Source organism: Spea bombifrons, chromosome 4, assembly GCF_027358695.1.
Source record: "Spea bombifrons isolate aSpeBom1 chromosome 4, aSpeBom1.2.pri, whole genome shotgun sequence".
NCBI lineage: Eukaryota > Metazoa > Chordata > Amphibia > Anura > Pelobatidae > Spea > Spea bombifrons.
This window is the reverse complement of record NC_071090.1, coordinates 107252141-107389338: the sequence shown is the minus strand read 5'-3', so window position 1 is coordinate 107389338 and position 137198 is coordinate 107252141. Positions and strand designations below refer to the sequence as shown.

The window sequence follows — 137198 nt, the reverse complement described above, 5'->3', positions numbered from 1 at the left end:
CGCCGACATTCTGACCATTAAACGTATATTTCAATGGAAGCAGAATCGGGTAGATCCATCCATGCGCATGCTGTACATCCACCGGAGTCCATGCAATATATCTGCATTTTACATGACACATAAACCAGAGCCCTTCTGTAGTCCTGGAGGTACGCGGGGCACATGAATAGTTCCTGAGATACCGAGCTGACATTAGAATAACATCAGAGGAACCAAGTTTGGAAAATAGGATTCGGGGAGATTGTTGTCTCCCTGAATCTTTGCCCCCAGATTCTGTAGTAAACTTCATGAATGCAACGCTTGTGAAATCTACGTACACGGGGTGCTTATAAAACAAGACTGTGAGATGCGATGCGGTTACTTGTGCTTCGGTTTGCCTGATGAGGAGTATTTTTAAAAATTGTTGGTTAATTCACAGAATATTCCCTTCCTTTCACATTAGAACTACTTTTGTGCTCCAAATTAGACTTGTGGATTTGTACTTCTGAGGAAGTGCTCCAGGAGGATTGGTTAACAGAGATGATACCAGGGAGAATCAGACGAAGAAAGAACAACAACAAGAAGGAAAAGAAGAAGTGGAGCTGCGGGAAAGGAGGCGAGGAAATGGAAGTGGTCGGCGGAGAAGGTAGGGAGACGGTTGGGACGTCTAACGGCGCCCAAAAAAATAAAGTTAAAAAGTTCTAACCCCCCCAACTTAAATATTGAAAATAAACTGAAAAAATGTTTTACATTTTTGAAGCTCTTCAAACATCACTTACGCCAAACAGGGTAAAATAACAAAAACTTTAGATGCTGACATGGCAGGCTCTTAAACTACGGCCCTTTCATATCATCCAAAACATTAAAACTTTAAAACATTAAAACTTTAAGCTCAAGAAGTTCAGAGGAGGGCGACTAAAACAGTGAATGGGTTCCGGGGTAAAAATAATCAGGAACTACTAAAGCATCTGAATACGCCCGGTTTAGGGGAGAGAAGAGAGAACCGGGGTGTGATATACATTTAATTGCATAAAGGGATTTCACCTCTGGGACAGACGGGTCCCTCCCTACGTGATATATCTTTGTTCAGCTATGATTTCCATGTTTAGCACCCACACAAACGGTGTGTTTTTAAAGGACAGCCGCGGCTTTCTCTTCACGCCCTTATCGGAAGTCTTTTGTATAGCGGGAATATGCTGAAATACAGCAAAAAAAAAAAATCCTTTTCTAGGATATTTCTGCCACAAATAAAATACCCCCCAATTTACGTGAGTAGAATAATACATGCATAGGGAGGAAAATGTTTTATTTAATTCTGAACTTTGGACTGCGGGCAACAAAGCGTTTATTATTTTTTATGAATATTTCTAATGAGAGGGGTAAGAAGCGTTGCACTAGCGATGTTAGCACCAGCTGACAGAGGAGATCCCAGGCCATTGAAAGACGTACTATTACGTCTTTGGCCATCTAAGGTCTTTTATAGAATGTAATAGCGCAGCCTTATGTTGCAAAGCACAGGAGGGAAGTTTATTTCAAAGCAAGACAAACCAGAGGACAAAATGCCAGAATCCAAGGCAGGATCACTTTAAACATTATGGCACAGGGACAGGGCTCCGGAATTTAATACGAGGCCAAGGACTGATTAAGGGTCTTTTGCAAGTAGCTTCCCATTTATTTTTATTTTTTTCACAAATTGTATATTTTAGGAGCGGTAGCCTTAATGGCGCTCAGAGAATCCAGAACCGCCACACAATATGTATGTTTCTAAGAAGGCAACCTAGGCTATTCCACAAGGGTCACTCTATCATCACACCCCAACCTCCTCTATGTGCAGAAATATATCTACACACAAAAATTACAGCTACCTGCCAACAGCGAAGTGATAACCAACTCCCCCATGCATGTTTAAATTCCTCACTGCATTAGCCTCTACCACTGATGCTGGGAGGCTGTTCCACTTCCCTACCACCCTCTAAATAACATACAAGTATGTAAATGTAGGTTGATAATTGTGTTATATTAAAAACACTTGCAACTTAAACAGTAAGACCTACCATAAAAAAATAAATTAAAGAAAAAAAATATATAAATAACAATGGATGCATATATCAATATTTGGTTTATATCGCTATAGCAACGAATAGAATGATCCAACAATAATATAATGCTGTTGCCCGCTATTACAACGCTATAACTGCACAGATGAAGTTTAGAGTCTAAATGGGTACCTGCAGCTACTACGAGTCTATCACGAAAATATCGCTCAAACAGATATAACGCGCGCAAACCAACACCAAGCTCAACAATCACCTCACTTTGACAGAAAGTGCGCACTTCCGGCAACCAATGGCGGGACGCAAAAGCCCCGCCCCCAGGCGAGATATCCGCTATCCAATAGCTAGGCGAATAAGCCGTTCCCGCGCGGATCTAATTGGCTGCCTGCTGTAAGACGCGCCGCCATGTTTGTTGTGGAGAGGGGACGCCCAATAGGTATTCTTTACTGCCCCTTAGAAGAAGGCGCTTGAGAACGTTACTTATGAGCAGTGAGGGTTAGTTAGTTAGTTACCCAGCGGGGGTATTTCGAAAGGGTAACCTCATTACTGTTACCCCAGTCTATGAATTAGTGCTACGTCATGGTTTAGAGAGGGAGGCAGTGTTGTGCTCCTCAGGCAGAGGCAGGAAACCATTTGTCAACGCATGATAAATACACAGCAAGCCATGGCTGGCTGAGAGTGATGAGCAAGGCCCAATACTAAGCCGTGAGCTGGAATAGGGGGGAGGGGGGCATTGAAAATTTCAGCTGCCTCTGCCCCACGTTGTACGGCTCTACGGAACATGATGGCGCTATATCAATTAAGAATTAATTATGATGTTCGCCAAGGGCGGGTGACGTGCTGTCTGTGGCGTCTGGTTCAGTTTCAGACTGGGCTGTTTTTATGCCGTTTCCAGGGTTGATGAGATTTTTAACTGTATGTGTCCTGGATTCTCCCTGAAATCATGTCGTCGAGGAGATGAATGTCGGTGCATCGATCGCTGCTTCGGACGTGACAACCGTCAACAGGACCGAGCCGCTTTTGTAACGGCGCCGCTACGGAATCTGCTGGCGCTATAGAAATACCTCCATGAGCGTGTGTAGGGCTTTTTGACCGCCTCGGTACTTTGCATACCTGTCAAGTGTCTCTGTTTAGTTTGACCAGTCCCTCTGTGGCTCCTTCGACCACCGCTTTTCTACTTTTCAGAATGTTTCTGAGTATAAAATAAACCAGAAAGAGAAAATCCGCGCTCCCAGTCCTTCCGCTGATAAATAAATGTATTAACGCCTCGCCAAGTAACTCTAAAACGTAACTTTTAATAATGCATTTAAACGTAAGTCGAACCCGGGAACTGAATGCTGCTTAGGCAGTAAGGCTTTGGAAAGTCCAGCTGGTGCTGGGAGAGTTGGCAGGTACTTATTAAGATCCCTTTTACAATACAACTTCCACTGCGTTTTATCTTGGTTTTTAATGGATCCAAATTTTCTGGGTCCAAAAACATTACATTTTTCAAATAGCATCCGAAACGTTAAACTCAAACCAGGTTATCCAGATCTTTTCCAATACATCATTTTATGACAGTCATTTCTTATTAATGTCTGTGACATCACAGGCGCTGTAACGTGTCAGCGTTAAAATATCTGTAAACTAATACATTTAAAAATATATTTCAATAAAAAAATCAAATTCCCGGAGAGGGAAAAGCATCGTTTCCCATTAATTTTACCGACCATGTGTCCCAATGTGTGCGAACGTTCTAGATCAGAATACCCTTTGATCGATACATTCGCAGATGGGGGTCCGATCAGCTCGATGCATCGATCAAACGTTTCTCTCTTAAGGCGGCGGACAAATCATTTTTTACCCGGCAGGCGCTCATTAGATGTCGAGATTCCCCCATTAAATAAGAGAGAGTATCGAATGTATGATTCAGAGCCGGGCCCCTGGAGATCAGACAGATGGGATCACAGATGAGACAATGCGGGAGGAAACCCAGAGTGACATCTTTGTGAATAGATACAGTCTGGAGGCTATTGTACTGAAAACAAGGTGTCACCCTTTTCACTCAAGAAACTATTCATTTACTCAATATGTAGTTAATTAACAGTCATTTGATGATAGGTAATGGAAGGCAATTCAGTGACGGGTTGGATTGTAAGCTCTTCGGGGCAGGGAGATGTCTGTTCTTTGTGCCCTTTGGATTCTGATACATTGGATTCTATTAGAGTAAAGAAATAAAAACAAATTAAAATGGGGGAAAATAAAAAATAACCTTTTCTGCAATAAGGAAGTGGTAATCTTGGTACATTATGTATAGGTTCCAGACCCCCCCCCCAGTATATGCCCCCGCTCGGATCCCCTGCAGTTGCAGTTGCCCCTGCCCCATGCGATTGCCCTGTGCATTCCCCTCCTGGTGTTGGCCGGCGGCTCTAGGACCGCGCGGCTCCTCCCCTCCCTTTGTCCTTCCAGCTGATCGGTGGCGGATGCTCTGCCGGTCTCCGGTCCCGTCACTCCCCGTCACTCCCAGCGGACTGCACTACCGGACTGCGATGGAGCCGCTCGGCGTCAGCCTCCTGTTCGCACTGCTCGCCGGGCCTGCGCTGAGTACCGGGGCCACGGAGATCCGGAGCTGTGCGGAGACTACACGGGAGCTGCGGGAGAGGGGCCTGGGGGAGACCCCGGGGGTCCGAGCCCCGATATCTGGTAATGGGGAGAGGGGTCACGTCATGGGGTGGGAGCGCAGGCATCACAGCATCTATATGTATACCGGGTGATCTATAACGTACATCTGTTATACATACATCCCCGCCTATACTGTGTATTCTATATGTGACATCCGTTATACATTATATCTGATTACACTGTGTATACCATATATTTAACCTATTATATATACATCCCCGCCTATACTGTGTGTGTTCTATATGTGACATCCATTATACATTATATCTGATTACACTGTGTATACCGTATATTTAACCTATTATATATACATCCCCGCCTATACTGTGTGTTCTATATGTGACATCCATTATACATTATATCTGATTACACTGTGTATACCATATATTTAACCTATTATATATACATCCCCGTCTGTACTGTGTGTTCTATATGTGACATCCATTATACATTATATCTGATTACACTGTGTATACCATATATTTAACCTATTATATATACATCCCCGTCTGTACTGTGTGTTCTATATGTGACATCCATTATACATTATATCTGATTACACTGTGTATACCATATATTTAACCTATTATATATACATCCCCGCCTATACTGTGTGTTCTATATGTGACATCCATTATACATTATATCTGATTACACTGTTTGCACCATATATTTAACCTATTATATATACATCCCCGTCTGTACTGTGTGTTCTATATGTGACATCCATTATACATTATATCTGATTACACTGCTTGCACCATATATTTAACCTATTATATATACATCCCCGCCTATACTGTGTGTGTTCTATATGTGACATCCATTATACATTATATCTGATTACACTGTGTATACCATATATTTAACCTATTATATATACATCCCCGCCTATACTGTGTATTCTATATGTGACATCCATTATACATTATATCTGATTACACTGTGTATACCGTATATTTAACCTATTATATATACATCCCCGCCTATACTGTGTGTTCTATATGTGACATCCATTATACATTATATCTGATTACACTGTGTATACCATATATTTAACCTATTATATATACATCCCCGTCTGTACTGTGTGTTCTATATGTGACATCCATTATACATTATATCTGATTACACTGTGTATACCATATATTTAACCTATTATATATACATCCCCGTCTGTACTGTGTGTTCTATATGTGACATCCATTATACATTATATCTGATTACACTGTGTATACCATATATTTAACCTATTATATATACATCCCCGCCTATACTGTGTGTTCTATATGTGACATCCATTATACATTATATCTGATTACACTGTTTGCACCATATATTTAACCTATTATATATACATCCCCGTCTGTACTGTGTGTTCTATATGTGACATCCATTATACATTATATCTGATTACACTGTTTGCACCATATATTTAACCTATTATATATACATCCCCGCCTATACTGTGTGTGTTCTATAGGGGACATTCATTGTATATTATACCTGATTACACTGTGTATACCATATATTTAACCTATTATATATATACATCCCCGTCTGTACTGTGTGTGTTCTATAGGGGACATCCATTATACATTATATCTGATTACACTGTTTGCACCATATATTTAACCTATTATATATACATCCCCGCCTATACTGTGTGTGTTCTATAGGGGACATTCATTGTATATTATACCTGACTGGCTTGGTGTGTACCATATATATGCATCTGTTATTCATACATCCACATCTATACTGTGTGTGTTCTATATGGGACATATGTGCCCCCCCCCCTAAACAACACAATGCCTGCTCTTAATGGGAAACGCCCACCAGCTTTTTTTACTAAAAATAATTGCTTTCTAAAATCTTCTGTTGTTTTCCTTGTTGGCCACAAAACGCCCGACTACCAGAGCCGCACTCACCCACCTTATATACCCGCACCGGACTCACCCCCTTATATACACACCATACCCGCACTCACCCCCTTATATACACACCATACCCGCGCTCACCCCCTTATATACCCGCACCGGACTCACCCCCTTATATACACACCATACCCGCGCTCACCCCCTTATATACACACCATACCCACACTCACCCCCTTATATACACACCATACCCACACTCACCCCCTTATATACACACCATACCCACACTCACCCCCTTATATACACACCATACCCACACTCACCCCCTTATATACACACCATACCCACACTCACCCCCTTATATACACACCATACCCACACTCACCCCCTTATATACACACCATACCCACACTCACCCCCTTATATACACACCCTACCCGCACCGCACTCACCCCCTTATATACACATCCTACCCGCACCGCACTCACCCCCTTATATACACACCCTACCCGCACCGCACTCACCCCCTTATATACACACCCTACCCGCACCGCACTCACCCCCTTATATACACACCATACCCGCACCGCACTCACCCCCTTATATACACACCCTACCTGCACCGCACTCACCCCCTTATATACACACCATACCTGCACTCACCCTCTTATATACCCGCACCGCACTCACCCCCTTATATACACACCCTACCCGCACCGCACTCACCCCCTTATATACACACCCTACCCGCACCGCACTCACCCCCTTATATACACACCATACCCACACTCACCCCCTTATATACACACCATACCCACACTCACCCCCTTATATACACACCATACCCACACTCACCCCCTTATATACACACCCTACCCGCACCGCACTCACCCCCTTATATACACATCCTACCCGCACCGCACTCACCCCCTTATATACACACCCTACCCGCACCGCACTCACCCCCTTATATACACACCCTACCCGCACCGCACTCACCCCCTTATATACACACCATACCCGCACCGCACTCACCCCCTTATATACACACCCTACCTGCACCGCACTCACCCCCTTATATACACACCATACCTGCACTCACCCTCTTATATACCCGCACCGCACTCACCCCCTTATATACACACCCTACCCGCACCGCACTCACCCCCTTATATACACACCCTACCCGCACCGCACTCACCCCCTTATATACACACCATACCCGCACCGCACTCACCCCCTTATATACACATCCTACCCGCACCACACTCACCCCCTTATATACACACCATACCCGCACTCACCCCCTTATATACACACCCTACCTGCACCGCACTCACCCCCTTATATACACACCATACCCACACTCACCCCCTTATATACCCGCACCGGACTCACCCCCTTATATACACACCCTACCCGCACCGCACACTCACCCCCTTATATACACACCCTACCCGCACCGCACTCACCCCCTTATATACACACCCTACCCGCACGCACTCACCCCCTTATATACACATCCTACCCGCACCGCACTCACCCCCTTATATACACACCCTACCCGCACCGCACTCACCCCCTTATATACACACCATACCCACACCACACTCACCCCCTTATATACACACCCTACCTGCACCGCACTCACCCCCTTATATACACACCATACCCGCACTCACCCTCTTATATACCCGCACCGCACTCACCCCCTTATATACACACCCTACCCGCACCGCACTCACCCCCTTATATACACACCCTACCCGCACCGCACTCACCCCCTTATATACACACCCTACCCGCACCGCACGCACCCCCTTATATACACACCATACCCGCACCGCACTCACCCCCTTATATACACACCCTACCCGCACTCACCCCCTTATATACACACCATACCCGCACCGCACTCACCCCCTTATATACACACCATACCCACACCGCACTCACGATATGCTGTGAATCCTTATTTAATATATAAATACCTGCAATTATTTCTTTATATGTATAGCGCCATCATATTCCACGGCGCTGTACAACGCAATGCACCTGTAATTCTTTTGCCCCCCCCCCACCAGGTGAGCATCTCCGGATTTGCCCCCAGGAGTACACGTGCTGCTCCAGCGAGACGGAGCACAGACTGAGCGAAGAGAGCGTGCGGGACCTGCTCCGCATAGTCAACGAGAGCGTCGGCTACCCCATGGGGGTGCTAACCGGGGCAAGAAAAAGGTTCAATGGTAAGAGAGCTTCAGCGGTTTTTGGAATATACTGCTTTCTAGCAACCAATCACCTGGAAATGGCTGAGGATCATGGGAGTGAGAACGCTTCCCGTTGGCCTTGTGCACACTTCTTTCCCTTTTTTTCTTTTTTTCTCGCTTGTCTGCCTTTCACATTTTTCATTCTCTTCCTAACTGCATGTTTAAACTGCCTCCCTGTAGTACCCTCTACCGCTTCTACTGGGAGGCTGTTCCACTTATCTACCACTTTCTCGGTAAAGTAAAACTTCCTTCCGTCTAACTATCCCTGTGGCAATAAATATAAGTGGCACTCGAACGGTTTCCAGGCCAGCAGCAGCATTTAGCTATATCCCTGATTTATTGCCTGCCGGAATAGTTAATGCTTCACAATAGGGCTATTGTATGGTGTCTATTATCTGTCATTAGGGCCCTCTTCAGATATGAGTGAGCACTCGTTACTACTCTATCACATAATCAGCAACGCTAGTGATTTTCTGATTGTTCCCCATGAAAATAATGTCTCCTACATTTTCGTCTGTCCTTTTTAGAGCTTTTATTCTCCGAATGAGCCCATTCTTTAAGCCTGATCTGTCACATTACCTGACACCTACGCTTTAAAGCTCCCCCCCCGACGCTAAATAAACAATATAGATGTATTCGAAAGCCACTTTATGTGTATAACAAAAGAGTATCCATCTCAGCATCTTCTTTTCAGGATCTGCACAATTATTCCTCCCCATTATGATATCTCTAACGCTGTAGTTAACTTGATGATTATAAGGGTATAAACCTGGGGTGGGGGGGGGCCTTTTTATATTGCTGAAACATAGCAACGTGGTTTTATTTACTTCAGAGATGATTGTTTAGACTCTGTATGGATGGGAAGGAGAACGTCAGGGCAGGAAGATTATATAGCCAGCTAAGGTTTACCAAGAGTCTGATAGATAGTCTCTACCACTTCTGCTGGGTTAACACAGTGAGGGAACTTAACCCCTTAATGACAATTGACTGGCATTTCATGGGGTTAAATGAGCTTAGAAGGTGATCAGATGGTGTTGCTGCAATTCAGACACTATACATAACGGTAAATAAGATAATGAAATAAAACTCATAAAAATAACTATTAATCAGTTTAAATAATTATTTTCAAGTGCACATTTCAGTTTTTCTACTTGGAATTTGACATCTTGCCATCCTGCAGCCATGTCCTGTTTGGGACATCTTTGAAGCCGGTCAGTTCAGCTATATAGTCTTGAAAACTGGACACCCCAGGGAATTTCACATGGTGGTGTATTTGGTATTTTAACACTTCCCATGTACTAATTCAACCACCAACCTTTCCCAAAGGGAAACCGAGAATGGCTGGTGGTAGAATGAGTGAATGGGAGGTATTAAAATGCCACCATTTGAAACACCCTGGGGTGTTTAGTTTTCAAAAATGTATGGTTTGATGGGGGTAAATTGAATTCAAAGTTGTCCTAAATAGGACATGGGGCAGGATGACCAGACGTCAAAATTCCAAACTGAAAAATGCATTCTTCCCAAATGTGGCCTTTTACCCCCCCAAACAACCCATGCATGGGGGTATCAGTGAATAGGAGATGTTTCTGACCACATATTGGGGTGGTTGTTTGGCAGTAACATATATCAGGAGCTGTAAATTAATACATGAAGAGCAGTATGTGTGGGGAAAAATACAATAAACATACTAGTACAAAGTCTGACAAAGGCTGGTGGTAGAATTAGAGCATGGAAAGTGTTAAAATACCAGCAGCTGAACTACCCTACGGTGTCTGGTTTTCAAACATATAGTAGTTTGATGGCGGGTGGGGGGTGGATTGGCCGGGTTTAAAGATGTCCCAAATAGGGCGCAGTAGGTGCAGTATGACTAGATTTAAAAAAAAGCAATACGGTAATTGTACTTATTGCCCTATAACAAGCAAAAAAAACATTAAAATAATGTAAGGATCTATTTAGTAGTGGTTTTTTTTCATTAGCTTTTTCAGATGAGTAAAATATTTTTCGGAAAAAAAGTCAGAAAAAAAAAGAGAGAGAAAAAAAATGAGAGAATAAAATCCCAGCTAAGCACGAGCTCCGCAAAAATGTTAAAACAGCCATTGTCGCGAAAGGTCCAAGAAATGAAAACCAGTCCGGTCACAAAGGGGTTAAACGTGCATGGGATAGGCATATGGCTCTAATAGGAGACCAAGGACCGGTCTGAGTCTTTACAGCAGGATGAATGGATGACTAGACGGGGGGCCGAATGGGGCCGGTTTGCCTTCACATTCTCTGCCTGCATGTATAGTTCCGAAGCTGTTTAGTGAACTCGGGTTTTTTTTAGGTGTCTGTTGGCTTTTATTGATTTCCAGTCGTTTCTCTTGTCGGCGTCGGTTAACGATCCGGCGGCTCCGCGGACTTCTTTGTATTAAAGCTAATTTCTGTTTAATCGCCTCTTTGCCGTATTGATCTTTCTGACCGCTACGCCGGCTTTGAGGTTTTCATTAGGAGAAGAAAGGACTCCTCGTGAGGCTGCCCAGTGATTTCGATCGGCCGTAAAGTCAGACTTCGTTATTTTGAGCGTCCCATGAAATAACAGCTGGGAATTAAGAAACATAGACCCTTTCGGCCATCCGGTCGGCCCGTTCTTCCAGCTGTAAAGACTCAGACGTTAATCAGTCGTTGGTCTCGTCTAATATTCTTTATATGTTTAAATTCCCTCACTGTATAAGCCTCTACCACTTCAGCTGGGAGGCGGTTCCTCTTATCAACCACACCCTCAGTAAGGAAAACCTTCCCTTACATTACAAGGAGTTCCTATACTTTTAGAACCTTAAACAAAATCCAACACTTCATAGAATGCTACACTTTACTGCCCTTAAACCTACCTAATGGTGCTTCCCGTTCTTCTAATCTACATGATTATTCCTCCCCATTGAGTTATCCCTCCCGTATTGTGGCTGCAAATACCTGAAACATCTGTCTGGATTTTTGCTATGTCCACGTTCCTAATTCCCCCCCTCCCCAGTCTCACGTCTTTTGTCTTTCTGCTCACAGAATTCTTCCTGGCTCTCCTTGACTCGTCTGAGCACTCCCTGTCGTCCATGTTTGTTCTCTCCTACGGACGCTTGTACTCTCAGAACGCTGCTCTCTTCAGTACGCTTTTCTCCGAGCTTCGCGCTTATTACCTAGGAGGAGGCGCTTCCAGGTTTGCCGACGCCCTGTCCGAATTCTGGGCGGGGCTTTTGGAGCGCACGCTCCGTTTACTCCTTCCTCACTATGAGCTCACCGCCGAATACATGGATTGTGCAGCTCGGAGAGCTGAGGAACTACGACCCTTCGGCGACACTCCAAGGCGATTACGTCTGCAGGTATTTATCCCGGTTCTTACTTATTATACATCATACACCTCCCAGGGCAAACCACCCGGAGCTCTCGTTCCTCAGGGGTGTGGCTTCTTGAAGGGGCAAGGCTAACCCTGGAAATTCTTCTGCCTGGAGACCCCGGGAAGCAGCATTTCACCTGGAGACTCTGTGATAAAATTCATCATTTTGTAGATCCCCAAAAACATAATATTTTCAGATTTTATTTTTTATTTATTAAGCAGTTTGGTATACAGTAATGTTGTTTGGCATGAAATAAACTTTATCTGGAGGCCGCCATTGTTGTCACTCATATAATATTTTGAGTGACTTTCCCTGCTCAAACACCACACTGAGCTGTTGCTTTATGGCCATGCTAATGAGGTCCGTTCCTCCATAGACTTTCATTAGTCGGAGAGTCCAGCTGAGTGATTTACCACTGGCGCTATATTAAGTCAGGGTGTTTGTCTAGTAGACTGATGTATATGCAGCTTTAATAAAACATTCATGTAAATAAACATTGTAATAAGTAAAAAAAAATATTAGACCATAGTAAAAAAAAAATGGCGAAAACATTCAAAAACCAGCAATGTACTCTGGCCCAGGCGCAGGGTGGCGGCAGCCCGTTTGACGCAAATCCGGGGCAGAGCTCCTTTTTTGTGGGTATCTCCCGAATTATACCCTCGGATACTGTGGTTTACTGCCGGCAATACTGACTTATCCGTCTGTTTCAGGTTACACGGGCGTTGGGGGCAGCAAGGACTTTGGTTCAAGGCTTGGCCACGGGAGGGGACATTGTCAGCAGGGCTTCCAAGGTAATTACACACAAATATCAATGTTCCTTGTTATTGTTTGCAGTTGGGGTGCGCAGAAATCTTATGTTGGGGCAGTGGTGGCACAGGCAGGCTGCTAAAGGGGCAGCGGTGGCACAGGCAGGCTGTTTCAGGGGCAGCGGTGGCACAGGCAGGCTGTTTCAGGGGCAGCGGTGGCACAGGCAGGCTGTTTCAGGGGCAGTGGTGGCACAGGCAGGCTGTTTCAGGGGCAGCGGTGGCACAGGCAGGCTATTTCAGGGGCAGCGGTGGCACAGGCAGGCTGTTTCAGGGGCAGAGGTGGCACAGGCAGGCTGTTTCAGGGGCAGCGGTGGCACAGGCAGGCTGTTTCAGGGGCAGCAGTGGCACAGACAGGCTGCTTTAGGGGCAGCGGTGGCACAGGCAGGCTGTTTCAGGGGCAGCGGTGGCACAGGCAGCCTGCTTTAGGGGCAGCGGTGGCACAGGCAGGCTGTTTCAGGGGCAGCGGTGGCACAGACAGGCTGTTTCAGGGGCAGCGGTGGCACAGACAGGCTGTTTCAGGGGCAGCGGTGGCACAGGCAGGCTGTTTCAGGGACAGCGGTGGCACAGGCAGGCTGTTTCAGGGGCAGCGGTGGCACAGACAGGCTGTTTCAGGGGCAGCGGTGGCACAGGCAGGCTGCTTTAGGGGCAGCGGTGGCACAGGCAGGCTGTTTCAGGGGCAGCGGTGGCACAGGCAGGCTGTTTCAGGGGCAGCGGTGGCACAGGCAGGCTGCTTCAGGGGCAGTGGTGGCACAGGCAGGCTGTTTCAGGGGCAGCGGTGGCACAGACAGGCTGCTTTAGGGGCAGCGGTGGCACAGACAGGCTGTTTCAGGGGCAGCGGTGGCACAGGCAGGCTGCTTTAGGGGCAGCGGTGGCACAGACAGGCTGCTTTAGGGGCAGCGGTGGCACAGACAGGCTGTTTCAGGGGCAGCGGTGGCACAGACAGGCTGTTTCAGGGGCAGCGGTGGCACAGACAGGCTGTTTCAGGGGCAGCGGTGGCACAGGCAGGCTGCTTCAGGGGCAGTGGTGGCACAGACAGGCTGTTTCAGGGGCAGCGGTGGCACAGGCAGGCTGTTTCAGGGGCAGTGGTGGCACAGGCAGGCTGTTTCAGGGGCAGCGGTGGCACAGACAGGCTGCTTTAGGGGCAGCGGTGGCACAGGCAGGCTGCTTTAGGGGCAGCGGTGGCACAGGCAGGCTGCTTTAGGGGCAGCGATGGCACAGACAGGCTGCTTTAGGGGCAGCGGTGGCACAGACAGGCTGCTTTAGCGGCAGAGTTATTTTCCATTATTTTATTGGATTTATTTTCCAGAGTTCTAGTTTTTTCAGTTGATGTACAGTTTAGAAATTTGTGAAATAAATATTCCTGCCAACATTATTTTGTGGGTGTCTTTACATTTTAAAGTGGGGCGGGTGCCACATACAGGATCCGCCCCGGGTGCCAAATACTCTAGGTACCCCCCCTATCCACATCATCATCCTCATCAATTGTCTTTGCATTTAATATACCTATTTTGAGCTGGAGCTGCACTACACGCATTTACCCACATGGTGGCAGTATTACGCCGGCGGTGTTTCATATGGCAGTTGGTTTAAACACCCTTAAGGACGATGCATTCTGAGCCTGTACGGGCTTTGTCGGATATGGTCATATAATAATATATAACTGGATTGTAAGCTCCATGGGACAGGAACCCTCATTTCCTAATGTGCTCATGCCTATTGTACCCCAATGGAAATGTCCGTGTAACTACTGTACTCATTATCCAACTGCACTTACACTGTAAAGCGCCGAGTACATCCGTCGGGGTTCAATAAATTAAGATACACATAAGATAAAGTCCTTTAGGATCTCCAGCCGCGCAGACACAGAGCAGGGATCGGTGCAGCAGTGGATGGCGGACCTGTTTTATGGAAATTTCATATATTTGAAATGGCCACGTCAGCCATGTTTTTCCAGGACGCGAATCATTTTCACATATTGCTGACCAGCCCTGATAAAAGTGCTGCCCTGCAGTATGGAGAATGTATAACTGACTAGCCGGTTCCCTTCCAGATGTCTATACATACTGCAGGGCGGCGCTTTACCTGGGCGGCGCTTTACCTGGGCTGCTCATCAATATGGAAAAATGATACGTTTCCCGGAAAACATGGCCGATGCGGTCACCCCGGAAAGCACATATTAACTAATTAATGCCCTCTTCTCCCTGTTCTCTCAAGGCATCCTTCCCGTCCGACTGCCTCCGAGCCGCCATGCGCATGTGGTACTGTCCCCTGTGCCGGGGCCACACGTCCCTGCGGCCCTGCCACGGTCTGTGTCTAAACGTGATGAAGGGCTGCCTGGCCCACCAGGCCGACATGGACGCCGACTGGAACAGTTTAATCGGTGAGCGCCGAACGACACGATATCAGGATTTAGCTGACATTTAGGGTTTTTGTTTTTTTTCCTCCCCGTTCTCATCGCTTCCTGTGCTGCGCGTTCATATGCAACATCGTTTCCTGCTACCAATATTTTTAACCACAAACATCTTTTTTTCCCCTTGTAAATCTTTTGTTTTATTTAGCAAGAGTCAACTTTAACATTTTATTTATTTGTTTTTATTTTATTCATTCTTTTATATAGCGCTATCATATTCCGCGGCGCTGTACAATCTAGTACGGTTAAATATCCAAACCCTTTTCAGAAATCAACTTTTTTTTTGGGGGGGGTGCTTAGTTATCACGTGACACGAATGTGTGCACTGATAGGCTATTGCCATAGAAACTTAAAATGCTTCGTAAAAGTTCAATGAATTTTCTAAGCGGGAAAACACCTATAATACTTTATTCTGCTGATGGTCCAAAGACGTTCGCGATCCCTTTTAGTGGAGCAGATGTCTTTACATCTGAAAAGGGGACTTCTGAGCTATTGAAATGTCTTGGGATTCTACAACATACCCTTTGAAGGTGGACTGTCTTCTCTGGGGGGGGCAGCATGGCTCTGTCCATTTAGGTGGGACATAGGGGCGCTTGTTGAGTTAATTGAGTCCCCTGTCTCAGACGGCCTACAGGAGCTGGCGGAGCGCCTGACCGGACCATTTAACGTGGAACTCGCCACCGAGTCCATCGCGCTGAAGATTTCCGAAGCCATAATGACTCTGCAAGAAGAGAGCGTTCAGCTTACGACCCAGGTACGCCTCGGCATGACCTCATAAATCAATTACCAAAGATAATGGGGGGGCTGACCCCAAACCCTTGAATCATTCCCAGCTCTTAATTTTTCCACCCCAAATTGAGTTTTTTGGGTTTTTTTTTGAATGTCCTACTTCTGTGACTTCATCCAATTTGTTAACAATTGCAGAATAATTGGCGGGGATAATTAAAAGGAGATGACGAGGCCATGTAGGGGGTTGGAAGTTGCATGAGGTTCTGCCCAGGATGGGGGAAGGGGACTGAAGGCCACCACCATTTTCTGAGGGAGGTGGATGGAGGCCACATCAGGCTCTTTTGGGGTAGAGGTTGGGGTCCACATCAGGCCCTTTCTGGGGGTCGGGGGGTTGGAGGCTACATCAGGCTCTTCTGAGAACGACTGTCTGGAGTAACACCAGGTTCTTCTGAGGAGGAGGGTTGGAGGCCACACAAGGCTCTGCTAAGAGGGTTGAGGGCGTTCAAAGGACCTGAAGCCCCTCATCATGGTGGGATCGCATTGTGTGTGAATAACGTGTGATAACATCTGCAAGAAGAAGCCGGAAGCCTTAGTCTAGCGCAAGGCTTTTGATCTTATGTTGTAAACGTGATGTTGTCGCCCCTATTGTGTCTCCCCCAATACCCGTGGACAATCTTTACGTTCTTGAGGCAGTTGGTTACATGTCGGTTACGTTCTTGTTATCATGCATCTCCATTCCCACCTTGTGTTAGCCTTTTATAGGCTTCGCCCTAGTATTAAACCCTCCAATTTTATATCAAAGCAGCGTTTTCTTGTTATTATTTGAGCAACGTGGATTTCAACAATTTACCCCCCCTTAGATGAAGGCATGTCGGCACCCAAAAACCCCCTAATCTCCCCCAAAATAGATACCCGTTTCCGACACCTTCCAACCCCCTTTTTTCTTCTCCAGACGTGGAGGAATAACAGCATTATCCTGAAATGACCTCTGCAGTTTACTCATAAATATATATATATATATTATGCAGATATTCCAGTCCTGCGGGACGCCACCTCCGGCCCGTAGCAGGCGCTCGCCACAAGAAGAGTCCAGGCGGAAGTTCCGAGTGTACAGCAACGACGAGAAGCCCACGTCGGCGGCCGGTACCAACATCGACAGGCTGGTGAGAGAGAAGACAGACGCAAGTAACCGGCCAAGGCTTTCCAGTCGGCCCCGAGCCTCACCGTCCTTGTTCTTTACCCTAGGTCTCAGAGGTGGTTGGCAAGCTCCGGCCCCTCCGTGGACTATGGAAGCTCCTGCCATTGTCTCTCTGCTCTGATCATAGGGTCTCAGCCGGCCTCAGCAACCAGGACAAGTGCTGGAACGGTCAAAGCCGCGGAAGGTCAGCGATTTTCTCCCTAATAATATTGCTGTGAACTGGCTCTGCTATTAAAAGGGAACGATCCTCTAAGTATGCCGCTGAATATCATACTTTTATAACTAAACGCAGTGCTGGAAACATATTGACCGAACACCACCCGGAAATGATTCTTTAAGCGTGTAAAATGATGGCTTGTTCATAATTTTTTTTTCAGGGAATTCTTAATTCCCAATGAAAGTGATTGGGTATCAACGTAGAAACGGGAGAAAAAAAAGCTTCCTTAAGTTAACCCTGCCATTGCCAGGAACTTTTTATGAAAGTTCCATAAGGCTAGGCGGCAGGGTCCTCGCGTTTAAATACATATTTGTTATGTGTTTGTTAACCTTTTTCATCTTTAATGACCCCTTAACGACCAGTGACGTGCCAGGTACGTCGCATTAAAAATGGTCTGTTAACAACCAGTGACGTGCTTTGCATAATATTTCACCGGAATTTTTTTTTATATATAGGAAATTAGATTGTAAAAAAAACAATAAATAACTTGTGTGGGTTCACTAAATGAGAGGAAATTAATAAATAAAGGGTACTAATAATAACAATAATTAACGTTTATTTGCATTCCCTAGGATGCTAATCAAAGACACCGGAGCTGGTTTGTTACTTTATTTCCTCTTATGATTTAATCGCTGAAAATAACACAAACTTTTAATCCGTTTTATTTTATGGCAACAATCTATTAGTATGCCGGCAAAAATTGGGAGCAAGCAACGCTCACCGATACGATGGAGTAAAATGTATTAAGTATCACAGAAGGTTACTTTACTGTCCATTGCACTTAATACTCAAAGGAACGTATAATCTTAGGCTGACAACCTATCAGTGCCTTCTTTTGTGTCACATGACAATTTAATGTTCCCTGCAAAACAAATATGAATGGGGCACATTTTTACATGATTAAAGAGTTGTTTCTGAGGGGTTTGTGCGTTCAGCAGTAGTGCAAATTACGCATCGATGTGACAATTTAGTTACAGGAGTGGAACAGCCCCTTTAAAACCCAAGTCTCCTTGAAGGAGCTCTTTATTGGTTGAGTGTATTTGCCCTACTTGCCATTGCTGCTGGGGCGGGAAGGGCTGTATCAGGGGCAATTTAAAGGAGCACTTTGGAGAACTTGTAGATGTCCACGTTTTTTATTTCTTCTCCCTCTCTCAGGTACCTCCCGCAGGTCACCGGCGACGGCCTGGTCAATCAGATCAACAACCCCGAGGTGGAGCTCCAGATGTCACCTCCTGACCCCAGGACCAGACAACTTGGCCTCCAGCTCCGCGTGGTGAGGAGCAAACTGAGGGCGGCTTACAGCGGGAAAGACAGCGACACGCAGGATGCATGTAAGTGACACGCAGGTCGTGTGTATTGTGCACACAACGAGGGCCGCTCTCCCCGTATACATACATTGGCGCATTGCCTTGTGGGCGTTTGAGGACAGCCTAAAGCTCTTACCGAAGGTCCTCTTGGGATGGATTCTCCATGATACAAAAATCACTATATATAACGTAGTCATAATTTGGGTCACAATGACACCGTTTGAGCAGAGCGCAGAGATTCATCACAATCCCCCAATTAGTTTTTGGATTATTTTTCCTCCCCAATGTCCCTTCTTTGTATGATTTCAGAATGTTTGCTGGGTATCAGGTTCTTCAGCACCAGACGTTACATTAATGGAAACAGCAGGAGACGGGGTTATACTTTATATTGTACAGATAAAAGATATTCTTCTAAATGCCCTTTTCAGTATTATATAGAGGTATCAATAGTATCACCTTCATGGGTGATGAGCCCCTCTGCTTAATCCCCCCAAACCGTACCGTTTACAGTATAGACGGCCTCCATAGGATGCTTTACTAGGTTCCCAGTACGGTGAGGATATCATGTCATGGCTATCTGAACGCCTGCCCATGATGTCATCACATAGTATCTTCCGACACGATGTCATCACAACGTGAACTGAAATGTTATAGAATTTGCCATTGTGCATATTTCATAAAAAAATAAACTCTCTGACACTCGGCCCACTGTTTAGTGAATAAACCCAATTGTTTTACGTTTCCCAGTAGACGACGACGGCAGCGGCGGCTCCGGGGCCGGTGACGTCTTCACCGATAAACCCGTAACCAGGACTAAGGCTGCAGAGACGGAACCGAAAGCTCGCCCGGGGAAGAACAGGAAACAGAACCCTGATGGGAGTGGGAGTGGAGGGAGGGGAGGGAGGAGAGGCGGCGGAGGCGGCAGACACACAAACTCAGGTCAGCTCAACCCGTTCCGAAGGGTCGAGGTCCTCCTGACTGTGCTGCTCGGCCTCGTGCTGTCTCTATGAGCTTACACTCACCATAACCACGTGTGCTTATATCATTTACATGTGTGTGCCTGATTTATACATGTATGTGCGTAATGGAGCGTGTGCGGGTATAATAGATATACATGTATGCATATATAATTTACATGTGTGCCTAATTTATACGTGTATGTGAGTATTTAAGCGAGTGCGTGAGTATACTTTATATACATGTATATATTATTTACATTTTTTATACGTGCGTGTATCATTTATGTGTGTTCCTCGATGGATGTAACTGATGTTGGCCGTCTTCAGCGCCACTTCTTTCTCTTTGTTCCAAAACATGCCCGAAGCGCAGGCCGGGGAGGTCATTGCTCCATCAAGGTTGGATGGGGGCTTGCGCTGCCTGGGCATCACCACACGCTGGCGCCACCGAGCAGCGCCATAGCTTTTTAACGTGTGGCTGGCCACACAATGTAGAAATCCACCGGGTGTCCTCTGAGACTCTACGTGTAGTTGACGTTGGCCTGCGCATGTTCACGCAACCCACGAGATCCGTTCAGTGTTATAAACAGCACAGGCAAAGATGCGGGATAATCACATGACCGCACCGCGCCTGTGAGTAATAAAACGGGGCCCGAGGCCTCTACAAAAAATTGGGTTAGCGAGGGGGGACCTGGTGACGGATTTGCCCAGGGACCCCGCATGCTGTTACTCTAACCCTAAACATGCCCGATCCTGTTAAAGAAGTCATCTTGAAAATTTCTACTATAAAGTGGACCCCGGTGACTTTTCCTTAATCTCCACCTTAACTTTGTAAGGATTTTAAATTATTCCTCCCCGGTATTGTTCTAGTACCCCTGGTATGTTCCAGTTGCTCAGCGTTAGTGATAATTCAACAAGATTTGACACAGAAGGCACCAAAAAAAAAAGCACAAGTCAGAAGCAAATAGGTAAAAAAAATATCAGATTTGGGCCATATCAGAGTACCTATTACCTATTCTTTAAGGGGAAAATGTAATAAAGCAATGATCTCTGAAAAGGGACAGGTCCACTTTGGTCAGATTGCAGTAGGCCAATGTTATCATGTGATCCGCAGGGTGACGGCAGGCAGGTATTGATAGATATTGGTAGGTAGACATATTGAATGATAGAGATAGGCAGGCACGCCGCGGCGGTGCTAATCAATATAGGTAGATGAGCAAACTCATTGGTAGATAGAGAGTTCAATAGATATCGTAAAAGGTCAGCAGAACACTAGCTAGATAATCCTAGAGCACTAGATAGATAATGCATGTTAAGACCTTGGAATACTGGAAATCCCAGTCCACAGCAAACATTCTGAGAGCGGAGATGGGGAAAATCACAGAAATAACTAGTTTTTGGAGTAGAACCTCAAGTAGCACATGACTGTGGGTGAGATAGTCCACACTCATGCCTTTATCAAACATACAACCATGTATAAGTAACCTTTCCCTTAACTGCAGGAACTTCCCAGGGCCAGCAATCCAAAGTCTCTGTTCCTCGTGGGCGGGGCTAGGGCTTTCCCATGCGGAACGTTTCCTTTTATTACGCAGACATCGCTGGAAGTAGCCGTTCGCAGGATTGTTTATCTGCTTAAGGAGCAGCAGCTGTCGGAAGAGACAATTGCCCAGACGTATTTATATTACCCGTGGATGAGTACAATAATCTTAACCCACCAGGGGTTCTCAGCTACAGATCTAAAGGGTTTCTGCATAAAAAAACAACTACTAATCAAGGTTTCTGCATAAAAAAAACAACTACTAATCAAGGAGAACATGAAATAATTCAACCGGCAAACTTTTACACGATTCAACCGAAAACACCTGTGAGTCGTGGGTGACGGTTTCCTGAAAAAGTTATTTACAAACGTACACAAGATAAAAATACAAGATATAAAAAAAAATATATATAAAAAAAAGCAGAATCATCCTCCTACAGCTAAAAATAGCAAATAATAAACATTTATGACACACTATTTCTGTCAAATTCCCGTTTCCCAGTGTAGTTTTTCCCATCACCAAACAAAAAAAGAAAAAAATGTTTAGTCCACAAATAAATAATTGTGATTTTTCCACACGAAAAAATATTAAATTTTTTTTTTTTTAAAATTATTCATTTCTAGGTATTTATGTTTTTTAAATATTTGCCGGGGAAAAAAAAATAGTATTTTACATTTTTATTATTCAACCGCTTTTTATTACGCAAAATTTGAGTACAAATATCGTGATACATTTTATTTGGCAAGTGTACAGTGTTACCGCGTCGTGATTTATGATGAGGCGGGTTTTTTTATTTATTATTATTATTATTTTTGTAATTTTTTTTTTTGAAAACTGCTTATTTTAAAGCCAACCAAATCTGTGTTACGATAGAAATCGGAATTTTGTGTCGACTTTGCCTTCCGTTTTTACGATTGCAACATTAAATATTTTTTATGAACTTTGAATGCAGTTTGGCTTTTGTTCTTGTAGATAACCAATTTTTTTTTGGGGGGGGGGCTCGACGTAAATATTTAATGAAATGTTTTTTTCAAATTTTATTTTAAATATTTGTGTGTCAAATTTTATAATTTGAAAAGAAAGGCTTTGTTTCAAAATATTCTTGGGGGCAAAGTGCTAAATATTAAGAATATCATACCTCCCAAGTGTCCCGGTTTTCACAATTTTAGTGTATGTTTATAAGAAGGTAGACTGGTCGGGGGAGATATGGCTTTAATTCCTTGACTTTGTTATGAAAGGCTAACCAAACCTGGCTGGCCCTGTACAATGCATAGTCAAACCAACGAGATGTCTTCAAAGTCTCCTCCCCCATTGAGTTATGCATTATACAGGTCCAGCTCAGCCCTTCTTGCTGGAGAAGCCTGCCGGGTGCTGGCCCTTCATAACGAATAGTGAGAGAACTCTCCCTTTAGTGAATAAACATTAACCCAACGTCTTCTATGTATCTATTTCCCACGTAATCATTGAACTAGGGGGCTGATTTGGGGTATTTGGGGTTCTACTGCCCCAAAAGTTCTAACATGTATAGAAGCTGCTGAAAATCTAATAAACGCGACTCAAACAGGTTATTCTTTTTTAATTCCTTTTCCTTTTATAAATATATATATATATATATATATATATATATATATCGATAATTCACAGAAAAAGTAAAACCCACTTCCCCAAACACTCGTCGAGGGCCATCCCTAAACCACAAGCCGTTATAAATGTTGACATGTATGTGGCAACCCTGCTTGTGCAGACAGCGCCGGCTGACGGAGACCGTACATATACGAGGTATGGATATTTTAAAAATATATATAATATACCCTCATCGCTCCTACTTTATATATATATATATATATATTGGGCTTTATTAACTCAGTCATGTGCCAGAAGTAGGGGTTACGTTTGATGGAAGCTGCCAAAGATGGAAGTAAAATAGAAAGTAAATTAAATAAATATATAAATTCGGCTAACTTTTGGTCACCTAAAAATAAAATGCTTTAAAACAAATGGAATTGCTTTAATATACAAAGTTTAAGAATACACATAAAACATTGTTTCACATAAAAGCACGCAGTGCACATATATCACAACGGTCTTTAAATATATATATTTTTTTTTAACCTCTTCCTCTTTATAATTTAGGGTTTTAAACATTCTAACCTAAGAAAGAGGAAAAGAAACCCTCAAAAAATGTATAGAATTCTGATCTTTTATCTATTATATATTATATTTTATATTTTTTGTACTGCTTGCTTTTACGTGAATGTATGTTTTATATGTTTTTTACGTGTATCCTTAAGCTTTGTATATTAAAGCAATTGCCGTTGTTTGAAGTCGCCGATCGGGAAAGCGGCCGTTACGCCTTTGAGTATTTTTAATCTCTGTCTCGTTGTACAGCGCCGCGGCATATGGTGGTGCTATATAACCCAATAAGTAATAATAGTGTCTTCTTCGAGGCATCTCTGCAAAAGAAAGATCATTCGGATCTCTGCTTTGTCAGATCTCCAGTATTTCACGTCTTGATCGCTGCTTCTAAAATGCAGTGGCTATGGTTCCAGTGGTCTGCCGTGGCTATGGTTGCAGTGGTCCGCCGTGGCTATGGTTCCAGTGGTCCGCCGTGGCTATGGTTCCAGTGGTCCGCCGTGGCTATGGTTCCAGTGGTCCACCGTGGCTATGGTTCCAGTGGTCCCCCGTGGCCATGGTTCCAGTGGTCCCCCGTGGCTATGGTTCCAGTGGTCCGCCGTGGCTATGGTTCCAGTGGTCCGCCGTGGCTATGGTTCCAGTGGTCCGCCGTGGCTATGGTGCCAGTGGTCCGCCGTGGCCATGGTTCCAGTGGTCCCCCGTGGCCATGGTTCCAGTGGTCCCCCGTGGCCATGGTTCCAGTGGTCCCCCGTGGCTATGGTTCCAGTGGTCCGCCGTGGCTATGGTTCCAGTGGTCCGCCGTGGCTATGGTGCCAGTGGTCCGCCGTGGCTATGGTTCCAGTGGTCCCCCGTGGCCATGGTTCCAGTGGTCCCCCGTGGCTATGGTTCCAGTGGTCCCCCGTGGCTATGGTTCCAGTGGTCCGCCGTGGCTATGGTTCCAGTGGTCCGCCGTGGCTATGGTTCCAGTGGTCCGCCGTGGCTATGGTGCCAGTGGTCCCCCGTGGCTATGGTTCCAGTGGTCCGCCGTGACTATGGTTCCAGTGGTCCGCTGTGGCTATGGCTCCAGTGGTCCGCCGTGGCTATGGTTCCAGTGGTCCGCCGTGGCTATGGTTCCAGTGGTCCGCCGCGGCAGCCACCCTGAAGACCCCCCCAAAATTGATACCAATTATATGACGCGTCTTCTACTCGATTCTCTTTCCTGTTATTAAACAGCCACACAAATGAGGAAGCCGGCAATGTTCTTACATAAAACACTAGTGCGGGTTCACAAAATATTGTTAACCCCTTCGTGATCAGCGGTGAGCTTTTTTATTTTTTTTTTGCCGTTTTCTGCTATATATTCCTCACTCTCATTTTTTTTTATTTTTATTTTGCGTGTACTCACACAATTTATAGTTTGATTTAAGACTTTCTTTTGATAACTTGTTACCAACAGTACGTCATTTAGCATGAAAATGTAAAATTAGGGGTTTTTTTTTTCAGTTTTTGTGCTTGTATTTTTATCTCTCATTGTCAGGTTTTCTAACAATATATACGTAAAGCACCGTTTTTTTTATTTGTTTTTTTAATACCTTTAGCATGTCTTTCTTTTTGAGAGGTCATTTAGTGTAACAGAAAACCCATAAACCAAAAAATGTCCCTGTAAAGGGAACCAGGATCCCTGGCCGTCATTGCCACCTTCCTTGCAATCTGAACCTGGCTGCAGGGTGACCACGGCCTAGGGTGACCACGTCGGCCATGTTTCCCGGGACATGTATACATTTTTCATATTGATCAACAGCATAGATAAAATGCTGCCCTGAAGTATGCGTATATAGACTCATGGAAGGGAACCAATTAGTCAGTTATACATCCTCCATATTGCAGGGCAGCATTTTATCTGGGCTGGTCAGCAATATGTAGAAATGATAGGTGTCCTGGAAAACATGGCCGACGCGGTCACCCTAGTAGCCACTCCGGTTATCATAGTAAAAAGGGACGGAGACATTTCAGCCAGAACAACCTGTAACAGTCCGGTTAATAACAATCATTTAAGAAATGAAGTTGGTTACGCTAAAAATTGTGAAAATTAGCCAAAAATGTTTTAAAAAGTTAATTATTTATAATTCCAAATTTCTAACCTGTCCTTCTAATGTTTGGCCTCCATGTGACCCAGACACAGCCCATGGCGTTTGGCACAAGGTTTAAGACGAATCAAGTAGGGGACGCTTTGAACATGCTGGGGCAATAAGACGGCCAATAAAACCTTATCTGATTTGGTAGCAGGCAAATCGTTTGTTGGCTGAGTTTTTTTGCTTGGTTCACTGAATCTATTGATTAGTTTTTTATTGAGCCAGCTTGGCAGGTGGTTCTATTATATTCATTATAATTATAGGATTAGTTAAGAATCCAGTGTTGTCATAGCTGCCGCCAGTCCAGAATTTTCTAAGGCAGTCTCAACCAACAGGCTCCAGTCCAGCCCAGTATCCTAATCATTGGGACTGTTGGTAGCTCAAGATGGTTGCTGCCCAAAGTGGGCAACCATAAAGAAGGAGACCTCTTGAACTCACAAGGGTCCACAGTCCCATAATCTTTTGACCACCCCAGTGGCAAAGTCTATCATTTTATTTTCTTATATTGACTCGTTTTGTACCCATGATTCATACCCCGTAAGGATTATTACCAAAGATTTCTCCTCCCAAACATATCTTGGGTCCCTCGAGAAAGTTAAAAGGCAACGGGGAGAAGCTATGGATCCCTCACCAGGTCTTCTCGTGTTCTTTTGTTGAATTAAATATTGAAAAAGGTAACATCTACCAGGATAAGCTTTGGAATCAAGTAGGGGCAACTTGGGCTTCATTGAATAGACCCCCCCCAAGATATATTTTCTAATGGTACCCTGGAAAAGCTGTTGTGTTTTTGGCCACCTGGGAAGGGCGAGGAGCCGACGTCTTCTAGGTCCGTCAAGCAAGCAAAAGATCACAAAAAGCCATGCAAATGCATCAAGATGGGTCATTTTCGCACGTACGATAAATTAAACGTGAAATCAAAACTCTCTGCACCTGCCTTTCTCGGTTCACACTGCAACGCCAAAAATAGAGGGTGTCTGATTATAAATACACACTGGCATTCAAAAGTTTGGGGTCACCCATGGACATTTCTGGCTGTAACAATATATTACATTGCAGCAGGACTATAGGACTATCCATTTCCCTCTTCGATTTGCCTCTGACGTAATCGTAGGGTTTGTCCACTCTGATGATGGCTCACACTTGCCCTGTTGGTTAAGTCTCTGGAGGCCGTTCCCATACGTGGCGTTTGTAGGATGCTTTTAGGAGAAGGTATAGAGCCCATATCTGTTAAGCAAGAAGAAGAGGTTTTGTTGCTTCTCAAAAATTAGTTACACAATTTATCATACCATAGTTGACAACTGTCCCGTTTATCTCGGGATTTAGGAGCTTGACCCAGTTGCAGTTGTGGGTCTCAGCTGGGCCAGTTAGGGAGGACGAGAAAGGGATAGATAATGAGAAAGGAGGGTAATAAGAGAGATAGGGATAGCTAAAGGCGAGAAAAGAAAATGATGTGTGACTGTATATACATGTATACGGCATATATCAATAAATGTATTGCATCATAAAAAACACATATAAATCACAAATCAAGAATAGGAGGGTTAGGTAGAAGGGTTGAACTTGATGGTCTTTTTTCAACCTTATGATCTATGTATGTAACTATGTAATAAAGCATATTATAAACAATCTCAACAATGTTCATAAATAGCAGCATGAAAAAAAACCCAAGCCCATAAAGTAGCTAAGTAAAGTAATCACGGGTAATGTTGTTGTGTCTGGGTATATTAGTGTGGATGTGTGTATGGGTATGCTAGTGTGTGTTTGGGGGGGTATGTTGCGGGTTGTTAGTATGTATCTGGGTATGTGATTGTGTGTGTGTGTGTGTGTGTGTGTCCGGGTATGTGATTGGATGTGTGTGTGTGTGTCCGGGTATGTGATTGGATGTGTGTGTATGTGTCTGGTGTATGTGAATGTGTGTGTCTGGGTATGCTGGTGTGTGTTTGGGGGGGTATGTTAAAGTGCGGGTTGTTAGTATGTATCTGGGTATGTGATTGTGTGTGTGTGTGTGTGTGTGTCTGGGTATGTGATTGGATGTGTGTGTATGTGTCTGGTGTATGTGAATGTGTGTGTCTGTGATTGGATGTGTGTGTATGTGTCTAGTGTATGTGAGGGTGTTGGAATGTATTAGTGTGGGTGTCTGGGTGTTATTTTATCTGAAGAAAAGACACATGGGGTCCAAAAACCTTATGTGTCTCAATTTCCATGTTGGCCTGAAAAATTATATCATTCTCAACTTAAGACAACTTAAGACATCAGTGATCAAGTGAGGGACCTAAACTGCACAAACAGTCTAAAATCTGTCTTCTCGGTAGAAAACGAACTCTTTGTAAGTGCCTAGTGACCCCCGTAACAAATTCTACCTTTGTTAACGAAAATGTTAAGGAATTTGGCTGAAAATTTGTCCGTCCCTTTTCCTTCTGCTGCCCTTTAGGATGGAGGCATCCTGGCCAACTTCTAGTGATTAAGATGAATAAAGCCAACATTTAATTTGACACTCTGGAAATCCTCCAATGATTCAAGCCTATATTTTGTATGTATTTAAGTCTTTAATCTGTTATGGTTATATTTAATTGGTTCATTATTTTATTTTTAATGCTAGACACAAAATGATTAATACCGTATATTAAAACATTTCTGCGTTTTATTATGTCATATGCTGCCTCTCACTTTAGAATGTCTTATTTTTATATTAATTGCTATTAAAAAATTATTTCAGCATTGAAAGAATAAAAAAAAAAAAAGAGCACTGACCTGGAAGTCAAGGATGCTTCCAGGTCAACTGCGGTGAGTTCAGGATCTGCTGCAGAACCAATCAAAAGTGAGCTGATGATGATTAGATCACTCCTGGCCAATAGGAGGGATCCGATCGTTATGGAAGCCACTGGATGACCCTGCCCTACAAAGGTAATCTAAGGTAATAATAAAAAAATCACACAAACTATTAACAAAAAAGTTAATACATAATTATTACCTGATCTCTTGTCAGAGACATTTTAGGTCACAGATATAATAATAATCCTGTTCCCGTTTTGGCTCCACACTGTCTGAGAAGATTCCCCGAGAATATTTAGTTTTATGGGGTTAAATTGAATATGGGATCTCTACTCTGTCTGGAAAACTGGAATGCACATGTGCCTAAAAGACATGCCCAACCCATGCGTATGGGGAAATCACATGTTTCTCACTACAAATCACATGTTGTTTCAGTAATTTCACATACCCAGGGAAAGAAATGTACTGGGATGCCGGGTGCCCCAAGATAGCTGGAGCCTCACCAGCCTTCCAATAATTTATCCACTTAGACTGCAACATGCAGAACCCGGGCAACATGCAGAACCCGGGCAACATGCCGAACCCGGGCAACATGCCGAACCCGGGCAACATGCCGAACCCGGGCAACATGCAGAACCCGGGCAACATGCCGAACCCGGGCAACATGCCGAACCCGGGCAACATGCCGAACCCGGGCAACATGCAGAACCCGGGCAACATGCAGAACCCGGGCAACATGCAGAACCCGGGCAGCCGGGACACAGCAGACCATTTGGTTGCTGCGATCAGAGCCGGAGATCACCCTGTCTGTTCTCTTAATAATAGAATCCCCTCCCAGCACACCTTGCCTGGGCTTCCCTTCCTTCCGGATCCCTTGTACATCGGATGGGCTGCTTTCCCGGCTTTTTCCAGCAATCCCACCTCCGAGTCTGCCTCCCCAACATGCTCACCTAAATAGGCAAATTTGTTGGGATGGAACAACTCTGGAATGGCTTCCCTCTTTCTCTTCCCTCCCCAAATGCAACCACGTCTAAACCGTCACCCAACTATGTGCCTGGCTCCCTCCGGACTGAGTTGCTTATTATAAATAAACCCTTTTGTATCTGTTTGTTCATCCACTAAAGGTGGAGAACGTCGCCTTTTGTTTAAATATCTGGTGAGCAGAACCTTCTTCCCATCAATGACCTTCCTTAACATCCCCAAACACCTATGTTTACCTTGTGTTCTTTGTACAGAATGTACGTCAACGACAATTTATTTTCCAGACAGATGGGTGTGATTATTTGTTACAGAGCCACGTCAACATCCTGATAAGCAATTCCGACTATTGTAAAGATAATGGTCTTAAAGAGGAGCTGTCACCTATAATACTTTCATTTATAAAAATTAACTATATTGCCCATTAAAATTTACGGGCTCTCACTGTTCTCTATTATATATGTATTTACAAAGACATTGTGTAGGCGAGGCGGATGGCCCCAAACACTTACATTACATGGGAATGGGAAGGGGAACTGGCCACGGGAGGGGGTAAGGCGTATCGAAACTCCGCTCTCGTGACTCAGAGATGTCTAGGAGCGACCCGTAGAAGTCTCCAGAGAGAAAAGTCACAGAGTTCCCAGATATACCCATGTGTGGCTAGCCCAGTCGCCATGAATCAGACACCCCCCTCTTGGCAATAAGGAGCAGGACATTTCAGCATCATTGCAGCAACACCAGCTGAGAGAAGAAAGCAATCGTTGATGGCTTTCCATGCTGGTTTAGCCCCATGACGTACCAGGCACGTCAACTGTCGTTAAGGGGAGGCATTTCCGTGATGGGCCTGGCACGTCAATTGGCGTCAAGGGGTTAAGCGTTTATTTAGCGCACATCTTATTCTCTATTATTTGCGTCTCTTTTTAATAATATCAGCGATACGTTATATACTTTGTTGCAATGGAGTTATTTTTTTGTAAAGTAATAAAGATAGAAAAAAGTTAATTTAGGTTAGTTTTTTTTTTACCAATAGCCTGACAAAGAGGGCGGCCTGACGTTTGTTCTAATTGAAATCCTAAAGGGTTTATTGCCTATTACCATCTGTGTTCAATGTAGTGACTGATGATCCATTAACACTATACAGAGCTTGTGTCAAACGCTTCAGGTATGATTCATATTGTGCGTTCTGCTGTATGTATCCGTGTTTATTTAGTGATACTTAGTATACTTAATTGAGTCACCTGCATTCAAGCAGGAATATTACTGAAGCAACAGGTAAGGATATCAATCATACCATAGCAAAAAAAAACATTTGGCATCGGATCACAGCAGTATAGAATAGAAAGGAGTCAGCCCTGGACTGTGTGACCCCCAGAATCTCCCGCTTCACCATGAGATTGGGTTAAAACCCTGAGATTCGGAGTTTGAGGTAAAAGCCCCGAGAGTCAATGTCAAACCCTACGAGTTCCCAGGTATGGATTATTAGGGCCTTATGGAAATGGGCTTATAGGACAGTGTGATGAGAAGAATCCATACGCTTTGATCAGGTAATGGAGCTACTGTTTTGACCTCAATGCCATTCATGTCCCATAAGCAAAGTTTTTTATTAACGCTAAAAAATGACAAGTCAGGCGTTCCATGCCGTATCAGAGCCATTTGGTTAAGGGACTGCCCATTGTCCTTAAAGGGGTTAATATATTTTGGGATATTTTGGTCAACTACTTGGACAATTATTATACCAGAACTTTTTTGAAATTTATAATTCATACTAAATGCTGGACTATACATCTAAAAAGTGGTACCCAAAGGAAGCCCGATCTGTCCTTAAAAAGAAAAAATGATGGGTTCAGTAAAGATAAAAAAAATCTAAACACATCGTAAAAACACAAAAACACTGTAGGTTTTGGAGTATACCCTCAGCAAAGAAGTTTTTCAGGACGGTAAAGAGCCTGCTGTGAATACATCAGATCCGGCCGTGCGATTGATGGCTTTAGGGACTTTACTTACGCAAGAGGACAACCCTGTTTTCTTTGCGTTAAGGTCAACGATACCTACACAATGCAAATGAAACAACAAAGGAATGTTAGTAATTGTGGCAGACTGTGACAGAAAGTTCCGTCAATAAATCTACGGTAGGCCTGCGACCAGTGAGACATCTCACAAACCACTAGTGATGGAAAAGCCATTAACCACCGATCCACCACGACTGGAGAATTATATCGAGGTTGCAAAAATATGATTTACCGGATCTGTATGTCCTCGTTTCTTGAACACTCAAACTAAGTAATCAGATTTCTCTTTGGATCAAGAGGCCCTAAAATATGAATGTTTATTCTATCATTTATAGCCCTGATTCATAGATGAGGTTGGGCCCATCCACACGTGACAAAGGCGGTTTTAAGAATCATTGGGGTTGATTCAATGACCTGACTAAAGGGAAATTTCCAACAACAGTCATACAAACACCCCAGTAAGCATTCGATGACCAGACTAAACAGCAAGCAATGACCATACATGTAATAGTTACAAAAACCATCCATTCAAACCATCGGAAACACCGCCCTGGGAGAGATTTAAAGAGGTGCTCGGTTTCTACGACGACTACAATGGATACATGTTTTTTCCACTAGACATGACTAAACTCAATGATACATGAAATAATAAAACTCACGGCACTTTAATTGGTCACTTATGTTATTGAAATGACAGAGTTCCCAGAAGAAGTCTGGGAACCTAGCCAACTGTTGTAATCGGTTTTAGATAATTTCTTTAATCTCATTGAGTTGTTTTGCATTCTCTCCGCGCACGTTGTGGTGAAGGCCCATGCTGGGCTTATTTGTTGCCCGTGGTCGGTGTCCAGGTACAATAATGGCGGTGTGAGCTTTTAGGAAACAGAGCGCTGGGATATGGTGTCATAGCCAGGGGATCTGTGCCTTTAAGGCACATGGCACCTTTTGACGAAGCCTCCATAGCATAAATAGGCTGGATTTAACCGGACCATTGTACAGCGGGACACCGCGGGCAACTGGACCTGCCACCCCCCTGGACCCGACCTGTCAGCACGGTCATGCATATTAAAAATAACCAACACATTGAACTGAATGAGCATCACGGGAAGTGCGCTTAACGGTAGATAAAGTTGCAGATTTTAGCTGTGAACTACAATTCCCATGATGCTCAGCCAGCCTCTCACCTCAACCTTGCAAAGCGGGACAGTTGGGGGCCATGATATAATTTGCTGTTTGGCCCGTCTGGTCGGCCCCGTGGTGTAAACACTCAGATCCTAATCAGTCCTCTATCTTTTCTTAGATGCCTATGATGTGCACCTGGGGTTAGGGGGTGGGGGGGCAGGAGGGGAGCCGCACTTTGCCATATTCTATGGAGGTGTGAATGGGTGCATCCCAGACGGGCTTCACTGAGTAACGGGGGGCATTATATCTCCGGGGGCAGCTTATATCAGAAAGTGTAAGCGGCATGCCATGTAGCCCTTTGACCGCCATGGGGCATGCAGTGGAGTCCTGGGCAATGCTGGCGCGACCCTGTGCTGAAATAACTACTGCATGTTATGATCCCATTCAATAACGGCTTTATGCAAGGTTAATATGATGATTATTATTTATTGATTTATATAGCACTATCCTATTCCAGAGAGCTGTACAATGTAACCGTGATGTTTACTGTACCTGTCGGTTTCCGCAAATTCCGGTTGAGGAATTCTTGGAATTAAGGTGTTCCATTGGTGTGGTTTATACATCTTATTACCCCAGCACTCTGCAAACTAAAAGGTCTTTTATTTCCTTCATCTGAGATAATGAAACACTAAACACTAAACAAAAAAAATGATGTGCTTCAAAATATATATATATATAATTTACCCGATTATATACTGTAGTTTTTTTTCCTTTTATGTTCTAATGTATATGTGATTGAGGGAAGCACGTAGATATTGGTGCTGCTGGTATATATATTAGAGGCGCTGGTTTTTTTTCCCCACGTTTTTGTTAATGCTTTACGCTATTTGTATTTTTGAATCCTTATACAGCTAAAACAAAAGAAAAAAAGTAAGGTTCAGATCCAAGTATTCCTGTCTTTTACATGCTAACAATATTTTTTGTGACATGCACACACGAACAAAAAAAAGTGCATGATAAATGGTTTGATACGAAAAGAAAACGCCTAGGGAAAGATAGACAGATAGTGAGAAAGAGGAGAGGTAATGAGAAAATGGGGAGATCCATAGAAAGATAAAGGGGAGATATAGAAATAACTAATCGAGTCCAGAAGTGTGGTTGGGCAAGTGGAGCGTACTTGGCTGACCAGTCACCCACAAGGAGGCAAATTAAAAAACCAATGTGGCTTACCAGTAACGCAAGACGGGAAAGAAAAAACAAGAACATGGTATTGAAACATTATAAAAGCGACGGATGAGCAGCATCGTTTATAGCGTGCAAAGCCTGCAAAAAAAGGCAATTAGAATGGCTAAATTGGAAAATGAGAAACAGATTGCTAAGGAGAGTACAACTAACCCCCCCCAAAAAAATGAAATATGTAAATGGGAAAAAAAAACCAAGAGCAGGAAATTGGGTCTTTGCTATCCAAAATGGGAAATTTGGTTAGTGAGGGGAAAGCGAGAGCAGATATTTTAAATTTGTGTTTGTCTTCTGTTTACATCAAGGAAGAACCCGTGTATAAAAGTACTTACCGCACTGACTCTACAGATTAGGAGGAGACTGTCAGAGTCAGTATAGTCATCACTTGTTGTGACCCTAATGTGTCTCCTCGCGGGACGTCCTCGCGCCACACGCACTAGGGGAGGAGCACAATACTATGCCGAACGCATAGGAAATGAATGGCGCTGATCCAACGAGTGACCTCTTTACTAGGGCCGGCTTTAGTTGTTCAGGACCCTGTGTGGGCCACTCCCATGGTGCCCCCTCCCCCATCACCCCTAGAGCCCCTTTGTCCCCTACTTCACAGTACCACACCTCTCTTTTCCTCCCTTATGTAGTTCAGGTATAGATCAAATAGAAAAACACATGGAAACACAGTATTACAGGTATAGATCTACTGAATAAGACATACAAACCCTGTATTTGCAGCTATTAATAAATAACACATGAAACATAGCATTGCATAGGTATAGATCAACTGAAAAATCACAACAAAATAACATTGAAGGTATAGATCAAATAAATAGTGCATGGAAGCCCTAAACTGCAGACATAGATCACCGTTCACAAAGCCCAAAAGCCAGTCCTTTGCAGCCAGATTGTTGTCCAATAATTGTAGACAACAGACTTAGAAACAGCAGCTACAAAAGGCCAACAAGATATTGGCATGTATAAAACGGGGTATAGATTCATGGAAGGAAGATATCATCTAGCGGTGCCGTTCTGGGCACAAGTCCTTAATAAGGAGATTATGGAACTGGAAAAGGTGCAAAGGAGGGCTACAAAATGAATAAGGGGATTTGAAGTTAGTATGGGAGACTAAAAAAGTTGTGTATTTATAGGCTAGAAAAACAGCATCTTAGAGGGGATATTATAACGTTGTATAAATATGTGCGGGGCCGATATAAAGAGCTCTCCAGTTCATTAACAAAAATGTACAAAAAAACCAAAAGATTGGAAAAGGGAAGACTTCATGCACAAGAAAGGAGGGGATTCCTTACAGTAAGGGCGATAAAGGTGTGGAATTCCCTGCCAAGAGAGGAGGTTCTATCAGATACAACAGATGTCTTCACAGAGGAACACACAGGGCTATACAGGATAGAAAAATCATTAATATTTTAGAGCTTTTTGACCCAAAGAGAAATCTGATTGCCTTTTGGAGTCAAGAATCCCCCCCCCCCGAGTGTCAGCATTAAAAAATAACTTAATTTGGGTTTTTTTGCATCAAAAGCAGGGAAGATAGGTCTTAGAGTCTTGAGAGTTGACAAGGAGGCAATGAGACAATTCTCCTTTGGGCTGTTCTGATTGGAAGATTTTGGGTAACGATCTAAAGCTTTTTCATGTGCTTTACTTGCAATTCCATGTAACGCTACCAAGGGGTCTTGACTGGTCAACGCAGACTTTGTAAGGGTCGGGGAAGGAGATGTGAGAGAACTTCAGGCAGGAAATTGATGAGATAATGCTGGCTCTGCCATTCTGAGGCACAATTCCCAGCTTCCATAACATTTAAACCCTTACCGTACCAGGTAAAAAAAATTTTTAACTGTCTTCAGCAGCAACGACCTGGAAGTCAAAGTTACTTCAAGGTCAACAGCTGCCAAAACAGTTCAAACCGTTGCAGAGCCAATGAAGAGTTGGATGATGGTGACCAGATCACTCCTGACCAGTAGGAGTGATCTGATAATTATGATTTCTAATAATTTCTAATTGATTATCCCCTACCGTGAGTGACAGATCTCATCCAAGTTATAAAAAAAATAAAAATAAAAACCCACAAAAATTAAGAATAAATAACCCAAACATTAGTGCACAGTTTACTTGTGAGTAAATTTGAATGAATATTGTCTCCGAGGACAGACGGGATTATGTTCTGTATTGCTATTTATACATTGGATGAGTCCTTGCAGAGTTCACTTTATAAGGACAGTATTTTTGGGGTTTTATTAGCCTGTTTTTTTTTTTTTAATCATGTTCAGCAATTTTTTTTGGTCCACTGCTATTGGGACCCACATCTAAAATAATCAAATGAGGTGTTTCCAAAATCAGGACAAATACCTAAATAAATACGTTTTTTTCCCCAATTTGCACTGACTATGTAGTTTTTATAGGCATTTTTCTTACATTTTTCGCATTTTTTTTTTTTTAAAAATCCCTACTTGTCCTGGGGTGGGGGGAAAAAAAGTAATATATAATATTGTAGGAGTGCACTAAACCAACATGAAGATCGCTCTGGTTTGTTTTTGGAAAACGTTGTAAAATAACCTTGGTCCTTAAGGAGTAAAATGACATCCTGCCCAAACAATTACCCTGCCTGGCAAATCCGAAGATATTCACTGACTTTAAAAAAAAAATATTTTTCTTTCCATTAACCCTTTCTCTGCGTTCCCAGTCAAAAAATCCATGCTATCTTTCTGGTTATACTGTCTCTTTTCTATCTCGTCCATATTTATTAACATGCCATCTCGGCCCTGTGGGACCGTCACCTCCCAGTAGATCCCTAGGGGACTACAGCACTTCACATGACAACAGATCTTGAGCTACATGTTTGCAAGAAGACACCAAAGCAAGTAAAGACGGCTTCGAGACATGTTAGCACGTTGCTTTCCTTCGTCGGGAGGGTCCCAGGGTGCTAGGCCTTAGGGGGGATGCTGGACTTGAAGCCTGGGGGGTATAAATCAAGTTGCACCAGCACATTGGGAGATGTTAGATGCAATTCAGATTCTGGGTCCTAAATACTTTCCCAACACAACTCTCCCATACACCGTATCGAAGTGGCCTATTCGCCAAAACCTGCAAAAATCGATAAAATTTCTCTTCGGCGCGCATATAAAAGGTAAACGGGCTGTTGGCTGGACCTTACGCGTTTCGTGCCTCACGGCACTTAATCATAAGTGATCTAGCCAGCTAGATAAGCAAATATTCCCAATAACCAAAGGAAAAGGAGAACATAATCCTGCGCACTAGTCCATTAACATGAAATATAATACAAAACAACAACACAACTCATATATTACCCATTTACATGCAAATAACCTACAGATCATATTTCATGATTAACTCCATTGTATCGCATCAAAAAAGGGAATTATATTATTTTTTTTTATATATATATATATATATATATACATTATATATATATATAACATATATAACATATATAACGTAAATTATATTATATCATATATAACATCAAAAAATTAATTTAATTTTTTTATTTAATTTTTTATATTATAATAAACATAACTCCCATTTTCATCATTTTTAGTTTGCTTTTTTTATTTTTTATTTTTATTTTTTTTACTCATGCATACACACACACACTCTCCCACGCTCACACCGTTACTCATGCATACACACACACTCTCCCACGCTCACACCGTTACTCATGCATACACACACACTCTCCCACGCTCACACCGTTACTCAGGCTCTCTCACACTACGGCCAAACAGTTCCATTCTTTGTTTCATCTGGCCAGAGGAGACTCCTCCAATAGGCTAGGATATGCCCCCTCTAGCTTTTTTGCTGGGCCTTGTTGTATGGAAATAAATAAAATAGCGATTAGGACCTGGGCTTCGGCCCTTATCACTGTGTGTCAGCGATTGATGCAGAGCGCCGGGATGTCATGTCACCGCACCAAATGCTGGAGCATTGTGATAGGGGAGGATGGGAGCCGACGTCTGAAGGGACCTCTTGCTTCCCTACGGTTGGGCTGGTTAGAGGGAGATTGTGATCTCCCCCACCGGCCCGGCTCATCGGGCGCCTACTACCCTGACCAGTGCTCATGGCCGCCCCGCCGCTCACCCCCCATACCTACACTACTGCATGGGTCTAATAAAAGACTCGTTGATCCATTGAATTTTAATGTGAATTATATTTGTTAAAAAATATTGCTATGTATGTGATAACGCTATTTTTGTACGTTTGTACATGTTATCAAGTTAAATAAAATATGTGAAAAACACATACTTTTGTGTGTGGATCAATATTTCTGTGACACCTAGAAAAAAAAGGCTCCAGGCACTCAAGGGTTCCAACGTCAGGCAGATTTATTGAGACAAGAAACAACGTTTCTACCTAATATTTATTAGGTAGAAAAAAATATTTAATATTTAATATTTCTGTTACAAACCCAGCATACTAAATACAAAAAAAACCCACAGCTTTTAAACAGCAATATGTGCCCTATATTTGTGAGAAATGTATAGAAATTCTACACAAAGTAGGAATGTCCAAAATCAAGACACCTCTTAATTTTCAGATATTTTTTTTTTTGTTAATTTAACTCGTTTGGTTATGCGTTACTTTGGAAAATCTCTGAAAATTGTAGTTTATTTTTTATAGTAATTTTATACCTTTTATATTTATTTTTCATACTAAATGTTGGACTACACATAAAAAAATACTATCAAAAGAAAGCGCTGCTAGTCCTTTAAAAAAAAATAATTATATATATATATTTATATATATCAAATAACAGATGGAATAAGTATCTTGTGATAATACCTTTTTTATTGGACTAACAGAATTTTGGAATGACAAGCTTTCGGGAGCTCTTCTCCCTTTCTCAAGTCTAAAGCATATCTGAGCAAAACGACACATAGAATTCAATGAAGTGTGGCAGGAGAGGGGGGGGGTGCTTACTACCCAGATCTGATAAGGGGGGGTGAGATGTTGTAAAAGTATGTGTCCCTCCAGAGGGTCATAAATGTTCTGAGTAGGGAATTTGGAGGGGGGGTTTCAGCACTGCTGAAGATAAATTAACAAAAAAAAAAAAAAAAAAAAGAAAAAAAAAAAAGAAAAAAAAAAAGAAAAAAAAAAAAAATAATAAAAAAAAAAATAAGATGGCAGTGCTCACATACAGGGAATAGGAATTCAGTGATGAATATAAGAATGGGATGGGAATGTATATGTGTACACATGTTGTCATATATACAGGTACATATAGATGAACATGGTGCACTAAAAATACAGTACATATAGCAGGTGGGGGGGGCGTTATGTAAAACCTGTGTAGTGGGACAGGAAACCCAAATCGACATCGAGTCCTCTGTTCTTGCTGTTGAATCATTCTGAGTTCAAATGTTTGTCTTTCTTTGGTATTACTGAAGTCCCCTTTCAGTACTTTGATTTTTAGGTCCTTGACAGAATGGTCATTTTGCGTGAAATGGTGTCCCACAGGGGTGCAGTAGGAATGTTCCTTGTGGTGTTTAATGGAATGTCTGCGCATGTTCATTCTTCCATTTAATTGCTGGCTGCGTTTCGCCAATGTAGCATCCTAGGTCGCATTTAGTGCATTGTATCATATACACTACATATATACACTATATATATATAAACACTATATATATATACACACATATATACACTACATTGCTAGATGTGCAGGTATATGATCCTTTAATACTGTAGGTCTTGCTGTTGTGGGTGGCTATGTTGTCTGTGCATATGTGTTGGCACAGTTTGCAGCGGGGCCTTTTGCACGGTGTGGTCCCTTTTTCTTTATTCATTCTGTCGATGGGTAGTTTCCGGTTAATTCATTTTTGTTGCAGGTTTGGGGGTTGCCTGAAGGCCAAAATGGGGGTTTCAGGGAAGATGTTTTTTTAGTGTCTCATCTTCTGCTAGCATTGGCTGTAGGTCTTTGATGGCTTTCCGGATTTCTTCAAGCGCTGGGTTATGGGTGACTACAAGTGGCACGCGTGTAGAGATTCTTTTTTCTCTATATTGTAGCAGGTGTGTGCGTGGAACTTTGAGAGCAGAGTTGATTTGTTTGTTGATAGTTTTTGATTGGTAGCCTTTCTGTTTCATAGATTTATCTTCAGCAGTGCTAAACCCCCCCCCTCCAAATTCCCTACTCAGAACATTTATGACCCTCTGGAGGGACACATACTTTTACAACATCTCACCCCCCCTTATCAGATCTGGGCAGTAAGCACCCCCCCCCCCCCCCCCGCCACACTACATTGAATTCTATGTGTCGTTTTGCTCAGATATGCTTTAGACTTGAGAAAGGGAGAAGAGCTCCCGAAAGCTTGTCATTCCAAAATTCTGTTAGTCCTCTTTGTTCGTATATCGGCCAAATCCGGATTGCGGCTGTGTGGACGACGCAAACTTTCGAGGAGGGCATCTCCAAAGCAATTTGTTCGGCGGGAACGAAGCCGGCATTTTTTCGCTGCATATCCCAACAAGTCAGCGCAAACTCATTGCTCATTCTCATGTGAGTGGAACACCATATCAAGATATATTTGATTTTCACGTATTTTGCGGAAAGCACTATGATTTTTTGCTTGTTTTTTTCTTTTTCTATATATTGACACGCGATATTGATACAACGAAAGAAAACAGGAAACCAATATAAGTATTTGTTTATTATAATTTTTCTTCCTTATTATATTGCACTTGTATTGATTTGACAAATCACCATTTATTATAATCTTAGGCGCAACACTTTTTTCTATTTCTATTTTTGTTTACTTTGATAGGTATTTTTGGGATTATCCTAATAGTGTTTGCTGCATTTTCATATATTCACCTGTATTGATCTATATATATATATAAATATATATATATATATACACAATTGTTTAATTATTTAACTATATTTAAGCGCCTGATCACTATTATTATTTCGAGTAACAATAAAAAAGGTATTATCACAAGATACTTATTCCATCTGTTATTTGATATTGACACCACTGGACTAATACGGCTACAACCTCTACTCTATTTATATATATATAATATAATAATATAATATATATATATATATATATATATATATATATAGTTTGTGTAGGTACACTATTCACGGAATACTTTGGAAAATCTATGAAAATTGTAGTTTATTTTTTATAGTAATTTTATACCTATTTTTTTTCATACTAAATGTTGGACTACACATAAAAAAAAAAAGCTCTGCTAGTCCTTTAAAAAAATAAATAAAAAATAAATTAAAAAATATATGCCAGTATATATATATATATATATATATATATATATATATATATATATATATATATACTAGATGGAAAGAATGGTTCTAATGTCAAAATCTATGTTTCTATGGTTCCGTGTCACTATAGCCTCATGTTTATTTAATGTACATGTTTGGAGGTTTGGAGCGGCGGTAATTTATTCTTCTTTATGACACTGCGCTGCCTTGGACACTTTAATGTATATGATAACTGAAGGGTCCCTTTACATGTTCATGGTGCTTCAAATGCATCTTCTGCCAGTTGATATACCCACCGCCAGCCAGCTCCAGCCCTGGCCCAACGAGGGTTCTGGGGGAGTCTAACGAACTCTAACGAACTCCTGGAGAGCTCCCATCGGACCCCGAATCTAAGACGCGGCTAACGACTGATTTAGGTCTGCAGGTTTAGGTCTGCAGGAAAAAAAACTAGTCGAGGGAGGTTTTTGGATTTTTTTTTGGCTTTACTTTAACACTTTGTTAAGGAGGCTGCCTGGGACTCTGTGCTGTTGAAAGCAACTCCTGTCCTGTATAAAGTATTTTTACGAGCCTGCGGGTGAGTGGGATCACTCTGTTCATCCAAATACAGGATTCAGATACACGACTAAGAGACCCTTCGAGTTTCAAGCACGCAGACTCAAGGGATCACCGGGGATGATTCTCGGAGGAGGGTGTGACTAGCTATTAACATGCAGCAGGCAGGGCTTGTTGTGCTGTATACAGTGTTCTGCTCTCACCGTACGAAGCTCAGGCTCTGCGTTCATACTATGTGTTGGTGACACAGGTGGCCATGAGAAGTAAGTTTCCCTGAGTTGGGATCTGCATCGTTGGAGACTGCTGCCGCCGCCGCCACCATGAGTTGGACGAGAGGACATTACGGAATCCTACTGCTCTGTTTGTCCGGCGTAGCTGGGGTAAGTACGCGGGAATTTGGGGGGGTGTGGGGGGTCCTATAGGGTAACCCCCTATAGGTGAACTCTTTTAAACCGAGGCCACTGATTAAAAAAAAAAAAAAAAAATAAGGAGTATAATGTGGAACCCCTATTAAAAAACATTGTTTCGATATTCTGGAATATAAAAGGATTCCTATTTATACGATTTGGACAAAGTTGAAAGACGGATCCGTCGTATTTGGTGGAGTGAAAAACAAATGTATTAATAATGAAGGGAGTGTCGTCAGAAATAAACAGGTTTCGTCTGCTGATCAAAGAAATCTTTTAACATCGCGGATCTTATTCGTAAGCGTGGCATTCAATAACATTTACAGCAACAACAAAAAAAGGTGGCTTTTTTATATAGAATTTACCTTTAAAGGGCAATTCCAGAAACAGGGAAATCAGGGGCAGAAGCATAATAAACATAATAAAAAGTGTATTTCAAATGGAGAATCTGTTAACGTATACGTTGTTTATTGCTGCTGTAATAGGTGTATTGTTTAGAGAGATACAGAATGATGAAGTGAAACTTCTGTTAACCTTTTATTAGGTTGCCATCTTAACGACATTATCATTATGTCTGGGGTTTACGAGTTATTCAGAAAGCTATTTTAATGTTTCTTCATTTATATTGCGATTGAGAAATAGTGTGTAGTACTGCATAATTTCAATTTAAAGAAAATATGATCTGTGCTTGTAATGGTAAGGTATAATTATATATATATATATATATATTTATACACTGATTCAGATGTGCGCACCGTCACATACACATAAAAAACATTTTATATATTATATATATGTATATATATATATATATCACATACACACTGATTCACATATACTATTATATATTCATTATTAGGAAGCCTTGGAAGCCATGTTGATTTCAGATTTAATAATATACATAAAATCATTACAGGCATAAGTAGATATAGAATGTAACCCCTTTGTCACGGGGTCAGGTAGCGAAGGAGGATCCAACTATGCAGATATGCACCGATAGAGAAGTCCAGTAAACAGTCCGTGATCAGGGGCAACGGCAGGCAGTGAGGTCAAGCGTATCCGAGGTCAAGGCAGGCAGATCAGAAGCATAAACGGTTAAACAGGTCCGGGGACGTAGGCAGGCAGATCAGAAGCATAAACGGTTAAACAGGTCCGGGGTCGTAGGCAGGCAGCGTAAAATCGTGGTCAATCAGGGACACACCATGGAACGGATGAGATTCGGCGCACAGGCTGTGACGGAACCTTCCGTCACTGGGGCTTCTGGAGGGGGCTGATGGCTGGCCTCCTCCTTACCTATGGGCCCTTCTAAAGACTTCTGTGTGTAGGTACAGGGGGTCAGTTTCTAGCGATTTTCCCCCTGGTACAGGTTTTACCATGTTTCCTAAATATCAGGACCGCAGACTGTGGAAAACGGATAATGAATCGGGATTGGTCCTGTATTTTGCCAACACCGATGATGTTTTCCAATTATGTATTTCCCTGTAACCCCCCGTGTTTTCAGCTACCCCCATATTGTCTCATGACTGAGGGGATCAGCTCTTGCAGACAGCCAGTAAATGCAACCAGGGAGTGACCGCCATTGTTTCAGTTTAATGTCTGCCCCCCCCTCCATGGTGCACAAATATGTTGCTTAAATCAGTCTTTCCCCATCCTCCCTCCCATTGTATCTCATTATGTTAAAAATGTATTTATATTTGTATTGAAAACCCCATGTGTGACTCTAGGTCAGGATACGTCAGGATACGTCAGGATACGTCACTGAGTGAGTGGCTCTTCCCACAAATTCGGGAAACTGGGGAAGCGTGGCTGGACAATGCTACAGTACCTGAAAATCATGACTGGACCACTTAAAACAGGGTGGTTAGAAAAAGGCTACTATATGAGTATAGCTAAAAGTAATATATATATTGATATCTGGAAACCATGGATAACCCGCACACAGGTAGAACTAGAAACTGGAAACTGAACAGAAATAATTATAAAAAAATTCAAGAGATACCAAGACGCTATTATTGATTCTTTCCTTACGGATAAACGTATTTATAATATATACATGACTTATTTATGAATGCGTATATATATGTTTATGCACTGTTGTTTGTACTTTCCTTCACTTTTTATGTCTAAGTACGATATTTATTGAGAATTTATGTTTGTATGTCATTGATACGTTTGTAATAAAAAATTTAAAAAAAAAACAAAAAAAAAACAAAAAAAAAAAAACAGGGTGGTTAGGAGGTATGCCATCGGTTAAAGTGTATGGTGGTTGATGAAATAGGAATATATAATAGAATACATAAGTAAATTACTTGGTTGTAAAAACAAAACAAATAGTACTGGGTGTAACCGCATGGAAATGACATTTGTGTACGTAAGTGAAATTGATAAGCGTCTCTATAACATTTCCAATGGCCAAAGAGACTCCGTATTATTTCAGGGGGTGTGGTTAGGACTTTATTGAGCTTTTTGGTATTAGCATGTGTGCGTGTTAGTGTATGGTGCTAGGGAGTCAGGGGTTACCATAGGGTTAGTGGAAGAGGAAAACAGAAAAAGAGAGGAGAGACAGTGTGTGTGTGTATATGTTTAGGTATACAATGCCAGAGTAAGCGTGTGTGTGTTATAGTGTATGGGATAAGAACATGTAAACTAATCTCAGGTGAGGTGTACCCTACCTAACAGGGAAACTAAGGACACCACTATTTGGGGGGACATATTTCACTGTCCCCCTTCCAGCTTCACAGGACACTGTAGAGGCAAAGACCCCTGGGTATGCAGGGCTTAGGGAATCTTTCTACTGCTTTTAGCAAGCTTTGTTTAACCCCTTGATGACAATTCAGGGTCCAGGCAACCGTCATGGCTTTAAATGGGTGTAGAACGTAATCTACTTTCGCTTTCGATGTCGAAGCATTTAGCATCACAGAGAGTGGCATCAGGGGCCATGTCTGGCCCCCTCCCGGGGCGTCAACGTCCGCCATACACTGTATAGCGGCGTACGCCCTTTTTAAATGAGGAGTGTTTAGGAGGCAAATGAATGGCGTACTGCAAACAGGCATTCCCTTCTGGCAGGTGTCGCTGGTGGAGGACAGATACCCTGCCAGCTGATCCCACACATAACGATAAGCAATACAGGGCTATGGATCAGTATTATCAGCACTTTCAAAAACGAAAAAAAAGTAAATAAAAATACAAATATGTAAAATGCAATATAAATGAAATCAACATTTTAAAAAAAACTTTATAAGAAGCCAAGTGATGTCACTGTGACATCACTAGCATCTGCAACGTATAAGAAGGTTTTCCCAAATAGAATGCTATCCATATTGCACAACGAACAGTGCAGAAAAAATAAAAAAAATGTCCCAATATTCCTTAGTCCTACCACTAAGCTAAAAAATCACTACTGTCAAACCCCTTAAGCCAAGAAAACATATAGGGTACAAAAGAATGTATACAAAAAATGTATAAAAATATAAAAAGCTTAAAAATTTCAGGTAATATGTAAGGGATGGATGTGGCCCTCTTGGGGTGTTACTGTAATCAGGCAATGTTGCCGAACAGCCAGGGCACCTACTCGGTAGAAGAAATATTAAGCAAAATCACAAAAAAATGTGTTTTATTCTACATATATTCTATATATTATCACAAAAATGACCTACTTCAACTGAACAGAACAATGTATAATGTTGGTGGGTATATCAAATGAAAGACAATGGAAGAAAACATGGTGCATATTGTAAAAATCATGAAATAGTTAATGCATAAGATGTCTAAATGTTGTTTTAGCCTCTATAGTACACGAGTTTTTTAGTAGCATGATGAACATACATTTTTTGAGCATTTTTACCATATGTGGGTTTAATTCCTCTTTTTCATGTTTAATTTATCCACTCAAATTATACATCCCTTTTTTCTGAAAAAAAAATAAAAAAAAAATAGGGCTTTCATTAGAACCTATAGAAACATGCAAATAATTATAAATATTTTTTTGGGGATTTTCTTAGAATTTGTTCCATATAATAAGTGCCACTGATAAACAATGACCCATCTTATGTCCGGCAAAATCCCTCGATTACAGACGTACCCCATTTACATATATTTTTAAATGTTCTACACCATGTTCTGGCGTGGTCTGAGTGGTATGAAGTTCAACAACAAATATTGGGGGTTCTAAAAAAGTGGTGCAATCACCATAGCAGCCAATAGAATGTTCTTCTCCTGTTTGCTCCATTTGTACCATTCCATACCATGTATCAAACCCCACAGTTTGTAGTCCTTCATATTTGGTACTATAAAGAACCCCCCAGTCCCATGTTGGAGGGTGGGTGGATGGGGGAGGGTGTAGAGGATGGGCTAGAGCTAAGACCAGAAGAGGCCATAGCGGGACCTGTCAGATGAGTTGTCGGGATGGGAGCCCCGCTATACTTAAAGAGCCGCTTTGTGGTGCTCAACGTGTGTCCTAAGGATGGCTCCGTGGAAACTTTACAGTCCAAGGAAATTGGTCCTGTGGCTTGGCCAGTGTTTGGCATGAGTCCACTCTCCCAAGACCCCCATGAGCTACTTCTATGTGGGTATCGTCATAATATGACATTTGTTCAACCAAGGACCAAAATTAAGGTTAGGTAGCTTGTTATTGATCAAACCTTTTGCATAACGTTTGAATTATTGTTTGAATATTCCTGGGATAAGCCTGGAGCTCTGTCCTGTTTCCTAATAAGATACAAAAAGTAAAAACCCATGTTTAAATAGAGAGGTCTCACCCCCGGTGAGCCAAAGGGTCTACATAGGGCTACGTGGTCCATTTAATTTGGAGATTCCCCGTCATCTTCTCTTTATTACCATAGCTGGGAACTCTCCGGGTCGTCGGAGCAGCGTTGAGGTGCTTCCCGCACCCTGCCCACTTCATCTCCTACCACTTAGAATTTAAGTGGGTTTGGGGCTAGCCCTGCAGCATGCAACATCAGCGGCCGCCGGCCGTCGACTCCATGTAGTCGGGGCCTGGATAGTATGTTCCGGAGAGGTATTAAAACAGCGTGAGCCTGAAGAACATACCCAGGACCCCTTCCATGGTGTGCACCACCCCTGTTTCTCTTTACATTATATCATTACATATTAATTTCATGTATGTGACTGGCCATACTATTTATCTTTGTGTGTGTATATATATATATATATATATACATATAGTGACAAACCGTGTTGCATGAGGGCCATAAAATGTCACAGTTCGGGGTCTTAAGCTGTTCAAACAAAACACCCCAAAACAAAATCATAAAAATAAATCCAATTTATTGGGAGCCCAGTGATGTCACCATGACATCACTAGCATCCAAAATCACAGTGTGATCAGCATAGATCAGTCAGAGGGAGAAGCAAAGTTTCTCCCACTTGCAAATAATAAAAAAATAGAAATACCAAAAAATTCAATGAAAAATATAAATAAAAATAAATACAATTTATTGGGAGCCCAGTGATGTCACCATTACATCACTAGCATCCAAAATGTGGGAGAGATCCCCCAAAGAGATCTCAAGCCATACTGCACTGGAAACAGCTAAAGAAAAGAAAAAGAAGAATAAAAAAAAATGAAAAGATAATGTTTTAAAAAGTAGCCCAATATCATTGCTAATAATTATTATGTTTTTCATATTTCTTTTTTTTCAATTCTCTGTTTATTAAAGCTAGTACAAATTCGACAAAAAGTAAGGAATTACCGTATTTTTCGCTCCATAAGACGCAGTTTTTTTCCTCCCAAAGTAGGATGAAAAATCAGCCGCGTCTTATGGAGCGAAGATGCAGGCAGGGGGGGGGGGGGCAACGATATACTCACCAAAAGTGTCCCGGACAGTCTCTGTCTCGCTTCGCCGTCCAGGGGAGGTCTTCATCTGGAGACCGCCGCCCAGTAGCGTACCTAGCGGGGGGGGGGGCGGTCCGCACCGGGTGCCGCTCATCAGGGGGTGCCAACTTGCCGGCACCCGGCACCCCTCCAGAGACGGACAGTAATGTCCGCCGCTGGAGGAGCAGGCTTGCAAGAGAGCGGTATCGGAGGTCTTTAACAGACCTCCGGCTCCCTTGAGTGATTTTAAGCCGGTTCCCTTGAACCGGCTTAATATCACTCAAGGGAGCCGGAGGTCTGTTAAAGACCTCCGATACTGCTCCCTTGCGATCCGCGCGGCAACTGCTGCTGTGGGCGCGGCTTCAGTGCCGCCGGGATCTGACAACAAACCCCGGCGGCACTGAAGCCGCGCCCACAGTGCCCTCTGACCCGGAAGAAGACAGAAGAAGAGGAGCGAAGAGGAGGATTGCTGTAAGAAGAAGACTGCTGTAAGAAGAAAAGAGGTAGAAAAGAAGGTAGGAAATCATTCAGTAAGACTGAGTGACAGTGAGAGTGGATTGGTATGTGTGGAATCTGTGGATTGGTATATGTGTGGATTGGTATGTGTGGAATCTGTGGATTGGTAATGATGGTTCTTAATGCTGCTGTTGGCTATTGTTCATGTTAAGTTATTCAGTTATTGTAATAAATATTTTAGCCCATTTTTTAGCTCAAAATATTTTTTCCTTTTTTTTCTCCTCTAAAATCTAGGTGCGTCTTATCAGCAGGTGCGTCTTATAGAGCGAAAAATACGGTACATACATCCGTCAAATTACATAGGAGCGATTGCATAGGACCGTGCCCAGACAACAGTTGACCGGATAGTGTCCTTAAATAACCAGTGCCACAAAGGTTCGATATCGACACAACCATAGCCCAGAAATCCGGAGAAATGTTAACCATTAACCATAAAACAAAAAAAAAAACGAAGCGAAAGCTGCGCCGGTATATAATAAAAATAATAGGAGATAAAGGAAATAGATCACCTAAGGTGACCTAGCGTTTTATGACTCCAACAAATACGATGAAACAATCTATGACCAGATAACCATAATCCCAGGGACCAATGTCCTCAACCGATCAAGATCCTGTTTCATCCTCTGGACCAAACCCAACTCATTACCCCCCGCGTGAAAAAGCACCAAATCCGGTCGAAACCACGAATCCAACCTCCTCCACACTTCCGCACACACCTCCATCCAACTGAAACCCCGAAAACCAAACCACCGCAGCTTGATCCGTTCCTCAGGAAAGCCCAGCTGCTGACCGTTAAGACGAACCGCAGCTCTCCGTCTGGCCCAGAACACATATGAATGGCCCATAATCCAGGCCATCAAACCTACGAAAGAAAAGAAAGAATACACGAGAAACTCAACATAAAACAACACCCCTTCAGACCACATACCCAGACCGCACATACGTACGAAAACAATCCGACTCCCATCTCCCGATCCGCTTAACCAAGGCATCACCCAAACCTAAACGTGCTGCCTCCATAGCCGCCCCAATCCAAAAGGAATGGGTACCAAAAGACCGAGGATCCAACCCAATCCGAAGCAGACCTTTACGGAGCACAGCTCCCTATCGATATCATCATTAACCGACAACCCTTTGGGATAAGATAAATGGTGTATCAGCCGATACTTCTCAGTTTCCTTCTTCGGGACCACCCCCAAAGGAGAAAGCCTCAAATTATCCAACGGAGGGGCCTCAAACGGCCCAGCCATCCTACCTAACTGCACCTCCTTCATCAACTTTTCCCTAACCACTTTAGGGAATGCCGCAACCGATTTCAGGTTCCTACACCCATGCCCCGCAGCCCTAGGCTGAAATGGAATGAAAAAAACCATACTTAAAACCATCCCGTAACAAATCAGCATCCCCACGCCTACCGTAGCGGCTTAGCCATGGTAACATCGCGCTTAACCTCACCGGATACCGGCCGAGCGGGAGCAGCTGCTGGTGTGGACAAACCGCCTCCGGCGGCCCCAGACTTCCTTCGCTTGAAACACCTGTTGAGCCCATGCGCCCCCCCACAACTGGAGCACTCATGCTTAAATTTACATCCGCTGCCCCACTTGCACTGGCCCTCGTTAAAGAGCCAACATAACCCGGGCCGGCCCCCTGCTGAAAGGGCGAAGCCTTCTGAGCCATCATTAACTTCATCCATAGCGGCAGGTCCATATGGTCCCACCGCATACCCAGATTAGCCGCCAAACGTTGACGAAACTGTTCGTCGTACTTCCACCATGCCAACCCTCCGTATGTACGGTAAGCCTCCCATATCCCATCTACATAGCAGAACAAGGAAGAACACAAACTCAACGACTTCTCCCCCAAAACACTTGCTAATATGCAAAAAGCCCTCAACCAATTATCAAACGACTTCGGTATCTTCCGATACCTACAACGCTTCTCCTCCTCCTCCTCCTTTTTTGCATCCTTCTTATCCTCCTCCTTAACCTCAATAAACTCTTCCAGGGGAAGAAGGGAAAAAATTTCCACAAATTCCCCTTTCCAAAGCTTTTCCTTCACCTCATGCTTCAAATGTACCCCCAACGGACCAGAAAACGACACGTATGCATTCTGTCTAGCCGACTCCGCAATCTCACCAGCTAACTCTGACCGCTCAGCCCCCACCACAACTTCCTCCGCCGACTGCTCAACCTCAACGACTGCAGTACTAACAGCCGCCTCTCCCGCCACCGCCGATGTCACCTGCTGCAACTTCTGAGGGACCCAAACCTGACCACACTCTATCCTCTTCTCCAACCTACCCCAAGACTCAACTAACTCTTTTAAACCAGCAAATAAACTACCCTCCTGCGTATCTAAACTGGACTCCCCACCGGAACCCCCGGCCGCTGAAAGCCTCAAGGGCGCATCCTGACCGCCGCCAACCGACGACTCCGCTGGCCCGGCCGCCGTTCCTGCTAACTCCACACCCGACCGCTGAACGCCCAGCTCGTCCACCTGGCGCTGCTCCGACTTGGAATGAGAAGAATTCTGCGGCAAAACCATGCGACTCGAAGCCTCCCGACTGGACCGCATGACCGCCTACTATCCCTAGGCAGCGGACTCCCAGATCTGGATCGTGAACGTCTGACTCTGACACCCCTGCTACCCACTGCATGCTCGCTCCACCGCCTGCTACCATCCCGTCCAGCCCTCCTGGGAACACTTGGCGATCTCCCGTCCCTGCTCGGCGACCAAGGCCCGACTGCCAACTGAACCGTGACGGTGACCGACTCCCACGTGACAAAGCACCGCTAGCCCGACTAGCGTGCCTGCTCCTCCTGTCAACCGCACCAACCGAGGCCCTGTGCTCCCTCCCAGAGCCATCTGCACTTCTCCTGACGCTGGAAACCGCACCCCGTGACTCCCTAGGGCCAGCTGCAGCCTCGCCACCATACACTCCACTCCGGACAGGCACACCCCTATCACTCTCAGCCATCCCATGACCACGAGAATCACTGCTGCTGCTTGCCCTTCCAGCTCTAGAACTCCCAATAGCGCCGCTGCCGGGGCCTACTGCCAGACGCTCCTCACCCACGCATTCTGCATCGCCAACCACGTGTCCCCCGAGGCCGTCTCTATCTCCCCCAGACATCCCAACAGCACCCCCTCCTCACCCGAGGCCTGCCGCTCGTTCCTCACCGTGTATCCGGCCATCCGTCTCCCGCGTTGCAGCTCCCGGTCCACGCCGTCCACCCACGGGCACCGACATGCCCCGGGGCCTCCGTCTCCACTCCTCCGGACCCGGACGCCGAGCAGACGGGCTCCCGCACCGCCCCCGGGCATCGTTTACGTCCCCCACCGGCATCGGCCGACGGACTTTTCTCCCGTCGTCTCCACCCCGTCTCGCACGGACTCAAGCGCTGTGGGGGCCGCGTCCTCCGCACGGTCCGACGTGGCTCCAGCGATGCGGGCCCAGCAGCTTCCAGCAACGGACCCAACTGGTCCCGCAGCCACGCAGCACCTCTGTCCCTCGTTGCAGCCCGAATCCCATCCAGCAGTGCTTCCACATCGCGATCCATGGCACCTGAAAGACAACAAAGAAACCTTGGAGATGGTCCAAACAGACAACCACAGGTCTGAAAAGCTGATTAAAAAGTGAGCTCACAAAATGGCTCCCAGCTATTTATAGGACCCAACCCCCTAACCTGGCAAACCAATAAAATTAAAACAAAACCCCTTAGGCCCACCTCCTAGCCCTGTCAAGGCTCCCTCCACTAAGCTGCACATGTTCCAGAAGCTTTAGGACTCCTGCACGAAGAAGAAGACCTTATACAAGCTTTGATTCTGCCTCTGTAGTATTTATCGATAAAAATACTGTGGGTATCCTAATTATTGAGGATCAACCTCCAAGCTTGCAGAAGAAAGCAAATACTTAACTCAACGATTCTGAAAAGTCTACATTAGTTGTTTTTTTCTGATTAACAAAGTGTTTCAAACACCTGGGCAGTATTATGTGTGGAAAGCGACAGCACCCTCCTCCTAGATGATCGATTGGAGGGAAGAAAGAATTCTCAGTGACATCAAAGTACATCATAACTTCCAGCCTATCAGAAATAGACCCCTTGATTTGAGACCCTGGCTACAGGTGTGGCTGGTGAGCAGGACTTTCCTGCGGTTTTTCACGTGACCTTGGTGACCTATTCATTGTGAGATGCTGAGAAGAATAAATTAATATATATTTCCACAACTTAATTAATAAACCCCAGTTCCCGCTCCCTCTATACACACTATCTGTTTTTTGGGGGGGCTGTAGAACCCTGCGATACCCTCATACCCAACAAACATTCTGAGCTCCTAGAAAAGAGAAGCATCGGGGGAGGAAGGAGGGACACAAGCATTTGGACCACAAACAGAGACTGTCCAGCCTAAACAGGGACACTTGGTTGAAGGGGTATAAATCTCATAACTCAGTGACCAGTGACTGCTCCTCCATGTTCCAGAGAGGTAATAAAACAGCGGGGGATCCCATGAGCCTGAAGAACATACCCAGGACCCCTTCCATGGTGGACACCACCCCGGTTTCTGTTTACATTATATCATTACATATCAGCTTCATGTATGTGACTGGCCATACTATTTATCTTTGTGTATGTGTGTGTGTATATATATATATATATATTTATATATTGTGACAAACCGTGTTGCACGAGGGCCATAAAATGTCACAGTTTGGGGTCTTAAGCACAGTCCTCTAGGGCAATCAATAAAATGCTTTATTTTTAAATAACGATTTAAACAAAATCATAAAAAGAAATGGCCAAGCTCACAATTGGAGCCCCCCTCTAACTATGCAGTGCTGGCCAGAAGGACCATCCTAATCACTCGCTATCTAGACCTCCCAGGCAGACCCAGCTACGCCAGGCTCTGGAAAACCTCCCCCAGACAGCACACAAAGGTCCAGGCAGGTCATTTCTCACTCAGCTCGGGGATGGTCTTCTTCTTCAGGGTCTCTCCTCAGCCTGGGAGCGCAGGGAAACTTCCTCTACCCCCAACAGTCTCTCTGCTCATCAAACTCAAGGAGGTTTTAAGGTAGGATCTCATACAACAAAGTAAATTAGCCCTCAGCTGATACTGCTCTAAACTCATTCAATATTTCAAAGGTCTGTCAGTCTGTTTTTAAAAGTGTATTTGCTTTGGACCTTTTTTTATGGTTTTTTTATTATTATATTTACCTTTGAGACCTTTTGTAACATTGCTAATAAAATATATCCCACTTGCTTATGTATGGCCACCAACAGACTACAAAGGCTACAGATGTTACTGTTCTATAAGGCCATTCCTAGTCCTTTTTTACACAACTGTTTGTTTAAGGAAGGACAAAAGACTGCTTGCTATAAAGTTCTTAATTTCTCATAAAGGATCTTAAGTGTTCTGTTTTTTACACCCAGTAACTCTACCTGTAAGGCTTACAGGAAAACTCTCTATTGTTAAGTAACATATAATTAGCAAAGTTCTATGCCTAGTGAACCCAAACCTAAATTACCTGTGCATTTATTCAGGGGGGAGAGAGGGTGTTTCCTGAGACAGTCTGGCTCAGACATAGTTATTGTCCCTACAGCTAGTAAATGTTTCATTAAAGGTTCTTCTACACAGCTCTTAACTTAATATGTACCTGCCAAGTGTCCCTTGCTCAGTTTCTCATTGGGACCCAAAGTCCCTCTTTTCTTCTTCTGATGCCCCTCTTTTCTAGGAGGTCAGAATGTTTGCTGGGTATGAGGGTATCTCAGTGTTCTACAGCTCAAAAAGCCCCAATAATGTGTATTGAATCATCAGAAAATAGCCAAGGTGATAGAGTTCCATCACAGTTTGTGACCCAGGTCGCAATCCAGCTTTAGATGACCTGGTATTGTCACCTTTCTCAATAAATATTATAGCCCTCCCAAAAACAAGGTTTCTGAAATAGCCATCTTGATTTTTTTTCCATATTATTGGACCATATCTGGCCTGTAGCCTATATTTTTTTTGTCTAAGTCTTTCGGAAGAAGACGTTGTATTCGTGGCTGGTTAGAGAGCTGACTTGTGAGTGTTGGTATGAGAGGCCTAAATCTGATATAAATTGCAGGCCAGGAATTCTCTATTAAAACATTCAGATTCCCAGTGTCAGGATTAATGGATTTAGAGGGCGTGCGCATACTTTCCTATTTATTGTTAATTTACTGATGAGTAAAACTGCCTTAAATTATTTCAGCTGTTGTCCAGTTTCAAATGGCAGACAGTAAAACTTCTTTACCTGTATTTTGACATACCTGGGAGCGTCACCTGCAGCTCTCTGTCTTCTGGCGGGGGTGGCTTTATGAGGAGGTGGGGCTAGCTAGATATAGAGGAAGAGCTATATGCATTAATGGGTGGGGCTAGTTGTTTAGATGGATGGGGCTAGCCGCAGGTAGCCTTAAGCGGGCTGGGAGTAGGAGAGGAAGTAGGCGTGGCCAAGCAATGCTCCCCTTTCTGAAGAAAGAGGAAGGACGTCTGGAGATCATGGGAAGCAAGGCTCACGGGGATGTTATTCTGTACATTGTACAAAGACCAGCGTGAAGCGTAAAACTGGCCCCGGTACTTTAGGGCCAGCAGCCAATACACATACACTGGAACTCTACAGGTTTCCAAAGACTCTGAGTGAAGTGCTGCTTCACCAGGTCTCCATTCCAGTTTCTTTGGGCAGAGGGGTTTCTTGGTTTACGCCACCTAATTCCTGCCCACCTGCCAACTACTGCCCTGACCCCATGTTCTGCAAGCCCTACTTCTTGAAGAAAGCTACTACCTGAAAAGAGGGGGAGCTCCAGGCGTTCCAAGATATACCTATAGGTCACAGGCCTATTGGATATCTGTGGCCACAATCTGAACATTTCCATCTGCTTAGACTTCTGTATCCAACAGATGACTTCACGTTACGTTAGCAGCTTAATATATATATCACTTTATACAACCCCTCCACATAATTCATTCTTACTTCATGTAAGACGAACTTGGCCACAGTTTTATTGACCAAACAGAAATTGAGGAATAAGCCACTGCCAGCTGGCGACAGAGTTAGGCAGGTACACCCATCATATTCACCAAGAGCTTCAAACTGTATTGGCCACCACTGGCTTGGTCTCTACCAATTTCCACTGTTGCGGAAATACCAATATTAGTCGTCTTAGCAATCCATTCCGGGCGGGAGGGTGGTAAAGATCCAGATCTTCTCCTTGCCTGATCCTGGTTTAAGAGGAAGTAAGAAAGTGCCACCTCTGTTTATATACCTGCTTGATACAAAGTTGTAAACATGACCAATGAATGAGAGGGACACAAAGCATTCTCCTCGTACTGGTTCAACATTGTTTAGAAAGGGCCCTTCTGACCTGGACCACGCTGATCAAGGTTGGAAGGGCACTTTGTAAACTAATTGGAGACACAAGGAGACAGGAAAACCGAGGCTGCTCCCACAGCGTGCACAAGCATGGATGTGTACTTCTGTGTGTGTAAGCATGGATGTGTGCTTCTGTGCGTGAGCTTGGATGTGTGCTTCTGAGTGTGTGAACATGGATGTGTACTTCTGTGCGTGTGAACATGGTTGTGTACTTCTCTGTGTGTGTGTGTGTGTGTGTGAGAATGGATGTGTGTGAACATGGATGTGTACTTCTCTGTGTGTGTGAGAATGGATGTGTGTGAACATGTATGTGTACTTCTGTGCGTGTGAACATGGGTGTGTACTTGTGTGTGCTTGATCATGCATGTGTACTTCTGTGTGTGAGCTTGGATGTGTACTTTTGTGTGTTTGAGATTGGGTGTGTACTTCTGTGTGTGAGCTTGGATGTGTGCTTCTGAGTGTGTGAACATGGATGTGTACTTGTGTGTGCTTGATCATGCATGTGTACTTCTGTGTGTGAGCTCGGATGTGTACTTTTGTGTGTTTGAGATTGGGTGTGTACTTCTGTGTGTGAGCTTGGATGTGTGCTTCTGAGTGTGTGAACATGGATGTGTACTTGTGTGTGCTTGATCATGCATGTGTACTTCTGTGTGTGAGCTCGGATGTGTACTTTTGTGTGTTTGAGATTGGGTGTGTACTTCTGTGTGTGAGCTTGGATGTGTGCTTCTGAGTGTGTGAACATGGATGTGTACTTCTGTGTGTGAGAATGGATGTGTGTGAACATAGATGTGTACTTGTGTGTGTTTGATCATGCATGTGTACTTCTGTGTGTGTGAGCATGGATGTATACGTCTGTGTGTGTGAGAATGGATGTGTATCAGCTTGGATGTGTACTTGTCTGTGTTGGTGTTGCACGTCTTTTTGCTGATGACTCAAACATTTGCAACAATATTAATGTTCCTGGAGGAAGAAGCCAAATGGCAAATGATTTAGGTAAACTGAAGCAATGGTCAGAGACGTGGCAACTGGCACTTAATGTGGATCTAAACACATACAGCCTGGAAGAAAGACGTGACAGATGGGGATATGATAGAAACACTTAAATACTTAAAGGGAATCAACACGATAAAGGAAGAGAGTTTATTTTAAAGGCGAAACACTACCACAACAAGAGGGGCAAAGGTTTAAAAGCAAAATCAGGAAATATTACTTTACTGAAATGGTAGTGGATGCATGGAATAGCCTTCAAGCAGAGGTGGTAGATGTGACTACAGTGAAGGCATTTAAGCAAGTATGGAATAGTCATAAGGTTAAGCTAGATATAGGATAAGGCCAGGGACTAAGGGAAGTACTCAGAGGCTGGGCTGGATGGTTCTTATCTGCCGTCACTTTCTATGTTTCTATATCGAGACACGGCTGGCCCCAAAAGCCTTTAGTGGGATCTAATGTGGCAGTGAGTATGTGGAATGCAGGAAGACATTGGGCATCCCACTCCCCTGCCCAAAATATGACCCCCTGCCCCTCATTAACTATGACAGCGGTTGGCTGTACCAACTCTCTCAATGCAGCTTGGGAGATCATTTATAAACAAATTAAAAAGAAGAGGACCCAGGACAGACCCCTAAACACCTGCGTACTGTCCGAGAAACATTCACAACAATTTGCTATCCAAATACAGACATTTGCCCCTTGTTCCGGCCAATCCCATGTTTACTGTAACGGTTCCTTAAAATTAGCCAGCAGGGGCTCCGTCGTCGGTTCTTCCTTGGTATCAACAGAAGAAAAAAAGGATGTCGACTTTCTCTCTGTCCTCACTAACCGAGTTTCCCGTTTCAGATAATAAAGCACCAACATTCTCTACCTTTAACTTTTTTCCATTTACATACTTGAACAATTTCTTGGGATTGGTTTTACTCTCCTTGGCAATTAGTTTCTCATTTTCCAATTTAGGCATTTTAATCGCCTTTTTGCAGGCTTTGTTGGCATCTTTGTATGCCATAAGTGATGCTACCGACCCCTCGCTTTTATAATGCTTATTACTTTTATTAATGTTTTACTTTCCTGCTAAGCCACATTGATTCTTTTGTATTTATTCCCTATCGGTGTGTGTAATTTTGCAATGTGTGGTTAAAGGTATTCCATTTGTCCTCTATGTTTAGTCCAGAGAACAATCCATCCCAGTCTATCCGTTCCATAGTTGACCTTAGCCCATCAAAAGTTTGCCCTTCTGAAATTGAGTTTTGGTAGAACAGTTACCCATTTGCTTTTTGGAATTTATCTCAAATGAAACCATGTTATGGTCGCTATTCCCCAAGTGTTCTCTTACTTTGATGTTTGAGATAAGGTCCTTATTTTTAGTTATCATTACCAGATTCAGACATCCGGTTCACCTTCACAACCTTCACAAATTTGAATTGTGTTAACTCTCATGCGTCATGGAAACCTACAACATGAAAATAAGTGAGAACCAGTTGGCCCAGTCTACGATATTCAGTAGCTATTGTTGGTCTAGGGCTGTCATAATTATGATTTACCGGTATGTATTTTTTATCGGTGAAGATCTAAAGTACTGGAACAACTAAAGTTGGTTGAATATTTGTTTTTCCCATAGTGGCTTATTGATATTCCTGCTCTTTTATTTAGGGTCTCAAAGCTTCCTATATCTTTTTTTCCAGGAACAATACTGTGTGTCTCTACCTTTCTTCCAAAAACAAAACAACGGCCGTTGACCATTTCAAGACCTTAAGTTTATTTTACAGTATAAAAGTACACATCCCGATAACGTTCCTTCTAATTTGTTCTTTCTTTAGTTTGTTTACAGAATGTTGGTGACAGAATCTGATCCATATGTGCCACCTCTACCCAGAACATACGCGGAATATCCTAAGCTGTCCAGTACCGTGGATCCCTACCACCTACAAAACAACACCGAGCTCTCGGAACTCTTAAGTCTGATATACTGGCCTGACCTACCTTCCAGTGACATCAAGTTTTACCTTTCCACCAGCCCCAAGAAGAGTCATTATGAGCTAGTAAATAAACAGGACAGGTATAGAGTGGGTGAAACCCTGGAGGTTCTGATCACTGCCCGGAATCACCAAGCTCAACCCAAGACCCATGGGGGGGACTTCTTCAGGGCCAAGCTTCACTCCCCTAAGCTTAAAGCTGGTGTCACCGGACAAGTAATGGATTATGGCAATGGGACCTACCTGGTGAAGTTCCTCCTCCTGTGGCCTGGTGAAGCACTAGTCAATATCAAACTCATTCACTCCAGTGAAGCTGTGGCTGTCTTGAAAACCAAGAGAGATCAGTATCCAGATAAGGTGAGCCTACGATTCTAAGCACATGTAATTGTGTTGCAGTACTCAAACAATAAGCAGGCCATTGCATCATTCCTTACAAAATGTTAGTGTTGTCTATCTGTCCATCAGGATTCCTTAAGATTAGATAGAAATATATCATTTGATAGCAGATTTGGGCCTATGGCCCATTTGGCCCATTGAGTCGTCCCCATTTTCCTGCTGTAAAGACTCAAACCTTAGTCAGTCGTTGGTCTTAAAATCAGAATTTCTACATAAAAAGATATTTAGCATGCCATTGTTTACAGTAAAGTTTCCATGATACATTTCTCTTTTTGTTGATATGGACTTGTTGAGAGATTATTTACAAAAGGCAGACACAGGGACCATTTAAAATGGAACTGAAGTGCCATGGTCAAGTGGATATTATTAGGTATGAGGTACACCTCGCTCAATTTGTTTTCAGGAATATCTCATTGAACTCCACTCAAGCAATCAACATTCCGCAGTATTATTCTCATAGAAGCAGGGCAGAGCCTGGGGTCACTGATGCCTGGATGCAAGAATTTTTTTTGGGCACACCCAGGTGGGTGTGGTTATATTGCTGTATTACTCCTCCCATTAACAAACATAACACTCATTTTCTGTGGCAACTACTCCACCGATTTGTGCTCCCTGACTTCACCAAGTAACATGTCTCCCAATTCCACAGTGCCAGCTTTGGCCCCGAAAAGCTTGTCAGTGCTATTTTTGCCCCCAAACTACTTACCAGTGCCATCATTGTCCCCAAACAGCTTGTCAGTGCCATCTTTGTGCCCAAACAGCTTGTCAGCGCCATCTTATCCCAGACAGCTTGTCAGTACCATCTTTGAGCCACGCTTACTTACTCTCTCAATGTCTCCCTATCTTCACCGTCAGCCTCTTCCTCGTCCCTGTCTCCTTTCTCACAGCTTTTATCTTGCTGCTTCTTCTGTCTTCTTTTTCATTCACTTCTCCTCGGTATCAGCACTGTTTACCAGCCCTCTCTGAGCGTTTTCCGAAAAGTGCTGAGCTTCCGTGCGCTTCCATTCTCCAGATTGTAGGAACGGGTAAGTGGCTGTCCCCGTGGTGTGTGTGCCGTGGCTCCCCCTTTTTGTGGAACTACTCCGCAAAAGACAAGTAATCTGTCTTTTTCAGAAAGCGCTTTTGGAGGCCATGTCAACAGAGCTCCAGAAGAATGATGAGGTCCATAGAAGCTCAGAACTTGTACTCAATGGGAAAAGCAGCAGCCAATCGCATGTATACTGTCTGAAAACTCTTTTACTAGATGACATATGATTGGCCGCTGCTTCAATGATTTCAGTGGATGCACTATTGAGCATAGGCAAGAAGTGTACATACAAATGCTTCCAGGACAGGCAGCCAGGGGAGAAGTTAAAAGAGACAGAATTATATGGCCCTGGAGTAATAGCTAGAAAGAAGGCTTCCTGCAAGATCAGGGGATGAGTGGGTGAGAGAGGGAGGGGATGACTGAGTGAGAGAATTAGGGAGGGCGTGAGTGTGTGTGTTGGGGGGGTGGCTTAGCATGAGTGTATACGTGTGTGTATTTTCATGAATGTGTAAGTGTGCATTAGAGTGAGTGTTTGTAGCATGAATGTGCAAGTGTGTGTTAGAGGGAGTGTGTGTTAGCATGAGAGTGTTTGTATAAGTGTGCAGTAGGGCAAATGTGTTAGCATGAATGTGTTGTGTTCTTTAACAGCTACTACCCCATCTTGACCATATGCCTTCTCCCTCCCTGCTTCATATCCCTGGAATTACCACTTAGCTTCAGCTTTACACAACTTCAAAAGCAAACTAAAAGAACACAGAATTATTGTAACTTAGAAAACCTGATTTAGAATGCATCAGAAGTCTTCCAAATTGCACTAAACCTTCTCCCTCTGCACTCCCTGCTACTACCTAGACTTCCGGCTCCTCAGGGGAGGGAATCTTCTTTCCTAATACATACATATTGTATCCAGATCATAATGACTACGGCGGTCCCTATATAGCTGCACTCATGGTACCTCCCCTGATGGGACATTTTTTATGTATTTTTGTTTATTTTAAAGTTGTGTCATCTTTTTTAAGTTTGTTTAGATCAGTAGATGAGTAGGCTGAAATATACACAAGTTGATAAAGATGGCACTTCCTATTATAATAAAACCTGTATTGTAATGTGTTATCCGTATTACATATCTCCTAGGTATACTTTTATGGGTTTTTTCAGTCCAATGGAGTCAGTGAAGTCACAGAATGTAACCTGGAGATGACCGGAAGGGATATATGCGACTACAGGGACCCTGTGAGTGGTGACCCTTGGCAGTGTTTGAAGCCTCAGAAACTACCATGTGAAGGCTGGGTCCAACATTCCATGGGTGGATATCGTAAGGTGACAAATTCTCTGGAGGACACTCTACTGAGTGGGTGAGTAGTCAAGTCTTCTAGCGATGAACAGAGAGTTGAATAAGACTGCACTCTAGCTTTTACACCAGGAATAATTCTTAATAGTTATGGCCGTTTTGGGCTTCTTCAGGCAGTTCCTTAAAGAAGGGTGTATTTTTTACCATTGGTGAACCCAGTTTGGCCTCCACTAGTACCTCAAAATACTCATTCCTCCACATTGAGAAGGTATTTTCTTCTGGTGTCCTTGAGTAGCACTGGTGTTCATTGATTGATGCCGTATTGTCCACGATAGGCCCTTCCGCTCTTTGTTGTTGAGTGTTACTGGTGGCATTGTTTTCCAGTGGAACTGGTAAATGACACTGCCCCATTTTGGTGTCAATGATCTTAGTCCTCTGAAGTTGGACATAGTCTGTCGTAACGGCTGCCATCCGGTCTTCCTAACCCATCCTTCATCTGTTTCTGCCCTTCATCAGCTCTGTCACTAATCAAGATATTCCAGGATCGGTATCTCCAATCAATGTTGAGTCAAACAGCAACTCTAAGGGTAAGAGCCTTTTATATCCTTCTGTCTGCCGTGAGGTATTGTTATAACGAATGTTATTTTTTATTGTCTCCTTTTTGATCTCTCCTTCTCAAGCTTTTGAGCTTCTCCTTCTAACCATTATCCTGTTTTGCTCTCACACGTTTTGTTCTCTCATTATAGAGCATACTAGGAAATCAGCTGTTAAACTCTATGTTTCTATAACATGAAAGTAGGAAAAGTGGAGGGATTATTGATTTAGCACCCTTCTGTTATTTTCTACTGTTTCTCTGTGCTTATACCCCCTTTCTGGCGGTTTCTTTTTGAACTTTTCTCTCCCTTTCTCTCCTGTGTAAGTTACATGGAACGTATCCGCTGGTGGATATGCCTTTAAGCACACACTCTTTGTAAGTTCCCTTATATTTGTTTGTAACTTTTATCAACGCTACATACACCAAAGATGTTTTCTGTCTTTCATTAAGGGTCTTCTCTGCTGTCTTAGTTTTTGTTTGTTCTAGGCCCTAGCCTACTTTCCCATTTTGTCTGCTTCTTCCCAATCCTGTCTCTCTACATTACAATCCTAATCGTTCCTTTCCCCCTTTTCTTCCTCTATCATGTGCCTTTCTCCCTTCATCCGTTTTTTCCATTTGGTTTCTCATTTTTCTTTCCCCAAAATCATTTTTCTCCCCCTTCTTTTACTTTCTCTTCATCCTCATCTTCTTCATTTCTTCCTCCATCACTAGCTTTCTTCCTCATTTTCTATCTTTCTTCTCTCTGCCACCTTCATTCTTCCTATTTTCTGTCGTGCTATATATGTGCTCTCTTTGTGTCCCTTTTCATCCACTAATATCTTTTATTTTGGTTCTTTTTCATCCTTTCTCTCATTTTGTCTCATCCTGTTGTCTCTTCTTTCAGTCCTACCCAATTCTCTACCTTTGTCTCAGGAACCCCATTTAGCTTGTGTTGCCCTCCTCTTCATGTAGACCTTACCTCCAACCTCACCACCTGCAAGACTGGACACGATAACCCGCAACCCTCTGGATTTTATTATAAAGATCAGTGGACTACTCTGACTTGTCGGGGGCGACATTTCCCTCAACCCTCTGATGCCAGCAACTGCTTGCGTGGGAAAGATGTCTACATGTTTGGAGATTCCACATTGCGCCAGTGGTTTGAATATTTAGAGAAGTTTATCCCAAGTAAGAGACACTTAACTGGGTAGAAAAGGGGTTTTATGGAAGCAGTGGTGGTATGAAAACTTTCGATAATGTAAAAATAATGTGGAAAGGAAAAGCGATAGAAAAAAGTGGCTCAGGACTCAGGAAAGCAGGTCGTGTAGGAGCCCAGGTGCAGAGGATATCGGGAGAGGAGAGCGAAAAATGAAAAGCGTTGAAAAAGACAATATACAAAATTCACAGTAACATTCACATAACTTGTCCACATCGTGTCCTGCTTTTACAAGCTTATAATGTATTAATCCAGGGGCGTCCAACCTGCGGCCCGCCAGCTGCTGCAGGACTACATCTCCCATAATGCTCTTTCAGCTCAGGGGCTGGCTGAGGAGTATGGGAGATGTAGTCCTTCAGCAGTTGGAGGGCCACAGGTTGGACGCCCCTGTATTAATCATTCTCAGATTGCATTCGCCAAAAGGCGGGAGAGTCGAGTTTTTACGAGTTTGGGAAAAAAATCAAGGCGTTAAACAGATTCATTAAATCACAAGCTGCTTGCAAGTTTCAACGTATTTCCAACTTGCGGATTTCATCTTGCATTGCAAGGGGGATATGAGGTAACGTTTGAACCACCTCTCTCCCGCAACAGAGCTAAAATAAAATAATTTTATATACCAAACAAGCACCCTAGGACCCCCTGTCAATCAAAAGGGGGTAGACAGTTGCTCCTTTTGACCCACTTCATGTTTGGTATGGTGGGAGGTAATATTAATAAACCTCAGGAGGAGGTATAGGCTCCAATTATACCCCCTCACCGCATTCCGTGCCATGGGAGATGAACTTCTTTGGTTAATAGTTTCTCTAATTTTCTTTGTACAGACAAGGTGCTGTCTTTCCTTTAATTTTGCAAGTTTCAGGCAGGGACATGTGAGTTTTCATTCAACTCATATGCCCCCTTCTGAAACTTGCAACATTTAAAATTGCATAATCTTACAAACAATGCATATGTTAGCGAATATGCACTGTTTTGTGACCTCACTCAAGTCTAGTCAACTGGGTTAAATTAACTCAACGAACCACTTGACTTCTTAGTGAATAGACCCAAATGTTCAGTAGAAATACACAAACCATGATACAAGTTGCTCTGTGTTTTTTCAGGCCTGAAGAGGATAGACTTACATGTTAATTACCAGTCAGGACCTTTAATTGCAGTGGACCCAGACTATGGAACTGTAGTGCGTTGGAGGGCCCATGGACTGCCTCTAAGGACTTCCAAGACGATGACCTCAGACCTCCATTTTGAGGCGGCGCACATCTCTGGGATCAGTGGGGGGCCCCACACCGTTGTGGTGATGACCCTTTGGGCGCACTTTACTACCTACCCAGTTCATGTCTACTTGCAAAGGTTAGCTCGGGTTCGTAAAGCGGTCTCATCTTTGCTCTTCCGTAGCCCACAGACCACTGTGCTGATCAAGTCGGCCAACACAGGCTACAAATCTGTCTATGGCAGCGACTGGCTCTCCCTTCAGCTGGACATATTACTGAGAGCGGCCTTCAAAGGCATGGCTGTCACTGTTCTGGACGCATGGGACATGACATCTTGTCACTACCTGCCTGACAACATTCACCCTGGGCCTCCAGTCATCAGAAATGAAGTTGACCTAATGCTATCCTATATCTGTCCCCAATGAGGTCGGAACAGGAGGAGTTCATCCTCCCTTCCACAACAAACCGATATTATGCGCTACCTGGTGCTTCATAATCGTGGAAAAGACTTGCTTCATTTCACATGTTACGCAAGCTGTCGACAAAACTGCATTGAGCAAGAAGGACAGGTGGATACAGGACCCAGGGGACCTTTATTTATTATTTATTGCGCAAGGACGCTGGTGAAATAAGGGTTATTACTCAGGGAGCTCTTACTTTTTTATTTTATGTTGTAGAATTATAAATGAATTGCGCATTGCACAGACATCCACACGTGTGGTTATAAGTCCTTCTCCAATTCTGTAATTGTCTTTGACAGCAACTGCCCCGTAGCTTTGTAATATGGGGTGATATGTAAAGCGTGGGTGCGCCAGTTGCCAAAAACTAACTATTTTTTGTCTATTTTAGTATGTTTTTTTATCTGTTAAAACGTATAATGTTTTATGCATTCATATGATTTTAAAAGAAGGTCCTACTTTGCCTTAAAAAAAACAAAAAAGTATACATTTGTGCGTTCTGAGAACTCCCTTGACTGAAAGGGGTTAATGTCAAGAATGGGCAAATAGGCTTGGTCGTTATAATCGTTATAAATCAGGGTATTCCAATTTTACTTGAAATTAGATTTTTTTTTTTTTTATCCTTGCAAAGATATTTTTTCTATTAAAATAAATTCTATTTAATGCTGGGTGTGGCTATGCATGCTATAGTATAGTGTACTACCCAAAATTTCTGACATCGCAATGATATCAGGTTTAGGTGAGTAAGTGTTACAAGGCTGCCGACTTGGCCCTACCCCCTTCTCATTGGGTATTAATGTTGGAGATCTTGGGTGTAATTCACGAACAGGCAGTAAATTAAGGTGGAGGATTTCTTGAAAGTCATCTCCCTGACTTACCACACTTCCTTTCATCCTAAAAAGTACATAAATACAAGTTTCGACTGTGCAGCCTGGAGCAGAAAGTGACATAACGGCCCAGAATAGATACAATGAAACCAGTACAAACCTACGCAGAGACAATTCAAATACCTGGGAACTCTCCGGGTTTTACCTGGTTGCTCAGGTGAAGCACAGCTTCTCCGAGGTCTCATGGACACTTGACATCAGTGGGACCATCCGTGACATCAGTGGGAATGGCCTCTGACATTAGTGGGACCATCCGCGACATCACCGGGTGGTCCTGGTAGTATCCCACATGGAGGGGCTCCAGGTAGCCAGAGCCTAGAAGTTCCTGGGTATTGTTGTTTGGGACTAGCTCCACCTACACGACCGGCTAGTCCCACCACTTGAGAAGCCACTCTCCAGAATAGGGTGATCGGGTATACCGCTCTAGGAAGTTCAGAGGTATGAGAATTCCACTATAAACAAGTGGTTATCTGCCACTCTTACCAGTGTGTCTGGAGCTTGGACTTTACTACAACCAACTGAGTGTTCTCCAACACATTAGAAAGGTATCTGCTTTTTTGGAAAGCAGTACTGTATTTGCTCAATTATATATATATTATATATTAAATGCTCTGAAAAATAACCATCGTCTTATATTCGAGGTCGTCTCCTAATCAGACCTCAAATAGAGGTCTGACTACAAGACTAAGATCAAGATCCCCGCAGCGCTGCACAGACAAACTCTGCTGCTGCTGGCGATGCTGCCGGGGCTTCTATGACGGTGCACCTCTGTCACATGACCTTCCGGTGCTCATTCACCGAAGCCCCGGTAGAAGTGCCGGCAGAAGCAGCAGAGGTTGTCTGCATGCACTGCACAGACCTTCACCGACTGCTACCACTACACACCAAGGAATCTAAAGCACAAGGAGAAGTCTAGGGAAGCACTGGTAAATCGGGGGAGGGTAAGGGTGGCATATGGGGGGTATAAGGGCTTTCTGGAGGCAGAGGGCCATATAGGGGTTAAAGAGAATATCAGGGAGACAGAGTGGCATATAGGTGGTTAAAAAGAATATCAGGGAGGCAGAGTGCCATTTAGGGGGTTAAAATGAATATCAGAGAGGCAGAGTGCCATTTAGGGGGTTAAAATGAATATCAGACAGGCACAGTGGCATATAATGGGTTAAAAGGAATATCAGGGCGGCAGAGTGGCATATAGGGGGTTAAAAGGAATATCAGGGAGGCACACTGGCATATAGGGGGTTAAAGGGAATATCGGGGAGGCAGAGTGGCATATAAGGGGAAAAGGCAGATGTACGGGGCAGAGTGGCATATAGAGGGTATAAGGCATAACTGGGGGGGGCAGAGTGGCAATAAAGGGAAATAAAAACAAAAAATGCAAATAAAAGGAAATAAAAACATAAAACCGTTTTTATTCAATATGATCAAAATGTTTACATGTAAATTAATATTTACTAATAAAACTTTTTTCCTATAGGGTCGTCTTATATTCAAGCTTTTTCCTAAATTAATATTAAAATTTTGGGGGGTCTTCTTATAATCGAGCAAATACGGTATTATCACTATTATTATTTTGTACATGTCTTGTCTAGACTTGAGGGCTAGCACTCTTCTTACTACATGGGTGTATTATTAATAGTGTCCACTAGGTATGCTCTGACTCATTGGTTCTATTTAGAATACGGATTTAAAGGGAAGCCGTTGTGCCACGGTTTAGCATTCATTGGTTAAAACTACTTACAGCTTGTGCTTAAGTTTAAACGTCCCCCCGTAAGTGACAACCGAAGAGAGGGACATGGAAGTAATTATGCCTCAGGACATAAAAACGAGCAGGCAATGCAATAATGCATTCGGAAAAAGCAAGCAGGGTGCTGGGTTGTATGGCTAGAGGCATTAAGAGAGGTGGTTCTGCTACTTAACAGATCTCTGGTCAGACCTCACCTTAACTATTGGGGACAGTTCTGGGGACCCCCATCTCCAGAAGAATGCATACATTCTGAAGAGGGTTTTGGGGAAGGCCACTAAAAACGGTTAATTGTTTGCAGGATAAAAATCAGGAAAGACTAAGGAATCTCAATATGTACGGCTTAGAAGAGAGATGTGATAGAAGCATTTAATTACTTAAAAGAAATTTAAAGTACAGGAGGGACGTTTATTTCTAAAGAGGCAAAATGTTAGAAAAAGAGGCCGTAATCTAAAACTTGAGCATCAGAGGCGTACGTAGAATGGAAAGAAGTTTTCCTTTACAGAGAGGGAGGTAGATAAATGGAACAGCCACCCATCAGAAGTGGAAGAGGCTAATACGGTGAGGCAATTTACACATGCATGGAATAGGCCTATGGCTCCTGAATCTAAGACGAGACCAAGAGAAAGAAATTAGAAATTAGTTTTTGAAAGAAAAGCCAATTTTGTCCATTAAAATCAGGGCCGTAGGGAGGGTGAGGCGAGAGAGGCACTCGCCTCAGGTACGGCTGTGAGGGGGCGCACAGCCGCCCGAGCAGCAGCTGCAGCTTCCCGGACTGGTTGGAGAGATCACGGATCTCCCTAACCAGCTCAACATGGCCCCCTTGGTGAATCACATTGCTGGCAGATTCAACATGAAGCCCCTAAAAAACAGTAGCGATTCTATAGGGGAGGGGGCGAGTGGAAAGGCCACCTCCCCAGGGCAGGTCTTCAGGGGACTGCCAAGGCAGCTGAACGATTGTGCTCTCCCCAACCAGCCCTCCTCATCAGGCGCCCCCGTGTGCAGTGCACACCCAGGCGCTGCTCTGGGGAGGAGGTGTCCGATGAGCAGGGCTGGTTGGGGAGATCACAATCCCTCTAAACGGCCCAACATTAGGAAGCGCAAGGTCTGTCAATTCAGACCTCGGCTTCCGTTCTCCCTAATCACTACGCGCCGGCAAATTATGCAGAGTGCCGGGATATGATGTCATCCTGGCCCTCTGCATCAATAGGCGCCGCAAAGTGATGAGGGAGCACTAAAGCAAAGGCCTGGAGTGACAGACCTCACGCTCCCACCACAGGATGGAAGATAGAAGATGATGGATGATGGAAGATGACTGAAGATGATGGAAGATTTGAAAAGTAAGAGATGGGGAGAAAGGGGTGTAAGGGCTGTGTATATGTGTGTGTTTGTAAGCTGGTGTGTGTATATGTGTGTGTAAAGGCAGGGGAGCATGAGGGCAGTGTATGTGTATATGCGTATTAATGCTCAGGTGTGTGTGTGTAATTTGATATATAAAACAATAATAATAATAATAATAATAATAAGGGCAGTCGTGTGTAAGGGCAGTGTATGTGTATATGTGTGTTTGTGGACAGGTGTGTGTAAAGGCAGTGTGTGTAAGGGCAGCATAAATAAAACAACCTCTGTAAAAATAAAATAGCACAATTTTCCATTCTTGCCTCAGGCGCAAAAGGAGCTAGCTACGGCTCTGATTAAAATAACATGAAATGAATCTGAAATCCAGGGCAGACGGGGTTAATGTTGTAAATGACTATTGTAGCTGGAAACGGATGATTTTTAATCACGTTTATGAAATTGAATTATTTTGTGTAGAGAGTTGTAAAATGTGGGATCACTAATCTCCCCACCAAACTTAACCCTATGGTTGGCTATGCCAAGTCGGCACAGTCCTCCATAGTTTACTTCCACACTGAGCTTCCTTTAAAATTGACATACTGGGATATGATGTCATATCTCAACACACAGTAGAACGGACAGCGGTGTGTATGTGGGAAGAGTGACAGGTGGCATTGTCCTTGGTTAGGCCTAAGGCAGTGCCACAGGTAAATACGCCACTGTCCATGGTGTTGGGGAGCGTGTCACAGGTCTCCTTCTCAGTGCCCAAAAACACAGGGTTGGTTGAGTTGGTTCCACCAGGGACCAGTAGGGGTTCTGCTCAGATCCTCAGGCACCAAGCAGCTACCTTTTCCCCATCAAGATCATGAAACAGAACGTCTTCCTATAGACATATAGAGACTTTAACCTCTGGGTTTTTGACGGTGCATACATTAACACCAACAGCTAATGATGAGTGCCAACTTACCCAAACAATGTCACAGTTTAGAAACTGCTACCAAAAGGGACAAATCCAGCTTGTTTTGTGAGTAGGGTAACGCTTTCTTCATGTGCGCAGACCTCAATTAAGACATCACACATACGTGGATGCCTTGATTGAGGTCAGTATATAGATTGTACTTTATAAGTAGCACCTCCTTAGTCTAATGTTGACTTTGTCATGTTGAAGTGATGAATACAGCTTTTCCATTGTAATTTCAGATAAGTAGGATCTTCTTGCGCCAGATGTTTTCTTTTCTCGTGACCCGTGTGTAATTCTCAGGTTTCTTGAGACTAACAAAAGGTGCCACCTTGTCATGGGCCAAACCCTCTCCAGCAAGAAGGTCTGATCCGGCGTTTTGTCTACTCTACTTACCGTTCGGCTGGTCTCGACTGTACAGGTGCCCAAAAGGTGCTCTTGGACCCTAGCTTAACAGTGCCTATCCGACTGCTCGCTATAGACACATTTGGATCCTTACTGTCAGAGATATGCGGAACAGTGAACAGAATGGATAGAACGTGCAGAAGACGTGAACTAAAGGTGGTGGTGGACTTCTCCTGAACGTTTAACCCCTTAAGGACAATGGGCGGTCCCTAAACCCATTGAAAACCATGCATTTTGAGCCCGTACATGTACGGGCTTTGTCATTAAGGGGTTAAGGAAATGATTGTGCAAATTTTGTTTTTATGTAAGCAAGGATTGCGTGTTTTCTTAAGAATCACAATGTAGATTTGCCAGTTCCTCCCTCCATCTCATTTAAGACATCTGGTTTACACTGTGAATAAGTCTCGTTTGTGCAACAATCAGTTACGCAATGTTCTTCTTGTTACAATTCTCTATATTGTGTACGTACAGCATGTTCACATAAAAAATAGAGATAAGTGTCAGGAATTCCTACAAACCACGCTTCACCTTCAATACACCTAAAATAGAATACAATAGAACAATGATAAATAAAGTGGCTGAGCCCAAAAGAATATCATACATCTGTAAACTGAAGAATTCTATTTACCGTTTTTTTTTTAAACTAATACATTAAAGTGCTTATAAGACCCACATACAGGAAGATCACATTAAATCCTGCGGTACAGTGGATCTAACTAATCCTGGACACTATGGCCACATTTTACCGAATGTGATGTAATAGATACAGATGTGGTATTGAGATGGTTTGGGGAAGGGCCTCTTGTATTCCAGCATGACTGCGCTCCTGTGCATAAAGCAGGGCCAATAAAGACACGGTTGGATGAGTCTGGTGTGAAAGAACTTGACGGACCGCAGAGAACCCTTAACGAATGAACACCTTTGGGATGAATTGGATTGCAAGCCAGGCCTTCTCATCCAACATCAGTGTCTGGCCTCCTAAATGCTCTTTTGGCTGAATCGGCCAGTATTCCCACTAAAATCTTGTGGAAAGCCTTCCCAGAAGAGTCAAGCTTGTTACAGCTGCAAAGAGGGGGACAACTCCATATTAACCCTTTCCGGTCCTATGCAGGAATATATCCAACAAAATATTTTACCACTTATGGTCCAATGTCGGATTTACTAGTTGAGTACCAGGTGTCGATATTAAAGAAAAAAATATTTTACAGCTTGTGGTTCAATGTTGGATTTCCTGGTGACCACTAGATGTCGCTATTATAAGGACGAATTCGCCATAGTATTAGTACAGAGAGATAAGTATTTATTAATTGCTTTGTAGTCATAAGGAAATATATTTTTTGTATAAAAATTAAAAGTATGTTTTTTTTCCCGAAAATTTAATTGGACCTGTTTGGCGCACTTAGTGAAAATGTATTGGACCACAAAGGGTTCATACCCATGGTTTTGTAATCGGATATCTAAAAAGCTCATTTAGGTGCGATGCCCACATACTTTTGGTCATATGGTATGCATGGTTTGTTATCCAAGTGCACTTAAACAGAAAGTCCACATGGCCTTGTACACCACCGGTCTCCAAGCAGAAGTGATGGACAGGGTTGCCACCGAGGCAGTATTTTTATGCTGGGACAGTCCCAGGAAATTCGGGACTGTTGGTAGGTATGCCACCCAGTGTCCCTGCCGAAAGCCATTCAGCTCTTTCATTTTAACCTGGATGGCATATTAACATGTCATTGGAATGGATAGGTGCTGGCAAGGTTCAGTTTGCTGGCAAGGTTCAGAGTGCACTGCGAACAAGCATACACAACATACAATATTGCCGCTTGCATCTCGTTCCACATCTTGCATGGGCGTAACAATCGTGGTCACAGGGGTTGCAGCCAGGCCTACCACGCTAGTGACCATTTACTCCAATTGTCTGCTCCTAGGTGGGGGTGTACAGATAATTCCATTGGATGATTTCTCACTCTCTCCCTGCACACTGTGTCTGACTGATCCAGCGTGCAGGAAGTGACACAACATCCACTTCCTGTGCTGCTGGATCAGTCTGCACACAGCATGGAGGAAGAGAGACACACCACTTTTAATTGTTTAATTTTTCCGTTTTAATTTTTCTAAAGCAATATCCCATGATCTCTCGCCATTATTTGCGTAATCAAAAACCAGTCCCAGAATTCTAATACGGTCACCCTGGGTCTGGGGGGCAGGTGTCTGACTGCCATTCCAATCACCAACACTAAAACAGTCACATTTGGTAAGATTCAGCTTAAAACCAGAGGCACAAGGCCCCTGGGAATCAGCGTAGCTAAATGGACAGCCATCATGTATGTGTGTGTGGGTGAGTGCATGCTTTTGATATGGGTGTTTTTGGGGTATGTAAATGTGGGGGCGGGAGACCCTAGGGGATAAAGGGTGCCCTCTGGGTGACCCTGGTCACTGTCACTTTTCCAGAGACGGCTAACACACTTACCTGCTTCCCACCCTCCCTAATGTTATGTACTGACCTTCTTTTCTTTTGTCACAGCTGGCGGTTTGTGTGTCCTTGCCAGTCTGGTTTTGGTAAGTGATGGAGTTTGGATGCTGGTGTGAAGGAAGGCGAGTCGGGCTCAATCCTCCCCTGACCTCTGGTGTTTTATTGGACGTGCCCACCGAGATTATGGACGGCTGGTGGTTAGCATTGGTTGTGGGACAGCGGAAGCTGTCATTTTTGTTTGGACGAGGGGGGAGGTGAGTACCTGTGGATGGATTGTTCGCCTGTACCCCTGACCCCCCCAGTGGTATGGGGACGCCCCGGATAAACTTACCCTTTCACAGAGGGGCTAAAAGGGGTTCAATGGCACAGACAAAAAGGGGTGAAAGCGGACATCCCTGCTTCACCCCAGATTTAAGAGAAACTTTCTGAGTTAAAAAGCCATTGATTGAAATTACGCTAAAAGGCAACTTATATAAAACATTAATACGCTGAATAAATTCATCTGGGAATGCCATTTTCTTTAAAACCATAAAGAGATATTCATGGGATACGCATTACATTGAGGTGTTCCCAGACAGCACGTCCTTGGATACCGCAGATCTGATCTGGGTGAATTACCTCATCTATGACAGCTTTTGTTCCCAAAAACATGTATAAAATTCTATAGGGATTCCATCTGCTCCTGGGGACTTACCAGCAGAGAAGCTTTTAATTGCATTGTCACGCAAGCCTCCGTGCCATGAGGGAGCCTCCTTCCTACAGACTATGAGCCCTGGCCTTGGAAGGTCTTCTGTTTTTGGGGAGTTGGGTACAGGGGGTCCATAAGGACTACTTCTGCCCCCTGGTACAGAGTGCCACGTTTCCCCAAGTACCAGAAACTCTAAAGACTGTGGAGGGAGGGAGTTTTATGTGTGGTGTTATTCTCCATCGGGTCTGGACTTGCAGGAGCCGACTGTGTTTCCCATCCCTCCCACAGACTATAATAGCGACCCGCTACTGGGCTGAGGTGGGCTGAGTGCAAATACTGAGCTGTGTGCAAAGGAGGGCCTGATGGGGAACTGTGTGTGGTTTGGATTGTCTATTGTATGTAAATTGCCCCTTGTACTGAGTCCTGTTTTCACCTCAGCATAAGTGATGTCTGATTCTTGGGGTGGGCTGCTATGACACTTTATTGTCCTTATTAGAGGCGTCTCTCTACAATGCTGGATCTGCCTGGCGCTGAAGGGGTTAATTGTTGGTGTCCTGGCAGGAGGAAGCAACCCAGTCGGGGTACAGGGCATCCCGTCACATGCATTATGCAATTCAGTTAACGAGATTTTTCTGTTTAAACCCACTTGATCATCAGATCCTAAAACATTAGTTATGGCCCCCAGAGTATCTTTTAAAAAGGAACGATCTATAACTTTCTCATTAAAAAGGTTTTGGTAAAACTCTTGTGAAACTTTTAAATTGCCCGTAAAGGAAGACTGGCCCTCCATTTCTAAAATTAGGTCTCTTTTGAGATATTTGTTTAAAAAAGAAGCGAGCGCACTTCTCCCCTTCCTCCAAGTGCTTTACCCGGGCATTAAAAACAATTTGTTTACCTTTTAAATCTAAAACCTTTTTAATCTCCTTCTTTAACCCCTTAAGGACAATGGGCCGTCCCTAAACCCATTGAAAACAATGCATTTTGCGGCCGTACATGTCCGGGCGTTGTCATTAAGGGGTTAAAAAAAAAATCTTGTTTGCTCTCGTTTTACTTCCCCTTGCCATCATGAACAACAAAAAAAATTCTTAATCTTGGACTTGATGGTTTCCCACCAGTCCAAAAAATTCTGACTTGGGTCTTTCTGGTGCCGCCATCGCCCATATGAGACCTTAAAACCATTCCTGATTTGGTCGTCCTCTGGTAACAATAAATTAAGTTTCCACAGACCATTCCTATTTTTAGATTTATTAGGAGTTAAAAAGCTAGTTTTTATGATCTGGAAACCCATTATCTTCTAAAAACATGTCCTGGAGATAAAAACTAGAAGAGGACAACATAAAATCCATGCGAGAGCTGACCTGGCCGTTAGACCATGTATATCCAGGGTCAGGGGGCGTTTAATGGCTCCTCACATCTTTTAATTTAAAATCAATAATACAATTTTAAAGCTGGCGGGAAGTTCTACCTACCTTCTGGTTCTCATCCCCTCCACTTCTTTTTTTGCCCGGTAATATACAATTAAAATCTCCTCCAACTAGTAGGGGGGAAGAACCTGTGGCAAAGAAGGAGATAGGCTCTAAAATTTCTATTCTTTCATTTCTAACTGGTGAAGCATATACATACATAAGACTGATATTAAAACCTTTAAAGAACAACATCAATTAAAATTGCTCTCCCGCAATTGAATAATAGAATTTAAAAGGATAAAAAAGGTTCCCAACCCCAGCGGCTTTATTATCATGTGATCCAGACCAGTAAGAGGGTCTAGCGCAATAGTCCTTCTGTAAACGTCCATAAAACAGTCCATGATACACATTCATGCTCACATACATACCGTATTTGCTCGATTATAAGACGAGGTTTTTTTCTGAAAAATACCCCTCGTCTTCTAATCGGGGTCATCTTCTAATCAGACCTCAAATAGAGGTCTGATTATGAGACTAAGATCCAGATCCCCCGCACCGCTGCAGGGGACCTGGATCCTCCTGTCTCCCCCCCCACCCCATTTAACACCCCCCCACACACACACACTTACCGGTGCTTCCTGCTGTATTGCCGGGGCAGCGATCCGCGTAGACAACGTCCGCTGCAGCCGGAAGGAGGCGTGGCTAGCAGCGAGGGTTGTCTGCGTCCGTCGCGTAGACCTTCCCCAACTGTCAGAGATCAGAGATCACCGGTGCGGCACCAGTGCGGGGAACTCTGATCTCTGACAGCCAGGGAAGGTATATGCAACGGACGCAGACAAACCCCCGCTGCAAACTCCACCTCCTTCCGGCTGCAGCGGAAGGAGACGTCAACCCGCTGCCCCGTCAATACAGCAGGAAATTGGAAGCACCGGTAAGTGTGTGTGTGTGTTAAATGGGGGCATAGGGCATTTCTGGAATGCCTTATACCCCTATATGCCACTCTGGCACTTAGGGGGTTAAAAGGCATATTATGTGGCAGAGTGGCATATAGGGAGGTATAAGGCATTTCAGGAGGCAGAGTGGCGTTAAGGGGGCATTTAATAGAGCACTCTGCCTCCTGAAATGCCTTATACCTCCCTATATGCCACTCTGCCCCATAATATGCCTTTTAACCCCCTAAATGCCAGAGTGGCATATAGGGGTATAAGGCATTTCTGGAGGCAGAGTGCTCTATACAATGCCTTTTAACTCCCTTAATGCCACTCTGCCTCCTGGAATGCCTTATACCTCCCTATATGCCACTCTGCCCCATAATATGCATTTTAACCCCCTAAATGCCAGAATGGGATATAGGGGTATAAGGCATTTCTGGAGGCAGAGTGGCACATAGGGGGTCAAAAGGCATACCATGGGGCACAGTGGCATATAGAGGGTTAAAAGGCATATCATGGGCCACAGTGCCATATTGGTGTGGCAAGCCTGGGGGCAGATGTGCGTAACTGGGGGACAGGTTGGAAAATACAAGGAAATAAAAACAAAAAAAATATTTTTCTCAATCATAGCTTTTATTAAAAAAAATAGTTTACATGAATTAACATTTACTGGTAAAACTTTTTTCCTTTAGGGTAGTCTTATATTCAGGCTTTTTCTTTTTTTCCTAAGTTAATATTCAGATTTTGGGGGGTCGTCTTATAATCAGGGTCGTCTTATAATCGAGCAAATACGGTAGCTAGATTTATATAAATATACATCCTGCCCGCCCCCGCTTATCTCTCATCTCTCCAGCAGCTTTGTCTGGCTGCTCACACACCGTGGTTTCACTGCGAGGTCACGTGATGATAAGTTCCTGTCTCCCTGTGCTGGTTTAAAATAGTATAGAGAGGGCCCTTTCTAAACAATTTTGAACCGGTACGAGGAGACAGGAGGAAGGGGTCGCAGGGGTCGCCCGAGCCCCCCAGGTAGTTCTGCCCCTGCACTGGAGTGTCTGAAGGCCATATCGTTGCAGTATTCCACCTGTACATCTGTTTTTGCCTTTTCTTCTTTCTATCTTTCTTCAATGTTTATGTCCCTATATGTTGGAAATCTGAAGCAAAACTAGAGCATATAATTGTGTAAACTATTTTCTTTTTAAGCGCACCATATCACCATTAATACTACATTTCACTCACAAAGAGCAAACTACTGTTTATCCTCAAGAAGGACAAGGTCCACCTGCCTAACAGCGACTGTTTATAAACCATCACAGTACCCTGCCGATCCTTTTCTTCCCTTTCCCGTGTTGATGTTGCCCAGTCTGCAGTGTTACAGGTAAGAAAGAAATGCCTATTTTTATTTATCTATTTATTTTTTTAGCACAGTGAGGTAAGAAACGTGGTCAGAATGTGAAAGGAGATGGTTAGTTGGCTATAACATCCTTGGAAGAGGTCAAGTGGTGCTTGGATATTCCCGTATTGGGCAGGCTGCGTATGGGGCTTAATTGAGGGGGGCAAGAGGCTGTGGCGCACGCGTAGAGGATGATGGACATTCTTAGAAACACACATTCCAAATTCTCTGACTTCTTATTAACCCTTCTAAAAGATTATATTGTAATAACTTGGTAACGGAAGCAACCTAATGGTTCTACTAATGTTCCTTGTGAAACCCATCACTTTTCAGGAAGGTAAAGCTATTCTGACAGGAGCTTCGCTGTCTGGTGGAGGAGGACAATGATAGTCCAACCTAGAATGCTAGGACCTTCACTTAGCTCACTGTATTCATCTCCGCTGGATGAGTTTAGATGATCTCAATAGAAAGACGTTGACCTCCTTTGCTTTATCAGTGTTTTCAAACTGTGTCAAGTTTATACTCATTGTAAATGTATTTACCTGCCTTGTACATCATTCATAGTTTGGATTGTAGGTGCCTTGTTTTTCCCTTAAAATGAAACATTTCTGTATTTTATTTGGTGATAAATGGTTGACTTGAATACCTGTCATTATTGTTTTTATGTCAAGAAAAATTACATTTTAAAAAAGGAGAGAAAGGGAAAAAAGAAAAAAGCTATTATGAAGGACATCGGCCGTATTCAGGCAGGGATTTCAGCTGTGATCTATCAGTGAGAAAAGCGACGAGTGGGATTCTTGATTATGACGTAATTCATCTGTTTATATGATCAGCACTGGGTGCTGGTATTTATTATCTTCCTATGATTGCGTCTCACTTACAAACTAATATCATGGTGCTTAATATTATTGTTTTAATTAAAACATCATTTCTTCATGAAATATAGAAATATAAATTACATTTATAGAAAATATATAATTTGCTTCTTAAAGAAACCTAAACACTTTCTTGTCCCTGACAGATCCACAAATAAGATCGCATGTTGAAGCAAGTCCTTTAATATTCATGCTTTAAAAAATAAAAAACTTTCTTGAGGTCTCCCCATCTCCTCCATGGTCCGACAATTCTTGCCAATCAATGGCTGGAAATCAAAGAGAGCGTTTTCTCCTTAGATGCCCCACCACCCCGCGACGTTCACCAGCTGGGGGCAGGCAATGGGCAATGGGGCAAATGCATATGGAGGGGATTCTGCAGAACCCCCCCATGCATTTACAAGGGGGACATGCTGAAAATCCTATGCGATGTGCATGATGGCTGGCGTGTCCCTTTAAAGTATATGTCATAAATACATATCTCTTATTTATTACATAGAGAAGTGTTTAGATAACATAACAAGTTGAAAGTATGCATTCAGACGTTAGACCGAGGGGTGGAATTCAATTTAGACGTCATCTTTTTCTATAGGACAAATCCCCGGTTGACTTTCAGAACCTAAGGGTGGGACAAATAAAATATTTGACCTTTTATGCCTCTTTATTTTGTTTTTTTAAAAGAAAAGATTGTTCTTTCTTTTGAGACTATTTTAAGTCCAACACTCAAAATATAAGTAATACACAAAATTTTATTGTATTTTTGTATTTTGCCACTACAATAGTTAAGTTGAAAATACCCAAAATTGGATTATTTAATTGTCTTGATTTTGGAAATTATTTTATTTATATAGAATTTTCGCAAATTACAGGCAATTACGAGACAAATATTATGCAGCGTAGGTCTTTGTCCCAAAGCTGCATCGTTTAAGACAGCCCGGGGGTTAAATTCCATTCCCAGGAGCATTCGGACACCCGTCATCCAGTCATTTTGTCACAAATGTGTAGCCAAAGTTTACCGTAATGTTAATTTTCTGTGCTTTTTTTAAAAACCGCTTTCACGCTGCTTAAGGTCATGAAACAGCAAGTAAATCCACCGAAACTTGTGATGGAAATAACCCCAAATCATACGTTTTTTAATGGTGTTTAGAAGTCCATATATTTGCAGATCGTTTACCAATTCAAAATAGCCCTTAATTTTGCCCTTTTGTTTGCTAGACCCATGTCTTGGCTCCATCACCTGAGCACCATACCAATGGACTTCTGTAAAACGTTTATAAAGCATGGCTGTCTGCAGGGGCGCTTGCCCCCCCCCCGTGAAATTACCTGATTATCTAAACTAATGAAAGATTGGGAGCGGGGTTAGAGCTGGCGCTGGATTTAAAAATCTGGAAATGCTCTCATCTGAGTTCCTGATCTTTGCGTTCTGACCCTTTGCCTGCCTGACCATCCTTGGTGCTTTTGTGCTTCTGTCTGGTCCCTACATGTACCAGTTTGGCTTGTCTGACCACCCGCCTTGTGTACGGACCCTTGGCTTGTATGACTGCCCCGCTACATGTACCAGCCCGACTATCCTGACTATCCGGTTTGACTTAACCCTTGGTTTTCTGAGAAACTATTTGTGAAGTCTGTCCTGTGCTGGAGCCTGAACCTTGCTATATCTACTCAGTACCGATACTTACCTGCTTGCACAGAGGCCTCCTTGCTGTTGGGATCGTCTAAATCCTGCTAACTCCGACCGACGGCTTCTCCCTTGGTGGTCGTATTCTGGGCAGAAGAACTTCTGCCTCTGGTGTGGGCAAACGCAACAGATTCTGGACAACCTGTGTTGGATAGTGGAGTTGTCAACAGTAATAGAGATGCCAGGAAAAGTGGACAGATTAGATTTATGAATGGATATTGCCCTACTGGTCGCAGAGAAGACAGTCCAGAGAACCTTGTGATACCCGTTATCATAGTGTGAAGATATATAGTGACATAAGCGCTTACTAACCCCCCCCCACACACACACACGGCAGACGGAATGAACGCTAACCTTAATGATAATCAGCGTAACACAAGTTATGGAGTGTAACTGCCTGATGTAATGACGCAAACATCTACCACTTCTGCTAGGATGCCACTTTTCTACCACCCAATTAAAATGCATTCATTTCATTCATTCAGGAACCAGTAATGAAAGAAAAAGAATGAATGAAAAATGAATAAAAGAAGAATGAAACAAATTGAAAAAGGTTTTGATTTTTGCGCTGGGTACTGGAATATTATTTTAACATACCATTTATAAATTTTCTGTTTTGTAGGTGTGTTTAGGGATGCTGACGTGAATCTATGCTGATGCTGTTTTCTTTTTTGGATGTTCTTGGAAGAAACAGATAATGGCCACAATGATTTGGACCAGAAGACTGTGCTGGGTTCTCTTCTGCTTTATAGGATATTTGGCATTGGTGAGAGGATGTTAAATAAAGTTAAAACAAACCCCCCCCCCCGACGTTTTAATTTAAGTGCCAGGCAGGGGCGCCGAGCGGTCGCTTGTGAAGTTTTCAGCAACCGTTCGGCGCCCCTCACTCTCCGTGACTCCGTTTCTGGGGTCCTATTTTTTCAATATTTAAAAAAATGTTTTTGTTACAGCAGATTAGCTGTTTTTTCCTTGTATTTAACCCCTTAATGACAAAGCCCGTACATGTACGTGCTCAAAATGCATTGTTTTCAATGGGTTTAGGAACCGCCCATTGTCCTTAAGGGGTTAATGTATATTATTGTTTCCATTGTTTCCAGTTATATATTACTGTACTTGTTTGCACTTGCACATAAACTATCTTTAATGAAAGCTAGTTGTTTGTTACAAGATTTTTTTCCTCTCTTTTTTTTGGGATGGGGGGGCGCCAGAGGAGTAGTCTGCACAGGGCGCCAGAACACTGCTGGATCAATTACTCTACATAACCCCTCTGTGTGACTCCTAAGCCCTATAGCCCTCCTATTACTCTATACAACCTTTTAACATAGGTACTTAGAATTTGCTGGCAGATCAGACCCATTTGGCCCAGTCTAGTCTGCCCGTAGAAACCTTAATCAGTGGTTGGTCTCGTCTTAGATTCAGGAGCCGTGTGTCTATCCCATGCGTGTTTATATTCCCTCACTGTATAAACCTCTACCACTTCTGCTGAGGGACACCTGTCTACTAAGCAATCACTAAAGTAAAACCCTTCCCGTTAGACCATATAACCCCTCCTATTACTCCATAAAACTCCTCCCTGTAACGCCAAAAAACCTTTCTATACCTCCTCTTACTACTCCTGATAAGCTTTCCGTTTCCATTATTCCTTATCACTACCCTATAATTCCTCCTACAGTCCCACCTTGTTATTGACCTCCGACATCTCCCAATTGCTCCATAAAGTCTATGCAACGCATTATACTGATCTGTATATTCTCTCCATGTACATATAGGTCACCTATAGGATGATAAGAATGAAATCTACGGATTTGTATCATCCTCCCCCATTAAGGACATTTCTGAATCCTGTCACAAATCCTCATACAACTGTGAATGATGAGCTCATGAAATTACTAGACTGGCCAGAACCCCCTACTACTGTTTCCAATATCAGCCTCTCCACCCACCCCAAAAAGAGCACTTTCCACCTGCTAGACAATCAGACCACGTTCAAGGTTGGAGAAACGTTAAGGGTCCTTATCACGGCTAAGGATCACAACGGCTACCCAAAAACCTATGGAGGTGACTTTTTCGAAGCAAAGTTGCACTCCCCGAAGTATAAAGCTGGGGTAACTGGAAATGTGAAGGACTTTGGCAATGGAAGCTACTTGGCCGCTTTCCTACTCCCATGGCCTGGAGAAGTTGCTGTGAATATCAAGCTAATTGTGTCCAGTGAAGCTGTGGCCGTCCTTAAGGACAAGAGAGAGAATCACCCAGAAAAGGTAACAATGGGTCAACCATGGAAAGGAATTGATATGTCTTTTGAACCTGTGTCATGTCTTTTGCTTCTTATTAGATTAAAGTGTGATGGATGTACAAATCAGTGTCTACCCTCTGGCACTCAAGTGCCACCCCGTACGGAAAAATATGAACTCTTTAATTTAGTGGGTTGGGTAATATGTGTAAGTGTGTTACTGTGTGATTCTGTTTATATGTGTGTGTGTGACTGTGTGTAAGTATGTGAGGGTGAGTATTCGGATTTGTATGAAACTGCAAATTTTTAGCAAATTTGACGATTTGTACAAAGCCACAAAAGTGAGGTCCTCCACGCGAAACAGATGTAAAAGCAAAAAGCTCTGAAAGTTTGCAGGCCCTTTCACTCTCTCTAAATGTTTCCCTACCTTCTCTGCCGACCACTTCTGCTTCTTCAGACGAAGGGCTGGTAGGGGTTTGAATCCCTTGCATCGTGAAAAATGGGCCAAACGTTTTTTATCCGCCATCAACTTCTATGTTTCTAGGTAATCTAATGGGTGATGTATTTTTGTTTTTTTCCTTGAAGGTCCATTTTAAAGGGTTTTTCCAACTGAATGGCGTTACTGAGGTCACCGAATGTAATGTTGAGCTGGGGAGGAGCGACGTCTGTACCTATAGCCACCCTATCAGTGGTGACACGTGGCAGTGCGTGAGGCCACAAAAGCTGCCTTGTGACGCTTGGGTTTCTCATTCTACGGGCGGCTTTCGTAATGTGACCAGTTTAGTGGAGAGTTACTTACTGAGTGGGTGAGTGAAACACTGAAACAGATTACATTTCTCCTGGACTCTATCTAAAGAACTCTAAACTATCAAAGACTCGCCGAAAAAATATCTTTCCATTCAGAGAAACCAGACTTTCTAAAATCGAAGATCTTAGTTGGACTGTTGTGCATCTCGGCTTCTGTCCGTACATTAAACTGCTCTGTTTTATCATTCATGGAGCTCAAATTCACTGGCATCCGAAAACAAGTCTCGAAATGTAAATATAAAATTTAGTGTGAGCTCCTCTTCCGTTTGCTTAAGAGAAAATCCCTGGACCAGTTTAAAGGACGTCTCTACTTCTGGTTGAACAAGCTTCTTGGCTTGTCCAATTTTAAGATGTCTTGCACCCAACTGCCGGAGACTGTCACATGACCATACCTACCAACACTCCAGCAACAAGTGCCACCAGCAGCAGGGTCCGCAGCGTGGGAAGTGCAGATATGTTTGCTCCACCATGCCACCAAAACCTTGCACACCAAATGTAGTGCGGGTGTATGTGTGTACAGGGCCAGATTAAGAGCATCAGGACCTGGTGCTGAGGAGTTTGGTGGGCCTTTCTTGGAAATAAATAAAATAGACAGAATGGACAAAATCTTAACTGCTCGACATCCATGTGTACTGGATAAAGAGAACATCAGTGCTCGGAAGAAAGTATAAGATAGAATCTTATGTGATGGGAGTGGGAGTACATCAGTACACTAAAAAAAAACTCATCATACACGGGAATCCCGAAGCCACAATTTAGTGCCACTGATCCTTTTTAATAAGATAAGTAGGTTGAAATAGAGTAAATAACACCTTTACTTTTGCTCTGACTGATTTCTGGGCCTAGAATGTTTTGTCCTCTGAAGTACAAATTCAGGAGGGTGTTTTATCTCTGGATATGTAAAAATTAAATAGTTCAATTTATTTCTACAGAAAGTAAAGGGGCAGAAAACAGATGACTAAATACACACCAGGACAGGCTCTGCCACTCAGACACCCAAACACACACACCAGGACAGGCTCTGCCACACTGACACCCAAACACACACACCAGGACAGGCTCTGCCACACAGACAACCAAACACACACATACCAGGACAGGCCCTGCCACACCAACACCCAAACACACACAACATGACAGGCTCTGCCACACAGACACCCAGATACATACACACCAGGACAGGCTCTGCCCCACAGACAACCAAACACACACACCAGGACAGGCCCTGCCACACCAACACCCAAACACACACAACAGGACAGGCTCTGCCACACTGATACCCAAACACATACACCAGGACAGGCTCTGCCACACTGACACCCAGACACACACACCAGGACAGGGTCTGCCACACAGACAACCAAACACACACACCAGGACAGGCCCTGCCACACTGACACCCAAACACACACAACAGGACAGGCTCTGCCACACTGACACCCGCATCCGGAGGGTTTCCACGGACGGTTTCACTTTGGTATTGATTTATGTGATAGCCGCAGCTGGCCCTCTTGTGTATTGATGCTGCCAGCCCCCAGTTGTATTTGTGCACTCCAGAGTGCCCCCCATTGTGTATTTATGTCCGCAGTCAGCCCCACATTGTATATTTATCGAACCAGACAGCCCCACTTTAGTATTGATTTATGTGATGCCCCAGCCAGCACCCACTTGTGAATTAATGCCCCCACACCCTTGCGTATTGCCCCCAGCCAGCCCCACATTGTGTATTTATGCCACCCACCCCCCCCTTTAGTATCAAATCAGATCTGGCACCCAGACCCAGATTGGAAGAATAGGACTTGCCATCTTTGCCCCCAAAACAGCTTGCCTGTGGCATCTTTGCCACCAAAACAGCCTGCCTGTGGCATCTATGCCACCAAAACAGCCTGCCTGTGGCATCTCCCCCCCTTACACATCCATGCTGTCACACACACATATTCATTCACTCGTCCACAAATATTTATTCACTAATTCACAGAAAATCATTCACTCATTCAGATATTCGTTCATACATTGATACTCATTAATTCCTTCATTCAGATACTCATGTACATATACTCATTCACAAACATTCATTCACTCACTCCTTCACAGATACTCATCAATTCACCCACTCACTCACTAACTCAATCTCACGTTTGCCTTTATACAGCCTCCCCCACCCCCTTACCTGAACTGAAGATGTATGTGCCGCTCGCAGACTTCCGCAGGGGCCCGCTGCTTCATTCTGGGTTGCTCGCACTCGCACAACTTTTTTACTGCACAGGGGAAGCAGAAGCGCAGCAGGGTCATGTGACGTACGTAACGTGACTCGGTTGGATTCCTGCGTCTCCCTGGCGGTAGAAGAAACGGTAGACGCGCACGAGCAACAAGTACCGTAAGTAGCGGGCCCCTGAGGAATTGATCATGGGGGTTGCCTGGGCCCACTAGAGTGGCCGGCCCGGACGCAGTTGCCCTGCAAAAAGGATGGCCGTAGAGGCCGCATAGGCCCAGTCACTCTGGTCCTGACTGGGCCTATTTTAAGGTAGAGGCCTGGAGCTGCAGCTCCATCAGCCCCTACGGTAATCCGGCCCTGTGTGTGTATAAGGTGTGTAGGTATGTGTATGAAATATAAGTATATTTAGTTTTATTGTGTAATAGCCTTCTATTAATTACATTATTCCAATTATTCTTACCAGCTCCGCATTGACCGCTATTTTTGCTTACTTTGACCTTCTTCTTTTTCTCATAGAACTCATCTCAAAGCTGCCAGTCTGTAGACCAGGTCAAGAGCCCCCACAGACTTCTGGATATTATTATAATGATAACTGGGCATCCTTGACATGTCAGGGGCAACACTTCCCTCACCCATCAAATGCCAGTGACTGCCTACGGGGAAAGAATATCTACATGTTTGGAGATTCCACTCTGCGTCAGTGGTTTGAATATCTAGAGAGATTCATCCCAAGTAAGCAAAGCCACCAAGAACCATAGGACCTTTTTCTGTATCTGATTTCCTTTAGAAAATTAACATTTTAAAGGAAATGGAAAATAATGGTTAGGGAAGGATGTTGATCTAACAGGGGGGGTACATGGAGGAATGAACATTAGGAACTAAAGAAAAGAAGAAAGGAGGAGGAGGAGCAGCAGTATACAATCTAAGAACTAATCCAGTAGATTGAGGCACTGGAAAAGTGAGGAGGATTAAGAATGTTTAAATCAGAAAACAGCCTAAAAAAAGATATTCTGATTCAGCTTTGAATTATAGCTGTTTTTATAGTTTCTCAGCCGTGGAGTTAGTATTTTGGTTTCTGAGTTCCTCGTCTTGTGAATTAAACAAAAATATAAGACAGAGATTTATCAGGAAGCCAAATACTTACATAGCTTCTAATATTAATTTCTAGCTTGACTCTAAAACTAGATGAACATGTACAGCTCTAAGAACAACCATCTAGGACACCCTCCGTAGAAAGGGTGACCATGACATGTCTTCCCTTGCATAGATGATATGGATAAAGGAAGAACAGGATAGAATGAACAAAGTGTAAAAGTAGAGCCAGTTTTTGGTAGAAATAGTTAAAAACAGGTTTTATGATCCAGTTTCTGAACAAATATCTGGAATGTACAGGTCATTAGCCTTGTTTTGGGGTGGTTCATAGTGAAAATAATTACATTTAGGAAAGGTAATTAACAACTAATGTTAATCTAGAAAAATGAAGAACTTTTGTGTTTCCTCTCAGGCCTCAAGAGGATTGATCTGCACGTTAATTATCTGCCTGGACCATTGCTTGCGGTAGACCCTGAATTTGGACTCTTACTGACTTTTAGATCTCACGGACTACCTTATAGGACCACACGGACTATGGCCTCTGATTTCCACTATGAGTCTGTAGACATAGCGGGCATTAGTGGAGGACCTCATACAGTTGTAGTGATAACAGTCTGGGCCCATTTCACCAGCTTCCCAATACGGTTTTACATACGAAGGTTAGCCCAGGTAAGGAAGGCAGTTGTATCCCTGCTCTCCAGCAGCCCACAGACTACCGTTATTATTAAAACGGCTAATACAGGCGAAACATCTGTATACACCAGTGATTGGCTGGCTTTTCAACTGGACATCTTAATGAGGGCAGCATTTAAAGGTCTGCCCATCGCCATGATTGACGCATGGGATATGACGTCATGTCATTATTCTTTCAAAAACATCCACCCGGGTCAGCAAGTCATAAGGAATGAAGTTGATCTTATGTTATCTTATATCTGCCCCCGTTGAGCCACATACCCCCCATGAACCATTCTCGCCAAGGCATAGAGCGGCAATTCCAGTAGGGCAGCAGTTCCTTGCGCTGACCATGGCAGATGGCAGCCATGGATGTAAGAGGTTGGGGGGGCAGCTGGGGACCTGCCCTGGGTCGAGCTTAGGACAGCACCCACCTGGGATACATCTCTGCCCTATCTTCAGACTCAATGCTATGGAAGCCAAAAACCTTCTTTGGTGACAGTCCGTAAAAAAAAAATGAATAAAGATGAAGACACTTGCGATCCCAAAACAGTATAGTCACTACAAAGTTACTGAATCTGAAACCGTGGAATGTAGCCCATGGAACATTGCAGCTAAATGAAAGGGGTCTTCACTGGGTGAGGGACATTGGCTTTGGGACCTTGGGAGGTCCTGTATAAATAGGTCCCTCCATTTTGTAAGTGTCACTTCTAATCAGTTTTTCTTACCTGAATCTCACACCCGCCCTCCCTGTTATTAGTAGGGGTGACCAAGGGTCTTCTCGTCAGTGTCACAGTGGCGGGGCTGGTTAGTGTAAGGTGGTGTTATATTTATGGGAAGGGGGGAGTCATTGTCAGGGGGATGATTGGAAAACAATGGTGGAATGTATTACTTTTGGTGGCAATTCTGACAACTAATTTATTGGGTTGATAATTGGTTTGTGTTTTGTTTCCCATACATATTATAATCTGTGGCCAACTTTTATCCAAACAGTGAGTTTATTTGGCTGGGGGGTTTGGAAATCCAGGCCCATGAAATTGACGATTCCTCATGAGAATAGACTTAAAAATGAGAGGATCCTCGACATATTCTCCTTAATAAAACATTTAACGCTTACAAGAAGACTTCCATAATAAACTATTCTAATGATTAGTACACCAGCTTGGATAATATAGCAAATTCCTGGCAATAGGAACAGATATGTGTATTTTTTATTTTTTTTGATAATTTCTGCATATTAAATATTCACAATATGACAACCATGGAGCGCATATACATGGGGAGAGAAAAAACAACAATAATAGTTTAATATGAACACGCAAAATGAAAGATAAGAAGGGGTGTAAGATATCATTACACCTTACACCCCTTCTTATCTTTCATTTTTTGTTTTTTTTCTATTAAATATTCACAGCAGATGCCTCCGTTCCTTTAATCTTCATCTTTTCCTTCCAGAACATATGTAGGGAGAATATTATCTTCTAGATAAAATTCTTACGGCTGCATCTAACAAAGCAGGGTGTATTTAGACATCTCGGGTGCTTAAAGGTTCCTTTGAGCTGAACGGAAATTTAAGATTTTGTTGGTTTTTCTATGCCACAGAGCTATACGATTATTATTGTGAAGGTAAAATCTTATCGATCAGGGAAGGCAACATTTAATATTCACTGACATATTAACAGTTAATTCAAAATTGGAACCGACCTAAACACGAGAGACCTTTTAAATGGATAGTCAGAGCTGCGGAATATGATGGCGCAATATAAATAATAATAAAAAAAAAAAAACACAATAATAAAACTGCATTCATTATTAACATTGGGGAACCGGAAATAATATTGAAAATAATAAATGACTGGGATATATGAAGTCTTTTTCTATTCTTTTTAATCGACATGACATGATTCCCTGCCGGAGGCTGGAAGTTCCCAGGTACGGTGGTTATTGGTCCCGTTATTGGCCCATGGAGCAGTCTCATAGGATGATTGACCCCTTGTCTCATGTTCGAATACTTGTGTAAATATTTCTCCGAGCGCTTGTCCCAGCAGTAATCACTATTGCAATGAATTACACTAAAAAGAAGACAGCGCTAAAGACATATAAAGTAAATAATAAATTTATTATAAACAAAAAATAATGAAACAAATATAGAAAAAATACAAAAAAAAATCAACACATAAATAAAAAATGTAAAAAAATTCAGAGTATAAATAGTAAAATAGCAATCAGCTAACAGAGCAGAACGCGTTTCGTTGTGTAAGCTTCTTCAGCTGCAGGAACGGCGCATAACTCTCTCAACGGAGTCGTGTTTCATTTATTCGGACAAGTTCTCGCGATAATAGCTACGCCATGCGAGATTTTGTACAGCATCACGGTAACCACGGTAATAAATAAGCATGTCAATAATTATATATTTATATATATATATATATATATATTAAATGTATCTATTAAAATGATAATTTATTAAAATAATATTAATAAAAATCAATAAAAAAACCCAATATGGTATTATAAAGAGTACACACATATAGTTTATATGTACAGGCTAACCTGAGACATGAGCAGGCTTTTGAAGCCCAGCAACATGCGCAATAGCAGACTATGGCCCAACAACAGGAAACGAATCGCCTGTTAATGGAGCAGATTGCTGCGCTCAGAGAGACTGTTGTGGCTCAGCCCCAACGAGTGGAGGCAAGCCCCCTTGAGACTGTTGATGTGAGGAGGGCCGTTCAGCGGGGCTTACAAAAAATGACGTCCGACGATGACGTCGAGGCCTACCTCACCGTATTTGAGAGAGTGGCGGAGAGAGAGAGACTGCCAGTTGCAGAGTGGGCAGAAGTGATTGCACCCTTTCTGACTGGTGAACCGCAAAAGGCCTACTATGACCTCGGGGAGCAGGATGTCCGGGACTTTACAAAACTAAAAATGGAGATCCTTGCTCGCCTGGGTGTTACGCCCGCTGTTCGGGCCAAGAGAGTCCACTGTTGGAAATACACCATGGACAAGCCTGCCAGGTCCCAAATGTATGATCTTATTCATCTTGTACGTAAGTGGCTGGTACCAGAATCCACTACACCAGACCAGATGGTGGAAAAGGTGGTAGTGGACCACTACTTCCGCGCCCTCCCGGCGGAGCTACAACGGTGGGTTGGGCATGGAGACCCCAGAACTGCTGAGCAGCTTGTCAACATGGTGGAAAGGTTCATAGCAACCGAGGACTTCCTCCGTGACGTCCCTGCAGCACCAACACCTTCCAAGACCGTCAGACCCGCGACATCTTTGGGTAAGAGAGTTCCAGCTGGAGGTGTATGGAAAAATGTGAGCGAGAGCAGGGCTCTAGAGTTTGGGCGAGGGCAAAAGACTGATCCTGAACCCCTGGGGCCCCACAGTCCTAGAAAGGGCTCCCTACTAAAGAGGCCAGGGACCCCCCCAGTGCTGGAGGTGCCATGAGTGGGGACACATAGCCGCCTATTGCCCTCTTAACTCAGAGCCCATGGTGTGTGACGCTAGTCGGCGTCAGTCCCTATTTGCAGAACCAGTTTGTGCAGCCATTCCAGAATCTGAGACTGAGCCGCATTTTTGTATGGTGAAGATAAGTGACTGCTCCGTGAAGGCACTTTTGGACTCGGGTAGCCTGGTGACTTTGGTTCGGGCCGGCCTTGTGACTATGGACTACGTGCCGAACAAGCACATAAGAGTGCTATGCATCCACTGGGATATTGTAGCTTACCCTGTGGCCCCCATTAAGTTGGTGACCCCATCTGGAACTGTGACCTACGAAGTCGGAGTTGTAAAAAGACTTATGCATCCGGTTATATTAGGCCGCGATTTCCCATTGTTCTGGGAGTTGAGGAAAAGGGGGAACGTTTCTGCAGCCGGGGAACAAACTCCGGCAGAGTCTGTACCCTTCCCTGTAAATAATGGGTCATGTGAGACGGCCATTGGAAACAATGATACCAGTAAGGGGCATGATGAAAAGGATGTAGGCCCACCTGAAATGTATAGTGAAGATTCTTTCCCCTTGCAGGTGTTAGCTGGGGAGGAAGAAGAAGAAACTTCCCTACCCGGCCAACAGGTCTTAGATTTAGAAATGTCTCGGGGTAACTTCGGGACCGAGCAAGTGAGAGACCCCACTCTGGAAACTGCACGGGCAAATGTCACCGTAGTAAATGGGGTACCACAGGAACCCGAAGCTGACCAGAAATTTCCACATTTTGCCATGAATGGGGATCTAGTGTACCGGGTCACCAAAGTTAACACGGAAATTATGGAACAGCTTCTGGTGCCGAAACCATACCGACACCTGGTGCTGGACATAGCTCATAACCATGTGTTTGGGGGGCACTTGGGGACTAATAAAACACAAGAGAGGGTCCTCCAAAGGTTTTATTGGCCTGGGGTGTATGAAGAAGTAAAAAGGTATTGTGAGTCATGCCCTACATGCCAGAAAAGTGGCACTTCCGCAGCCCCTTGGTGCCACTTCCCATCATTGAAGTACCATTTGAGAGAGTTGCCATGGATTTGGTAGGGCCCATTGTCAAATCTGCTAGGGGACACCAATACATTTTGGTTGTATTGGATTATGCTACCCGGTACCCAGAGGCGGTACCCTTAAGAAACATGGCCTCCAAAAATATTGCTAGGGAGTTGTTTTACATGTTCTCTCGCACGGGGATCCCTAAAGAAATTCTTACTGACCAGGGTACGCCCTTTATGTCACGGGTCATGAAAGACCTGTGTAATTTGTTTAAAATCACTCACCTCCGTACCTCAGTGTACCACCCTCAAACAGACGGGTTAGTTGAGAGGTTTAACAAAACCCTCAAGCATATGCTAAAAAAGATGGTCGGGATTGGGACTGTCTATTACCCTACAACATGTTCTCTATCCGGGAGGTGCCCCAAGCGTCTACAGGGTTTTCCCCCTTTGAGTTAGTCTATGGCCGACATCCAAGGGGTTTGTTAGATATTGCCAAAGAAACTTGGGAGACCGAGGCCACCCCATATAAAAGTGTTATTGAACATGTGGCTCAGATGCAGGACCGAATAGCGACAGTGATGCCTATAGTTAAAACGCATCTGCAAAGAGCACAGGAGGCCCAGTGCAGAATTTATAACAGATCTGCCAGGTTGAGGGCCTTTAATCCTGGGGACAGGGTCCTGGTTTTAGTGCCCACCGTCGAAAGTAAGTTTTTAGCCAAGTGGCAGGGTCCCTATGAGGTTGTAGAGAAGATGAGTGAGGTGAATTACAAGGTCCACCAACCAGGCAGGAGAAAACCCTTCCAGGTTTACCACGTAAACCTGATCAAGCCGTGGAAAGATCGGGAGTCTTTGGGGGCGACCCAGGCAGGGGTCAAGGAAGTGGGGCAACCAGTTCCCCCAGTAACAATAGGAGAGGCACTGTCAGTGCCCCAGAAGCAGGAGGTGAGGGAGTTCCTGCAGGAAAACAGACGCTAGTTTTCGGACCTACCTGGCCGTACCCACCTCATAAAATACCATATTAAAACTGAGCCTCACAGTAAAGTGAACCTGAAGCCGTACAGGATACCAGAAGCACGTAGAGAGGCGGTATCCTCTGAGGTCAGGCGCATGCTTGAATTAGGTGTGATTGAGGAATCCACTAGTGAATGGTCAAGCCCCATTGTGCTAATCCCAAAGCCCAATGGGACGTGGAGGTTCTGTAATGACTTCAGGAGATTAAATGAGGTCTCAAAGTTTGATGCGTACCCCATGCCCCGAGTGGATGAACTGGTTGAGAGGCTTGGGAAGGCAAGGTACATCACAACACTTGACCTTACAAAGGGCTATTGGCAGATACCGTTGACTGAGGAGGCTGAAGAGAAGACTGCCTTTTCCACTCCAGAGGGCCTGATCCAGTATGTTGTAATGCCATTTGGGTTACATGGGGCCCCTGCTACCTTCCAGAGGCTGATGGATCTGATTTTGAGACCACATCGTGATTATGCCGCTGCTTACCTGGACGATGTGGTAATTTTTTCGTCTGACTGGAAAAGTCACCTCGGTAAGGTAGAGGGCGTGTTAGACTCCATTAGTGATGCAGGCCTAACCATAAACCCTGAAAAATGTGCAGTGGGTCTGGAGGAAGCAAGATACCTGGGTTATATCATTGGTAGGGGGCTGGTTAAACCCCAGATCAATAAGATTGAGGCGATACAGAACTGGCCTAGGCCAGTAACAAAGAAACAAGTGAGGACTTTCCTTGGCATAACCGGGTACTACCGTAGGTTCGTGCCCAACTTTGCCTCCATGGCCACACCATTGACAGACTTAACAAAGGGTGGTAAGTCAGTGATGGTAAAGTGGAACCCCGAGGCAGAAAGGGCTTTTCAGAGTCTGAAGTCTGCCCTGTGTGACCAGCCAGTGCTCGTTTCCCCTGATTTTAGGAAACCATTTCTGGTTCAGACAGACGCGTCTGCTAGAGGTTTGGGGGCAGTTTTGTCACAAGTGGTTAATGGGGAAGAACACCCAGTGCTGTACTTGAGTAGGAAACTGACCCCAGCCGAGGAAAATTATGCCATAGTGGAAAGGGAGTGTCTCGCCATCAAGTGGGCGTTGGAGTCCCTGAGATATTATCTCCTGGGCAGAGAATTCGTGTTGGTGACTGACCATGCTCCTCTGGCATGGATGAAACAGAATAAGGAGAGAAATGCAAGAGTGACAAGATGGTTTCTCTCCTTGCAAAATTTTAGATTCACAGTGGAGCATAGACCAGGGAAGTTACATGGGAATGCGGATGCGTTGTCCAGGGTGTACTGTATGGTTGCTGATGCTGTCCAGACCTCTGGTCTGGAGTCGACGGGGGGGATATGTGGTAAAGTGTATGGGAGAGTGGTTGATGGGATATATATCTCACCTGGTTTCCTCAGCCAGGCATGGTAGCAAACCCAGGTGCTCTCAGGTGAGGCTTCCTAAGCTCGTTATAAATATATGACAGTAATATTGTTAACAGTAATATTAATCCATTGATGACCTCTCTAGTGGCTTTAGAATGTTTATCTTATGTTTGTTCGATCGTGGTTCCCCTCTTCCCACATGTAGTGCAGCCATAATGATATACTTTTTTTTTTTTTTTACGAAAAGATTGTTCTTTCTTTTGAGACTATTTGCGACAACATTCATTATAAAAAATATAAGAAAAGTAATAAACATATTTTTTTTTTTTGTATTTTGCCACTACAAGAGTTAAGTTAAGTCTTGATTTTGGAAATATTTTATTTCTATAGAATATATTTTATTTATATAGAATTTTCACAATATCAAGGCAATTACGCGACAAATATTATGCAGCGTAGGTCTTTGTCCCAAAGCTGCATCGTTTAAGACAGCCCGGGGGTACATTCCATTCCCAGGAGCATTTGGACACCCGTCATCCCGTCATTTTATCTAGCCAAAGTTTGCCGTAATGTTCATTTTCTGTGCTTTTTTTTTTTTAAAAAAATACTTTCACACTGCCTTAATTTTGCCCTTTTGTTTGCTAGACCCATGTCTTGGCTCCATCACCTGAGCACCATACCAATGGACTTCTGTAAAACGTTTATAAAGCATGGCTGTCTGCAGGGGCGCTTGCCCCCCCCCGTGAAATTACCTGATTATTTAAACTAATTAAAGATTGTCCATCGATTGGAAAATACATTTTAAATAATTCAACTGGCGACCGTCCGAATCATATCATATACCCGTCTCCGGAACGCTGGGGGCTCCGGTAGGAGGAACACAAAGTGCGGCTGTAAGGGAGGATAGGGAGCGGGGTTACAGCTGGCGCTGGATTTAAAAATCTGGAAATGCTCTCATCTGAGTTCCTGATTTTTGCGTTTTGACCCTTTGCCTGCCTGACCGTCCTTTTGCCTGGTGCTTTTGTGCTTCTGTCTGATCTCCATACTCAGTACCGATACTTACCTGCTTGCACGGAGGCCTCCTTGCCGTTTGGGATCCTCTAAGTCCTGCTTACTCTTACCGACGGCTTCTCCCTTGGTGATCGTATTCTGGGCAGAAGAACTTCTGCCGTAAGTGCCTCTGATGTGGGCAAACGCGACAGGTTCTGGACAACCTGCCTCCAATTTTATTTAAAAACCAGGTCAGCCGCCGCATGACCACACTGGCAGAATCTTGCAATTTGGTTGAGTATCAGAAGGAAGCCGTAGTGTGGTCGTGACATGATATGGCTGTGCAGACCCTTCAGGGGACGACCGTGGCGCTGTGCTGGATTCCTCCAGAAGGCTAGCGGAATAATAAATAAAATAGACGAGCGAGCGTGTCTGTCTGTGCACTGTGCAGGCGAGGCTTCTATGGTCCACAACGTTGGCATCTATTAATTCTGATGATGCCACAGCCCACTGAAACCCCTTGGACAGGGCTAATACCCCCCCTAGAAAACACAGTCCAGGCAGCGACGGAGATCAGCCTCTTCTGAACGTTTTTTTGCACTTCTGGGGATGGTTTTTGGGGGCAGGTGGAGGGAATGCTGTAAAGAAAAAGCCCCAGGAAAGCTGAAAGTAACTTAATTGTGAAATCTCCCGAAAAGTACTTTTTTATATAGTACATAAGCTTTGAAGGCAGAAATTTGGATCAAGCAGAAGACAACCTTTTTGTGGACTATTTTAGATTATCGATGTGTCCGGTATGGCCTCTGGCACCCGTCAGCCAAACTCCCACCCCCATATATTAGTTCGAAGTTTGTTCACTTTATCCTCTTCTTCACTGAAAGGCACTGTCCTTTAGGTGTGTTCGTCACCTCCGTTCTGTCTCTGTAATGCAGGGCTACCTGTTTTTCTTTGAGCAAAGCAGTGACTGTCTGTGCGGCCCTTTCTTCTGGAGGAGTGCAGCTGTTGGAGTAAGCCCTTTCTGCTTTTATCAACAGCGTCACAAGACGAGGACTCAAACAGGTACAGATTTCAATAATTAATAATGCCAGAAGTGATAAACTTTACTTGTTAATGGCAATGTTCTTATGGAGTCAGGGCAGCCAGGAGGATTCAAGTGTTTGTCCCATATATATATATATATATATTATATGTGTGTGCCAGATTGTTACATCTATTGATTGGTTCATTGCTAGAGGGCTTCAAATTGCGACTACCCACCAAATCTACAACAGATCAGACCCCATGTACCAAAAAAAAAACAAAAAAATTTGCGTACTTTATATAATTTTTTTGTATTATTTTAGCCACACAAGTAGTACTGTGCAAATGTCTTAGGCAGGTGTGAAAAAAAGTAAGAATGCTTTAAAAAGACAAGTTACTAGTTTATTTTTTTTTTTAATCTAAAGTAGGTGAAAATCTAAATCAATCAATTTTTTGGTGGGACCGCACGTTGGTCGCCCCTGTTCTAGGTAGACTTGAAAGTCAAGGATTTTTGGAGCAATAGAGATAGTTGTATGAAAATTGTAAATGTGTAATGTTGGAGTATTTCTGCTGTCACAGCCGGGTGGGTAGCTTACCAGGCAACTTGGGGGTGTGAATGCTCTGTGGGAGAGAATTTGATGGAAGGTTCCTGGCAGGTGGTGCTGGGAGCCTCAGGGTTGGGTTTGGGCATCATATCCCTCCCTGTATGGTCGGTTCCTCGTTTGCCTGGTAGGCTTCATGTTTTTTGTTAATTATGTTTTTTGATGTGATTCATTAAATTTACGTGCTCAGTTTGGTAGTCTTTGCCCTGTTAACGCAACAAGGTGTTGGGCCTAAGGTTGCATGGCAATGACTTGGTTAATAAATAAAATTGTCTGTGGCCTTTTCAACCCAAGCTTCTGGTGTCATTATTGGGTTAAGGGTGTAAGAAAATATATAGGCCAAACACAAACTTCAAATAATTGGATCACATATAAATGTATGTGCGTCAAAAATAGGCAGAGTCACTTAGATGCAAACAAAGGTAAAACATTTAATACGAACAAAAATAAAAGAAGAATATAAAAAGAAGATAACAAAAACAATACGAAACAAGTCTTACAAAACCTTGGAAAGGAATTTAGTTGATGGCATCTGTCCTATGCATTCCTGAGGATGGAGGGAGGGAGTGTTGGGACAAGAAGAGTCTGTGGATGGCAAATACATCTTCTCTCGGCCTCTCTTCCCATGCCTCCCCATGTCTTACACAGGCCTAGCTTATATGTGGATTGGATAATGATGTCAGTCTATTGGTCTTCACCTAATTAGGTGTTCAAACATGTTCACTTAGGTCTTACACGCCTAAACCCTATTTTAGGTGGTCGCTGTACGTATATTGTAATGCCCATTTAGAGTTACAACTATACCATGCATTAGCAAGCTACTATCCTATCTATAGACTGCATGTTCAGCAAATCCTTCATTCTATATTTAAGGTCAAGGAAACCTTGAAACCTATTATTGAAACCTATTGATATATCTTAATTATCATTTATTTATGCCCAATAATTACATATCTTTGACTATTGCCTATACTAATAATTATATATGGTCCATTTCTTAATTGAGGTTAGAAAATGTATTAGAATATTTTACAAAGGGAAATTGGGTTGAGGGGGCCTGGCCCGGAGATGGAAGGTACTTCAGTCATAAAACTGGGTGAGGAACATCCAAACTCCATAACAAGGTAATGTTGCGGAAGGCAGTTTAGAGTCAAAGTTGTCTATTTTTGAAAGCATTGTTAATTTACCACACCTTAAACTTTTGCACAGTATGTATATATATATATATATATATATATATATAATATATGTATATGTACTGTGACAGAAAGGCCAGTAAGTAGTGGATGGGCAGTACCCCTTACATCTCAAATTAAAGCCCCAGGGAAAGAGAAGCACAATACAAAAATGTGACTTATAAATTGTGTAATGGGTCCCTGGGGTGGAGGATCCAGAAGAGCCGGGTGGGCTGGTGCTCCAACAGTTTTTAAAATCCAGACCAGGATTTTTAGGTGACCAAGTAGAGCTCACCTGGTCTAATCAGGAGGGTTTAAAAAGCCCAGCTTGGTGGAATTCCGTCTCTTTTCTTATTTCCAGCCAAGAGAGCTGCTGGAGAAAAGCCTTGCTGGATTTATTTTGTTTGGTTGTAGGGTTTTGTATCTGGATCTGGAATTGGCTTTTATATTACCCTAGAAGACAAATGATTCTGAAAGATCTCCGACTAACTCCTTGTGCTTTAAAGGGCGTTCAGTTGCGATACATATATATATATATACATTAAAAAATCCTGTTCTGCTGAAGTCATGCAAGATGTTTTAAATACATAAAGGGATTTAACAAAGAAACGTTCCAACAATAGGCCATGATATAAAACTAGATGTTCAGACGCTTAAAAGCAGATGAAATTTTTAGGGCTGCTGAGAGGGAGGTAGATAAGTGGAACAGCCTCCCAGCAGAAGTGGTAGAAACGATCACAGTAAAGGAACGTAAACATGCATGGGATAAACACATGGCTCCTGAGGGACTGATTAGGCTTTGAATCTTTACAGCAGGAAAAACGCCTAGAAGTCTAGATGTCCAAGAGACAACATATTTTATCACACAACCTCCCACCAATAAATTAATGTAATTGAAAAAATGTACTAATTAACTACTAACGTACTAACCTACAGACAACATTAAAAAAAAAAAGTATTTTTAGTTTATAGGCTTTGACCGAGGATTGGGTTATTGCGTGGGGGCCACGTGGAATGAAAAACCCTCCATGGGCAGGATATAAGTTCAATGACTATAAAATGACTACAAAAAGTTGTCTTATTTCTTTGCGTAAGCACAAAGTGACAAGCGGTTCGACTGGACTGTCCTGAAAGGTCGGAGAATGGAAAGACGTCACAATTCCAATTATTACAATATCTGCAGTTCATGCCTGGAGGGAGGGGAGTGTATGTACTTATTCTATCACGTGTCCTAGGACAACGCTAAAAATGAACCTATATACTGTATATATATATATAATTTCAATACATTATCATAGAAGCTAGAAGCTCTCAATATTCATTAATTATACTGGCCACTGGTGTTCCTCAAAGCCGAGTTAGAAAAGTAAGAGCAGAGATCAGCGCCAAACACATTGGGTGGCTTTCTTCATGTCCCCTATGTTGGAGGTGTACCCTGCTGTCATACACGATGACAGCAGGTGAACTACATGCGGTGAACTACAATTTTGAAATAAAAAGGCTATTTTCTACATTGAGGATTTTGATTTTTTACTTCCCGCAGGGATCTCCTACTTCATGCTTTTTTGAGTTACACAGAGTTAGAAAACTGATCTCTTCTTTCAGATTCTAGATTAAACTCCCATGCCCTTGCCTGTAACTCGCAAAATTGAAAAATCACAGGCACTCACAAACAACTCACATATTAGTGAATCTGGTCAGTTGAATTAACCCCTAGCTCAACGTCTTAGTGAATAGACCTAATTAAGACATACTAATACAAAAGGAGAAGAGCTACTCTGTTCTTGCAAGCATTACCATTTATTTGGAGGCCAAGTGAGAACGAGACAGAAGGTGGGGACTGCCTGGCTGTGGGTAATTTGATTGTAACATATTGTAAATCTATATACGTTATACCTACTGCCCTAAACCCTGGTCTGTTTTAGTTAACCTTAAGAAAAAATAAATTCTTTATATTCAGATATTTAACAATCCTTTCCTTTAACATTGATTCCATTAACTTCCCGATACTGCTGCTAAGACTTACTGGGCTGCAGTTGTCAGACTCTTCCCCGCTACTTTATTTCATGATAGAGTTGTCAATATTTATTCGCTTATCTCTTACCTATGGCGACTGTTTAAATAATCCCGTATAATATATTTGGGTGTATCCCACATTGACTTAATTCTTATTACTAAAGAGTTAGAGCTTCTTTCTCTGTAAACACACGTTTTAAATGTCTTGCGATTCCTTTTTTGTAACTGAGGTTATATTCCTCTGTTAAAAAAGAACGAAAGAAAAGCATTGAGGTAATTAGCTAGACCTTTATCTTCATTTCCCTGCGCATTTTGTCTTCAGACGAACTAATTAAATTAGCTTTTGATCGGGCCTTGTGCCCTGCTGACCAACATCGCCCTAAACTCACCCGATCTCCCGCTCCAACCACAGATCGAGTGCTACGGTATGCGGCCGCTTCCTCAAAACAGATCGTGTGGCCTATTATATCATTTGGTAGCCACTGGCTTTAAAGGGCCTCTTTCTTCCCTAGTCGGGCCCTACATCTAATAACGCATTTTGCCTCCTTAAGTGCCAGGCTTTACTGAGACTTTGTGATCTTTTAAGGGGTAATAATCTGTGTAAGGCATTTAGAACAATAGTCTATTTTATTTACTGTATGATACATTATCACATTCTGTGCCGTGTCTATAAAACCCTGTGATACCCTCATACCCAGCAAACGTTCTGCGCTGCTAGAAAAGAGGGGCGACAGGGGAGGATATGGTGATTTTGAGCCCAAAGCGAGACTGTCCCTCCTAAATAGGGCACTCACCAGGAGTACCACAGCGGCTTCCCTTTTTTTTTTTTTAGTCGTACCGGTATGTTTAGTTTTCTTGCCTTTAGCAAAATTCCAGCTTTCTGTCCCCGACAACACCTCTAAAGAAGAATGCATATTAACCCCTTAAGGACAATGGGTGGTCCCTAAACCCATTGAAAACAATGCATTTTGAGCCCGTACATGTACAGGCTTTGTCATTAAGGGGTTAAAGTACTCTGTGAGTTACTATAACCCTACATGACACAGAAGAGGCAGCCCTGCTGCAGCAGCTGCCCTCCTCCTCCTTGGTCCTTAGTCTTGCCACTGATTGGCTGCTTAAAGCTGACAACCAGTTGCAGAAAAATGCTTTAATTGAAATCAATCACAGCACTTTCGCATTGGGGATGAGAATATCACGTGCAGGGTGATGTGTTCGGGCGAACTATATATATATATATATATATATATATATATATATATATATATATATATATTACAGAATAAGTAAGGCTACATAAACTAGAATTTTGTATGAAGAAAATCTTAAAAATGTGGGCAAAAATAAAAACACTCACAAAACACCCTCAAAATAGATTAACGGGAGCACTTGTTTCAACAACTGAATGTAAACCTGCATGGAATGGGTGTTAAAAAAAAAAAAAAAAAAGTTCAAGGTCCTAAGCGACATTTGTGAACTTACAGTACCTATAAAAATGATATAAATAATAATGTATAATTATATAATGTCACATTAATTATATGGTTTCCCATCCACATGCAAATGTGAGTTTCACAACAGATATTGCACTCACATGTCCTGTAATTGGTATATCTCCAACTTCCAGGACAACTTGCCGTACAGGATCTTCTTCGTCCCCAAGCTGACTAGATGGGTGGAAAGGCTATTATTTATCATTACATTCCATAAATAGCCAACAAATATGCAGTTCTAGTTACAATATTTAATGTAAAAAAAAAATAATAATCTACATTCAGCAACAATGCAGGTGTTGTAGCCTTAGCTGCAATATTGTGATCTCCTACCACCCCTGAAACAACATCAAAAAGTTTTGTGCATCCATACTATGCCGCCCTTAGTCACAATGAGAAGGCTGAGGTTCTTATCTCACAGATGTTTAATGCACAAATCAGGTTCCAACTAAGACATTTACATCAACACCGTAGAACTAAATAAAGATAAATATGAAAGACAAATCATCAGACATACAGTCAATTATATCAAAAAACACATGACTGGAAACTCATAATTAGACAGAAATACACCTACATACCACTTTTGCCTGCTTGTGAACTAAGAGAGGGGTGTGTATCATGAATTTTCTTAATCAGATGGCTTATGATTCTCAGAGATAACTTTATGACGTCTGATGACAAGACCATTCAATCCTTTATGTAAGTGATTTGTAACAATGCATTATGGGAATAAAATACATTGACAATTATGCTCATAAGCGCCATCTAATGGACACAGAAAACTTTGTGACTGCAAACACACTCCCACCATCACACAACATGCGATTCTTAAAGGAGCTAATAATATAACACATAACTTAACATGAACATTTAGAGGAAACGCATTTTGTACACATTAATCAGATACAATCACGTTACCCTTCCGTTAATCAGCTTCAAGTAATAACACTGTTTTCTGTATGGGTCTTTCTTGATACACTGGATCTTTCTGCCAGACCTTTTACACACTTTGCACAACGTTTGAGTCTCGCTATGGCTTTCACTACCCTTTTCCAATCTGAAAATCTTTGTAGGCGATTTAACAGAGACCTTTCCTCCTTTGTCTTGGTTGCATGTACCTGTGTCATTTTGAGCTCCAGGTCTCTATCACCAATCTCTCCCACCTTGATGTCTTCTTCTTTAGGGAGTTCTTCTTGCCATAGGAAACTTGGTCCAGTGAACCAGTTTGACAATACAAGTTGTTTTGTGGTTAGTCCGCGAGAAGCATGGTCAGCTAGGTTATGTTCTGCACAGTAGCGTACCTAACGGGGGGCGGGGGGGGGGGCGGTCCGCACCGGGTGCCGCTCATCAGGGGGGTGCCAACTTGCCAGCACCCGGCACCCCTCCTGAACCGGCTTAAAATCACTCAAGGGAGCCGGAGGTCTGTTAAAGACCTCCGATACTGCTCCCTTGCGATCCGCGCGGCAACTGCTGCTGTGCAGAGGGCACTGTGGGCGCGGCTTCAGTGCCGCCGGGATCTGACAACAAACCCCGGCGGCACTGAAGCCGCGCCCACAGTGCCCTCTGACCCGGAAGAAGACAGAAGAAGAGGAGCGAAGAGGAAGACTGCTGTAAGAAGAAAAGAGGTAGAAAAGAAGGTAGGAAATCATTCATTAAGAATGAGTGACAGTGAGAGTGGATTGGTATGTGTGGAATCTGTGGAATGGTATGTGTGCATTGGTATGTGTGCATTGGTATGTGTGGAATCTGTGGATTGGTATATGTGTGGATTAGTATGTGTGGAATGTGTGGAATGGTATGTGTGGAACCTGTGGATTGGTATGTGTGCATTGGTATGTGTGCATTGGTATGTGTGGAATCTGTGGATTGGTATGTGTGGAATCTGTGGATTGGTAAGTGTTGATTGGTAAATGTGTGAGAGTGATGGGTGTTATGCTGTACCATTTCCAATGTCTTTTTCATTATAATTATGCTCTAAAGTACATCATAACTCCCATCACTCTATACTGTTCCGTACAGTGGCAGAGCTGGGAGACAGAGGCCTTGCACCCCCACCGCAGGGTGCTGATCAGGTTCCATGTGGGCAATGTGGACGCTGGCTTTGGGGTGTGCAATCTGTGATCTATGCCTGTAATTTAGGGTGTTTTATCTATAACTTTAATGCTGAGTTTTTATGTGAATTCCAATTGATCAATACCTGCAAAGCTGGGTTTGTGTGTTAATGTGTTGGTCTGTATCTGCTATGCTATGTTTCTATACATTATTTATGTTTACCAGCAAATACAGGATTTGTATGTCTTATTCAGTTGATCAATACCTGGGGTGCTGTTTCCATGTGTTGTTTATTTGATCTATACCTTCAGTGCTGAGTGATTTCCAGTTGATCTATACCTGCAATGCTGGCTTTGTGTGTTCTGTTGATTTATACCTGCAATGCTATGTTTCCATACATTATTTATGTATACCTGTAAATACAGGATATTTATGTCTTATTCAGTTACATGTGCTGTTTCCATGTGTTGTTTATTTGATCTACACCTGAACTACAGGGAGTAATTAAAAGAGAGTTGTGGTTTAGTGACGTAGGGGACAAATGGACTTTGGGGATGATTACGGGGATGTGACCTCCCAATGTCACGGTGCAGTCAGAAGAAGGGAAGGCTGTACTGACTCTCACAGTCTTCCCCTGATCTGCAGTTGAGGGTAGTACAGCATAATCCCTATCACTATACATCGATCTAGACATTTACAATAATGCAGCATAACCCCTACCACTATATACTAAGCCAGACACTGAAGTGGTAGGCCTACACCACATCAATGGCTTTGTATATAATGATATGGGTTATGCTGCATTATTGTAAATGTCAGGCTCAATGTATAGTGATATGGATTACGCTGCCCCACCGTCAATGTGTGCTCAGTATAAAGTGATAGGTGTTATCCTGTATCACCGGCAATGTGGGCCTCAGTATATAATAACAGTTATGTTGTACCACCGTCAGCGCGTGCCTCAGTATATAATGGAAACAGTTATGTTGTACTACTGTCAGCGCGTGTCTCAGTATATAACGATAGCAGTTGTGCTGCACAACTGTCAATGTCTGCCTCAGTGTATAATGATAGTTATGTTGTACTACTATAAGTGTCTAGCTCAGTATATAAAGATAGCGGTTATGCTGTACCACCATCAATATCTGGCTCAGTTATAGTGATAGGTGTTATGCTGTTCCACTGTAGTATCTGGCTCAGTGTATAGTGATAGGAGTTATGCTGTTTCACTGTAATGTTTGCCTCAATATATAATGAAATTACTTAATTGGAAGCCCAGGCAGACCAGCAACAGCAAAAACGAGCCCCCACAAGCCTTTGATGATTCCTGTAGGCATGGAAGCCTACAGCAGTCATCAGAGACTCCCCCCTGCAATGCCTGGTCTATAGACCAGCAATTGAGTCCCAGCTGCCAGAGCAGCTTCAGGGACAGGGGAGAGGGTTCTTCGGTCTCCACATGAGTGAGGAGAGCAGTCCCAACACCCCCCTGCTGCCTGATCGCTCCCTGAGAGCGACAGTGCAGGGTTAACCCCTTCAATGCCACAATTGTGTATGACACATTCGTGGCATTGCAGGGGTTAACATTTGTCCCCACAAGCTTGTGGGGACTAAATATCAGTCAATGCTGTGCTCCAATGGGACATCAGCATTGAAAGGGTTAAAAAAATAATTAAAAAAAACAAAAAACCAGCACTGACCTGAAACTCCAGGGTGCTTCCAGGTCAAATGCTGTGATTTTAGTAAGTGGGCTGATAATGATCAGATCACTCCTGACCAACTGTTAGTTTTAAAAAATCCTGGCTCCTAACTTTTTTACCTGGCGCCTAGATTCACAACAAATTTGTCAAGCCCTGACATACAGTTTACAAATTGGTGCAATAAATATTCTTGCCAACATAATTTTGTAGATGTCTTTACATTTGGGGGGGGGGGTGCCACTTACAGGATCCGCCCCGGGTGCCAAATACTCTAGGTACGCCCCTGGTTCTGCACAAGCCTTGTTGTTTGGCAATTCTGGTGGCTCATCTTTAAAAGGTAATGGCATCTCATGGTGTCCATCTTGATTTTGTTTGATACCGTCTTTTAACGTTGCTAGAAACTGTAGGTCTTCTTGTGACATAGAGACTTCTTCATTATTACTTTCAACAAAGTCTGACTCAAAAACCTTCAGTATATCTGCTGAAGTGATGATTTCCTTTACTTTGTTCCTACACCCAAAGTAGACTTCAGACTTGATTTTGTGAACTGGGTCAACAGCTGGTAGAACTTGCTTTATAATAATCCTATGACTCACACCGATTTCATCTTCATAGCCACTGTCGGGGTTATTATATCCGATAATGCTCCAACCTAACACAGATCTCTGTGCAAATGGCTGGTCTTCGTTACCGCTGAGAACTTCTCTGGGCATTAAAGCTTGAGGACAGTTGTAGCCTATCAACAACCCTACTTCACAATCAAGTTCAGGAGACATTTCATCTGCAAGATGTTCTAGATGTGACCAATTCCTTGCGGTGTCACATGTGGGTATATGTGATCTATTGGTAGGTATGTAGTCCCTGGTATAAGTTGTTGGTGGATTGATTCTTATTTCAGACTTGATGCCTCTTACTTGTAGGCCATTCAATTTGTGGCTAGATACAACCTTTGTTTTAGAAGTTATTGTAGAAATGTTGAGCTTGACTGGTTCTCTCTTAATATCAAGTATTTCAGCTGTGTCTTTTAAGTAGGGCTGCAACTAACGATTATTTTAATAATCGATTAATCGGCCGATTATTTTTTCGATTAATCGATTAATCGGATAAAAAAAACAATATGCAAATTTTTTGTTTATTTAAAAGAATTTTGCATTGTGCCCCCACCCCTTTGCACTGTGCCCCCACCCTCACTCTGCCCTGCATCCCCACCCCCACTCTGCCCTGCACCCAGTCTCACAGCCTGCCCTGCACCCAGTCTCACAGCCTGCCCTGCATCCCCACTCTGCCCTGCACCCAGTCTCACACCCTGCCCTGCACCCAGTCTCACACCCTGCCCTGCCCTGCACCCAGTCTCACAGCCTGCCCTGCACCCAGTCTCACAGCCTGCCCTGCATCCCCACTCTGCTCTGCACCCAGTCTCACACCCTGCCCTGCCCCCCCACCCCCACTCTACTCTGCACCCAGTCTCACACCCTGCCCTGCCCCCCCACCCCCACTCTACTCTGCACCCAGTCTCACACCCTGCCCTGCATCCCAACCCCCACTCTGCTCTGCACCCAGTCTGCCACCCTGCCCTCCCACCCCCACTCTGACCTGCATCCAGTCTCCTGGCCCCACTCTGCCCTGCACTCACATCCTGCCCTGCATCCCCTGCCCCCCCACCCCCTGTGCCGCGGACCCCCCACCCCCTGTGCCGCGGACCCCCCACTGTGCAGCGCACCCCCCCCCACTGTGCAGCGCACCCCCCCCCCACTGTGCAGCGCACCCCCCCACTCACTGTGCAGCGCACCCCCCCACTCACTGTGCAGCGCACCCCCCCACTCACTCTGCCGCGCACCCACACACTCACTCTGCCGCGCACCCACACACACACTCTGCCGCGCGCACACACGCGCACACACGCACACACACACACACACACACACACACACACACACTCTGCCGCGCACCCAGTCTCGCACATAAACATTCGCACAGACAATAGACATAAAGAGTACTTACCTCCGCTACGAACTTGTTCCACTTCCAACTTGATAGTAGACGCGCGTCACATCCGTCGTCACGTAGCTTGAAGAAGGCGGAGACTGCAGAGCGTGGAGCAGAAGCGGGGAACGCTGGCGGAGGTAAGTAAAAGGAGCCTAGTGCTCCAACGACGAATCGATCACTCGATTAATCGATAACGGAAATCGTTATCGATGATTTCCGTTATCGATTATTATCGATTTTATCGATTCGTTGTTTCAGCTCTACTTTTAAGATGAAGGTAGTGTCACTCTGGGTGTCTAGTAAGGCGTACACTAGGATCTCTTTATTTGGTTTGGCTATTGTTGAGATATATACTGGAGTAACTGATGAGGTATGAGTTTTACTTCTTTCTTGAATAACTCTGTTGGACGTTACTTGCTTAGACTCTTGTATCCTCTGTAGTTCAGCTGTTCTTTCTGCAGGTCCTTGATTGATTTTTGACTGCTCTTGATCGGTTTTAACTCGTTGTTCCTGATCTTTATTCTGCCGATCTTGATGTAGGCATGTTGGGTGACGCCGTTCACATTTATCACACACACTTCTGGAGGTGCAGTTTTTGGACTTATGACCGATTTTAAGGCAGCCAAAGCATAAGTTCTCTGACTTTACAAACTTCACTCTTTCTTCAACTGGTCTTTCCATAATCTTACGGCACTTTTGAAGAGTGTGGCCATGTCTCTTACAAAAGGCACACAGGACGCTAGTATTCTCCCTGGAACTTGTAGTGAATGTTTTGGCACTTGAGTTGCGAATGCGTTGAGAGTTAAAATAATCTTGATCCATTTGCTTAGATCTTTCTTGTTCTGTTGGATTATTCGCTTGCAGTGAGGTGATGGGGTTGCATGCAATTCTGGCTTCTTTATTAAGAAATTCAACAAAGTATTTGAAATCGGGGAATGCTTTGTGTTCATCTTGGAACTTTGTGACAGCTCTGTTCCAACGTGAACTCAACCACTCTGGTAGTTTTGCTGTTATCCTTTGATTTTCAACGCAGTCATTTAAAGCTTGTAAACCTTGAACATAAGGCATGGCTGAGTCAACACTGCTCAGGAAATCTACAAATTCACGGAGATCTTTGCTGTCTTTGGTGGCAATCTTATGCCATGCTTGTATTTTGTCACGATATGACTTTCCAACTACAAACGGATTTCCAGATCTGTCATCAAGTTTGTCCCAGGCAGCATAATAAGCGGTTTCTGTTCCAACCATGAAGTGTCCTTCAATAGCTCTTTTTGCCGGGCCACTTACATACTTGCGTAAAAAGAAAAGCTTTTCTTGGGTTGGTAAGTTCTTGCGGTCAATTAATGTCTGGAAAGACAACTTCCAGTCATTATACTTCAAAGGATCTCCAAAGAAAATAGCAGGTTCTGGAATTGGAATCCTATTGGCTGTAATTGCTTCAACAAGTGCTTTCACAAGGTCATTAGAAGCGTCATGAGAGGTAGTAAATATAGCTGATTGAGAAATAGGATCTTGGGTGAATTTAACCCTTTGAGGGGGATAAAGGGGTTGGTTCAAAGGAGCCTTTGCTTGGGTGAGCAGGAATGGCTGAGGAAGAGAACTTGGATCGCTTGGTTGAGAAACATAACGTTCCTTTGTTTGCTGAGGAAGAGAAGCCAAAAGCTGTTCTTCATCTTCACTTTTGATACTTTCAGCATACACATGTAGCCTTGCTTGTGCTGCATTGTGCCTTTTTAGTTCCTCCAGTCGTTCCACTTCTTTCTTCTTCCTTTCCAACTTAATTTTTATACTGCTGCTTTCTGAAATAAATAGAGCTCTTTTTCTTGCATTTTCAGCTTCTATTTCCCTTTCTTGAGCTTCTCTCTCAGCTGTTAACCTTGCATCCTCTGCCTCAAGTTTTCTAATTTCCTCCTCATATTGATGTTGTGTATTCATTATTTTAATTACCTCTTGCGTGGCTGCTACTTCCGCTGCTGCTTCTTGTTTCTTCTGCAGTGAAGACTGACTGGACATCTTAGAACCAGATCTTAGCTTACTGCAGGTTGTTGAGATCATGCCGGACACAGTGGTTTCAAAAACTGACTCTGAATCAGGCCAGGGTATGTCTTCCAGATCGTTATTGAGAAAGTGTTGAGCCTTTTCATTTGCAGTGCTGGTGATTGAGTAGCACGTGTCATTTTTTCTCCGGATTTCAGGTTCAGGGCTTGAGATACTTCTTATGTCATCAGAAATATGGTCAACCTCCGACTGAGTGGCATTAATGATGTTCACAACTTCAATAATCAATTCTGCGTCATCACTATTCTTAATGGCTCTTTTCAACCCATTGATGTGATATTTCCATCTTCTATATTTCTGTTCAAAATCCTTTTTTAGATGATTTAATTTGATGTCTTGTAGAGCTTTACCTCTTTCGGTGAGTATGCGTGTACGTTGGCTTCTTCTAATGTCTGGGAGCTGTGTATTACCTGTGCTCACTTGAGGCTGTTGCATTTGTGCAGCCACTTCAGCTTGCTCATCTGTATCAGCCTGCTGTGTATTGACAATGTCTTGTGCAGCGGTATCTGCAGGGTTAACTTCACTTGCGTTTGACATGCTAAATCTGTTCAGTACTATGTAATGCAATTCTTCAAAGGTAAAGACGTTCTAGTGCAAGCAATGGTAGCAATGCAACATAACAATAAATGTCAACACACTTGAATGATATATGCAAAAATAAAAATACTCAAATGTGACACTCAGAAAGGTTTAGCATTTAGTCTGTTCTAAACATACCATATGTACATTTACTTATCAATTTAGTCATTACAGCGTCTTATAAAGCCATCCAGTGAAAGAAAAATGTCCACTGTTGTCCTTAGAATAAATATGAGATTCCAGCACAATTAAACTTCAGTAGCAGTTAACAAGTTCTTCTGCTAATTGCACTAACTTAAAGGTGCTTGCTTGTTTAGCCTTTACTTGCTCACTGGCTGCTTCCGTCATTTAACTGTGATCATTCCCAATGTTATACTTCCCTTAGCAAACATGTGGCACCTCTTGATGGCTGTCTTCTGCATGCAGCTTTATCATCTCAAGGCCTTCACTGATGCAGTGAAGTGTTCTACTATGCCGCCCTTAGTCACAATGAGAAGGCTGAGGTTCTTGTCTCACAGATGTTTAATGCACAAATCAGGTTCCAACTAAGACATTTACATCAACACCTTAGAACTAAATAAAGATAAATATGAAAGACAAATCATCAGACATACAGTCAATTACATCAAAAAACACATGACTGGAAACTCATAATTAGACAGAAATACACCTACATACCACTTTTGCCTGCTTGTGAACTAAGAGAGGGGTGTGTATCATGAATTTTCTTAATCAGATGGCTTATGATGACTTCTGATGACAAGACCATTCAATCCTTTATGTAAGTGACTTGTAACAATGCATTATGGGAATAAAATACATTGACAATTATGCTCATAAGCGCCATCTAATGGACACAGAAAACTTTGTGACTGCAAACACACATACTTTTGTGTTAGTGTCAAACCACATACACGCTTACAGGCATACTAACCAAAGACAATGTTATTTTTCGGTCGTAACCATCGCCTCTCTACTTCCTGGCTGTGGAGAAAGAGGGATCAAAGAAATGATGAGGTATACAGGGCTGCAGAGCCCTGCTTCCAGATCACTGCATGATCAGCATACCTGGGAACTTCTGGGCTCCGGCTACCCGTAGTCTTCCTTGCGGGACGCGGCCAGGACTGCACACTGATGTCAGCAGGCGGTCAGTGGGAAACAACCCCATTTCGAGAGGAAATGGGCGGGGAGCGGGGCGTGTCAAGACCCCGCTCCCGCGACCCGGGGGATTCGGGTCTTGACCCGGAGAAGTGGTGCTCATCCACCAATCTCTGGGTCAAACCCGGAGAGTTCCCAGGTATGATCGTAGGAGTAAGAGGGAGAAACAGAGTTTCTCCTTCTGTAAAAAAAACATAAATAAACATAAATTGTATGAAAATGTTAGCGAATATATTTAAAAAAATAAAAATACTTGACAAAGTATTTCAATACATGAAAAAGTTATAGAAATTTGTGAAACCAGTTGAGTTGAGTTGAGACCAGTGGTTCTCAACTCATGGGACGCAACCCAAAAGTGGGTCACAAGACTATCTTCAGTGCGTCGCGGAGGGTCCTGGAAGCATGCTGGGAAAATTTCACTTTCCTGGGGCTGTCTTACAATTCTAGCGGCAATCCGCGAGCCGCAGGCTGTCAGGACTGTGGCCGCAACAATCAGGGCCATCAGGCAGCCTCCGGTCCGGCATGTGCTTTAGTATTACTCCCTGACCACAAAGAAAGTTGCTTGATTGCTTTGCGGTCGCTGTCTGCTCCTAGTGGGAGCTGAATAAAGTTTTTCTCTGATTGCTCCTCCCCTCTACCTGCTGCAGCCCACGGTAAGTATTTATTTTTTTAGTGTACTAATTATGTATATATATATATATATATTTAAATAATCTGCTCTGCTGTCCCTATTGCCTCTGTCCCCCACTAGGACACAGCCCCTGTTACCCCACCAAATCCCCTATTACCCCCACTACAGCCCCAGTTACCCCCACCACAGTCCCTGCCCCCACCACAGTCCCTGCCCCCACCACAGTCCCTGTCCCCTACTCCCCACCACAGCCCCTATGCAACATCTCAGCCCCAGTTACCCCCACACAGCCCCAGTTACCCAGACACCACAACTCCTGTCCCCCCACCACAGCCCCTCACACCTAAACCCACCCCTGCCCCTTCTCCCCACCACAGCCCTTATCACAGCCCCAGTTACCCCACTGCAGCCCTTATGCACCATCTCAGCCCTATTCCCCACCACAGCCCCAGTTATCCCCACCACTACCCCTGCCCCCCCATTACAGCCCCTATACCCACCCATAGTCCCTCCCCCAATACAGGCCCTATCCCCACCATAGTCCCTGTTCCCCCCAATTACAGCCACTGAACCCTATTACAGCCCCTATTCTCCATCACAACCACTATCCCCACCACAGCTCCTGTCCAGCATCGCAGCCACTGTTTCCCTCACTAGAGCCTTTGCTTCCATGACCACAGCCACTGTTCCCCTCCACTGCCCATATCCTCCAATACTGCCCATACCCCCTCACCATAAATCTTATCCCCCATTACAGCCCATATACCCCACCACTGCCCTCACTACTTCCCCTATCCCCTCATTGTCACTGTAGACTTCCTATTACATTCAGGAATTCGAACGCTACAGAGAATACACAATCATCTCTGGAGGAGTAAATTGGATATCCTTCACTGGAACCTTACAGGATTTTATCTAAGTTTGCTGAAGTACACCCAAAGCAGCTCTCCTCAGTCAACATGTCCTCAAAATGTAAATATGATACAAATTATATTAAATTTGGCTTTTCATATATTGAAGATAGATGTGATGGACAGGAACCACAGTGTGTTTTGTGTAGTGAAACATTGGCTAACGAAAGCATGAAGCCATCAAAGCTAAAGCGCTATTTAGACACAAAACACCCAGCCTTTCCAGAAAAACCTGTTGAGTGTTTTCAACGAAAGCTACAAGAGCTGAGGGCATCTTATAAGTGCCTAACATCTTCTTGTTCAAAGCAAGAGCAGGCACTCTGAGCATCTTACCACGTAGCTCATCATATTGCAAAATGCAAGAAAGCCCACACTATTGCAGAAGACCTTATCTTACCTGCCGCCATTGATATGGCCAGAGAGGTCCTGGATCAATCTGCTGCAGCTAAATTGAAGACAATGACACGATACGCAGGAGAAATGTCAGGTGACATAAAACAACAGACCACAGCTCGCATCAACACTAACAAATACTATTCATTACAATTGGATGAATCAACAGATGTTGTGAACCATGCCATTTTACTGGTTTATGTGAGGCATGTGTAGGAAGGAGACTTCCAGGAGCAGTTTCTCTGCAGTAGAGAGCTTCCCACCACTACTACTGCAGAGGACATTTTCAGTACTTTGGATTCATGCTTGGGTTCGGTGTGCCTGATATGGGATATGTGTGTCGGAATCACAACCGATGGTGCAGCCTGCATGGCTGGAAAACACTCGGGGGGGGGGTGAAGAGTATTCTTGAAAAGGCACCAAATGCGGTTTGGAACCATTGTTTTTTGCACAGGGAGGCATTAGCAGCCAAGGATATGGTGCCAGGGCTTCACGAAACTTTGAAAGATGCTGTCAAAGTGGTGAACTACATTAAATGGCGTGCCAAGCATGCCAGGTGTTTTCAGAAGCTGTGCATAGACCTGGGCAGTGAACATGTACAGGTGCTGTATCATGCGGAGGTGCGCTGGCTCTCCAGGGGCAAAGTTCTCTTAAGTTTATCCGAACCGAGAACGGAAATCCCGGCCTTCCTCTCAGAGTGCAACTCGACTCTTGCCGATCTGTTTAACAGGGACATGTGGCTTGCAAAAGCTGCTTATCTTGCAGATGTGTTTGAGCAGCTGAACGCATTAAATGTGTCTATGCAAGGGAAGGGACACAATATTTTTTGTGAAAAAATCGAGGCTTTCAAAAAGAAAATGGCATTGTGGACGAGTCATGTTTCCAAAGAGAGATTTGATATGTTCCCCAATGCTAGTCATGAGCTGACACGCCTGGACTCCACAGGCAGAACTGAAGAACACTATAGTAGCACATCTCACAAAGCTGCAGGAACGTTTTAGAGACTACTTCCCAGAGCAGCACAGGGATGACGACTGGATACGCGATTCCTTTGGAATTGATTTTTAAAGCCTCATGTTGCCAAGCAACGAAGAGAGTCCGCTTGTAGAGCTTTCATTCGATCAGATGCTAAAAACATGTTTTACTGAGCTAACCCTCTCCCAGTTTTGGTGTAATGTTATGGCTGAATATCCTTCCATCTCAACCCATGCCATCAAAGTTTTTACTACCATTCAACACGTCTTTGTGAGTGTGGCTTCTCAACTCCGGTTTGTTTATTTATTTATTGGGTTTTTGCCTCAATGGCACTTTCATTTCACTAGCGTTGTGATTATTGCACAATTAATTTTCACTAGAGCTGTGATTACTGCATTATTCATTATGCAAAGTCTCAGTTTGTTTGTTTACTGTTTAAAAAGCGCATATATATGTGGAATACTGCGCAAGTTGTTTTATGGAATAAAATTTTTTAAAAAAATTAAAGACAAATGTGGGTCCTGAGCATACACGGGTTGAGAACCACTGGCCTGGACTATCTGAACTATGAATTTGAAATACTATTTTTGTGGTAATTTTGGACTTTATTAGGCTCAGTCTCTACATACCAAAATTGGAAAACAAAATCCAATTTATTATAGGTAAAACAATGAAAGAAATTCAACTTTTTAATACTTAATGGTGATGAATGGTTTTGAAAGAAAAAATAAATTATATTACACACCGACGCTGACGGGTGAAGTGAATAACACGGATAATGTTATCATGGCGTCTGTCAGTGGGTGGGATATATATGAGGGAGCAAGTGAACATTTCATCCTTGAAGCTGATGTGTTACAAGCAGGAAAAATGGTCAAGCGTACAGATCTGAGCGACTTTGACAAGAGCAAAATTGTGACGGTGAGATGACTGGGTCAGAGCATCTCCAAAACTGCAGCTTTTCTGGGCTGTTCCCTGTCTGCAGTGGTCCAAGGAAGAAAAAGCGGTGAACCGGCAACAGGGTCATGGGCGGCCAAGGCTCACTGATGCACGTGGGGGGGTGAAGGCTGCCCGTGTGGTCAAATCCAACAGACGAGCTACTGGAGCTCAAATTGCCAAAAAAGTTAATGCTGGTTCTGATAGAAACGTGCCAGAACACACAGTGCATAGCGGTTTGTTGCATATGGGGCTGCAGAGCCATAGACCAGTCAGGGTGCCCATGCTGACCCCTGTCCAATGCTAAAAACGGCTACAATGGGCACATGAGCATAAGTACTGGACCATGGAGCAATGTAAGAAGGCGGCCTGGTCTGATAAATCACATTTTCTTTTACATCACGTGGATGGCTGGGTGCGTGTTTGTTTCTTGCCTGGAAAACACATGGCAACGGGATGCATCCACGGAGGCCGCACCTCCCAACTTACAGGATCTGCTGCTAACGTCTCGGTGCCGGATACCACAGCGCACCTTCAGAGGTCTAGTGGAGTCCATGCCTCCACAAGTCTGGGCTGTTTTGGCGGAAAAAGGGGGACCTACACAATTTTAGGCAGGTGGTGATAATGTTATGGAGGATCGGTGTAGTTTGGTTCCATAATGAAAATGACACAATCACTGTTGGAGGAAGCCTCACATGCAAAAAGTCTTAGTCTTCGGCGTTAAAGTCCAGTGTATGATAATAATGTGGGGCAACATGTGGGAAAAATGTCGGGTAATAAATGTCAACGTACTCCTACTTACGCCTATGTTCTGTTACTCAAAGTGTTTTTAGATGAAAGGTTTATTTGGAGCACCATCTAGTGTGCTAAAACAGTAATGCGATCAACAACATAGACACAGTGCAGTGTAATTTATACTATCTTTCCATATAAGACTTTACTTTCCACAAAAAGTTATTGATATGAAGTATTTGTGGATGAGCAGGAGCTAAACATATTAAATATTAAAACGGCAATTTTGAAAAAGGTACCTGTCCATTTATAGAGACATATTATTTGCCAGCAGATAAGACCCATTCTGCCCATCTAGTCTTCCCGTTCTTCCTGATTTAAGACTCTGGTCTTAATCAATCCTTGGTGTCATCTTCAGGTAGTCAGGAGCCATATTCCTATCCTATGCATGTTAATGTTATCGAGAATATATAATATATTGAGAGAGGGTGTCCAAATAGGAGTTTCATTTCAATGAATAGTTGAGTCAAGCTCAGAGCAGTAAGGATCCAAGGCCGGGAGCTGCATGGAGGGGAGCAGGGGAATTTCCACGGAGTGGCTTAAATGCATCAATGGCAGCACCGGAACAGCTGCCCTCTATGCCCCATGGAAGCTGCAACCTTGCTCACACTGGCAGTTTCAGAGTCTACTCAATGGCCAACTTGACTCTTACTTTGTGTTGCGTTTTAGTGGAGAGCCATGTAACTTGGATATTCGCAAACAGTCAAGCTGTCTCTATACCTGATGTACTTCGGCTTATAGTGCAGATAGAAAGATGTCTCAGCGTATTGATTTGTTTTTATTGCACATCCACCTACAATATTCTATGCTATACTTTATTAGACACGGGTTGTGGTGTCAGATTTCCTTCGGCTTTTAATTAGGTGTTCTTTTGATCATTATGTGACTCATGGAATTCTTGCCTTAATTGTCAGTTGTCAATCTCAAGTCTGTGGCGTGGCTGGATTTACTAAAGAAATTTGATTCTGAAGGGTATTGGGGAGCCAATGAAGTGATTGGCATAGTGGAGCAGCGGATGAGGAACGGTGGGAGAGAAAAATGTATGTAGCTGCAGTGTTGAGGATAGATTAGTAGGGAGTTGCAATAATCCAGGCGGGATATCACAAGGGAGCAGATTCGGGAGATGTTTTTCAGGTGAAGGTGGCAGGATTTGGTGAATGGATATTGCCCTACTGGTCGCAGAGAAGACAGTCCAGAGAACCTTGTGATACCCGTTATCATTGTGTGAAGATATATAGTGACATAAGCGCTTACTATAACGCCCCCCCCCCGGCGGACGGAATGAACACTATTAACCTTAATGATAATCAGTGGTGTAATACAAGTTATGGGGTGTAACTGCCTGATGTAATGACACAAACATCTACCACTTCTGCTAGGATGCCACTTATCTACCACCCAATTAAAATTAATTCATAGGAACCAGTAATGAAAGAAAAAGAATGAATGAAAAATGAATAAAAGAAGAATGAAACAAATTGAAGGTTTTGATTTTGTCTATTTTTGCGCCAGGTACTGGAATATTATTTTAACATACCATTTATACATTTTCTGTTTTGTAGGTGTGTTTAAGGACGCTGACATGAATCTATGCTGATGTTGGTTTTTTTTTTGGATGTTCTTGGAAGAAACGGATAATGGCCACAATGATTTGGACCAGAAGACTTTTCTGTGTTCTAATCTTCTTTATAGGATATTTGGCATTGGTGAGTGCGCTAAAAAGTAACGATATCTCATCGTTAACACTGCTACGTAGTTATGTTCTCGGGTAAAACTGAATTGTGTTTTGAGTCCTGTATCCCCCTACCCCACATATATGTAAAAAATAAGATGAAAAATGGCTCAGAAAAAACAAGGCTCGAGTAATATAAATAAAATCTATTAACCAGCCGTAAAGTGTGACTGACTGCTGTTTGAGCAAGAAACAAAATGGGTTCCAGGAAGCTGAACACGTGTATAGAACATAAAAAATATTATTATTATTATTTATTGTTTTATATAGCATCATCATAGTCTGTAGCGCCGTACAAAAGGTAGACAGGACATTACAAGTAGTATATAACATAACAAGATGACAAACGGAAATAACAGGTGAGGAGGGCCCGGCCCAAATGCGCTTACAACAAGCGGGTTCATATAAAGCAACAGAAAAATGCATAATCTTTTAAGAAGAAGAATGAGATTTTACGCATTCTATGGATATTTAAACACCGCAAATATGAAAACCGCCATTTGTCTGGTCTACCAGGATTCAGAAGATTAGCTTACATGTGTGAACAAGATGCCTTATAGCGGTGTAAGTTTAAAAGGAACCTGCCCCACATCTCCTGATAAGGACCCAGAGAAGATCCATCCCTGACTATCCCTATAAACTAAAAAATCCAAAAGAGACTCCTGGGGCCAAACGCTACATTTCACATAACCATACTAACACCACTTTTGCGTTTCCATTTTAACATCACTACAGCAATGTAATCTCGATTCACAATATCTACCTTGCGTGTTTCTGAATAAATGTATGAGCAATTTCTACTTCAAATGTATAATATGCCTGAAGAGGAGACCAAGATAACCCCAAGAGTTTACAATCCATTTTACGTCAGTTAGCAAATAAAGGTATTATCTTTAACAAACGTGTAATTTGTAAAATGTGTAAAATGTTGGAATTCTGATTCCTTTTTTGAACAGTGTTGCCACCTGGTGGTGAAAGTTTATATCTTTTTAGCCTCTTAAATTACATAAGTAATGGTGGGTAAAGGTGATGGAAACCCTTCCACTCAAATTAAGCGGGTAGCAGAAGCATTATTATTAAACACTCATCTACAGACACCAGACAAGCCAGAAATCTCATGGTGCTGCCCATTCAAATAAGGTTAACAACTATCATCTTTTGCCTCTATATCTACTTAATATATGAATCCCTTGAGAGTAATTGCCCGCTGTACAGGACAGCCTTTAGACAAAACTCGGGTAAGAAGTGCAATAGTCAGATCACCGCTCATGGACAGCTGTTCCGTCCTTAATGGGACTCGTCAGCAGGAGGTTGTGATACTAGTGATGTCCGGATCATGAATGAATCGTTCATTCGATCTGATTCTTTTCAGTAGAAACCTTAATCAGTCGTTGGTCTCGTCTTAGATTCAGGAGCCGTATGCCTACCCCATCCATGTTTATATTCCCTTAGTGTATAAACCTCTAAAACTTCTGCTGGGAGGAAGTCACTAAAGGAAAACCCTTCCCATTAGACCAAATAACCCCTCCTATTACTCCATAAAACTCCTCCCTGTAACGCCAAAAAACCTTTCTATACCTCCTCTTACTACTCCTGATAAGCTTTCCGTTTCCATTATTCCTTATCACTACCCTATAATTCCTCCTACAGTCCCACCTTGTTATTGACCTCCGACATCTCCCAATTGCTCCATAAAGTCTATGCAACGCATTATACTGATCTGTATATTCTCTCCATGTACATATAGGTCACCTATAGGATGATAAGAATGAAATCTACGGATTTGTATCATCCTCCCCCATTTAGGACATTTCTGAATCCTGTCACAAATCCTCATACAACTGTGGATGATGAGCTCATAAAATTACTAGACTGGCCAGAACCCCCTACTACTGTTTCCAATATCAGCCTCTCCACCCACCCCAAAAAGAGCACTTTCCACCTGCTAGACAATCAGACCACGTTCAAGGTTGGAGAAACGTTAAGGGTCCTTATCACGGCTAAGGATCATGATGGCTACCCAAAAACCTATGGAGGTGACTTTTTCGAAGCAAAGTTGCACTCCCCGAAGTATAAAGCTGGGGTAACTGGAAACGTGAATGACTTTGGCAATGGAAGCTACTTGGCCACTTTCCTACTCCCATGGCCCGGAGAAGTTGCTGTGAATATCAAGCTAATTGTGTCCAGTGAAGCTGTGGCTGTCCTTAAGAACAAGAGAGAGAATCACCCAGAAAAGGTAACAATGGGTCAACCATGGAAAGGAAATGATATGTCTCTTGAACCTGTGTCATGTCTTTTGCTTCTTATTAGATTAAAGGACTGTTTGGTTCCTTTCAAAGATTTTAGCATTTCTGAGCTCGCTCTCTTGCTGCATAGGGATTCTGATCCTATTTTCTTTTGGTTTGAGGCTAGGCTAGATCATCAGTGTTCTTTTAGTCGATTCTTTTTTGCTTTCAATACCTTTGGCTATCTCCATATTTATTATTTAGGACACGTTAATTCACGATAGTCAATGAAACCCCTGTGCAATCAACTTCTTTGGTCGACCATGGCGAGGCCTGTTCTGAGTGGAACCTGTCCTGTGAAACCGTTGTATGGTCTTACCCACCGTGCTGCAGCTCAGTTTCAGGGTCTTGGCAATCTTCTTATAGCCTCGGCCATCTTTATGTAGAGCAACAATTCTTTTTTCCGATCCTCAGAGAGTTCCAGTGAGAATTCCAGTGACCAGTATAAAAGAGTGTGAGAGCGATAACACCACATTTAACACACCTGCTGAGACCTTGTAACACTAACGAGTCGCATGACACCGGGGAGAAGAAATGGCTAATTGGGCCCAATTTGGACATTTCCACTTAGGGGACAGCAAATTTACACTGTTATACAGGCTGTACACTCGCTACTTTACATTGTAGCAGAGTGTCATTTCTTCAAGGTTATTTCTTGCCCCCCCAAGCCGTTGCACCCCCACCGAATTTAGAACCGCCCATCTCTCGCTGGGCCGGCCGACCAACATTCAAAGTGGCCGCCCGGCCGCAAAGTTCAAAGCAGCTGTCGTGCGGCTGTAAGACCGCCTCCGCCGGCCGCTTTAACTTCATTAGGCTTTGACTGTTGGTCTGCAGTCTTAGCAGTTCCTCAGCTCTTCGCCCCGCCCCTTTTAAGACGTTACATTCAAGAGGGCGGGCTCACAGAAGAGTTCCTCCTGACAGGACAGCAGGGAAAAAGGTGTGTGTGAAATGTGGCACTTTAAATAAATTACTATAAATAATAACAACATGCGTACTCGCAGCTCCTCCTTAGTACTCCTCACAGTACTATTAAAACAAAAATAATGGATACAGGTAGGGAAGCGCAGGGCAAAACAATGTGAAAATATCGGATCCAGGACAATCTAAAATGTAGTCCTTTCCAATGATCTGGGAAAAAGAAATAATAACATGGCACAGTATAGGATGTAAAAAAATGTGGCCCCTATTTATTGGAGCAACTTACAAGAAGTGATGGCTCACAAAGTGAGCTACAACAGCATAAAAGCCAAGGCAATCCACAAGGAATCCACTGGTAAGTGATGATATGAATGGATAAAGATAAAATCAGCTTCTGTACGCGTTTCCTCGGGAGACAAATTTGCTGATCAAAAATAAATCGATAATAGTGCGCTTCCCTGGGTGTCAGTGTGGCAGAGCCTGTCCTGGTGTGTGTGTGTTTGGGTGTCGTTGTGGCAGAGCCTGTCCTGGTGTGTGGGTTTGGATATCAGTGTGGCAGAGCCTGTCAGGTGTGTGGGTTTGGGTGTCGGTGTGGCAGAGCCTGTCCTGGTGTGTGTGTTTGGGTGTCGGTGTGGCAGAGCCTGTCCTGGTGTGTGTGTTTTGTCATCTGTTTCCTGGGACTTAACTTACTGTAGGATCTATTTTTATTTTAACTTATCCAGAGATAAAATGCCTTCCTGAATTTGTAGTCACTTCAGGGGACAAAACTTTAAGGCCCTGAAATCATTTAGTGGAAAAGTTAAGGTATTGTGTTATTTACTCTATAATATTTATTTCAATGATTAGTCGCACTAAATTGTGGCTTCAGGCTTCCCATGTTGAATGGCTAATTATAATATGTTTTTTCAGTGGTGTGATTTAATGGTAGAAATTATTAATGCCCCCCCTCCCAGTTTTGACTGTGGTATGTTATTGTCCTAGAGTCGCCACTGATTGCAGTGGTGTTGCAGTTCCACTTATAAAGAGTCCACTTGGGGTGAGGCTACTACAGATGTTTCACACCTTGTCTTAACAATTGCAATTAAGCTGGACAAGAGGACACTAAAGTTAACTCTTCAAAATCAGTGGGGCATGGAGACAGGCAGGATGAAGACATACCAAAGGTAAACAAAGGGTTACAGCAGAAGATGTGGGATTCAGGGGTGGCTCAGATGTAACAAGTTAACCGTACCTGTAAGGGAGGTAGAGAGCTGAGATTAATACAGATCCAGGTGAGCAGTTGAATTAAACCATGAAGACCGGGCATGGATGTCTGCATTATCCAGTGTAACTCTTATCCGCCCACTTTTAAAGATGTGTTTAAAGATGACTTTATGTCTTGTCTATTTATCTATTTCCAACACTGTGACCCAGGGCCCATCTTACCGACCAGTGCATAAGCCAAACTAGATTCGCCCATCGGGTAAAGAAAGTTCTTGCACATGTTTAAGAATGTAAGACGAGGTGTTTTAGTCGAGCTTCAGACCCTGTCAGAAAAAAAAGTGGCATTTTTTTACTTCAGAAATGTAATAAGCCATGGATGTTGCCCCTTCTTCAAATAGAGTTTCTTATTTCTAAATGAGTCATCAGCATTGAGTATCTGGTTAGGGAATATTAAAACTATCGCCTAAATAGTTCAGTTGTCATAACTGGCACCCCGCCATCACTCTAACTACCTCGACGTGAAATTCAGCCCTGGGAGCTGTCAACAACAAAACACATATTCATCTAACGACACTTTGTGCCAGAGACAGATTCATACCTTCCAACATTTCAAATGAGATCATCCTCACCTTCTGTCTCATTCACTTTAACCTTTTAGTAGATTGTAAGCTCTCAAGGGCAGAGCCCTCTTCTCTGTCTGTGCCATTATGTCTTAACATATGTTAATGTTATTGTCAGTTTTGTCCATTGTAAAATTGTAATGTTACTATGATTTTTCACTTCCCTATCGCTTGGCGCTTTATAAATAAAATGTGATGTAATTATTGTAGCGTATATGGCTGGAGAACACCGTGATATCTTCATATCCAGCACAGATTCTGCTTTCTCAGACAAGAGGGACATCGAAGGATTGGGCCACCAAAGAAGGATTGTACCGCCTAATCATTGGCTCCCTGCAGCACCGCTTAGATCATACAGTTGGACCTGCGGGTTGCGTTCTCTTAGTCCCAGCACACTGACTGAGTCCGAGCGCAGGAGTATGATGTCATTTCCTGGAGCTCAGACGCAGGCAGTGCGTGAGGACTGCGAGGGAGCGGAAAAGCTGCCGGACGGTTAATTTCCCCCTCCTAAGCCGTTGTGTTACTGTGTGTGAGTATGTGTGTGTGTAAATATGTCACTATGTGTGTAAGTGTGACACTGTGTGTTACTGTGTGTGCACCTACGTCACTGTGTACTAGTGTGTGTAAGTATGTGTGTGTAAGTATATTAATGTGTATGTGTAAGTGTGTTACTGTGTGTTTCTGTTAATATGTGCGTGTGATTGCGTGCAAGTATGTTACTGTTAGTATTAGACTTGTGCATTCAGATATGTACGAATTGCAAATTGACTTAATTTTAGCAAAATGAGGCCCTCCAGTGCAAAAAGGATGAAAACTAAGCAAAAAGCTCTGAAAGTTTGCAGGCCCTTTCACTCTCTCTCTAAATGTTTCCCTACCTTCTCTGCCGACCACCTCTGCTTCTGCAGACGAAGGGCTGGTAGGGTTTTGAATCCCTTGCATCGTGAAAAATGGGCCAAATGTTTTTTATCTGCCATCAACTTCAATGTTTCTAGGTAATCTAATGCGTGATGTGATTTTGTTTTTTCTTGAAGGTCTATTTTCACGGCTTTTTCCAACTGAATGGCATTACTGAGGTCACCGAATGTAATGTTGAGCTGGGGAGGAGCGACGTCTGTACCTATAACCACCCTATCAGTGGTGACACGTGGGAGTGCGTGAGGCCACAAAAGCTGCCTTGTGACGCTTGGGTTTCTCATTCTACGGGCGGCTTTCGTAATGTGACCAGTTTAGTGGAAAGTTACTTACTGAGTGGGTGAGTGAAACACTGAAACAGATACAGTAATAAATCAGAGATTCTTTTTATGGTAGTCTATGTACCTATGGCCTTGTTTGAATCAGACTTTCAGCTTAAAGAACTCGGCTCGCCCCCATGTGGCCTTTGCAAGTGTTGCTAGATATTCTTCCTTTTGATTTCCCCCACAATGTCAGGTGTCCGAATTAAGTCACCTTGGGGTTGTGGCTACAGACAGGAAGGGGTAGGACCGAAGCTGGTAATGGGATCTTGGTATAGGGGTCCCATCAGCTTACATTAAGAGCCACCTTCTGACTTAGGAGGCCAAGTGGGAGCTGCAATAACATGCATCTTATGGCAACTTGAGCTGTTCGGTGGAAATCAGAAGATCTTCTCAGACTGCCCATGGTCCCTAATGCCTGCCAAAGTGGGCAGAGAATGAAAATGACACCCTGTTCTCCTTTAGTATACTTTCAATTAACACAATAGTTTTCTTTATCTATTAGCCTTAGTGACACGTTTAATGCAATGTTCTGTTTAGCAGATCTCTTAAATAATTACATTTCTCCTGGACTCTATCTAAAGAACTCTAAACTATCAAAGACTCGCCGAAAAAATATCTTTCCATTTAGAGAAACCAGACTTTCTAAAATCGAAGACCTTAGTTGGACTATAGTGCATGTCAGCTTCTGTATGTACATTAAACTGCTCTGTTTGATGATCCATGGAGCTCAAACACACTGGCATCCGAAAACAAGTCTCGAAATGTAAATATAAAATTTAGTGTGAGCTCCTCTTCCGTTTGCTTAAGAGAAAATCCCTGGAACAGTTTAAAGATCTACTTCTGGTTGAACTAGCTTCTTGGCTTGTCCAATTTTAAGATGTCTTGCACCCAACTCCCGGAGACTGTCACATGACCATACCTACCAACACTCCAGCAACAAGTGCCACCAGCAGCAGGGTCCGCAGCGTGGGAAGTCCAGATATGTTTGCTCCACCATGTCACCAAAACCTTGCACATCAAATGATGTGCAGGTGTATGTGTGTATAAGGTGTGTAGGTATGTGTATCAAATATAACAACTGCATTCCTGTGTGTAAAACAAAAGGAGGTTTAGCTCACTGATACCCAATGGCCAGGGCCCAGGGGACGGTTTTTTTTCTTTTGAATACTGAAAGTTATCAATCCAAGTTTTTTGATCTACCCCATTACTACCTTCAGATCAGTTGCCGAGCAGAATATTCAAAGCTTCGTTCCTCCAATCAACGTGGAGCCAACTAATAGAATTACAGGTGAGATCTGACACAAAATGAAGCAGCTTTATAATGAGTAGTTTCTTCTGTTAGTACTATTGGCTCAGGTCTCATTAGTTTTTCTCCAATCTCCTTGACGATTTCCTATTATTCTTTCTCTTCCTCTTGCATAAAAACACAGAATTTGACTGCAAGTAAGATACATTTTGCCTATCTAGTCTGCCTGATTTTTCATACTAATGACTCAAACCTTAATCAGTCCTTGGTCCTGTTGCAGATTTAGATAGCTATCTTATACATGTTTAACCCCTTAATGACAGCCCATACATGTACGGGCTCAAAATGCATTGTTTTCAATGGGTTTAGGGACCTCCCATTGTCCTTAAGGGGTTAAAATTCCCTTACTGTGTTAACCTCTATCACGTCTGCTGGGAGGCTGCTGCACTAATATAACACCCTCTCAGTAAAGTTAGTCTCCTTACATTACATCTAAGCCTCTGACTCACTTGTTGTAACATTTCTCCTCTTTTGAAATAAACTTCCCTCCTGTACTTTGTTGAATCATTTTAATCAGTTTATAAAATGTTTAGCACACGCCCTCTCTTCTTTCTGACAAGCTAAAAATATTAAGAAAAGCTGGGCTCGTCCGGGATTTGAACCCGGGACCTCTCGCACCCAAAGCGAGAATCATACCCCTAGACCAACGAGCCGCATTGAAATGGTTATGTTTCTTTCTTGTTTTGAGGATGGGTTTACAGAACGCTTTGGGTAAGGCAATGTGCAAGGTCCCTAAAGTAAAATTAAAAATGTGTAACTCCTTGATGACAATTGACATGCCAGGCACATCACAGAAATACATCCCCTTAAAGACAATTGACATGTCTGGCACGCCATGGGGTAAACAAGCATAGAAAGCAATCAACGATTGCTTTATTCGCTCAGCTGGTATTGCTACCATGCCTTGAAATCGAGGCATCCAGCAACACCCTCCCAAAAAAAATTTAGGGGCTTCATACAATTGCTCCTAGCAGTCGTATTCACCATAATGAAAGGCTATATGCCTTTCACTGATGGTGGCGCCGGACAGTTTTTTAAAAAAAAAGTACTAAGCTCAACCATTGTTGCTGAAGTGCCTCCATATAGAGGCATTCAGTAACATAAAAAGTTAGGGCCCCATTTGATTGCCACTTGCAGCGTTTCAAACTGCCCCAATTAAAGATATTCTGTCTCTAACAAGAATTCCTAGATGGTTTCTCCAGACCCTCATGAGCTCGCCCTGCAGGTTGACTACAGGTACTGTAGCCAACCATGCAGCTCAATAATGTGATCAGTTAAAGGAAATAAAAAAAAAAAAAGAAAATGTGAAAATATAAAAATATTATATAAATGTAATAGAATTTAAAAATAAAAGACCCCAGTGATGTCACCATGACATCATAACGGGAATCATCATGTTTAAAGAAAATATGCATAATATATAAAAGCTGTGAATTCATACCATAGTGCATGAAAAAAGTAGCATTTCAAATTCCCTAGGGGGTCTAGTTTTCAATAATATATGGTTTGATGTGTGTGAAATGGACTGAGCAAAGATGTCCCAAATAGCACATGGGGGCAGAATGACCAGTTTTGCAAAAAATATTTTTGAAATAGCAATATGCTACTTGCACTTATTGCCCTATAAAGTGCAGCAAAAAAATAAATTAAAACATTCGGTATTTCTAAACTCAAGACAAATAGTAGAATTTATTTGGCAGTTTTTTTTCATCAGCTTTTGTAGATGAATAAAATATTTTATATTTTTTATAGTAAATTAGATATGATCAAAATAATGCTATCCAAAGAATAACCCCTCTTGTCCTGAAAAAATAACTATATATAATTTGTGTAAATGAGAGAGAAGAAAAACAGCTAAACACAAGCACCACAGAAATGTTAAAACATTGCCATTGTCACAAAGTGTACAAAAAATAATAAACACAGGTCTGTCCTTAAGGGGTTAAGGAGTTTTGGAGCCAATGTCAAGACTGATGTGGACAAAAGATTGACAAGAACAGGAATGTAACGTCAACCCTTTGCAGTTTGGAATTATCTACACTCTGTGCTGCTCATTTTCTGTTTCCAACCACTAGTGGCCACCCTTGCCACTCTGAACCACTCTGAACCACTCTGTGATTATCATGTCCAGCTGCTCCTTATTACCAGATCAAGCCAGCCTTTATAAACCTGCCCAGCCCATCAGTCTGGGCCTTGACATTAACGTTATAGGACTGCCTGTTTTGGTTGCTGAGCTGTTCCTGTTTTGGTTCCTGAGCTGTTCCTGTTTTGGTTCCTGAGCTGCGGCCAGCGCCCCACAAGTGGACTCCAAAGCTGAGTACCCTGCAAGTGGGCAATCTGCCGTGTGCCCTGCAAGTGGGCAACCTGTTGTGTGTGCCCCATCCAGAGGGCTTCCTGTCGTGTGTGCCCCATCCACCAAATGTCTAGACTTCAGATTCCGTGACCAAAGAGAAGTGGAGAATGGAGAGATAGAGGCCCCCCTCCACCAAGCTTTATCTGAATTAGAGTTTGTTAATTGTGTCACGTTGAGTGTAAATGGCTGGTCATACAGTGGTTTTCTCTTAGAAAAAGAACAAGCTAGTTTGTCTCTTTGAATAATTTTGTTGAGTCCAAACCGCAAGTAATTTAGGCTTCAGGAAGACATAAATAATTTACAAAGAATTCAAAGATGAACATGGTCTTCATAACAACACATACCAGGCAAGACAGAGAAAAATAAGACATAATAGAAACATTAAAGTATTAAATAAATGTAAATGGATTAAATAAAATCTGTCACAGTGATCACATGCAATAAATGACAATTCCGTTGTTAAAATCCTCTCTCTTTCATTGAGATACAAAGTTTGTGGGTTGTCTTCTAATCGGGGTCATCTTATAATTGAGCAAATTAACAAGTGATCCAAAAGATCAGACTAGGTCGACCAACTGGTTCTTTCCTGCAATAACTCTACATAATACAATGTTTATGTATTGGAAATTGGAATTGGAAATGTCTCATTTTGGATCTAAATGTTTCCATTTTCCTGGGCAGAGTGACCTGACGTTGTTTGTGACCGATATGAGTCGCTAATGCTAAGTATATTTAGTTTTATTGGGTAATAACCTTCTATTAATTACATTATTCCACTTATTCTTACCAGCTCCGCATTGACCGCTATTTTTTTGCTTACTTTGACCTTCTTCTTTTTCTCATAGAACTCATCTCAAAGCTGCCAGTCTGTAGACCAGGTCAAGAGCCCCCACAGCCTTCTGGATATTATTATAATGATAACTGGGTATCCTTGACATGTCAGGGGCAACACTTCCCTCACCCATCAAATGCCAGTGACTGCCTACGGGGAAAGAATATCTACATGTTTGGAGATTCCACTCTGCGTCAGTGGTTTGAATATCTAGAGAGTTTCATCCCAAGTAAGCAAAGCCACCAAGAACCTTAGGACCTTTTTCTGTATCTGATTTCCTTTAGAAAATTAACGTTTTAAAGGAAATAGGAGATAATGGGTATGGGAAGGATGTTGATCTAACAGGGGGGTACATGGAGCAATGAACATTAGGAACTGAAGAAAAGAAGAAAGGAGGAGGAGGAGGAGCAGCAGTATACAATCTAAGAACTAATCCAGTAGATTGAGGCACTGGAAAAGTGAGGAGGATTAAGAGTGTTTAAATTAGAAAAAGAATATTATGATTCAGCACTGATTCAGAATTTTTACATAGCTTCAAATATTAATTTCTAGCTTGACTCTAAAACTAGATGAACATGTACTGCTCTGAGAAACATGTGTACAACCATCTAGAACACCCTCCACAGAAAGGGTGACCATGACATGTCTTCCCTTGCATAGATGATAGATGGAGAAAAGGAAGAACAGGATAGAATGAACAAAGAGTAAAAGAAGAGCCAGTTGACTATTTTTGGTAGAACATCAACAAATATCTGGAATTTACAGGTCATAAGCCTTGTTTTGGGGTGGTTCAGTTTATGTATTTATGCGTGTATACATTTATTGATAATGCAAAATTCATAGTGATAATAAGTACATTTAGGAAAGGTGGTTAACAACTAATGTTAATCTAGAAAAATTAATTCACTTTTTTTGTTTCCTCTCAGGCCTCAAGAGGATTGATCTGCACGGTAATTTTATGCCTGGACCATTGCTTGCGGTAGACCCTGAATTTGGACTCTTACTGACTTTTAGATCTCACGGACTACCTTATAGGACCACACGGACTATGGCCTCTGATTTCCACTATGAGTCTGTAGACATAGCGGGCATTAGCGGAGGACCTCATACAGTTGTAGTGATAACAGTCTGGGCCCATTTCACCAGCTTCCCAATACGGTTTTACATACGAAGGTTAGCCCAGGTACGGAAGGCAGTTGTATCCCTGCTCTCCCGCAGCCCACAGACTAAAGTTATTATTAAAACGGCTAATACAGGCGAAACATCTGTATACACCAGTGATTGGCTGGCTTTTCAACTGGACATCCTAATGAGGGCAGCATTTAAAGGTCTGCCCATCGCCATGATTGACGCATGGGATATGACGTCATGTCATTACTATATGAAAAACCTCCACCCGGGTCCGCAAGTCATAAGGAATGAAGTTGACCTTATGTTATCTTATATCTGCCCCCGTTGAGCCAGATACCCCCATCAACCATTCTCGCCAAGGCCTTGAGCGGCAGCTCCAGTGGGGCAGCATTTCCTGGAGCTCAGCATAGTAGATGGCGGCCATGGAGGTAAGAGGATGGGTCAAGCCTAGGACAGCACCCAGCCAGGATACATCTCTGCCCTCATTTATTTTTAAACTTAATCTTTCGACCTCTCTTTAGACTCAATGGAAGCTATGGAAGCCAAAAACCTTCTATGCTAAGAGGCCGTAAAAAAAAATTACGTTAACAAAGTTGAAAATGACGTGAATAAAGATGAAGACTCTTGTGATCTCAAAACAGTATATTCATTATTCAATCTTTAAGAAACAAAGTTACGGATTCCGAAACCGTTGAATGTAGACCACGGAACAGTGCAGCTAAATGAAAGGGGCCTTGACTGGGTGAGGGACATTGGCTTTAGGACTTTGGGAGGTCCTGTATAAATAGGTCCCTCCATTTTGTAAGTATCACTTCCCATCAGTTTTTCTTACCTGAATCTCATACCCGCCCTCCCTGTTATTAGTAGGGTGACCAAGGGTCTTCTCGTCAGTGTCACAGTGGTAGGTGGGGTGCCATAATGGTTGGGTAATAGGAAATAGTGTGTTTTTGGTCTGGTTGGTGGTTTCGATTTGGTCTGTGTCTCAGAACCAGGTGTGGGAAAGGTGCGTCTCAGTAGGCTCTTTCCCGATTGGTTTTGTTGCTGGGGTTAATGGAGTTGTTATATGTTTGGAAAGGGGGAGTCATTCTCAGGGGGATGATTGGAAAACAATGAGGGGATTTATACACCGTATTACTTTTGTTACAATTCTGGCAATGAATTTATTGTGTTAATAATTGGTTTGTGTTTTGTTTCCCATACATATTAAAATCTGTGACCAACTTTTATCCAAACAGTTTGCGTTGGTGAGTTTATTTGGCTGGGGGGGTTTGGAAATCAGGGCCCACGAAATTGGCGATTCCTCAGTCATGAGAACAGACTTAAAAATGAGAGGATCCTCGACATATTCTCCTTAATAAAATATTTATCGCTTACAAGAAGACTTCCATGATAAACTATTCTAATGATTAGTACACCAGGTTGGATAATATAGCAAATTCCTGGCAAGAGGAACAGATATTTGTATTTTTTGGATAATTTCTGCATATTAAATATTCACGGCAGATGCCTCCATTCCTTTAATCTTCATCTTTTCCATGCAGAACATATGTAGGGAGAATATTCTCTTCTAGATTCATTTTCGAATACTTGTGTAAATATTTCTCCAAGCGCTTGTCCCGGCAGTAATCACTATTGCAATGAATTAAACTTGAGCGGAATCCAAGGTGGATTTTTCAAATGCCAAGAGATCCTTTAAATGCCAGGTAAGGCAGCACTGCCAGGCACGGAATGATTAACCATCCGAGGGTGAAAACAAAAATTCCGATAGGGTGATGTTTATAAAATCCTCTGAGGACCGCAAGCGATTTGTAGTCATCCAAGAACACTGCAAGCTGGTCTTCAAAGGGTTAAAGGGCTTCTATTAGCCATGCATGGTAACACCAAACCCGCTAACCATTAACCTCTCATGGGCCGGGCGACACAAGCAATGTAATATTTCTGACATACAAGGGTTAAAATAGGATGGTGTGTAGTTCATGCGTTTCTGTTCTGTATTAGCTTCATCCTGTCTAATTCTTCCTTCTCACAATCCTCTGAAGGCTCTTTCATAATTTTTTTAAAGAAAGATACCCTAAACAAACTTTAGATCTGATGTGGGAGCAGTTACTGGGAAATCGCCATTTCATTTTAGAAAAGGGATTGTTGCCCTTCATAACTTGGCCGATGGATTTAAGATATGCCGTAGGAAACGTGGTGGTCTTCATGGCTTGTCCTTGCTCGGCGCCGCACTTATCATTGAGTTGTCCCGCATTGTGAATTGTTTAGTAAACGCAGCGCAACCAGGAAAAGCTTGCTCTGAAAAAATCATTAATGAGTGATCTAGAAGCAGCTGCTCACAGATGTTTCTAGAGTCCAGAGGGACTTAGATTGGAATTTAGTATTTCAGATCAGACTGGCGGGAACTTGGCAACAAATCTATATACATACCGGTAACACCACCAAATTAATCAAGAGAGATATACAATGATACGGCTGCAACCATGGCATAATTCCCAGGTTTCCTGGTTTACACCAGTCACGATTTTGAGGTAAAAATCTCCCAGTTTCGCGTAGCTGTCCCACTGCCCCGCTTTTGCTGTTTGGGGAGATCCTCTGGTCGCTCCTGACCGGCCCAGAATGCCGTAAAACCAAAAAAGGTGCAGGTCCATGCTGTAGCTGAATGCCAGGCTCTTCAAGTATGGTGGCCTGACCGTCAAAAGGGCCCTATCTTAACTATTTTGAACCGGCACTGGGAGACAGGAGCATATTGGGGTCATGTGACCCCATGACCCCATGGTGAAACCGAGGCTGTTCGCTCAGTGTGTGAGCAGCCGGGCAGCAAGCTGCAGTAGCAGGGAGAGGTAAACGGGGCGGGCAGGGGTATGTATGTATGTGTTTGTATGTATGTATGTGAGCATGAATGTGTAAATATAAGTGTGGATGTGTAATTGTGTGTGTGGGAATGGATGTGTACATGTGTGAGCGAGCATGGATATGTAATTGTGTGCGTAAGCATGGATGTGTAATTTTGTGTGTGCATGGATGTGTGTGAGCATGTTTATGTATGTGGGGTGAGATGGAGTATGCGTTAGTGAGTATGAGTAAGTGTGTCTAATTTGTGTAAGTGTGCTTATATATGTTGTATGTTAGAAGGGGGACAATAGGCAGCTGTTGAAGTTGGGGAGTCCCGGGGTAATTTTCGCACCAGGGCCCTGTGGTTTTTTAGCTACGCTCCTGAGGTATGCCATGGTATTCATATAAAAAGCTATAATAAATAGGTTTATTCGCATACATAGGTCCCTACATAGGTTGCATGATTAGAATTCCACTGTGGATGATAGGCGCTGGCATACATGAACTGCTTGAAAGACAGACCTTTCGCTTGCTGCTGTTAGGGAAGGCAGTCTACGGAGTGCTGCAGTCAAGTTATACGACTTACAGGAATTTTCCATGCTGTCAGCCGACAGCCGAGTATCGGTGCCTTTAAACGCCAAAGCGAAGGAGTTCCATGGCTTCTGCAGTTAGTAACATTCCATAGCGCTGTCATATTCCGACACACCCGCCAAACATGTGTTTTCTGAATCCTCCTCGAGATCCAAGGATCTGGATATTTATATCTAAACCAAAACACGGCACACAAATGCTTACTCTGAACGGAATTATGAGAGCCTCTAAGGACGTGAATGTTGCAATTATTTACAAACAGGCTAGCCTTGTAAAAGGGCCCAGTAATATGATGAGCGAAGCAGAAGAGGACAAGCCAAGTGGATGAGTAGTGGTGTGGCCCAAAACTTATCTAGTCTAATTTGCATTCACTATACCTTCCAAACTCCATGGTTTCTGTGAGACAGTCCTGACTTTTGTGCACTGTTCCCCAGTACCACCAAGCTACCCCACTCTCCAACTTTTGCAGTCCAGCTGTGCTGCGGCAGCAAAAACCTTCATCACAGCTCCAATATGGCCAACTTGCGACTCTCTAAAACTGAGCACCCTAAGGTGTTATCAACCCTTCCCCTCCCATATACAGTCCTACAGCTCCATCCCTCCCAATCACCCTCAAACCCAACAAAGGTATGAACACATGAAATGATAGGGAAGGATCCATTCAGCATATGGGACTATATAGAAAACAGACCAAGGATGCACAGAATTGATCCAGGAAGGGTGTAAATGCCGCCTAACATGTTTGACTGCCCTCCGGTGGCTATTTATGGAATTACAAGAAAGACACACGGAAGAGGTTTTAAATCTTTACGGTGGACCTAGTCTTCAAATCAGTGCCGCACAACGGAGTTGCCTCTCCTTGCTCTCCATGTATGTATGAACCCAAAAAATCTGGAACACATGGCATTCAGGACTGGCATCTTAGGGGTTACTAAATCTATATTGCACCATCCTGCTGCTCATGTTACTCCAAGTGTAACTTTTACAATTTTAAGCTGTTTAGCAAATACCGTATTTGCTCGATTATAAGACGACCCCAATTATAAGACGACCCCCCAAAATCAAAATATAATTTAGGAAAAAACAAAAAGCCTGAATATAAGACGACCCTATAGGAAAAAAAGTTTTACCAGTAAATATTAATTCATGTAAATATATTTTTTAAATTTCCTTTTATTTGCCAACCTGCCCCCCCCCCAGTTATGCCACTCTGCCCCCAGAAATGCTTTATACCCCCCTATTTGCCACTCTGCCCCATGATATGCCTTATACCCCTATATGCCACTCTGGAGGTCCAGAAATGCATTTTAACCCCCTATATGCCGCTCAGCCCCATGATATGCCTTTTAACCCAGCATGTACTGGCTGCCTTGGCTTGATAGGAGTGTGATTGCTGCTAACAGCAATCATACTCCTATCAAGCCAAGGCAGCCAGTACATGCTGGAACCTGGGGATGATAGTAGTGGGATTACAGCCTCCCTATGCCATGCTACAACCCCCACCCCCCTTACACATCCATGCTATCACACACAAACACACATTCACAAACATTTAAATACTCATTCATTCCATTAATCACACATACTTCACACATTAATCACACATACTTACCCAAAAACCCTCCCCCACCCCCTTACCTGAACTGCAGATCTCTCACTCGAAGACTTCTGCAGGGGACCGGCTGTACCAGCAACTTCTCTGGCCCCGCCCCCAGAGGAGGGAGGGGGAGATAGAGTTCTGTGAGGAAGCTACAAGCTTCCTGTCCTCCTGCTTCTAACGGAAGAGACGCTGCTCGCGACCGGTAAGCAGCATGGCCCCAGCCATTTTTTTGGGGTCTGATTAGAAGACGACCCCGATTATAAGACGAGGGGTATTTTTCAGAGCATTTGCTCTGGAAAAAACCTCGTCTTATAATCGAGCAAATACGGTATATGCATGCCTTTTTTATATATATGAAAAGCAGTTAATCAAAGTGCTCCATATACCGTATTTGCTCGATTATAAGACGAGGTTTTTTCCAGAGCAAATGCTCTGAAAAATACCCCTCGTCTTATAATCGGGGTCGTCTTCTAATCAGACCCCAAAAAAATGGCTGGGGCCATGCTGCTTACCGGTCGCGAGCAGCGTCTCTTCCGTTAGAAGCAGGAGGACAGGAAGCTTGTAGCTTCCTCACAGAACTCTATCTCCCCCTCCCTCCTCTGGGGGCGGGGCCAGAGAAGTTGCTGGTACAGCCGGTCCCCTGCAGAAGTCTTCGAGTGAGAGATCTGCAGTTCAGGTAAGGGGGTGGGGGAGGGTTTTTGGGTAAGTATGTGTGATTAATGTGTGAAGTATGTGTGATTAATGGAATGAATGAGTATTTAAATGTTTGTGAATGTGTGTTTGTGTGTGATAGCATGGATGTGTAAGGGGGGTGGGGGTTGTAGCATGGCATAGGGAGGCTGTAATCCCACTACTATCATCCCCAGGTTCCAGCATGTACTGGCTGCCTTGGCTTGATAGGAGTATGATTGCTGTTAGCAGCAATCACACTCCTATCAAGCCAAGGCAGCCAGTACATGCTGGGTTAAAAGGCATATCATGGGGCTGAGTGGCATATAGGGGGTTAAAATGCATTTCTGGACCTCCAGAGTGGCATATAGGGGTATAAGGCATATCATGGGGCAGAGTGGCAAATAGGGGGGGTATAAAGCATTTCTGGGGGCAGAGTGGCATAACTGGGGGGGGGGCAGGTTGGCAAATAAAAGGAAATTTAAAAAATATATTTACATGAATTAATATTTACTGGTAAAACTTTTTTTCCTATAGGGTCGTCTTATATTCAGGCTTTTTGTTTTTTCCTAAATTATATTTTGATTTTGGGGGGTCGTCTTATAATTGGGGTCGTCTTATAATCGAGCAAATACGGTAAGTCTGGAAAAGTATGCACTGGTGCTTTTTAGATTATTGATTGAGATTTTTTTATGTGACAAATGCAATTAATAAAACATTTAAAGAACTGCTAAATCTTTTTTAAAAAAAAAATAAAAATCTATAGTGCCTCTTTTGATGTTTTATCAATGGCATTTGTCACATAAAAGTTAATTAATGCTAATTACCATTATATTCATAATAAATATATACATTTTAATTTAATGTTTATATAATAAATGTATAATACATGTCTAAAAAGCACCAGTGAATACTTTTAATTAATTACCATTAATAAATTAATGCTAATTACAATTATATTAATAATAAATATAATATATTTAGAATAAATATATATATATCACTTATAATTTAGCATTTATTAATAATAAATGTTTATTATATGAATAATAAAGGAAGAAAAAGCTGCGCGCGATGCCAAAAGCCCGCGGAACGTCTGAAATCTCAGCAAACTTGAATATTAATTAATAAATGGTTCGGTGAACTTTTAATTTTTAAAGAAACGGTTTGCGTGAAGCGGCAAGAACCGGCTGAATCCCACCACTGCAGTTGCCTCCATATTGTGATTTCTTTAAGCATTCACTTAGAAATGCAATGGGGCTACAATTTGAGATGTACAGAAAGACAATAGGGGCGTGGTTACGCACGAGCGGCGGATGGCTGTGTGCTGAGAGAGCTCCTCACACACGATACCGCTATCTTGAGCATCTGAACCCCGAGAGAGATCATGGGCAACAAAAAGAGAGATCTGGACCACAAGCAGACTCCCAAGCTGTCGCAGGGGCTTAAATCGGCCGCCTTGACGGCCTATTTTCACGATCAAACGCCAACGCGGACTGATGATGCAGGCCCCAATATGGCGCCGGCGGCGTGCTCAGCTTCTTCCCGGGCGAGCAGTCCGGTCTCGGATTGCTCCCAAGCAGCTCCGGAACAGGACATACGAGAGCTGCTTAAACGCTTACCTTCTAAGGCCGATATGGTGGCTATGATGTCCAAGCTGGAAACTTCCTTTCACGCCAAACTGAATGAGCTCTCGGTGGACATCACGCAGATAGGGTCACGTGTGGCGGACTTGGAATCTGATAAGGACCAGGTGTATGTCCAGTTGCAGAACATGAATCACCGGCTGGATCATCTCACTGATCAGGTACATGCACAATATAGGCATCTTGAAGATCTAGACAACCGAAATCGGCGCAATAATTTGCGCATCCGGGGCTATCCGGAAAAGGAGGCTGAAGATCTTAATGTCCTCATTACAGAATATTTCAATACCATACTGGGTCGGCCCCCCTCTACACCGCTGCTGTTTTTATAGAATTCACAGGGCGCTTCGCCCGAAACCTAGTGACCAGGCACCTCCCAGGGACATAATCTGTCGATTGCACTACTTTGCGGACAAGGAAGCCATCCTCAAAGCTTCCCGGAATGCTGACATACAAGCCCTCACGGGAGTGGACGCACGGATTTTCCAGGACTTGTCATGGATTACTCTTCAAACACGTAGGCATCTTAAGCCTCTGACAGATGAGTTGAGGGAACGCAACCTTAAATATCGGTGGGGCTTCCCTTTCTCCCTCACGGTGGTCCACCAACAGCGCACCTATATGATCACCAAGGCACAGGAGATCCCGGCCTTCACTGAAGCTCTGGGCCTTCCGGATATTCTCATACCGGACTGGACGGACTTACCGCTACGACCATCTTTCCAGCCGCAGCCCCAGAGACTGGCTCACACAATCCTCACGGGTTGAGAGCTCTTGAAGGTTGCTTGCTGGCATTCGTCTGAGATCTGACTCTGCGCCTTGTCTTCTAGACACAGGCTCTCCTACCTGACTGAACGTTTACAGTAATGTGGTTTTTCTTTTCTCTTTTTAATATGTTATGTTTCTTTTACACAGGTTTTTTGAGATTTGTACTTTTTTTACACATTTACTAATGGCTTGTCACGATAACTCTCTCTCTATTGTTGCTACTTCATATTAGGGGGGGTCACCTGATTCATATATATACTATATAGCACTCCTCTATGTAGTTGCGTGACCCCATTGTCTTTTGCATTCATGGGTTCTATACATATCCACTCTCTGGCCTCGGGCCCATTTTTATTGTGTGGTATCAGAGGTCGAGCTGTTTGTTGTTACACCTGCTAGACCACCCCTTCAGCAGTGTTTGCCCTCTGACACCTGCTGCTGCCTGGAACTACTGGCTGATTCCGGCGGCTGCCGCTGCGACTTCATGATGTATGGTTTGTTTTTCTTTCTGGTTTTGTTTTCATGTTTATTTCTTGTGACACATTTTATCGAGGTTTCTTGCCGAGCGGTG

At 43.3% G+C, this 137198-nt stretch overlaps 4 protein-coding genes and 1 non-coding gene across 5 annotated transcripts; 4 read left to right on the top strand and 1 right to left on the bottom strand.

Moving 5' to 3' along the window:
- Positions 1–4485: 4485 nt before the first annotated feature.
- GPC2 (glypican 2) lies at positions 4486–19997 on the top strand. Its single transcript, XM_053462877.1, has 10 exons — positions 4486–4715; positions 8659–8817; positions 11872–12185; positions 12911–12991; positions 15221–15386; positions 16040–16170; positions 17174–17308; positions 17391–17527; positions 18716–18891; positions 19615–19997. Exons 1-10 carry the CDS (start codon positions 4496–4498, stop codon positions 19875–19877), a joined length of 1782 nt encoding a protein of 593 aa, XP_053318852.1. The 5' UTR covers positions 4486–4495; the 3' UTR covers positions 19878–19997.
- Positions 19998–41656: 21659 nt separating this feature from the next.
- Positions 41657–65195, top strand: LOC128490804 (NXPE family member 3-like). Its single transcript, XM_053462880.1, has 6 exons — positions 41657–41906; positions 58480–58992; positions 61193–61413; positions 61866–61936; positions 62896–63111; positions 64240–65195. Exons 1-6 carry the CDS (start codon positions 41847–41849, stop codon positions 64770–64772), a joined length of 1614 nt encoding a protein of 537 aa, XP_053318855.1. The 5' UTR covers positions 41657–41846; the 3' UTR covers positions 64773–65195.
- A 15043-nt stretch (positions 65196–80238) lies between these two features.
- Positions 80239–86859, top strand: LOC128491561 (NXPE family member 3-like). The gene is made up of 6 exons (XM_053463880.1): positions 80239–80336; positions 81340–81999; positions 82386–82606; positions 84874–84984; positions 85286–85554; positions 86327–86859. Exons 1-6 carry the CDS (start codon positions 80268–80270, stop codon positions 86857–86859), a joined length of 1863 nt encoding a protein of 620 aa, XP_053319855.1. The 5' UTR covers positions 80239–80267.
- Positions 86860–95343: 8484 nt separating this feature from the next.
- LOC128490805 (NXPE family member 3-like) lies at positions 95344–129293 on the top strand. The gene is made up of 8 exons (XM_053462881.1): positions 95344–95491; positions 116469–116612; positions 118386–118874; positions 122696–122916; positions 124117–124187; positions 127404–127619; positions 128317–128889; positions 128950–129293. The coding sequence occupies exons 2-7, from the start codon at positions 116544–116546 to the stop codon at positions 128847–128849; spliced, it is 1599 nt and encodes a 532-aa protein (XP_053318856.1). The 5' UTR covers positions 95344–95491; positions 116469–116543; the 3' UTR covers positions 128850–128889; positions 128950–129293.
- On the bottom strand, positions 124787–124858 carry TRNAP-UGG (transfer RNA proline (anticodon UGG)). The gene has a single exon. It is a non-coding gene; the product is annotated as a tRNA-Pro (tRNA).
- Positions 129294–137198: the final 7905 nt, after the last annotated feature.

Coding starts and splice junctions, on each gene's coding strand:
- GPC2 (XM_053462877.1), top strand. CDS start 4,496: ATGCTCTGCCGGTCTCCGGTCCCGTCACTCCCCGTCACTCCCAGCGGA. Junction 12,992..15,220: donor TTGTCAGCAGGGCTTCCAAG/GTAATTACACAC, acceptor TGTTCTCTCAAG/GCATCCTTCCCGTCCGACTG. Junction 16,171..17,173: donor GCGTTCAGCTTACGACCCAG/GTACGCCTCGGC, acceptor TATATTATGCAG/ATATTCCAGTCCTGCGGGAC.
- LOC128490804 (XM_053462880.1), top strand. CDS start 41,847: ATGAGTTGGACGAGAGGACATTACGGAATCCTACTGCTCTGTTTGTCC. Junction 41,907..58,479: donor GTTTGTCCGGCGTAGCTGGG/GTAAGTACGCGG, acceptor TTCTTTCTTTAG/TTTGTTTACAGAATGTTGGT. Junction 63,112..64,239: donor TTTAGAGAAGTTTATCCCAA/GTAAGAGACACT, acceptor GTGTTTTTTCAG/GCCTGAAGAGGATAGACTTA.
- LOC128491561 (XM_053463880.1), top strand. CDS start 80,268: ATGGCCACAATGATTTGGACCAGAAGACTGTGCTGGGTTCTCTTCTGC. Junction 80,337..81,339: donor TTATAGGATATTTGGCATTG/GTGAGAGGATGT, acceptor ATGTACATATAG/GTCACCTATAGGATGATAAG. Junction 82,607..84,873: donor GAGAGTTACTTACTGAGTGG/GTGAGTGAAACA, acceptor TTTACTGCACAG/GGGAAGCAGAAGCGCAGCAG.
- LOC128490805 (XM_053462881.1), top strand. CDS start 116,544: ATGGCCACAATGATTTGGACCAGAAGACTTTTCTGTGTTCTAATCTTC. Junction 116,613..118,385: donor TTATAGGATATTTGGCATTG/GTGAGTGCGCTA, acceptor ATGTACATATAG/GTCACCTATAGGATGATAAG. Junction 127,620..128,316: donor TCTAGAGAGTTTCATCCCAA/GTAAGCAAAGCC, acceptor GTTTCCTCTCAG/GCCTCAAGAGGATTGATCTG.